The sequence below is a fragment of the Thermobia domestica genome, chromosome 5, assembly GCF_964235325.1.
Source record: "Thermobia domestica chromosome 5, izTheDome1.hap1.1, whole genome shotgun sequence".
Classification (NCBI taxonomy): Eukaryota; Metazoa; Arthropoda; class Insecta; order Zygentoma; family Lepismatidae; genus Thermobia; species Thermobia domestica.
Window position 1 is genome coordinate 32,364,229 of NC_137458.1, and position 144,179 is coordinate 32,508,407.

A 144,179-nucleotide genomic window follows, 5' to 3' on the forward strand; every position below is an offset into this window, starting at 1 on the left:
TTACCGTAGTTCATTTGGCATTCTTGCGCATGGAGATGTTATCATATAAGGAAGGTAGCGTTGGCGCTAATTCATATTTCAGATACTAACGAAGATTTTCACTTCGCTTAATTACAGCTGCGATTCTTCCGAAGAGCTGCGACGGATTTATAACAATCGTCTCTTCTTTGAGTTTTACAGTACTGTAGGTGGCCGAGATAGGGATGACTAATTTTTTCTCTCAAGCTTTACAGATCCGTAGAATCCTCCAATCATTCTCTGAATTAATGTTTTCCCAACACTACTCTATTCATCGCAATTTGTTTTCTTGTCTGCAACTAGGCCTGTAGTAATTCCTTTTGAATTGAATTTTCTAAAGGGTCGTGAACAGACAACCATTCTGAGAATTTCAAGTCTTTATCATCACGAGATGAACGGGAGGGCCTTAGCTCAACGTGCTGATCAGATGACAAGAACAGTTTCCCATAAAAGTCCTCTAGAACTTCTGTTACGATAAGAGTACTTGAGAATGGTAGGATCTATCTTGCTAATATAGAGTATGTTTTCTTCCCTATCTTGAGTTAATCCCCAAGAAATTTTCATGGTCTTCATTAATGATTGCTTCGTTATCATATCAGTTGGAACTTCGCTCCAGAAGGTCACTTTTCTGCGAAATGTGAAATATCCTTGGGTTGTTGATTTATTGTAATCCTCTGGTTCCATACTTACCTCCAAGGCTTCCATCTGCTGAATATAATGATGGGCACATTTTACATAGACATGATGAACAGTTGCGTGAAAATACGGAAGCATTAATTTAATTGCATGCGAGTGAAGTATCCAGTTACCTGTTCGATCTGCATGGATGAATGGCAGTACAATTCTGACCTGCTCTATGTGCTGCAGCCAAAGTATACCAGTTCGGGAAAAGTCGCCATTATACTTTGGGATTTCCACAATATCGTTTTCAAGGTGTCGAATAGGTTCATTTTCTTGCAAATCTTGGATATTGGCTTCTCCACCCAGATATTGTTGAATAAGTAGATCGCTGATCTCAGATCGTGTCACCTCCTCAGTGGGTTGTAAATGTCTTTCTAACTGCATGTACAGCCATAGTCAAGAAATGAGCTCTCAATGATCTTGAGTAGGCATTGCCGTTCAGCGTTTTCACTACTGTTTTCTTGGCGTATAGGATACCCCAAAGTTCTTCTATACCACTTTCTGACAATGTATCCAACCATGCCTAGAAATGACATAAGTAAGTGGAAACCTCCTAATCGCACTACAAAGTTGGACAATTCAGAAATGTCTTCAGCTGCAGATACGATTTCAACAGCTTTCCAGTATAATGGCTGGTGGAATATCACAACGCATGTGCTTTGTCCAATTTTCTTGCACTCTTTTACTGTATACAGAAGAGTAGAGTGGATAGTATTGATATCTGATGCTAAATTATTGAACAAAAACAAAGACACTACACTACTTATTGTAAATGGCGTGCATGGCACCATTTCACAATGGTTGTGGCGTAGCTTTCACAAGATGCATGACTATCCAAAGGTTGTTTGTAAATTCTGTCAATTTGATTCGAGGAATTAGTCTCCTATCTGGAGGAGAGAGAGACTTGATTACGATTCTCGCCAAGCCGATGTTTGTTTTCTCTTTGTAAGGAACAATTTTTGTTTGGCGAAAGAGGACACAATTTCTGCTGATGGAGTTTGCAGACGAGGGACTAGAAGACCGATAACTGATTCTTCAGGAGGCGTATTTATTCGTATACCGCCCATACTGTGGAAAGTTCCATGGCCATCAAGAGTTCTTGTGTTGAAATCAGCGCTTTCTAAAACAAATTTCGTGAAATGACAAGTGGATTGAGGAGCAAAATACAAATTCGAAAATTCATATGTACGAACTTCAGTGTAGTTGACACATATACCAAGACTGTGAAGAATATCTACTAATTTGCGGGAACTGAAATGTCGTAAACAGTAGACTCCTACAGCTAGATGAATAGGAGACATAAATGTTCTGAGGCGACACATTGAAATAATATTGGTCAAAATATTTGAATCATATTTCTTGCTTGCAGTTACAGAGTCCGTGGGATATATTGATCCTTGTAAACAAACATGCGATCTGGCTGAGGATAAGACGATGAGGATCTCCTTAATGTTTCAAAAAGGATAAATATATATAAAATTTGTTGCAGAGACATCTATCGACCATTTGAAAAACTTTCATTACATTCCTTAAATCGGAAACTGCTTCGAAATTACATATCTCAGTTAATTTCTATCTGATTTCAACGAGCTTTCTTTTATATTGTAGGTAGTAAATAGCTCATTAAAATAACTGAAACATATAACGTCTATTTTCAATTTAAAAGTAATAATAAGAAGAATTCTCCTCTCTCTCTCTCTCTCTCTCTCTCTCTCTCACACACACACACACACACACATACGTTTATAAGATATACACAATATATATGTATGGCATATGGAACCTGTATGTTCAATGGCGAATTCACAAAAGCTCTCCATTGACTTCTGTCAGCCAACTGGGTCCAGTTTCTACTTTGTATTCCTATTTCTGCGAGATCCGTCTTAATATTATCCTCCCATCTACGACTAGGTCTTGTTAATAGTCGTTTCCGGATTAAAACTTTGAAAGTGTTTCTACTGTCTTGCATTCTGGCTACATGACTTGCCCACCAGAGCGTCCTAGACTTCATGACCCTAACAATGTTTAGTAAACGGTATAAATTATGCTGTAGAGAAGACTAGCGAGGTACGAAACAAGGAAGGAGTGATACATTAGCTCTTATTCAGTTATGATTCCAACACTGACAGTTTTCTTAAGCTGATTAAGAAAGGATTTCATGACTCATTTCTTGAGTTGTGTTGATTGAGTGAGGACCACATTATCTCCGAAGAAAACAGAAGAAACATTTGAAGGTATATGTTTGCTTTTTGTTTTTCTTTTCTATGTAGCAAATAAAAAGCTTTCGTCATGTAACGTATTAGAATTTATTTTGTTTTTATGCATGACCGTTAATGTTTCATGGTTTATTGGTAGATATGAAGCCGTTTTGCTATTGAGAGTGTATTTGTATATAAAGGTTTGTAATAAATGAAGTAGGAGAACTTTGAGACGTCTCATTTCTCCCGGTTCAGTGTCCTAGGGTTCCCCAAAATACATTTGAAGGTAGATGACAAAAATCTAGCTTATTTTCCAATTTCTGTTTGAGAAGCATCATTTGCAGATTTTTTTAGCTTCTCAGTGTTGCCAAATTACATTGAGCTGGCTTCACCTGTGGCCAGAGCTTGTCCCAGATTAATATAATTTAATAAGATATAGAATAATCATATATAATTTATATAGTAAGCCGAATTTTTTCTTCATACGAAAGCTCTCGTGTAATAATGGGTATACATTAATGCCTTCATATTTACTTCTTAATTAAAGCATTTAAGTTCAGATTGTTTCCTGGTCATGGGTAATCAAATTTGTACTCATAGATTTGATTAATCTGATGCCTTATTTATGGATGACTGTGATTTACTTAGGGATTTAAGCATCCATGCTCAGAGTAGAACAGAAGAAACTGGGATAGGAATCAGCAGGGTCTACTCTAAATGTACAATCTCGGCATTCAGCTCATGAGATTGAGGAACACCGTTGAGAACCCTGTCATTGTGGCTAGGCTTGTGGGTCGAACCCTGACCACTCAATTGATTAGCCAGTGATAAGCCAACTAAACTACGGCCATCCGATGTATTTACACAATTAACTCAAAATTCTTGAGCTGAGAGCTACAGTCACCCATAAATAACTTCTTTAGCATGTTAAACAAAACTACATAGACTGTAATGTATTTTGTATTTCATATTGTTTAAATAAGATGAAGAGTATACTCTACGATTTCTTTGTAACTCTTACACTGTTTTCTCCCTCAGTAAACACAATTTATCTTCCGCGACTGCATTATATAGGCCTACTCTTAAATGTAGAAATATGTTGGAAATCAATAGTTTCTAAATATTTTACTAGGAACTAAAATACTACATATCGTATCTTTTTCTACACAGGTGCTTTGAGTTTGAGACAATCAATTCTTTCTTAACTTTTCACTAGGACATAAAATACCACTGTATTGTTTTTACATGTGATCTGTTTTGTAACATTCGTTAGGTTAAAATGCCTTTACACAGGAAGAAGAAAACTGATCGCATACAAGTTAATGAAACTATTATGGAAATGACTGTACGCGAAGATATTTCTGGAGAAGGTTTGAAACTGAACGAAAGTATTCATTAACAAACATAGTCTATATCGTTAGGTGAGGAAAATGAAGACAAGTGCTCCTGATGAAAGTGTTTCGTTTGGTCCTAATGAAAAAGTTTCACAGATTTTTTTTTTTTCTGATCGGGGAGAGGAACTTCTGAAAGATTATTAAATAACAGCATCTAAGGCAAATTATGGCCTCTCAGTCTCAGCAGCACGCCAACTGGCCTATGAATACGCAAAAGTTAACAAGAAAACTATCCCTCATCAGTGGGATCAAAGGAAAATAGCAGAATATGATAGCTATCAGGGATTCATGCCCAGACATCCGAATCTTTCTTTAAGAACAACGACAGGAACAAGTGTTGCACGTTTCTCTACTTTTAATAAAGAAAGGGTGGAAACTTTTTATGAAAATCTAGAAAAGAAGTTGTGGAGGAAGAAAAGCTTAACCCATATCAAATTTGGAACGCAGATGGAACAGAAATAACAACTTGTCACAAGCCTGTAAAAGTGATTGCTAAATGAGGAGGTAAATAAGTAGGAAAAGCCACCAGCGCTGAAAAAAGCACTTTGGTTACTTTGAGTTGTGCAGTAAATGTAGAGCGACCATACGTCCCTTTTTGACTGGGACAATCCCGTTTCAGATGCGTGTCCCGGTTTTCTCGTCAGTAGATAGGAAAAATTAGTATTTATCCCGTTTTATTCAAGTGAAAGAAGTAAATAAAAAACAGAACCTGTATTCCCTGTAAAGGTATTAATAATTAATAATAACAAACAGACAAGAGCTGAAATGAAATTCCATACATTAAACATGGAAATGTCATGATGCCTACCTGGTACATACACTCCTGTCTAGCGTGTTTTTTCAATCATGAATAACATATGGACTAGTGAAAAATCTTTCTTACGTGTTGCAGCAATGAAATCTATATTACTGATACGGGCGAACTTCGCAGAGAACAGCAATGCATTTTATGAAAGACTAGTGAAGAAAAAAGCTATTCTCAGGAAGATTGGTTCTTCTGATAAATACTTTTGGCATTCTTCAGTTTAAGAGTCAACTTCTTAACCAAGGTAATATCAAGGATTTGAACTAGGGCATGGAACAAATACACGCAGCATCATATCCTACTCTATTGTAAGTAAAATGCTGTTTATATTCTAAAGCTTATATATATTATGCTATATTACAATATAAATGTATTAAGTATTGCTAAGGTAAGCAGGAACTAATTTGCGCACTGACCTGTCTCTCATTTCTTATGATTTTTTAGAAGCCAGAATCTTTTCTCATTTCAACTGAAAATTTTATGGTCACCCTAAGTAAATGTGACTGGAAAGAGTATGCCTTTTTTCTTTATTTTTCTGCGAGTGCATTTCAAGAAGCATATGCTCTTGGGGTTTCCACCTGATAGTATGGGAGTAGGTCACACATCTGGTTGGAGGACAGCAGATATATTTCCGCTTTTTAAAGAACATTTTATCAAATATTCAGAATGCTCCAAAGAGAACAAAGTCTTACTCCTGGTTGACAACCATGGGAGTCATATTTTTATCGCTTCAATTCAAAAGGCAAAAGATGATGGAGTCCTTTTATTAACCTTTCCACCTCATACTGGTCACAAACTCCAGCCATTGGACATTTCTGTATATTCTTCTTTTAAGTGTTTCTACAATAAGAGAGGAGGCCATCCATGGAAGATAATTACTATTTATGAAATGGCTCAATTAGTGGGTGAAGCTTTTCCTCTTAGTTTTACACCTAACAATATTACAAACGGGCGTGAATATTTCCTTTTAACTCTGACATATTTGGTGAATCTCAGTTTTTGCCTCCGTCTGTAACTGAGGACAGAATACTTGCGTCTAACACTACACCTATACCTGACAGGGAATTTAAGAGAAATGACTCCTGTGATACGTTAGATTGACAACGTACGAGTGATATTTCTTTTTCGAAAGGTAAATCATCCTCTGTCAACATTAAGATAATTCACGACTCTAGAACACATTCTAATGCAGATAACTTCAGTAGCAATAACTTGGGTTAGGATCATCCTTCATACAGCTGCAAAGTTCAAGACTAAGTGCGAGTTTCTCCTTCCGAAGTTTGCCCTCTTCCGAAAAAGTCACCTTGGGAAAATATTTCGGGGTCGCGGTGGCTCAGTGGTAGAGCGTTCATATCTGGTGTATGGGGTCCCTGGTTCGATCCCAGCTCGCGACAATTGAACTTTGTGGTGGACAAACCGTGTGCGTGGGTTTCCTTGGAGTTCTTCCGTTTCCTCCCACATTCTTCATTCCATCATTTCATTCATTTCTCATCATCACCGTCTCCTTTAACGTAGAGGCATATGCTTGGGACGTAAAACTTAAAGATTTCATTTCATTGCATTTCCAGAAATATTTCCCAGAGAAAAAGAAGTAAATCTATGATTTTGATGAATTCACCAGTAAAGAAGCAAATAGAAGACGCTAGCAATGCTCGGAACATCAAGAAAAAATAACCTACAAAGACAAACATCTTCGTCAAGGAGAGAAAAGTGAAACTTGCTAACAAGTCTCAAATTTCGTCTTCAAGCAGTGATTACAGTCTTGCAAGCCTTATAAGCGATGAGCTAAATTTAGAGAGTGATAATGATAATTTCGTGGTGGATGTTCAAAGTGTTAACGATCTTATGATTGGTGATTTTCTTTTGGTGAAATTCTCTTCAAAGAGTTCTTTGGTGAGTTACATTGGATGTGTCACTCAAATTTTATCTGAAAATGTTTCTCGTACGGTGAAAAACTGGATATAGGTTTTGTTATCCTGATGTTTCTGACATTGCAGCAGTTCCTTTTCATGATATTACACCCAAATTGCCACATCCTCTGAGTTCAGAAGGAACTAAACGGTTTGAAAAAATCTACAAATTTGGTGTAGCTCTTGATTATGACTTAAGGTTATCTATACTTCATTCATTTTTCTACTTTTATTATTAGGCTATATATTATTGGAAGCATTGTTTTAATTTTTTTTCATTCTAATGATGTTACGTGTTGTGTTTAATTTACATACAGGGTCCATCCTTAAAGTAGTAGGACTGAGTCAATTAAAAATAAGATATTGACAGAAATAACACTTACGGTTAATATTCTTCGAAATATGATCCTCCTACATCCACACACCGCTGCCAGCGGGATTTCCAGTTTTCATACGCTTCCTGGAAGGCGGAAACTGGAATGCTGTTCAGCTGCCTCGTCACGGCCTGTTGTAATGCTTCCACCGAGCCGTGATGATGCCCTTTCAGGGTGGTTTTGAGACGGGAGAAGAGGAAAAATTCTGGTGGGGCAAGGTCGGGACTGTAGGGTGGCTGAGGCAAGGTTGCAATGTTATGTTGGGCCAGATACGCCACCACTCGGAAGTCCTTTTGCGAACGTCATTTTGCTCGCCTGTCAGCACTCGCGGCACCAACTTTGCACAAATTTTCCTCATTTGCAATTGTTCGTGCACAATTTCTTGAACTGGGGTTTTAGCAATGCCAAGTTCATCGGCAATCATGCAAACAGTTAATCTTCGGTCACTGTCCAGCAAATTCTTCACTTTTGCAACATTTTCTTCCGTTTTGGAGCTCGAAGGTCGTCCTGGCGTGCAGCGTCTTCAACTTCTTCTCTCCCCTCCCTAAACAGCTTGTGCCACTCAAACACACTCGATCTTCCGATGGCGTTATCACCGTACGCCGTCTTGATCATTTCATGAGTCTCTTTCCCAGTTTTACCGAGCTTCACGCAAAATTTGATGGCGTAACGCTGTTCCAAAAGATTGGCCATGACGCAGCGTGACGAGGGTCACTCGCGGAGGTTACGATAACGAGCGATCTTTACCCTGCTATGGCTGGCAGCCGACTGACACTTCTTCCTGTCTTTTCTTAGACCCACCTCAATCAACAACAGGTGGAGTAACTGTCGTTAGTCTGTAAAATGAAAAGAAAAAAAACAGCCCTACTACTTTAAGGATGGACCTTGTATATGCAGATGAGACATTAGGCTAAGTTTCATCATACAATGAAGGTATAAATTGATTTCAGTTAGGTTTTATCTTACTATTTTTTTTAAATAAATTAAAATATCATATTTCGGTTTTGTTTCTCGATTTATTCTTTGACGACATTTCGGTAGATGTATTATACAACTTGAATAAATTCCAAATTTATGTTGATATTGTAAAATAGTGTTTTCATAAGGAACAATATACTATGTCTCACACCTCTCTAGTATTTGTCTCAGTTCTTTCTTACGTAGGGAGGAGTGATACACTTTCTACTCCCGATATAATTGCAAATAACATCTTTGTTTATATCGAGCTGTACCAGGTAAAAAAATATACATAGAACTGCAACATATGATACAATCGTCACACTCCTTTTCAAACGAATACGTTTATTTGTTTGAAAGTAAATTGTTAAGTAAATTTTGTCCCATACATCCCGAGTCTCCTATATCTCATTTTGAAGTTTCTATCATTCCCGACTCCCGTTCCACTTGAGTCCGAATATTCGTTTCAGGATTTTATTCTCAAATACTTTCAGTCTGCGTTCTTCTCTCAGAGTACGTGACCATATTTCGCATCCATATAGTAAACAGCATGATTATCGTTTTATATATTTTAAACTTCAAATTTGTCGATAGTATTTGCAATGGAAAAAGATTTTGATCTGAATTATAACATGAATTCCGTGCTTTTAGTCAACATTTTATTTCTCCGTGGTTATGATTTTGGTCTGTTAATATTGATTCTAGATAAATGAAAGTATTGAAAGGATAAATTACAAAGTTAATTATTATGTCGCGATAGCTTTATAAGAAAATATAAAACAGTTTTGATTAGTATTAATAATAGTTTGTAGCGTACAACTCATGTGCGTGGGTTCTATCTGTGTTCTTCTGTTTTCTCCAACCGCATTCCTTCCACCCTTTCATTCATTCTTGTCATCATCGTCTCGTGTAGTCTCGGATCATAGTTGTGGATGCTAAAATAAGAATAATAAGTTTTCAAGCCATACACACTGCTCTTGTGGCTAAGTGTGTGCCATTTGCTGCGTGGGATTTAAAGTTCAATTGAAAGTAGGAAGCTTTAAGATTTTAACGTATTACCGACATTCAGATTCCACAAACTGTGTGTCGACATTTCGTATAGTCTTGGCGCTGTAGAGGTAGATTAAACATTAACCAATCAACTAAAGTGTAAGAAGTCAAATACGTACCTCGGGTCACAGCATTTGGCAGTCGCACATATTTCAATAATGTATTACAAATTATGTCCATTATTCTATGTAACCAAATTCACATTCTTCGAGATTTAGACAAACTTCGATATGATATACATTATTGAAAGAAACACGAAATATTTTTGTTGTTGTTGTTGAATATAAAACATTAATTCGTACTTTTATGTATTGTTCAAGATATAGAAAGCCAAAACAATACTAAAAAGCTTATGGCACTAGTTAAAAAATTACCGGACAAATAAATTTATATGCTATATTTTTTTTTTAGAACTTAGCGTCTCGTATCAGAGCTTAATGAGACGTGGACCTATAGTTTACCATGAAATCTAAAGTACTGTCGACCAAAGGCCACTAGACTAGTAAAGAACACCTAGGCTACATAATATTCAAACATCACAACTAATAAAAATAAAAATAAACTTTTAAAGCAATATTATGTTGCTGTAGTTACAATTACATACAATAACTTAAAACGAGGGCGATGCATATCATAAGCTGAATTCTTTCAGTTTAACGTCCCACGATTTGTCCTTTAGTCTAAAGGAGGTGAATGACTTAGACAAGTGAATGATGATCGAAGAATTGGTGGAATGAGAATGTGTAAGAAAACGCAAATTTCCTGAGAAAACCCACGGACGTAATGATGTGCACCATACTCCTCCGGGGATCGAACCAGGAAGCCCATGCACTAGAAGTAAATGTTCTACCACTCATCCATAATGGCCACTTCATAAATATCATGTTCTATCGAAACGGATAATTTGAGACATTAATATTTAACAGTTTCGATCAACGTAGAGGATACATGAGTGCACTGGTGATTACACAAGTTGTCATTTTAGGATTCACTCAGTTTATGTGCTATTACAAATGTTGACACCAGAAACACAAATTAACCCTACAAATAATAACTGTTCTATCTTATGGTACTGTAGTCCGAGTCACGAAGAGGTTTTCCTTTCTAAAAATTATTATACCCAGCGCATCTCAAAAAGAATGTTCTACAGTCACAGATAAAGAATAAATAACTAACATATTTTAACTACTTTTCTCTTTAATCTCATAATCACAGAATACACATATTTTATTTTTAAGAAAATAGGATCAGACTCGTAATTTGCATTATAATCCATAAATTTCCTCTTTAATCTCCCATAATCACAGAATACACATATAATTTTTTTAAGAAAATAGGATCAGACTCGTAATTTGAATTACAATCCATAAACTTTTCTCTTTATTCTTCCATAGTCATATAATACACATATAATTTTTTTAAGAAAATAGGATCAGACGCGTAATTTGCATTACAATCCATAAACGTTTCTCTTTAATCTTCCATAATCATAAAATTCACATATATATATATATTTTTTTTAAGAAAATAGCATCAGACGCGTAATTTGCGTTATAATAAATAAACTTGGATGAAGAATGACAGAGTTGGCATATGATTTCGATATTACATTTGTACATGGCTCTCCACAAATACAGTCACTTTGTATGTTTAAATGCCACTCTTTTAGCAATTCCAGGTGCTGCTTGCAGTTGTAGTATCCTTCCATGTAGTTAAAAAATAAGTCTACGGTCCTAAGAAAGTGTCTGAAAAATAGTAGGGAAATAAAACGTTTTAATTTTTGCTTTTAATGGCTTTCCAAATTAAGGTAAGGCTAATGATTAGGCTTCCAGATATTATTATTATTATAACTAGGGGAGAAGAGTATGGTGCAGGGTTGGTATCTCGTGTTGGCAGCTTGTAACACTTGTAAACTCTCACACTGACTTGCCAGAGCGAGTAGGACGCAGATTTGTAAAACGTCGTGTTCCTCAGAAGAGCAAGTTTTGTACTATCAAGCAATTTTTTAAAGTAAGAATTGTACATAGGGTGTCCGGAATGGGACTGACGCTTTAAAACGTTTATAGTTTTAATATGGTCAGAGACACAGAAGAAAAAAACATGAATTTTAAAGGAGAACTCTAAAAGTTTATTTATTCTTACTTACAAGTCATTCTAACTCAGTGTAACTCTACGTGAGCTCCATTTGTAACTCTTACAATATCTAGCCAGAACTCAATCTCCCTCCACGTATACTGCAACATCTGAGGTGGTACTGAAGCAATCGCATTCCTAATACGGTTCTTCAGTTCATCGAGGTTACGCACCTTTTCACTAGAATACACAAGGTTTTTCACATACCTCCACAGGAGGAAGTCCAGTGGGTAACATCAGGAGAGCGTAGAGGCCACCTAATTGGCCCATCACGGCTTATCCAATGGCCAGGAAATTCAGGATCAAGGCACTCCTTCACTTGTAGGCTCCTGTGTGGCCGGGCACCATCCAATTGAAATATCACTTGAAGTTGAAAATGTTGTAACTGGGGAACAGTAAAATATTGAAGCATGTCTAAGATCACATGTCCTGTTATGGTTTGCTCTATGAAAAAATGGGGCATATAACTGCATTATGTGTTAAAGCATACCAAACATTCAATTTGGGACTGTCTCTTGAATGTTTTATGTACGCAAGCGGATTCTCAGATCCCCATATCCTAACATTGTGCCTGTTAACACAGGCAGACAAGTAAAAAGTTGCATCATCAGAGAAAACAACGTTGAATAGGAAATTATGGTTATAATCAATCCTGTACAGAATTTCAGTAGCAATTGCTGCTCTCTGTGGCTTATCGTTGGGCTTAATTTCTTGCAACAATTGCACCTTATACGCGCGCAAACGTAATCGTTTGTGTACCACATAGTGCACTGTTGACCTTAAAATTGCCAATTGCCTGCTCGCTGACTTCCTCGGGATACGTGAGAAACACTCTCTCATTACTTCCACATTTTCTTCTGACACACACGATTTACCACCGCTCTGTTGTTTCACTACACTCCCCGTTTATAAAAATTCATCCCTCCACGCCTGGATACTGTTGCGTGATGGAGGATCCTTGTGGTAAACACGACGAAAGTTTCCTTGTACTTGAACAACAATCTTTGACTCTGCAAACCACCACACGCATTGCACCTTTTCGACTGCCTACGCCATTTATGTTTATCCTCGATACTAGCGCCGTCACCGGTAGTTGTTCAAGTATGAACATTTGCTGAACGAAACTTTTTGAGTTTTCCTTCAATATGAATGTTATTTTTTTCTTTTGTATCTCTGACCATATTAAAACTATACACTTTAGAAACCGTCAGTCCCATTCCGGACACCCTGTATGTTTTTCATATGCTTGTATTTTTATAGACTTCCAACAAATGCTATGCATTAGGGTGGTCCAAAGAACAAAACTAACAATGGTTGGGCGTCAACAAGGTTATTTTATCCCTTTTGATGTATACAAATAACTAACGAAATTTCACTACAATTAAGTCTTATTTACAGGTCGCTCCATTTAGTTGTTAAAACTTGAAACAAATGTCATTATTTGTATTCTCAGTTTACTAAAACGCTTTCTTCATTTGATCGGGAAAGCTTTTTCGACGGTTTTCAACCAATCGATGATTAAACTGCTTCGGTTCCTCGTCTTTTGTCAAGGCTTTATTATACTTTTAGATGAGACTTAATTCTCTTTCTAGAGCATTTGAGTAGAAATTCGGTACACTTAATACTCAGAACGTCACTGTTGGCCAGCATCCGTACCTGGCGATTACGCAACCACACAGAACGGGCATGAAAATGTTCGCCATTTTGTATTTGTTCCAGATATCGATTTAATACAAACGAATTATTGTTACCTGGTAGAAACCCTATCAATTCATATCCATTTAGAATAATTTTCATTTGGCAGATTATCCGGGACTCACTACGTTCCTTTGGTGAATCCCTTGCTCGTGCATGTAGGATTGTGAAACATGTAAAATTCAATATAGCAGGTATGACTTCTTCAGTAAATTTTTTACCCGCTCTCTTTACGTTGGATAGTTTCCGAACTATTGGCGTTCGAAAGTCATTTTCCCACGCTTTCGGCACCTTGTAGATCCGAAACTATGTCCGATAGCCGAAAGTTCAACATAACTTTTTTTCTTGTCTCAATGGCAGAAGTCACCTCCCAAGAGTTTTAACACTTATTTTGCAACACCCGATTGTATATATCGGGTGATTCCGTTAGTCCGTACCTGGCCTTTAAATCGAAAACGGTCCGAGATATGTACAAACTGAAAAACACGTATCCCATTAGTTGCAAAGGACAACAGAGCGAAGTAAAATGTTTCGTCCCAGGGTCCTGCGCAGGCTCCCAGACGGGGTCCAACTCAAAATTTTCAAATGGAAAGAGGGGTCAAGTGGTATATCGCTTGAAAGCTATTGTAAAAAGAAAGAAGCTACAACAAGTCCCGATTCTCTACGATCACCGTATGCAACATGGCGGCGGATCAAAATGTCATCAAAAGTTGCATTGAAAACAATATGGCCACCCCTATAAATCTGAAGCAGGGAGCCAAACGAAAAACTGGAAAACAATTGTTTCATTATTTCAAAAACATATCACGGTAACCAGTTCTAGATATCCAGGCAGGGTCCACCTCCAAATTAGCAGTTGTTTGATTGGGCTGGAGGGAAGATCCTGAACATTTTGAACAGCTATATTTCCTTGCTAACATACGTTTTCCGGGTGCAATACTGCAGAGACTGTTCTTTCCTATTTCGTGACACTACTGAAAAGTGTTGTCTTGTCTCGTCTCGTAGTCAACACTGGTAACATACACAGTATGAAAATGGAAGCGTTCTGGTGGACAGGTAAGCATACAGTATTATATTGAAACGTCTAACGTTGTTCTAAGAATTAATTTACCATCGCATAACGTACAAAGGATATATCATATTGGAGACGGCTGCTGTCCGTTATGTAACAGATGTGCACTTCACACAGCACGTTTTACATCACGTTTTACCGAAATTGTCGTCCATGTACAGCAAGACAACGGTCCAGACGGCGATAATAATTATAGCCCACAGCTTCAAGCTCTGCCTCTCTTATGCTTCGAAATGCGGTCATTATACGTTGCCTCATATCTTCTGGTGTAGTTGGTCTATTCGTGTAAACAAGCTCCTTGAGTCGACCCCAGAAATAATAGTCCATGCACGTAAGGTCTGAAGAGCGTGGAGGGAAAGGAGTATTGGACCCTCTTCCTAACCAACGGTGCGGAAAAAAAGTATTTAATGCATCTCTGCATATACGAGCAGGATGTGCTGGACAACCATCCAATTGCATCCACATATTACGCCGCACATGAAGTGGGATGTTTTCCATCAGTTGCGGTAGATGTACTGCCAAGAATTGATGGAACTGAGCCGATGTTAAATTTCCATCAACAAACCAGGACCCAATTACATGTGTTCCAATGATACCACCCCACACATTGATGCTCCAACGTCTTTGTCGGTCGATCTGTAGTGTGCATTGCGGATTCTCCGCAGCCCAATAATGCGCATTGTCTAGGTTGACATGACCATCACTTGTAAATATTGCTTCGTCTGTTCACAGAACGTACATACTGAAAAACGTTGGGTTTGTCCTCAATTTCTGACGGGCCCAATTACAAAACTGGAGGCGCTTATTGCGGTCGGCATCTGTTAGCACCTGACACAAGGAGATATGATACGGGTGGCGTTTATGCTTCCACAGTATACGCAGTACACTTGTTTGACTAATTCCGCGATCCCGGGCAATTTCTCTTGAGGATGCATTAGGACGTACTTCGACAGCAGCCAAAACATCAATAAAGACATCATTGACATCCACAATTGGAGCATGTTTGTGACCCCCATATTGGGGAAATATGCACTCTGTTTGTTTCAGACGATTTGCTAACCGTCGAAGTACATTATCGGAAATTGATTGTCGCTGTGGGAACCTTGCGCTATAAATTCGGGCTGCAGCACTATAGTTTTGTCTACATTCCCCTAACACCATTAGCATGCCAAATGCCTCCCCGTTCGTATATGGCATTGTTCCAATACAATGCTATCTTTAGCCGACACTGCACTAACACACGATATTAGGGTAGTACGTGCCACCTTCTACAATGAAATGGAAGCCTTCTGACACACACACACACAGACAGACAACTCAATTCGTAGCGTGTATTACTTTTGCACAAGTACTTCACTACAATTCGTACTAACTACCCTTGAGCAAAGCCTGCTCAACTTACTGTGGAACAAACTGTGTTCCAGCGTACCTCACGTTCGTGCCTTTCAATTCAAGGTTGTCTGCGACTGATTCTCTAGAAAGGTGTATGTTTTGTACAACAAATATAAACCAGCAAACAGCACAATCCAGATATCAAAGATGTGTATGTTGATTCATTTCGGTATTTCATTTGAAGTTATACATTTCACGACATTCGCGTCTCATGAATTTCACTTTTACACGACGCATAGGGAAGAAAAGGGCAGGTAAGGACAGGGCTGGAACCTTGCGTCAATCCCATTATTCGAATGTTGTTACTGAGGAACACTGAGCTTAAGATACAGACGAACTAGGCTGTGACATCATTCAAACCTAGGTCGGGAATTAGGGGAAAATGCATTCTCGAACGGAAATAACACAATAACGCGGAGAGGGTCGCAATGTGACACTCGGGGATTGGCAAAATTTATACGTCATTGGATAGCACACGGCAAGTCCAGAATACAGATCTATATATACCGTCGTTTTGGGTTCTGGGCTGAATGCGAGCAAATGGTGCAAAACAACATGTCCCAGGGGAATGTTCCGTATAATTGCTGTACCCTGAGAGTTATGGTGTGCATCATGGAAACAAATCATCCCATAGTGCACACAGCCAAAATATTTCGTCCGTTGCACTAGCCAGTCGGGAGGATACAGTGTTCAATTTCCTTGATCCCATAGTGTCGGAGGTCTGGGAGGGGAGAGGCCACCCAAAGAAGCAACAATTCAACTACCGACAAAGGGCTTTCAAACACACATCCTGTGAGGACACCAAGGTCAAGATCTGGGAAGAGCCCCAGACCTCTTACAGAACAGATGCAGGAAACATTGGTAGAGCATGCTTCCCTCGTTCCACATCTCGAGGAATTCTGTGCAAACAAAGTGAAAACAGCTGTTTACTCCCTACCGACTAGTGTCATTGACTCAATATTTCGGCTGTGTGCACCCCTCGCTGATGTGCTTTTATGATGAACACCACAACTCTCCAGGGCTACCGGGAACTGTCCAGCAATTTTACCGCCAATTCCACAGGAATATGTGTTTTTACACATTCATTTCAATGCAACTTTGATGACATTTTGACGTGTTGCATAGGGTGATCGTAGCGAATCGGGACTTGTTGTAGGTTCTTTCTTTTCACAAGAGCTTTCAAGCGATATACCACTTGACCCCTCTTTCCATTTGACAATTTTGAGTTGGACCCCGTCTGGACCCTGCGGGAACCCTGGGGCAAAACTTTTTACTTCGTTCTGTTGTCCTTTGAACCTCATGTGACACTTGTTTTTCAGTTTTTCCGTCTGGCTGCCCGTTTCAGATTTATAGGGATGGCCATATTGTTTCAATGCAAATTTTGATGACATTTTGACCCGCCGATCGGGACTTGTTGTAGCTTCTTTCTTTTTACAAGAGCTTTCATGCGATATACCACTTGACCCCTCTTTCCATTTGACAATTTTGAGTTGGACCTCGTCTGGGGCCTTGCGGGGGACCCTGGGACGAAACATTTTACTTCGCTCTGTTGTCCTTTGCAACTAATGGGATACGTGTTTTTCAGTTTGTACATATCTCGGACTTTTTTCGATTTAAAGGCCTGGTACGGACTAACGAAATCACCCGATATATATATATATATATATATATATATATATATAGGGCGTCTATAAAGTTTGACCTCAGATCATCTGTTCGGAAACGGTTTGCTAGATGGAAAAACAGTGAAACGTATCCCATTATTTTTAGGGGTACACAATTTGAGTGAAAAAGTGTTGCCCCAGGGTCCCCTGGGGGGTCCCAAAAAGGGTCCAACTCAAAATTTTCAAACTGCAAGGGGAGCATAGCAGTATATCGTTGGAAAAGTATTGTTCAAGGAAAGAAAATTGTATCAGTCCCGAGTTCCTACATGGACCCTGTGCAAAATGGCAGTCGGTCAAGTATACATACATACATACATGTACACACACACACACACACACACACACACACACACATATATATATATATATATATATATATATATATATATATATATACTTCTGTATAATATTGGATAGATTGTATATCTGTATTAGGAACGAAACACGCAAAGCTATTTCTTACGATTATGCAGCTTTAAGTAGAAAATATAGATCCCTTTGTATTGGGAAATAAAAGAGCTTTCGTATGAATAGATTCTAAAGTCTCTTTCATCACAGAGACTAGTGGGGCAACTTTCATACCCAGTGGAAATAGTCTATATTTTAATTCGACAACATTCGGAATGTCTTGATGAGTCATTTTTACTGTGAAAGGAAATGTGCCATTTATAAGTCTTGACCCTGGTAATTATATACGTAAAAGTTCCAGTAGTTAATATAGAGCAAATGACAGCTTTTCAATGTTCACTTTTCTCCCTACCTTTCAAATAAATCTCTGTCTCTCGGCTGCTGATAACCTTATTATGCGTTTGCTTCATTGACGGTCACCACCAGATTAAAATAAACTTATAATAAATAATAAACTTGTAGGTTATGCATATATTTGCTTGCACAATTATCTGCTATGCAAGAAAAAGTGGAAGGTTGTGTTGGAAATTAGAAAAATCACAATGAGAGGTTGGAAGATACTGGTCATTGGCACATATTTACCTAGTAAATGATTTTTCCTTATGAATAACATTTATCGATATTTTGAAATAGCTGTCTCTAATCTCTACCATCATAGCAATTTGGTAATACTAATAAAAATGACATTCAGTGACAGAAACAGAAATAAATCATAATTATTGTATTTTTAAGAATAAAACGGGATATAAGATTGAGATGGATGCCACGTACACGTCATTAATAGGAAACCCTAGTTTTTTTTTTTTTAATTAAGTGCCTCGTGTGTGCTCCGTGCTAACGGAGCCAGAGACCATGATGATAAACAAAACGTGGAGTGAAGAAAATGGTAAAATGCTTAGGAACCTCGAGAAAGCATATGAACACGATGTTTCTTCACTAAAAAGCCTACTTGATCTAGATATGATCGAATCAAGGACCCCACGCACCTGAAGTGAACCCTATATCACGATGACTCCGCGTCCCCTCAAATACGTAACACCCAGTTGGCTTCACCTTCAGTCGAAAATATTAATTACACCCTGATTAATGAGGTGCTACTATTTCAAGGCCACTTCTGTTGATGTGGGTTTATTCTGATGCAATTAGTAGTTAACAGATAAAAGAATAACTTATCTTAATACTGATTAATACTCAATATCAAGAAAGCTGGCTAGTTCTTACTGATTCCTAAATTTTTGCTCTTCTTCGAAAAAAAATCAACATTATTCGCGAGTCCGTCAAACGGAGGATAAATATAAGATTGCAGAGAAACTAACGACTTTTACAAGTGCTTTGTCGTGCCAAGGTTTGGAACTTTATTGCGACAAAAACCAGTCGACATGTTGATTGCAAATATAATGTCAATTAGTGAGGCAGTTATTCTAAAGTCTGTGTTATCCGATGTAATGTGAATCGTAAAAAGGAGAAATATTTGACGAAATGGAGATAAAGTTAGCTTTGGCTTAATATATAGGATTCTTATAATTTATTGATTTCTTTATATACTCAAAAACATATCCATTCACACTTATTACTAGGGATGAATTAGTAAACGTATATTGTTCATAATTATCTAAAAACACAATAATGCAATTCCTCTTTCTTGTAATCCGTGACAAGTCTAGGTGATTTCAATTCGGTCTTTATCTTCCTCAAAACAATTTGAACTAAATTGAGTTGTAGATTTATTAAAGAACTCATATTGTCAGTGTTGTATCAGTATAGAACGTGACATCTGATATAGTAGGTATTGTATCAGTATAAAACGTGACATCGTACGTGTGTTACAGCGAGCTACGAAGGTAAGGAGCAGATAAAGGATAGATTGTGCCAGAAACGGACGAATGTTTCTATTTAAAATCAAAATTCTACATTACAATATAAGCAAGGTTTATACTTCATTGGATTTGTAATGAAACATACTTTACAATGATGTATACACCATGTCCGTCATTTTTATAAGAGAGAAATTCTAGAGGGACTTTTCGGGAAATTCCCTAAAAAAGTAGATATTTTTGTCTCATGTCACTGTTCATATAGTGATACAGAAACGGGAATTGCGCCAGATTAATCCTATTGAAAAAGTGATCTTTAACTCCAAAAGTATACAACAAAATTCTTAGTTTCCACGTCTTTTAAACGTTATTCAAGATAGTAAACAAAAAATTAATATTGACCTACAAAAACAAATATCAATAACTCACAATGGATCAAATGCACAACTGCTTTACAAAGTATGAAAATAAAACATTTGTACTTACAATTAATTCTTCCTTTTGTAGTGCCAGTCACTTTCTCTAACTAAAAACCAGCAGTAGTCGCCCATCATATGAGGATCCCATTTAGCTTGATAAAGTTGCTCCATTTTTTGAATGTCCTGATGGAATCGTTTCCCTTGTTCGTCACTTACAGCTCCTAAATTCTCGGGGAAAAATTCCAAGTGGGAAAGAAGAAAGTGAATTTTCAGGGACATTCTACATCCTAACCTTTGATAGCTATCCAAAAGCTCTTGAACCAATTGACGGTAATTTTCTGCCTTATGATTTCCCAAAAATCCATACACTACTTTACTGAAAGCTCACCAGGCGGATAGTTCTTCATTATTTAACTTTGTCTCAAAGATGTTGTCCTTTAATAGTTTCTGAATTTGGGGCCCGACGAATATCCCCTCTTTTACTTTCGCGTCACTAAGTTTTGGAAACTGACTTCTAAGGTACGCAAATCCTTCTCCATTCTTGTCCATGGCCTTACCAAAGTTTTTCATTAAGCCTAATTTTATATGTAAAGGCGGCAGCAGAATTTTTTCTGAATTAACTAAGGGAGAATACTTAACATTGTGTTTCCCTGGCATATATGTTTCTCTTGGGGACCATTCGTTTTGAATGTAGTGTGATTCAGTTACCCTACTGTCCCATAAGCAAAGAAAACAACAGTATTTTGTAAATCCTCCCTGAAGCCCCAGTAATATAGCAATGACCTTTAAATCACCACAAATTTGCCAACAGTACTTGTTATAATGTATCAGAGCTAACAACACAGACAAACTTTCATAAGTTTCCTTCATCTCTACGGAATATGCCATTGGATTTGATGGTTTAGTGTTCCCATTATGTAGCAAAACAGCCTTAAGGCTTGTTTTAGAGGAGTCGATAAACAACCTCCATTCTTCAGGGATGTGTTGGAAACCTATTGTATCCATTAAACCATCTATATTTGTACATGCACAGAGGGAATTTTGCATTATATAGTAACCCGAAAATTGTTCATGTCGGTTTCTGAAAATTGAAATTCTGGTGGTAGGAGCCAGTAAATTCCAGTCTTGAAGTCTCGATCCGAGCAACTCAGGTTGTTGCTTACTCCGATTTAGATCCCTCACTAAGTCATTCAGTCTGGACTGGTTAACAAGAAGAGGTGTGTTTTTGGTTGGGCTATAGTTTGGATCAAAGGAAGTTGATGGTTCGGGCAACTCATCTACTTGCTCTTCTGCTGGAGAAGATTCTTTTGATTGTGCGTATGGATCAGGGATTGGGAGTGCAGGTCCATGTGGTATGGGTTTTAGAGCTGATGGAACATTTGGGTACTCAATATTAGGTTTTCCTCGTTTAGAATGACCCCAAATTTTTGTTAGACAGATATAACAGTCTTCAGCATGACTGGTTGGTTCTCGCCAGACCATTGGCACCGCAAAAAGGCATAGCTCGAGTTTATCGCCACTTTTTCACTTAATAAGAGTAGAATAGCATGTTACACAGCACACATGGGGAGCCCACACTTTGTCTTGATCACCCACATGACACCTAAAATAGCTATAATAAGCTTGTTTTAACGTTTCTGTTAATGCACGGCGCTGACGTTTCACAGTATATTTTCCACACACGTAACACAAAGTGTTCGGTGAGTTTATACACGCACGCCGCGATCCCTTCATAGCGGAGAAAGAAAACAAAACACGCACACGCACTTACGACCACTTGTCACAGGTATATCCAAATTAAAACTAAACCTACAATATGCATGAACTTATACAACACTTCCTTATCTATTTGCCATGGACCTGAAAATTTATCAGTAGAGTCCGATTTTGCGCAGTTTATTGCATCAGCTAAACACGTGTTGTTGTACAGCTGTATCAAGGTGCATTTCGCCAGCCCCCCCACCTTGGAATTTCAAAACGAAACCTATGCCAATCGTTTGTGCTACGTTTGTGCCGGAATGTACCGCAAAAAGTTTCGTTTGTACCACTTCCGGTACGAAGTTATAAGGGTTTTAAAGTGGGGGGGGGGCTGGAGAAACGGAAGCCTCCAACCTTGAAATTTCGAAACAAAAACTATGCCAATCGTTTGTGCTACGTTTGTGCCGGAATGTAGCGGAAAAATTTTCATTTGTACTACTTCCGGTACGAAGTTATAAGGGTTTAAAAGTGGGGAGCTGGGGAAACGGATGCCCGCCACCTAGGAATTTCAAAACTACACACATGACAATCGTTTGTGCTACGTTTGTGCTGGAATGTACCGCAAAAATATTCGTCTGTACCACTTCCGGTACGAAGTTATAAGGGTTTTAAAATGAGGGGCTGCGGAAACGGAAGCCCCCCACCTAGGAATTTCAAAACAAAACCTATGCCAATCGTTTGTGTTACGTTTGTGCCGGAATGTACCGTCAAAATTTTCGTTTGTACCACTTCCGGTACTAAGTTATAAGGGTTTTAAAGTGGGAGGGCTGGAGAAACGGTAGCCTCCAAACTTGAAATTTCGAAACAAAACCTATGGCAATCGTTTGTGCTATGTTTGTGCCGGAATGTACCGCAAAAATTTTCGTTTGTACCACTTCCGGTACGAAGTTATAAGGGTTTTAAAGTGGGGGGGCTGGAGAAACGGTAGCCTACAAACTTGAAATTTCGAAACAAAGCCTATGGCAATCGTTTGTGCTACGTTTGTGCCGGAATGTACCGGAAAATTTTCGTTTGTACCACTTCCGGTACGAAGTTATAAGGGTTTTAAAATGGGAGGGCTGGAGAAACGGTAGCCTCCAAACTTGAAATTTCGAAACAAAACCTATGGCAGTCGTTTGTGCTACGTTTGTGCCGGAATGTACCGCAAAAATTTTCGTTTGTACCACTTCCGGTACGAAGTTATAAGGGTTTTAAAGTGGGGGGGGCTGGAGAAACGGTAGCCTACAAACTTGAAATTTCGAAACAAAGCCTATGGCAATCGTTTGTGCTAAGTTTGTGCCGGAATGTACCGCAAAAATATTCGTCTGTACCACTTCCGGTACGAAGTTATAAGGGTTTTAAAATGAGGGGCTGCGGAAACGGAAGCCCCCCACCTAGGAATTTCCAAACAAAACCTATGCCAATCGTTTGTGTTACGTTTGTGCCGGAATGTACCGCAAATATTTTCGTTTGTACCACTTCCGGTACGAAGTTATAAGGGTTTTAAAGTGGGAGGGCTGGAGAAACGGTAGCCTCCAAACTTGAAATTTCGAAACAAAACCTATGGCAATCGTTTGTGCTACGTTTGCGCCGGAATGTACCGCAAAAATTTTCGTTTGTACCACTTCCGGTACGAAGTTATAAGGGTTTTAATGTGGTGGGGCTGGAGAAACGGCAGCGTCCAAATTTGGAATTTCAAAACAATGCCTATGGCAATCGTTTGTGCTACGTTTATGCCGGAATGTACCGGAAAATTTTTCGTTTGTACCACTTCCGGTACGAAGTTATAAGGGTTTTAAAGTGAGGGGGAGCTGCAGAAACGGCAGCCTCAAAACTTGGAATTTCGAAACAAAACCTATGGCAATCATTCGTGCTACGCTTGTGCCGGAATGTACCGCAAAAATTTTCGTTTGTACCATCTGCGGTACCAAGTTATAAGGGTTTTAATGTGGTGGGGCTGGAGAAACGGAAGCCTGCAACCTTGGAATTTCGAAAAAAAACTATGCCAATCGTTTGTGCTACGTTTGTGCCGAAATGTACAGCAAAAATTTTTGTTTGTACTACTTCCGGTACAAAGTTATAAGGGTTTTGAAGTGGGGAGGTGGGGAAACGGAAGCCTGCCACCTAGGAATTTCAAAACTAAACCTATGCCAATCGTTTGTGCTACGTTTGTGCCGGAATGTTCCGCAAAAATTTTCGTTTGTACCATATCCGGTACGAAGTTATGAGTTTTGAAGTGGGGGGCTGGGAAACTGCAGCCCCCACCTAAAAATTTCAAAACAAAACCTAAGCCAATCGTTTGTGCTACGTTTGTGCCGGAATGTACCGCAAAAATGTTTGTTTGTACCACTTCCGGTACGAAGATATAAGGGTTTTAAAGTGGGAGGCTGGGAAAACGGCAGCCCCCCACCTAGGAATTTCAAACAAAACCTATGGCAATCGTTTGTGCTACGTTTGTGCCGGAATGTACCGCAAAAATTTTCGTTTGTACCACTTCCGGTACGAAGTTATAAGGGTTTTAATGTGGGAGGGCTTGAGAAACGGTAGCCTCCAAACTTGGAATTTCGAAACATAACCTACGGCAATCGTTTGTGCTACGTTTGTGCCGGAATGTAAGGCAAAAAGTTTCGTTTGTACCACTTCCGGTACGAAGTTATAAGGGTTTTAAAGTGGGGGGACTGGAGAAACGGTAGCCTCCAAACTTGGAATTTCGAAACAAAACCTATGCCAATCGTTTGTGCTACGTTTGTGCCGGAATGTACCGCAAAAATTTTCGTTTGTACCACTTCCGGAACGAAGTTATAAGGGTTTTAAATAGGGGGGGGCTGCAGAAACGGCAGCCTCAAAACTTGGAAATTCGAAACAAAACCTATGGCAATCGTTCGTGCTACGTTTGTGCCGGAATGTACCGCAAAAATTTTCGTTTGTACCACTTGCGGTACGAAGTTATAATTGTTTTAATGTGGGGGGGCTGGAGAAACGGCAGCCTCCAAACTTGGAATTTCGAAACAAAACCTATGCCAATCGTTTGTGCTACGTTTGTGCCGGAATGTACCGCAAAATTTTTTGTTTGTACCACTTCCGATACGAAGTAGTAAGGGTTTTAAAGTGGGAGGCTGGGGAAACGGCAGCCCCCACCTAGGAATTTCAAACAAAACCTATGCCAATCGTTTGTGCTATGTTTGTGCCGGAATGTACCGCAAAAATTTTCGTTTGTACCACTTCCGGTACGAAGTTATAAGGGTTTTAAAGTGGGAGGCTGTGGAAACGGCAGACCCCCACCTAGGAATTTCAAACAAAACCTATGGCAATCGTTTGTGCTACGTTTGTGCCGGAATGTACCGCAAAAAGTTTCGTTTGTACCTCTTCCGGTACGAAGTTATAAGGGTTTTAAAGTGGGGTGGCTGTAGTAACGGGAGCCTCCAAACTTGGAATTTCGAAACAAAACCTATGGCAATCGTTTGTGCTAGGTTTGTGCCGGAATGTACCGCAAAAATTTTCGTTTGTACCACTTCCGGTACGAAGTTATAAGGGTTTTAAAGTGGGGGGCTGGAGAAACGGAAGCCTCCAAACTTGGAATTTCGAAACAAAACCTATGGCAATCGTTTGTGCTAGATTTTTGCCGGAATGTACCGCAAAAATTTTCGTTTGTACCACTTCCGGTACGAAGTTATAAGGGTTTTAAAGTGGGGGGGCTGGAGAAATGGAAGCCTCCAACCTTAGAATTTCGAAACAAAAACTATGCCAATCGTTTGTGCTACGTTTGTGCCGGAATGTACCGAAAAAATTTTCGTTTGTACTACTTGCGGTACGAAGTTATAAGGGTTTTAAAGTGAGGAGGTGGGGAAACGGCAGCCCGCCACCTAGGAATTTCAAAACAAAACCTATTGCAAACGTTTGTGCTACGTTTGTGTCGGAATGTATCTCAAAGATTTTTGTTTGTATCACTTCCAGTACAAAAGTATGACAGTTTTAACTAAGGGGCTGCCGTTTCGAGACCCCCCTCTTGTAATTTCGAGCTAAGACTATGTCAATCGTTTGTGGTACGTTTTTACTGGAATGTACCGCAAAAAAATTTACGTGCCTGAAGTTGGCCCCCCACCTCTCCCAAATTACACCAAACGTTGCACATCGTTAATGTATCGTTAGTGCACGTTAGTGCATTTAGAACTAACGTTAGCACTATCAGCGTTTACGAGATATTGAAAATTTTGGTGGGGGACCAAATTCATATGAAGTTAGTCCCCCACCCATCTTTATGCATACAGATTTTCACTAAACTTAGCGCATCGTTAGTGCATTCATTAGTGCACTTAAACACACTAAGCACTACCATAAGTGCTACCATATTTTGGGATTATTCAAGATTTTCTGTGGGTAGGGGGCAACTTCAGAAATATCAAATTCTATACAAATAGAAGTAGAAACATGGGGTTGACGGTAATCGTTAGTGCATCGTTAGTGCACTTAAACACACTAAGCACTACCGTAATTTTTACCATATTTTGGGGTTATTAAAGATTTTCGGTGGGTGGGGGGCAACTTCAGAAATATCAAATTCTATACAAATAGAAGTAGAAACATGGGGTTGACGGTAATCGTTAGTGCATCGTTAGTGCACTTAAACACACTAAGCACTACCGTAATTTTTACCATATTTTGGGGTTATTAAAGATTTTCGGTGGGGGGGAAAACTTCAGAAATATCAAATTCTATACAAATAGAGGTAGAAATATGGGGTTGACGGTAATCGTTAGTGCATCGTCAGGGCACTTAAAAGCACTAAGCACTAACGTTAGTGTTACCACATTTTGAGATTTATTCAAAATTTTTGGTGGGGGCCAACTTCAGAAATATCAAATTCCATACAAAGTGTCAGTATTTTCAGGAATCAGTAACGAATGCACTAATTACTTTGTTAGTGCTTGAAGAGGGCGCAAATTCACGCTGACCACCAAAGATATTTTACTTGTAGCACCTACACTAATTAAGCACTAACGTTAGGGGTTGGTGCACGAAGAAGCACTAACGATGCACTAAGGATTGTACTGGAAATGATCATTAGTGCTTTTTAATTTGGCAGAAATTGGACACAGTGAAAAACTCCCCTTAAATTTCTTATGTGAGTTTCCTGAGATGTAACTGGCCATAACTACACTAATAGTGAAGCACTAACGAAAAGCTCTAATTTTTTCGTTATTGGTTGAAGTGGGGCGCCAAGTTCATGAAAGCTTCCAAAGGTTTTTTTACTTGTAGGACCTACATTAATGAAGAACTAATGTTAGGTTTTAATGCACTAAGAAGCACTAACGATTTCAGTAGAAGAGGTCATTAGTGCTTTGATTTTGGCGGAAATTTGATTCAATGAAAAATTCCACATAAATCTCTTATGGGATTTTTGTGGCATATAATTGGCCATATCTACATCAATAGTTAAGCATTAACGGAACTATGAGTGTTTTGCAGAAGCGCTAACGATACATTAACGAATGGACTTATTTTTCGTTACTGTTTGAAGTGGGAACCAAGTTCACGCTGGCCCGCAAAGGTTTCTTACTTGTAGCACCTACACTAATGAAGCACGAAACTTAGCCCCCACTACAAGTACTAACGAAAATATTAGTTTTATACGTTAGTGCATTGTTAGTACTTCTAGAAGATACAAGAAGTTTCGTTAGTGTTTCACCATTAGTGTAGAAATGGCCAATTATAAGTCTCAAAACTCCCATAAGAAACACATGGGGAATTATTCATTGTATCAAATTCCCATCGCATTCAAAAGCACTAATTACCTCTGTTAGTGCAATTGTTAGTGCATCGTAATTGCTTCTTAGAGCACAAACACCTAACGTTAGTGCTTCATTAGTGTAGGTGTTACAAGTAAAAAAAACTATGGGGAAGTCAGCGTGAATTTCGCACCGACACTTTAAGCACTAACGAAAAAAAGTCCAATTCGTTAGTGCTTCTATAAAGCACTAACAATTACGTTAGTGCTTCACTATTAGTGTAGTTATGGCCAATTACATATCACGAGACTCACAAGAAATTTAGGCAAATTTTTCATTGAATCAAATTTCCGCCAAATTCAAAATCACTAATGATCTCTTTTAGAGCGATCGTTAGTACATTGTTAGTGCTTCTTAGCGCATCTACACCTAAGGTTAGTGCTTCATTAGTAAATGTGCTACAATTAAAATACCTTTTGAGGCCAGAGTGAACCTAGCGCCCCCACTTCAAGCACTAACTAAAAACTTAGTGCCATTCGTTAGTGCATTGGTAGTGCTTCTGGAAAACACTAACAATTTAGTTAGAACTTCTATATTAGTTTAGTTATGGCCAATTACATGTAACGAAACACATAATAAATTTATGGGAAATTTTTCATTGCATCAAATTTCCGTCAAATTCAAGAGTACTAATGATCTATTCTAGTGCAATCGTTAGTGCATCGTTAGTGCTTCTAGAAAACACTAACAGTTTCGTTCGTCCTTCAATATTAGTGTAGTTATGGACAATATTAGTGTACGTGCTACAGGTACAATATCTTTGGAGGACATGGTGAACTTGCGTCAACTTCAAGCACTATCAAAAAATTAATGCCATTCATTAGTGTATAGTTAGTGCTTCTAGAAAGCACTAAATGTTTGTATGGAATTTGATATTTCTGAAGTTCGCCCCACCAATAATCTTGAATAAATCCCAAAATATGGTAATGCTAACCTTAATGCTTAGTGCATTTAAGTGCACTAACGATGCAATAACGATTGTCTTTAACTGCATGTTTGTACCTCTATTTGTATAGAATTTGATATTTCTGAAGTTGGCCCCCATCTAAAATCTTGAATAAATCCCAAAATATGATAGCACTAACGTTAGTGCTTAGTGGTTTTAAGTGCACTAACGATTGCCATTAACTCAATGTTTCCATCTCTATTTGTATAGAATTTGATGTTTCTGAAGTTTGCCCCCCACTTTAAAACCCTTATAACTTCGTACCGGATGTGGCACAAACGAAAACTTTTCCGGTACATTCCGGCACAAACATAGCACAAACGATTGGCATAGGTTTCGTTTCGAAATTCCTAGGAGGGGGCTGCCGTTTCCGTAGCCCCCACTTTAAAACTGTTATAACTTCGTACCGGAAGTGGTACAAACGAAAATTTTTGCGGTACATTCAGGCACAAACCTAGCACAAACGATTGACATAAGTTTTGTTTTAAAATTCCTAGGTGAGAGGCTGCTGTGTCCCGGCCTCCCACTTCAAAAGTCTTATAATTTCGTACCGGATGTGGTACAAACGAAAATTTTTGCGGAACATTCCGGCACAAACGTAGCACAAACGATTGGCATAGGTTTAGTATTGAAATTCCTAGGTGGCGGACTGCCCCCAATTTAAAACCCTTATAACTTCGTACTGGAAGTAGTACAAACGAAAATTTTGCTGGTACATTCCGGCACAAACGTAGCACAAACGATTGCTATAGATTTTGTTTCGAAATTCCAAGTTTGGAGGCTGCCGTTTCTCCAGCCCCCCCACTTTAAAACCCTTATAACTTCGTACCGGAAGTGGTACAAACGAAAATGTTTCCGGTACATTCCGGCACAAACGTAGCAGAAACGATTGCCATAGGTTTTGTTTCGAAATTCCAAGTTTGGACGCTGCCGTTTCTCCAGCCTCCCACTTTAAAACCCTTATAACTTCGTACCGGAAGTGGTACAAACGAAAATTTTTGCGGTACATTCCGGCACAAACGTAGCACAAACGATTGGTAAAGGTTTTGTTTCGATATTCCTAGGTGGGGGGGCTGCCGTTTATCCAACCCCCACTTTAAAACCCTCATAACTTCGTACCGGAAGTGGTACAAACGAAAATTTTTGCGGTACATTCCGGCACAAACGTAGCACAAACGATTGGCATAGGTTTCGTTTCGAAATTCCAAGGTGGGGGGCTGCCGTTTCCCCAGCCCCCACTTTAAAACTATTAACACTTCGTACCGGAAGTGGTACAAACGAAAATTTTTGCGGTACGTTCCGGCACAAACGTAGCACAAACGATTGGCATAGTTTTTTTTTTCGAAACTCCAAGGTGGGGGGGCTGGCGAAATGCACCTGCTGTATCAATGCAATCACATGTCAGGTGGTAGAAAACCACAGACCTCTTACTCCATGTCGTATACTCTTATTTTTCGTATTTGTGCCTGTATGGGTAAATGAAATTGTGTTTCTTTCTTTCTTTGCAAAGAACGCAACATCACGTCTTAAAATAAGTAGTACAAACAACATACTCGTACATGCAGCTAATTTATTTCTCTAGAAATAATAACGCAATTGTTCTGAAACTTGCGAGGTTTCTTAAGTATAAATCAAAGTTTTATATGGTTTCATTTTTGTATTTATATTTCAAGGGCCAGTGGCACGAAACTTTTGAGAAATGGTATATTTTGAGGGAATTTCTCAGCCCCCTCCCCTTGTCTCGCAAAAAAACTGCGGGTGATGGAGAAAATCGTATTGCACTTTCGAATTCAGCGACCAAAGATCCTTTAGGATCAGATGTTTTCTTTCATGTGGCAAAAACCCTTGTTTACTAGTGAGATATTGATTTATTGAATTGATATAAATCTATATTCTGGCGCAATTCCCGCTTTTGTATCGCTACATGAACAGTGACATGAGACAAAAAATCTACTTTTTTAGGGAATTTCCCGAAAAATCCCTCTAGAATTTCCCTTCTATAAAAATGGCAGACATGGTGTATACATCATTGTAAAGTATGTTTCATTACAAATCCAATGAAGTATAAACCTTGCTTATATTGTAAATAACGTGGAAGTTACATGTGATTTTTTTGCACCTATTGTATATGGTAAAATGGACAGTACACATAGCATATATTTATAGAAATATATTTATTCCTCAATGAAGAATGATGTGACTCAGATGAAACTTACAGAGTTTACTAAGTATAAATCAAGGTAACCTAGAATATAATTTGTATGTTTATATGCCTAAGGGTACCCGAGCAAAAATGAAGAAAAGGGGAAATTTTGGGGGAAATTTCCCGAAAATCCCTCTGTCACGGGAAAACTGTGCGTGATAGAGAGAAACGGATTGCAGATTCGAATTCAGCGGCCAAAGTTCCTTTAAGATCAGGTGTTTTCTCTCATATGGCAGAAAAAAAGTTAAAATTTGTTGACTAGTGTTATTAAAAGAGAATGTCCTCTGATAAACTGATTGTGAACGTGGGAAGACAACTCTGCAGTAAATTGAATTTAACACAATATGAATCATAAAATAATTATATGCATTAAAACTGATTCTTCCGCTCCTAAGAACCAAAATCGTTTCGAAATTTTCTGTGAATAACTCAGTATCAAAAACAGCATGATTGCTTTCTAAAATAGGCAATTGGATCCTAACAACATATTGTTTTAAAAATCTTTGGTATACAGTATGACGAGAATTTACTCTCTGACCATAATGACCTCATTAAACGCAAATTGGAAAGGTTACACTTGATAGTGAAATCGGCACTTTATAAAAATTGGGTTGCTATTGACCCAAAAGGTTACACTTGACCTAAAAATACCTTCGAAAAGAATTTGACCCCCTACCGCCTCCACTTACCGAATTATCGTATCATATGTGATCAAAATTGAATGTTTTTTTTTATTTTTGCTAGGGGTGGTCGAAAAAGTTTGAAAGTTCCAGAGATTGTAGATACTATCTGAATGTAAATGTGCAATTTTTTTCAAAACCATTGTATTTTCTTTATTTTTTGCTTGTTGAAACTTTCAGAAAAGACGCGCTAACCACTAGACGGCAGGCCTACAGTTAGACTAATCACGGAAAAGGGAGTGTCACTCTGAGGGGATATTATATAGACTATCAAATTGGTTACTTCGTTCAAATCAATGGAATAATGGACAAAAATGTGCACTACAACATTCAAGTGACCCATGTAATCCTATTCGATTGACGGACTTTGGAGCTTAACTTTGCACTATAACAGCATACTATATAAGGGCCACTTCATAAAACTGGAATAGCCGCTACAGTCTCGAGATTTATCACTCCTCGCGCAATTGTAGGAAGAACTTCACTTAGCCTACGTGCATACCTGAAAAGAGCAGAGAAGATCTCTGGAAGACTAAAGTTGTTGGAATCGCATGCCTAAGCAAAATTTAGTTAAATTGATCAATCAAGACTTTGTAGTTCGTAAAGATCTGTTCAAAGCTAAGAATCGTCTCTTTGATAAACGCAAACTTCCTTAATACGTATGTCTTACTGGAAAAAGGTCAGGTGTATTTTTTATTCTTTAGGTAAATAACAATGTTTATTTTGAAAACAAGTCCAAAAAAACATATGTTTGTGTGGATACAGTATATTTTGCTGAGAAATATTAAAAAAAAATAATAGTGTTCTCAGACTTTTGATAATCATAATGATACTATGTGAGTATATATATATTACTAAATAAAAAATGATATCAAACCTGCATTCATTTTCTCTACTATGATGGGGTTCCATGTTTCCGGTTGCGTGATAAAGAGCTGTCATTCCGAAATTTGATACACAAGCTATAGCGGCTGAAAACTCTGAAAGAAAAAAATTCTTTACAGTATATTATCATATACACTTTGTGACAAAGGGAAACGAATAAGCCCTAAATATACCAAAAACTCATACAGGCCGCGGTGACTCAGTGGCAGAGTATTCACGTCTGGTACGGTACGTGCGGCCTTTGGTTCGACCCCAGTTCGCGTCAACTGAACTTTGTGGTGAGAAAACCGTGTGCATGGGTTTTCTCGGCTTTATCCCGTTTCCACCCACTTTCTTCATGCAAAAATTTTATTCATTTCTCACTATCACTATCTCTCTTAGCCTAGCCGGCAAGAACGTGGCACGTAAAAATCAAAGATTTCATTTCATTTTTTTTTTTACAAAAACTCAAAAGTTAATATATATCTTGAAAAAAATCCGAAGCTTAGCAATCTAATGATATATGTGTTTCAATAATCCATCTACATTGTCCACTTTATACTTGGTAAAATGGCATTCTAGTTTACTTAATTGTATTAAGTTTGTCCTAGAGATGTTATCCCAAATTAAAATTATTTCGTTAATATTCCCTTCTTACAGCAGGATAGTTGCTCCACATGTGCTGCCATCTATGTAAATATATAGTATTCTATCAGGCCTTGTCTCAATTTTTATAATAAACAATAACCTACTGAGCAAGGCTATGTGATAATATGTAAAAAGAAAAAACTATCACGTAACAGTTTCAACACAATAACTGTGTCTTCATCACACTTCCACTCCTTCTGGCTGTTGGGAGTTGGTCATCACTTATATATACTGTCCGGAGATCAACTTTTAATTAGGCCACGCCCCTTCATTAAAAATTAACACTTGTGTGGCTTTCACTTTCACCTTTTAGCTGAATACGTGCGCAATTAAAAGTTAACTTTTTTTGCTGGATGCATTCTGTCCTCTAATTATCATGATTTTCCTTGTTAATTTTTCCTCTTTCTTTCTTCCTTTTCATTTCTTCTTCTTTAAGCAGAATCATCTCCCACTCCTTATTTATCGAGAATCCTGCATTCCAGTTCATCACCTTGTCTCCTGTCTTCATAATCTCCCCGGCTTCCTTCCATTTTCTCACCAGAGTTCTGTTCTCTACTTCTATGAATTCTCTGCTTCTTCACTTGGGGCCGTAGTGGCTCAGTGGTTAAGCGTTCATCACTAGTGGTTGGGGTCCCGGGTTCGATCCCAGCCCCCGCCAAGTGAACTTTGTGGTGGAAAAAACACCCTGTGCGTGTTTTTTCTCGGGGTTCTCCCGTTTCCTCCCACTTTCTTCATTTCACTCATTACTCATCATCACCGTCTCCTTTAGCCTCATCAGCATAAGCGTGGGACGTAAAACTCAAAAATTTCATTTTCTGCTCCTTCCCACCCTATCCTGTGGTTTGTCTCTTTCTGATGCTTGTATATCGCACTGTTGTCCCTTTTCAATCGTGCATCATTCTGGTGGTGTTTAATCCTTTCTTGCATTTTCTTTTTTGTTTCTCCTATGTAAATTTTGTTACACTCCGCGCATCCTACTCTATATGTTACTCCCCTTTGATCTTTGTCTTCTATTGCTTTTCTCTTGGTTCTTCTGACTAGTTCGATTATTCTGCTTCCTTCTTTTCTGTACGTCCTGATTCCTGCTTTCCGAAGCATTCTCTTTATCTTCTCTGTTTCTTTGCCTAGGCTTTCTATTCCAAGCCGTTTTTTGTTCTTGTCTTCTTCCTCTTTCTTTCTCTCTCTTGCTATGTCTCTTGTGACCCTATCCTCTTCATCGTATCCATTTCTCCTTAGTTGTGTCCAGAACGTCTTTAAATCTGTTTTCCTCTGTTCTGCGTTTGTGTTTAGGTCTCCTATTCTTTCTTCCAGGCTGAGCATTTTTAGAAGAGAATTTACAATAAAGGAAACGAAAGTGTGGAAGGAAAAGTTTTGCAGAAAAGAGAAGAGAGATTAAGAGAGAAAGGTAAAAGAATAGGCTGGAAACAAGAAGAGACAATAGATGAGAAAAGAGTGGTAAATATAGAAGATATTGAGATTACTGAGGAAGAGAAGCAGTTTTTAAGTCTATGATATAAATTCAGAGTAGCAAAAGAGGAGGTAGATAAGGAAGAAGCGGTTTATGGAATAGAGGAAGCACTTCAGGAAATAAAAGACGAAGAAGATAGGAACCGAATTCGGAGGAAACTAGTAAATATAGTAAATAACACATCAAGAAGACAAAGAGGCAATCTCACTGACAAAGAGAACATGGGAACGAGAAGGATAAGAACGAGAAAGGACATAGTAGTGGAACAGGCAAACAAAGGGGGAGCTACAGTTGTGAAGGATAAAGTATGGTATGAAGTAAAACTTGGAGATCTGAAAGACGAGACATATGAAGATGTGGCGGAAAAAGGACAAGAAGAAGAGATAAAGAGAAAGATTATAGAGGACTGCAACAAGAAAGGGTTCGAGAGGTTGGTGAGAGAAGAAGGAAAGCTACCTAGAATGAAAGGATTTCCAAAAATCCACAAGGAAGTAGTGAAGCTGAGGCCGGTGCTTAACTGCAGGAATAATATGTTAGAACTGTTGGAGAAAAAGATTAAGAGGATAGCCGAGGCAGTGAGAGAAGGACAAGAAAGTAGGAGAGTAGAGAATACGCAAGAAGTTAAGAGGATAATAGATAGATTACAAATGAGAGCACAATGCTATTTAGCCTGGATGTTAAGAGAATGTTCCCCAGCCTTAAGAGAGAAGAAATATTGAGAATAATATAAGGGGAAATAGGTGAAAAGAGAATAGAAAATTGTGACAGTAAGAAAGAAAGAAGTGGATTAGAGGCATTGTAGGAGAATGGATACTGCATAATCAGACACAGGATTGTTACAATGAAAGAAGGACTTAATGTAGGATCTTGCTTGAGTCCAGTACTATCAGATATAACAATGAATCGATGGGAGAAGGAGACGATAGAAAGAGGAGGAGAAAGACTTCTTCTTTTTTGCCGTTATGTGGATAACTGTTTAGGAATATGGAAGGGAACGAAAAGGCAGCTGGAGAAATTCATAAGGAACGTGGAAGATGAAAAGAAAAGAATTTGATTCGAAAATAAAATAGAAGTAGACAAGGAGATAAAATATTTAGATATGAAAATAAAGAAGTCGGAAGGAGGAGAGTTTATTACATCCTGGTACCAAAAAGAGTGTGCAGCGGGAGCGTATTGCCAAAAACGAAGTGATGTGGATGAGGGTACAAAGAAGAATTTCATAAAAAGCATGGAAGAAAGAATAGGAAACCTAAACACAAATGAAGAACAGAGGAAAACAGATTTAAAGACGTTCTGGACTCAACTAAGGAGAAATAGATACAACGAAAGGATAGAGTCACAAGAGACATAGCAAGAGAGAGAAAGAAAGAGGAAGAAGACAAGAACAAAAAATGGTTTGGAATAGAAAGCCTAGGCAAAGAAACAGGGTAGATGAAGAGAATGTTTCAGAAAGCAGGAATCAGGACGTACAGAAAAGGAGGAAGCAGAATAATTGAACTAGTCATAAGAACCAAGAGAAAAGCAATAGCGGACAAAGATCAAAGGGGAGTAATATATGGAGTAGGATGCGCGGAGTGTAACAAAATTTACATAGGAGAAACAAAAAAGAAATTGCAAGAAAGGATCAAACAGCACCAGGATGATGCACGATTGAAAAGGGACAACAATGCGATATACAAGCATCAGAAAGAGACAAACCACAGGATAGGATGGTAAGGAGCATAGGTCATAGAAGTAGAGAACAGAACTCTGGTGAGAAAATGGAAGGAAGCCAGGGAGATTATAAAGGCAGGAGACAATGTGATGAACTGGAATGCAGGATTCTCGATAAATAAGGAGTGGGAGAAGATTCTGCTTAAAGAAGAAGAAATGAAAAGGAAGAAGAAAGAAAGAGGAAAAAATTAACAAGGAAAATAACGATAATTAGAGGACAGAATGCATCCAGCGAAAAAAAATAAACTTTTAATTGGACACGTGTGCAGCTAAAAAGTGAAAGTGAAAGCCACACAAGTGTTACTTTTTAATGAAGGGGCGGAGCCTAATTAAAAGTTGATCTCCGGACAGTATATATAAGTGATGATCAACTCCCAGCAGCCAGAAGGAGGGGAAGTCTGATGAAGACACAGTTATTGTGTTGAAACTGTTAAGTGATACTGTTTTTCTACATATTATCACATAGCCTTGGTCAGTGTGTTATTGTGTATTATAAGGGAAGTAATGGAAATCGCTGAATAGGATAAACAGACACTGTAAGGATTACCATTGACTCCGCTATTTGAATTGACTCTTGGATCCTGTTCCATTCACTGAAAGAAAGAAGATGCAATTGCTTGTTTTCGTTGGTTAAGTTTGTGGTACTGTTACGTTCCCAAATCATCTCCAAGCGCATAATAATAAAGCCGTAAATCTGATTTGATTTTCAGAATTGTTGAGAGTCAATAATATTCCTAAATTATCGTTTTGAAGAGTTGCAATAGCAAGTTATCATTAGTGATATGAGAAGTAAATTAATTGAATAAAAGAGTGCGCAGTAATCTGACAATATTCGGAGGCCTAAATATATTAATCTGCTAGATAGAAGAAGTTTAGAACAGAAAAAAGCATACATTTTCTACTTGGTGATGATGCAGGCTGCTTAACGCCCTTCTCACGTGAGTTGTCGTAGCTATAATACGTATGTCGATAAAATAAAAGTTGAAATAATTTTAGAAAAGGTCAATACTGAAACAGTAAAACTTGTTAAATATTATCTTCGTAGAGACTAAAGTTCATTTGTATAAAAGGAGGAAGGAGAAGTTTATTTTCCGAAGTTTATAGTTAAAGTATCATAATAATTGATGTAACATTTTACGTTTACGATTTCTGTGCATGGTAGTTAACTTACAATTTTATTTACTTGGAAACTAACTTATACAAAAATTAAGACCACTACTTTATTAAGTCTCGAAGATTTATCGACAAAGGAATACAAATTTACTATTGCATCATATCCTTTCCCTAACCAATTAAGCCATGTTTTTTTGTTACCCCTCATCCAATCATTAGTAAGAATTCTTAAAACTAGTTGTAATAATTCGTTTTATACTTGACAATCTATTATCCGTACATGACGTTGTAATTCAGTTTCCTTGAAATAATCAACGAAAGATACAGGATGTTAATGTACTATACCGACAAACTTTAAGAGGTTATTCCATTCATCAAAATAAGAGAAAAAGTCCATATGAACCTGTGGGGAAAAGTGCATAGTTCCAGAGGAGAAATAGGGCTTTGAAAAATCGCAAAAAATACAAAGAGGGCGTATGTCGAATTAGAGAAACTATAGATGGTGGTCATTATGAGCGTAAAGGAAGTCATGCATACGCAATCCAAAATGCATATTTCATTAATGTTCAATGGGTGTACAGAGTATTCCATGCGGGGTGTAATTTCCAGACATGCCATCAACCAAATTTTGAGATGAGGTCTGACTTTATGATTCGTCCAAAGTAGACAAACGATAATCCTTGATAACACTGAACATGGAATCTTTTGGCGCGATGTCAGAAGTGTTAAGGATCGTCAGAAGCACGGTCTCTCGTACTGGGGAAAACGCATGCTGCAATATTTTCTTTCACGCTTATAAGTGAAGAAAACGTGTAATATACCGTGACGAAATACATTGCATCACACGTTATTCCGAACACAAAAATAATGGAGCTGCCTGCTCCTAACACTTCCGACTTCTCTACAAAGCATTGTATATCCATTGTTGTCAAGGCTTACTTCCTGCCTATTTTCAACCCTCCTTCAAATCAGGGTGTATCTGAAAATTCTATTAAGGGCATATCTGAAAATTTCACTCCCTAGGAAATGCCCTGTTCACCTATTGAAAATTGACGAAATATACACTTTTTGATTGTGTACTTGTGGCTTCCTTTACAATGACCATCATCCATACTTTCTGTAATTCGAAATAGGGCCTCTTGAAATTTTTTCTTTTCGCGATTTTGGACAACCCTAACTCTGAAACTACGCAATTTTTCGCCATAGGTCCATATGAACTTTTTTTCCTTATTTTGATGTGAGGAATTAGCTCTTACAGTTTGTCGGTATAGTTCATTAACACCCTGTATATTTACTGGGAAAAGTAAGATATTTTCCTGGACGATGTTCCTCCAGAAGACCTACAACAATTTTTATGTCCCATAATGAAGTATGTTCCAAAAATCTTATTTATCGTATAAATTTCTCGTAAGGAAACCTCACAAAGCGCTGCTATCTGTGATTGTTTTACACGCATTCTGAAAATTATTTTCAACAATTTGTTTAACTTCCATTAATATACAATTAAGAATCCTGCACTCTGACATTATCAATCTTTCTGTTTTCGGAGAAGGAATGTATTATGTGTTCCTTAGAATCTTAATGAATTTTAATCTTAATCTGTAATTTTTCACACATTTTCTCCTCAAAACAAAACACTACCTGCTTTTGAATTTAATTATTCTCACCACCAATACCAATTTTAGGGCAGCCCTGATAAAAGTTTCTAATTAATACCTGAAATGAAATTCGTTCCAATCACTTTCCTCAACAAGGGATCTATTGATTTTGCTCACTTCATATAAAAATATTTTACCACCTTAATGATATTCCATAAAGTCTCCTTTGATCAAAAACGAAACGAACAAACAAATGTGTTATAGCTGATCGGTGTATTCTGATATGGTTCCTCGAGAATGCAAATATTAAAAAGAGAAAGAATGTTGATTACAAAATTGTAAATAATTTTAAAACATACACATCGTCATATTCAAACGAAGGATGATTGTCACCGCATGTTCGTAGTAACCGTTGAGCGTAGTCAGCCTTAGTTTAAAGATCGTCGGACAAGACTAGGTATATAGCACCGCAACGTAGGTGTCTTCGAGCGTAGACATCAAGTGGGTATATTACCGTGACTTGTCGTATAATTGAAGAAAAGATTACTTGTATTATTAAGTAAGTTAGAAGGAAGAAGACAACAAGAGGAGTTATATCCTATATAAATATATAGAGATGATCACAAACATAAGCCTGAAGAGATGCATAAAATCTCGTACATTCATAAAATAAAAGTTCATGTTAGTGCGATGGACTATAATAGATGAAATACAGTACTATTTCCTCCACAGTGATTTACAATCAATTAAAGTCGTCGTAGAATTATGAAATTGACACCATACACGAGAAACTGTTCTGCTAAACGATTCACCCTCAGAAAATATCTGTTGATGTTTCTTTCATTTCAGACTCAAGGATTAATTATGTAAAGAAATCTTAATTTTCAATGCTTCCAAAAGCCGTGATAACTACTTCGAATAAATAGTGTGTGACATGATATTTTCATGTTACTCCTCTAGACACGACATTTTCCGTTACACAAAACCAATATTCCTGAAGTGAAATAATATCAGTTGATTTTCCCTGAAAGAGGGCAAAGTTATCCTTCGAAATTGGTTTTTGAAATGTTCACTCTTATTTTGTCCAGTGTCTGCACGTTATTTATATTGTAGACAGTTTTTTTATGCATAACTCTTCGGCAAAAAATGTGAATATTCTTTCATATGGTGTTTAGAACTTCTACAGTATCACTTATCTTTAACTGTTTAATGGCCAAGCATTGATTGCATTACCATTAAAATATTTAGTTTGCTTTTATGGTTGAACCATGACTTCCTGATCATAATTTCGTAATTTTTAAATTATTTTTGTATTTTGGTTACAAACTACAAGGCGTTTATTTCAAAGCAACATTGCCATAAAATAGGTCTTATGTGTAGCTACTGAGCAGCATTGCCCTATTATATTAAAATATCATAAAAATACTCTCAGTAATTACCAACGGTTTCGTTGAAATATTTTCCTACACAGCAAGAAGCCACAAATAATAAATAAAAAACTTTCGCGGAACGTAGAAGATAAAGCTACTAAATTACTAAGTTTACCTGTCCTCTATTGACGAAGATTTGGAGTATCTAAAGAATTAACCCACAAATCATGTATATGGATATTGTAAGAAAGCAATAATGTCAATTAAATGATCACTGAAGTTATAATACGTGTGAATAACACAATAGGATGGGATGTTGCTTGAGAGCAACACTACCTCCTAAAGAGTTAATCAGTGATGTTTGGGTGACATAACATATTTTGGTCGTCTACTTTGTCTCGTTCCAATTTTTTACAATCGCGTTTAAGCTCCGATGCCCTTTTATCTCATCTGAGAGAGTCAAAACTGATACAGGAGAACGTTTCTTTATCATCATATATTCATGTTGCTTTTACACCCTACTTCATCAAATATTTAATGATCACTTAGTGCTGAACATTTCAACTTCATTAACAATCAAGAAACCGGGCGTACACTTCAATTGTACAGCAAAACTTATCTAAAATTTCAGCTGTTGTTTACTAATCAAAAAATATAATACAAAGTTTTAACAACAGAAAGTTGCCCATGATGGAGTAATTGGTTTGAAACTAATGCCCCACCTCTAGATCTCCACAAAAATGTTTAAAATTGATTTACGGAGAATACTTATTATTTTTGAACTGTAATATTCTTCTATTTAATGTCCATAAACGTAATTCTTAGAAAATAAAATTCTCTTAGTTCAATGATCAACCGCTATCACCGGTGCACAATTAGGGCTTCTAGAGCACAAGGAAATCAAGTTCAGCTACCAAAAATGAGAAATAAACAAATATAGAACTTGTTCTGTACTCTTAAGCACATAAGAATGATAGGATTGTTTTTCTTTAATTATTAGAATTATTTACAATATCAGGACATGAATCTCAAGCTCTGAAAGTAGTTTTAGATAGAGGTCAAAAATGTGAAATATGTCCAAAAATGACGAAAAATGTACTTCATATCCTTGAACATAAATAAACCAATTATGTTGGTTTTTCTTTTCTGATGAATCGGGAAATATTCTATGTTTACTATATTATACCTACTCTGAGCACACATTGTCTGACTTATCATTGGTCTTGATGAGTATTAGAATCAAACGGCTTAACATTCCTTAATGAAAACATTACATTAGCTAGCATCTTCTATTGTATTACAGTAACGCTAATACATATTTCGTGATAAATTAAAAGTTATGATAATTACTTTTTTGATTATCGCATATATACTTAGTTGTTACTTTCAGAACCTTTTCTTGTGTTGATTTATCGTGATGTCCTGGATGCTGACATAACATAATTCCAATAACCAAGTGATTTATGCATTTCGCAAACTCATCTTTTTCCCTATAACACAAACAAAGAACAATTATTACTCAAGTGTTGCAAAAACTGCTTTATTCTTAACAGTTCTCGTAGCATGAGGTTCAACTCTGCTAAATGATACGGAAACTAGATATTTTCATTGCTTGATTTCATAAATTGGAAAGAAGGAAAACAAAGACTTAAAATGAAAGATGAAGAGAAGACATGTGATTCATGCAAATGAATAATAGTTATTCAACTACTTAAATATTTAAACGTGTCAACATTTTTATTTCTCTTAATAAACTAAGCTTTTGATACCTGTTTTAAAGTGATAAAATAAAAAAAATCAAACTGATTCTGTAAATAAGTTACTAACAACAGATTTGCTGGATAGTTATAGAACCATTTAGTGGTTTACATATAAATATTATTCTAGAGAAGGATTACGTTTTCTTATTTAATGTTCCTTAATACTGAATACGTCCAGAATTTTCGTGTAGATTACGATGTTATTGGAAGGGAAATAGCAAAAAGCTCAAGAGGTCTGAAACAATTACTTTTGCTGTGAAATTTAATATAGTCACACAATTGTACTTAATGATATTTTTTCCTTCTGTTTGTATTAGAATAGGTAGACTATTGCTAATTATCTATCCTACGTTCATTTTTGTTAACTGTAATTATAATATTCTTCTGTGCTATGCAACATTTACGGAGCTTCGTCCTAGCAGTTTTGTGTGTAACTGTGTATGTTTAATACTGTGAGCAAATTAAAAAGTTATTTCAAAATCCAAAATGCTTACATAAATTTGTCCATGAGGGGCCCCTCTAAGTTTCCATCTCCGTCTAGCTCTGACAGCTCCAGTCCGACACTGTAAACTTGTATCTTCAGGTTAGACTACCACACTCGCGTTTTGGAATGTTACACCAACAAAGATTCAGAAGATACGCAAAATAGATATTGTGTACTATTGCTGGATAATAATGTAAATATCTTTTCTAAATGTTCGTTTTATTTTCAACCCTAAATAGATTTCAGAAAATGCCGTAAAGGGAGAGGACATACCGGACATTTGACCAGTTGCTTGAAAAGACAGTACATTCGTTGTTGGACAAAAAACATCATTACTCTTTCTACGTGTATGTCCGTCGAGATATATTATTACTAATTTCCTGTCATATATTTCAGACCAATCGAAATGAGATTTCAAGAAATTCTTTTCCTCAGCATTTTTCCTCGAAGATAGCACAAAGAAATGTGTACATAGCTGTGAAGTCAGTAGCTTTCAGCTGCATACGGCATATTTCTGTACGATACAGTCAATTTGTGCTCAAAGTTGTGGGGTAGTTTTAATTTTTTCATTCTATATGTTTTTTGGGGTACTGAATCCGAATCTGCGGTTTGCTAACAAAAGTTCCTGACGCAACATCGAAAACATGCACACACAAGTAAAAAAAAAATCTCACTTTTTGGCGGTTTTTTGCTTATTACTCGGAAACTATCAACTTTTTATAAATAAGCTCTCTATTCAAAATGAAAGTACATAAAATTTCCTATAAATTGTACTATTTAGTATTTTTTTTCGACGAACCGTTCGAGCTCAAGCGCTAACTAAACTGTTATGCAATCTCCAGTAGTAAAAAAATCAAAATCACATTATACTTAAATTCTGTGCAAATATAATTTTGTACGCTTTCATTTTATTTATTATATCGTCTATGCCTCTCCATCCATCTGATTCCCCTGATCTCATCTGTGCCTGATCTTCTGTGGTTCTATGAGAGAAGCCGAGACATTCCTGGTCTCTTCGGATGGAATGGATTTATGGAAGGTGTAACAAGAGACATCCCATATGAACTAACATTTGTTGCTTGCCAGTCATTTATCAATGCTCCTCCCAGTGATTATGATGCAGTATTCGCAGTATTGTTGACCGGAGTAGAGAAGACCAAATTCTTATACCAAGTTACCTATGTGGTGACATTTGACCAACCCCTATACCTCAAGGCATGATTCATTCTTGCTAGCCGTACCGTTGATCCTGCTCTGTCAAATATTGTTATAAGGCTCGTTGGATTTCATTCAATGATGTCCTTCATGGGGGCGATTGGTTACATTATGCGAGGTAGTGCATTGATTGAACTTTTGAATATCATATATGCGTCGAACTCAACTGACAAAATCATGTCTGCCCAAGCCTGTGCAAGAGCAGTACGAGCTCATATGTTGGTTCACAGAATTAAATTCTAAAATTGTGATTCAATCAATAACCCTCTCATCAACAATGGTGGATCAATTGGAGGAGATCTTGTTCAACATGGACAGAACAGTGATTCTTTCTAATGATGTGAAGGTGATTAAGAAAAATGTGCAAAAAGAAGTCAAAGCACAGCTTAAACTTTTGGCACAACGTTGCCCCAATGCCAATCTCTGGGTTGTATATTTTGAAATGGTGACTTTGATTAAGCATTTCATTGAAGCAGAAAGCAGCAACTGGGATCTACACCTCCGAATCATATATGAAATGCTTCCTTTAATTCACTCCAGTGGCCATAATCTGTATGCCAAATGCAGCCATCTTTACCCCCAGGACATACAGTGAGCAAAATAAGTATTCGTCCGGCCAGAACTGAAATGTTTGTACGCATATAATTTGCTTTCAACTCAATATTAAAAGGAAGAACGAAACACAGATATTTCATTACACTACATTTATATATACCAAACATAGAAATGAAGTTATTTCATATTCAAAGCATAAGAAAAAGTACAAATAAAATGAACTAAACTTATTTCACGCCAAAAAAGTATTCGTCTACTAAGAAATACTATTCATCTGCAATAGCTTGGGTTGTTGTTCCCCAACTTTTAATACTTTGTGGGATCTCCTTTTCGCCGCATGACCTTCTGCAACCTCCTTGGCATTGACCTAACTAGATTTTCTGTTGTTACGCTGGTAATTTTCCTACATTTTGTCAACAGTGCGTTTTAAAGATCAGTCTTATTTGAAATATTGTGTTTTCGTATGTTTGTTTCCAAGGAGTGCCATAGATGCTCAATTAGATTTATGTCCGATGATCTTGGAAGGGTTTCCATCCACTTCGAGGTATTGTATAAGAGCCACAGCTTCGTATTCAGCGCAGTGTGTTTCGGGTAGTTATCTTGGATGAATATGTAATCACCTGCTAGGCCCATTTGCTCAACGCTCGTGAGAAGATGTGTCTTGAGGATGTTGATGTATGCTGTGTGATCCATTATTCTTACAATGAAACAATTATCCAACCCCGTACGCACTCATACACCCCACACAAGTATTGAGCCGCCCCTATACTTCACTGTAGCTGTAAAATTTTTTTCCTCAAGTTCGCATTCTTCTTCCTTTATACCAGAACTCGTCCATCTGATTGAAACAAATGAAATGTACCTTCATCAGTGAAAAAAAAAATCTAGAAGTCGAATATCTCGTTCCTGTGTGACATTGTATATTCCTGACCCTTCTTTGTGTTGGTTTTTCTGATATATGGATTTCTGTGGCCTGTTTGGGCTCCATATCCAGCTTCATGGAGGACGTTTCTCACGGTTTGGACTGACAGTTTCTTTGGAGACTCTTGTTCGAACTCCGCAGCTATGAGTGGTGCACTCACTTCGAATTATCCTTAACTTTACGTGGGATGAGACGTCTATCTTGCTGCGTTAGTTGTGATGGACGCCCAGATCTCGACAGATTCTTGTATGTTTTTGTCTTTTTAAACTTATATATGAGGCCTTCAATGCTGGTAATAGGCCGACCAATCATAGGGGTCTAACACTGGTCTCACTAAATGATTTACTCTTACCAAACAATCGTATCATCATTCGTCTTTCCTCTTCACTTGTTTCTTTTGATTTCCGGCCCATTTCGTCTTCACCTGGTTGCTTTCTGTTTGTTGTTGACTCTAATAGCAGCACACATACACTCTTTGACTATAGTGCACCAATTGACACAAGCGTTTGCAGCTATAATACCCAAAGACACGCGTTACGAAGAGTATGTTGCTTCTGGCATAGATACAAGACGAATACTTTTTTGGCAATAAATGTGACGTCTCTCTTCTTTATTGTAACCTGTAGGAAACGAAAGACAAAGTTTCACTTGTTTCTTCCTTTATTTTATGCTGGGAAATATAGACAAACCTATGAGGATATTATTGTGCGTTAGAGTTTTCTTTTCTTTAATATATGAGACGATTTATATTGTGTGCGCTTTGAGACGATTACTTTTTTTGCTCACTGTACGTAACTTGAAATCTACAATGCCATCTGCAGAATACGAGCGTTTCACTACCCAAGGACGTTTCACCATTCGTAGGAGTGAGAAATTGTGGTGTGACACCTGGACTAATATGGCGATTGGAAAAACTCTAATGAAGTCAATGAAGACAAGTGATTGTCTCACTCATGGTCGTGGAATAACTGCAGGAGTTGTGGCAAGATGGACACAAGGGATGACAGCACTACATAATGTATGCCAAGAGATTGAGCACTTTGCGGGAGTGGAACTCGCAACATCAGAACAACACATAGACAGCAGAGATACTATGCAAAAGAGACAACACTGACACACATAAGTTGCTGAATTGGTTCCACGAGCATCCTCCTTTCCCAGAGACCACTGACCTAATGTCACTAAGTGCAGGTGTTGTTGCAGATGAGAGTATCAATTGCCACTTGTCCAAGGAGATGGTCTTGAAAGGTATACAGCGCATTGTTGGTGGTGATTTTCAAACTATAAAATTCAAACGAAGCGAAAGAGTGCACCGCTCATGAACAGTTCTATTCAGATACAAGACAGAACTGTAGTCATCAATCCTACCACACTCCTCTAATGAATGACCATCGTGAAACATTAAGATGAAGAGCTGCTAGAATTTTTGCGTTACGAACTTAGCCCTTACTCGCTCTCTCTTTTCGATGAGTATGGTAAAAGGAAAGGAATAAAATCGGGGTTGTACAGGACTTCTGCACCGACTGAACAGGTGGATTTGAAGGGTATAAAATACGTCATCGACGGAGGGTTTTGTTACATCGGGTCAAGTGACACCACGGTCAGACATATGCTGAAATTTGCAGCAATTATGTATCATATGTCAGGTCAAACCACAAACCAAGTCAATGTCGTTGTCATTTCGATGGCTATCCTGACGAAGCTTGTGAAAGCACCAAGCGCACAGAACGATTGAGAAGAGCGCAAACAAAACAATCAGCAGCAATATTATTTATGGAATCGATGGATCCCACTGTCTCGCAGGAGAGTTTCCTTGCAAACTCCAAGAACAAGAACTGGTTGATATATATGCTAATTGAAAATTTTGATAGTGCAGAAATTGATTCACAGCACGTTATGGAGGACGCTGATACCCTAATTATCAGAACAGCTCCTATATTGGCCACGTCAAATGAATATGTGACAGTGGTGGGTAAATATATCGACCTTTTGATGATTTTGATTGGCCTGTGTACCCATGATGTAAAGAATGTTTTCTTTCGGAAACCACGAAAAGGAAAGGCGTCCGAAACTCTCCACAATCCTCATGTTGCCGCTGACAAAACCGTATCAGACCAAACATTGTTCCTGCACGCAATGAGTGGTTGTGACACCACTTCTGCTTTCCATACTCAGAGGAAACTGAAATTTCTCAGGTCTTGAAGAAGAAAAATAACCTGCAACCAGTCATTGATATTTTCAAAGACCCTCATGCACATCAAGACGAGATTGCCGAAGCGGGAAACGTGTTTCTCATGGCTCTGCATGGGAAAGGTCACGAGACTAGCCTGAACGATTTGAGATACAGGCAATACGTATCTTCATCGTACGAAAGTAAAGCCAACATTGCCTCACTACTTCCCACCGAAGCTGCTGCGCGACAACATTCATTCAGAGTATACTTTCAGGTGCAGCAGTGGTTTTCCGGTCAAACCACACTCGAGATCAACAAAGAGACCCGAGCGAGTGAGGATGAAACGAGACAAGGCGTGGTCTCGTGCCAGTGCTAACCACTTTGAACCCTGCACCGGATACTCCAGCGCATTTCTTGTAAACGTAAAAAAGGATGCCAACGCAATTGTACTTCCAGGAAATCAGGCCACCATTGCTCCCCAATCTGTAGATTAGCGAAGGGCTGTGTGAAAAGATCGAGCACCCAGAAGGCAGCATTGACATAGACGACGAAGAGATCGAAGAAGGAAATCGAGAACAGACTGAAGACCTCTTTCATTTTCCAGATGAAGAAGTCCAGACGCCGACGGCACAAAAACCCGAACCTGTGCCAGGACCAGCCATCTTTAAAGAATCTCAGTCAGGACCATCTAAACAACAACGGCTCATATAATTTTTGCTCATATAATAATGTAATGAATAATCGTATGTAAAATAACAGTGTGTAATAATTTTTCGTTGGAATTTTAACTTTTTTTCAACTGAATTTGTACAATTTCGGAATTCATTTAATAAGTTGAATAATATGTAACTGTATTTGCTACAATATGTAATAATAGTAATTTCTAATAAAATACTCTGTACCTTCACACATATACGATCTAAATTATGTCATCGGTAAATAAAAACAAAATAGTAAAATTTGTAGGAAATTTTATGTACTTTCAGTTTTAATAGTGAGGTAATTTATGGAAAGTTCATAGTTTTCGATTTATAAGCAAAAAAACCGCCAAAACTGAGATCTTTCACCTGTTTTTGCATTTTTTCGATATTGCGTCACGAAATTTTGTTAGCAAAATTCAGATTCGGATTCAGTACCTTTCCCCAAGAAACATATAGAATCAAAAAATCAAAACTACCTCACAACTTTCCTGATGGTTTCCGAGTTGTAAGCACAAAACCGCCAAAACTGATATTTTTCACTTGTTTTTACAGTTTTTTTCGATGTTGCGTCACGAACTTTTGTTAGCAAAATTCAGATTCGGATTCAGTACCTTTCCCCAAGAAACATATAGAATCAAAAAATCAAAACTACCTCACAAATTTCCTGATAGTTTCAGAGTTGTAAGCAAAAAACCGCCAAAACTGATATTTTTCACTTGTTTTTGCAGGTTTTTTCGATGTTGCGTCAAGAACTTTTGTTAGCAAACCTCAGATTCGGATTCAGCAGCCCAAAAAAGATATAGAATGAAAAAATCAAAACTGCCTCACAAAATTCCTGATAGTTTCAGAGTTGTAAAGAAACAACCACCAAAACTGATATTTTTCACTTGTTTTTGCAGGTTTTTTCGATGTTGCGTCACGAAAGTTTGTTAGCAAACCTCAGAATCGGATTCAGCACCCCAAAAAACATAGAATGAAAAAAAATCAAAACTAGCCCACAACTTTAATGGTAAAAACACAGTTTGACTGAATTAGTATTAATAAATTGAATTTTACAAGTGATGGTAAGATACTATTCTTGTTTTGGCCTACTGTGATATTATTCCTTCATATACAATTACTATATTAAATGAGTACAATACTCGCATTATTTTCTTCTCGTTCTTACCTAATACTTTGAAGTTTCTTTCTTAAATAACTCATTTGTACGCACTTTAGTTACTATATACACTGATTTTCTAACCAATATAAAATATTTCATCTGTAATGGTAAGCGAGTAAAGCAGAAAAGGTTAGAATTCACATTTATCGTACAACCTCTCATCAATAGGACCCAAAAATTTCAGCGAGTCAGACATAGTATGGGCCTGACTAGCAACTTACCCACACATTTTACCAAGAGATTTTTCCATTGTTGACGCTTCATGCGCAGGAATTGTTCCATTACGTCTCTGATAATTTCGAATTCGTGAACAAGTCAGAAATTTACCCACTTGTACCTGTTAAAAGGGATGGAAATAAATTAGTCTAAAACAAGTTGCTTATATTAAATTACAAATCATATAATATTAACATAGAACTTCATTGTTGTGTTGGGCGATAATGAGCAGTACGACAGGATTCACATCCAGCCCCGCAGGCAGCCGTATAAGTTTAGGAGATCAGCCACAAATATGTTAAGGGAGCACATGTCGATAAAATTTTAAGCAGTTAATCTTCAATAATTACAAACATCTCACATGCGTAGTGATAATAATTCTCAATATAATCTCCATCTTAATTCTCTCTAATAATATTAATAATAGAAATCAAAAATTACTAACCCATTAGTGATATGAAAGGTATACGATTACGCTGCATGGGATGCAGGCCCGTAGCCAGCCCAAAAATTTAGGGGGGCCCGATCCAATCATATTACATTTCATCACCACATTATAGTTCATTTGCAAGCCTACCGTGAAATTTTATGGGAGTCAGCTAAAGTTTATGGGGCCGGCCCCCGTTTGCCCCCCGTGAATACGGGCCTGATGAGATGCTAGATTGGCTTCCTGTAATGAAATTCTTTTTATTGAGTATATTACAAAGAAGTTTAGCTTTAAACAGCGTAATTGGACTATTTCCCTTATCAACTTTTTTTTTTTTTTTTTTGCCACCATCTATTTTTCATCAAACATTATTATAATATTTACTTTCTTTAAACTATACAAGATAATTCTGGGGTCCAATACTCTACGGTACTATTCGTATTAATTTAGCAATTGTGAAATGAAAAACGATTATTAAACTAAGATCCGGGAAATCTTTCAAAATGCATTTCTAGAAAGAAATAAGATTTAAAAATTACGGCCACCTCATTAAACTTTCTCCCTCTTCTTAGCGCTCAAGACGATGAAAACTTGTAGTACTCGTTACAAGATATCATGAAAGAAGAAGAATGGAAGGAAACCAAGCCTAGTTAGAGGGGAAATCTAACACTGAAAATGACTCTCAAAGAAATGTATGTATAGGTAGCACAACTGATTGTGGTACTCAATGAACATCTGTAAGACCTGTTTATATAAACACATTCATACAAGAAATGCAATTATCTAAGCCAGCGTTTCCCAACCTTTTTCAACTTGCGGCACACTACGGGTGTAACTTGAATTCTCGCGGCACACTCATAGATATTATTATTATTATTATTATTATTATTATTATTATTATTATTATTATTATTATTATTATTATTATTATTATTTGTAAACATAAAATGCCCTAGTATTTTTTCTCTGTGATTACTGATTTCACAGGGAAGAAAGCTCGTTCACTGGTTTTCGTCTCAGTGGCAAATCATTATGGTTATTTTTCATTCTAATTTAAAAATAGAAAACAATTCCAATGAAATATAGGACTCAAGTTTTAAAAAAAACACTTTCTTTTTCGAAAATTGTACCCTATCTTACACCAACAAGGAAGATCATTAAATAACGAACGAACAAACAAATCTCTTGTAGTTTTAAAACACAAATGTACGTAATTTGTAAAAATGTTTGCTTTACCGACAGGAATACTTTAACATTTCGAGCAGGGGCGTAAATAAGAGCCCCGCAGACCCCGCATTGCGGGGGGAAGCAAAGCCATCAGGGGGCCCCAACTCGTGAAGTGGTACGTAGAGAAGGGGCCCTACTGCACGTTGTTTGCGGGGTGGCCCCCAAGCCTTTAGTTACGCTACTGATTTCAAGTTATGAAATATTCTGCAACAATAAAGAAATACCTTTTTCAAATGTATTAACATGGTTAATATACGTTACAATTTTTAAATATTATATGAATGTTAGAATTGTTCAATAATATTAGTAATGTAAAATTTTTGAACGCTATCTATTGAAGGTTGCAATTGTTTAATGATAATATATAAAGATTACAGTTTTTCAAAAATAAGTAAAACACGTTGGTTCACGAAGCAAAATTAATGTTTAACTTGAGCTTGATGTTCTTTCATACTCTTCTTCAATTGTGAACGGATAGTTGTTAAACATACCCTCATGTTGTGTTTCGGAGTTAAGAGTTGTGACCCGTTCTTACACTTGATTTTATTCATTGCAGAAAATCCTGCTTCACTTAAGTAGGATGTAGAGAAGGAAATAAGAACTTTGTAGAAATAGCTTGATATTCTCTCCGAAGAGAAATCTGAAATGATGCCATCTCTTGTTGCGAGTGCTGAAGTTTCAAACCTCGGTCATTCCTCAAATCGACCAATTAACTTTTTATCCTGTACATCTAATTCTGCTGACTGTACGAGAGAAGGCTCAAAGAGGTCCCTCACCCAGTCAAATGAACTGAACTGAAGCGTAGGAAAATACTTCTCAACATTGGTACACAACAAAGACAATGTGTCTGAAATAAGTGTTGAGAGGTTTGTGTCAATTTTACAGCACTTTGTAATCTCAATGTCACATTAGTTTGTTTTCTAATTCTGTCTTCCCAAAGTGAGAGTTTCTCCCTAAATGAGCAAATTTTGTCACTTAAGGTTAGGATATTATCGTTTTTCTTTTTTCGTACATGCTTTTGTTCAGCGCATTCAATGTTTGGAATATGTCAGTAAGAAAAGTAACTTTATTGCACCAAGAATCATCACTAAGGAAATCGGCATATTCACTTTCTTCTGACAGAAATAGAAGAAGTTGTTCTTTAAGTGCATAACATTTTGACAATACACGACTACGTGACTACCACCTCGATTTTCTCGCGGCACACCAGCGGCCCATTCGCGGCACACCAGTGAGCCGCGGCACACCGGTTGGGAAACGCTGATCTAAGCATTCACAATGAGACGTCATGAAAGAAGATGCTGAGATCATAAAGCAGCAACCACTAATGATTAGAGGAGATTAATATGCTCCGCTGAATCATCTTTCTCAATGTGTGAAGTTTTGTGTATGGCGGACATGAAAAGATACAGATGGTGATAAGAAAAATGGAAACACCTGTAGTTGGCAACACATCAGTTGTATGGGTTGGCAGTGGTGTCGTGGCGCCCGCAGCGCCAGACTGCTGGTGGTGGTGTGTTAGGTCGGTCTCCATACTACGTCAGGCGCAGTGGAACAGCAGTGTCCAGTGGCTGCAGCAGACGGAGGTAGTGTAAAATGGGAGACCTCTCAGATTTTCAAAGAGGGCAAATTGTTGGTGCGTGGTTATGTGGAGTGAGTGTGACGGCAGTGGCTACTGTGTTAGGTGTGTCGCGTGGGACAGTGTCGAAGGTGATGACGGCCTACACAACACACGGGAAAACCACATCGGGGAAGCGGAACAGTGGGCGGAAGAAAATCATGAGTGACAGGTCACACCGGGTATTAAAGCGCATTGTCACGCAGAACCGTCGTGCCACTGCGGAGCAAGTGACGGAGGAACTCAATCAGCACCTCCCCCACCCTGTTTCGACAATCACAGTCCGCCGCGAATTACATGACATGAACTTACGGGGTCGTGTTGCACGGGCCAAACCGCTCATCAGGACCATAACGGTTTCGCACGCCGCAAATGGTGCCGCGGACATGCAACTTGGACCGTTGAGGACTGGAAACGTGTGATATGGTCGGATGAGTCATCCTTCACCCTATTCCCAACCACGGGCCGTGTTATGTGTGAAGAACGCCCAAAGAAGCTTATGATCTGCAGTGTCTCCGCCCAACTGTGAAACACGGCGGCTCGGTGATGCTGTGGGCCACCATATCATGGTTTTCATTGGGTCCTGTGGTCACACTTAGCGGACGAATCACTGCCAACGATTATGTCGCAATTTTAGGAGACCACTTGCATCCTATGGTCCGGATGTTGTTCCCCGACAACGATGCCATCTTTCAGGATGATAATGCACCCATTCACACAGCTGGCGTTGTTGCAGCGTGGTTTGAGGAACATCGGGATGAAGTTCAACACCTTCTCTGGCCCGCACAATCCCCAGATCTCAACATAATTGAACATCTGTGGTCCGTCTTGGAAACACGACTCCGGCGACGATTTCCACCACCACCCTCTCTCACAGAACTGGCCGATGCCCTGCACGAGGAATGGTGTAAAATTCCACTTGCTACCATTCACGACCTCTATGCCTCCATCCCACGTCGCACCAAGGCTGTTCTGAAGGCGAAAGGTGGCCCGACACCATATTAATCTGGTAAGTTGCAATTCCGTTCAAGTGTTTCCATTTTTCTGATCACCATCTGTATATACGTCCCGGACTACCTGCTTTCAATATGTAAGCATTATGGCAGTCGTGTACTCAAGTGGGCAGCCATTTCCAATATTTCCTTAGTATTGTGATTAATGATTATGTAAAATTTTAAATAATTAGCTCCATTGCGTGACACATATATTGTTCTCTCTAGCAACGATATAATTGATAGTTGCACTACAAGAACAACGGTCTCGTATTGCAATGGAAACAGTTTGTTACGTGTCGTAACTTTATGTTATAAATATGATTATTCTTTTGTCAATAGCTAATAAGTTGGTTGACGAAATAAACCAACAGGTATGTGGAATACGTAAGACACCGCTTTATACTGAAATTGCTGATAACAAGGGTACAACATGATATCAAGTGTAGAATGGATGCTAACAGTAAAATCAAACGAATTTGTTATAAGTTAAACAGTTTTTTGGTAAATAAAGTTATGTTGTTTCACTCCACATGTTTAATATGAATTGGATAACTAAATATATATATGGTTGATCTACAAATTATTAAACGCTGAATAGGAGGACTATTGTGAAGGTTAATAGCTATTCCGTGATTATTTGGATGGTTAAGTGGAAGACGGTAAGTCGCATTTGATGTATAAGTTTGTGGTGGATAAAAACTCAGTTGCTCCAGTTTTGTCAAGAAATTGTACATTCGTTTCTTTGAATAGTTCATTTAAAGAAATATTTATTCACAAAAGCTTATCATTTACCCTGAATTTAGAACTTACTGAAATATTCGATTTATTACAATTTGATATTTTTGTGGCAAGTAATTAGTTTTTCTGGTGAAAGAAAGTTTTATGTTGTATGGTCTCTGGAATATTCCGATGGATTTAGTGAACACTTATCTGTTTCTCTCTGCTTCACTTACAAAATTTAATAAAACAGAACGTTGTGTGATTTTCCGACTGGGATCACCTTATCCTATGCGACTGTCCATGCTTACTTCGGTAAGGTCACATAAGCAAAGCGTAACACAAAATCACTAACTTCAATATGCAATTGAAGTTGAGTAGAGAGTTATTCCTATTTCTCTTCGATGTGGAGTGAGCATTTTAGTGCCAATGGAGTAATGAAACTTAAACTTCTGTCTCTCAAAAACTGTTCAAATGAAAGACGTAATCTAATAAAATGTAAATCAAAGGACTTTTATTATGAGAGTTATCATATGTAATACAAGCGATAAACGTTATTTGTCTTTTTGTATTTACATAGCAGTAGCAAGTCCGTTTTTCGCTATGGATAGGGCGCGTGGTTCGAACTGGGGTGATATGAATCCAAGATAGATCCCTGTACCAGTTCAATTGTGTTTAAACCATTTGGAAAATGGAAACCATAGTCGATTTAGTGACAAAAGTCCATTTCTGGAGAAATGGATAGATGAGAAAACTTCCTCTTTTTCTGAACATTCCTCAGAGTTATATACATTTTCGTTTTTAAATGAAAGCGATAGTAATTTGGAGTCATTATCTAATGATTGTGTTCAAACTGAAACGAAGAACAGGTGTGTTACGTCATTATCTAGAGCCGACTAGAAGGAGTTAATGGAATTCTGATAATATTCTAGAACAAAAAATAATTCAGAAAAGTCAAAGTCAGTAGGGTTTTTCATGTTTTCTGGTAGGTAATAATACATGGGATGGGAGACTAGTAATTAATTATCAAGAACTGAATAAGGAACTCTGTATCTATGCGCAGTGTACTCCAATGATAAAAGATGTGTTAGCAAGTTTATCTAAGGGTAATACGTATTTACAGCTATTTTGATGTACAAAAAGCATACAGGCATTTGAAGTACACACCTGAATCTACTCAGCATACCGCATTTTTTAACCCATAGACGTTTATTTGAATTTATATTTTTCTTTTGGGTTAACTACCGGATCCTATAGACTCTTGACTGAACTGTTATATCGATTAAGGAAAGAAGGTGTCGATTGGTTCTTCGATGAAGTCTGTTGCGTTTCCAGAGACATTGAATCGCATATCCATATCTAGAGAAGTGCTGGAGAAATTTGACGAAGAGGGGATACTCTTATCAGTTAGGAAGACCAACTTGTTTCGGATTTCTTATTTGGGGTATGAAATACAAGAAAGCAATATGTATCTGGATCCTTCTCGTCTAGAAGCGACAAGAAAATTACCAGCCCCGAAAATAGAAGAGGTTAATATCATTGGTCAGTTTTCTCCAATATTATAGCAAGTTCATCCCTCAGAGTTATGAAGTCATAGTGCCTATGACTCGCTTTCGTTTACTACAGCAGTAGTACCATTGGGGTGTCGAACAGAAAAAAGCTTTGGAAGATATCAAAGAACTTTCTGAGAGTCACGTGATCTTAAAATTTCCAGATTTGGATATGAAGTTTATAATCAGTGATGATGGCAGCTTAAAATTCTTAGGTGGCTTTCTTGAGAAGGAGGATGACCCTAGTCGGAGGCGTCCAATTGCGTTCTGTTCTAGCAAGCTGAAGCCTTATGATAGAAATAAGCCTATATTTGTTTTGGAGCTATTAGCGGCTATGGAAACGATGGAACGGTTTAAAACGTACCTGCATTCTAAATTTGAATTGCTAGTGGATCACATGGGACTGGTGTATGCGATGCGTAGCCTGCGAAGAGTAAAAAAGTACGGTAGCTTGTTGTACCGCTTATTTGTCTCCGATTTTAAAGTTCAGTCAGTTTCGACGAAAATGAATATATCGGCGAATTTCCTCTCCAGATTGTATGGTAATGTAATTTTGAGTCGTTGCACTTAGAACCAACATATGAAGAGGAAATGACAAACATGCGTATGGTGAATATGTGGTCCATGCTGTTTGCTAGTCAATCCGTGGAAGTTCTTCAGGTGATGGACCCATTATTAAGTCCAATCATCAATAGAATAAAGCAGAAGGAAACGGTTGATGGCTATAAAATGGTGAAAGGAATTTTGTACAAGAAGACCAAGGCCCAAAGTAATCAGTACAAGATATGCTTACCAAAGAACTTAGCTCCGAACATAGTACAGTTCAATTAGGTTTGAACCCGGACATTCAAAAGAAAAACCCGAAACTTTCTAAAAAAATGATCATGATATTTCATTCGATAACTCAAAGAAAGTCCCAAAAAATACCGCGTCGGGTTTGGTCACTATGGCCGCCATGTTGAATAGCCTATTTCAAACGACAAAAGTTTTCATGGCAAATATAGCAATCACTTTAACTGACTATAATACAAGTTTTAAACACAGCACAAATGCAAACCATATCTCATTGAAAAGATACTTAATTAGTTGTTCTTATTGTGTAAAAATTGAGGAAATTTACATTTTCCCGAAAGAGAAATGATACAAAATTTCTAAGAACAGATGTGAAAAATTGAGTTTTGTGATTTGTATTACAATATTGTATGGAGAAGAAACAAAAACAAGTCAACACCTTTTCGAAAATGATCACGATACACTATTGAGTAACTCAGAGAAAGTCCCAAAAAATCCCGCGTTAGTTTCGGTCCCTATGTCCGCCATATTGGGAAGCCTACTTCCAACGCAAAAGTTTTTGTGGAAACCATAGCATTTATTTTAACTGACTATAAGACAAGTTGTAAACCCAGCAGAAATATAAACTATACCTCATTGAAAATATATTTAATTTGTTGTTCTTATTGTATGGAAATTGAGGAAAATTTCACTCCCCACCCCAAAAAAAAAGAAGTGGGACATCCAACAAACGTTATCAGAACAGAAGTGAAACAATTTGTTTTTTGATCGTTATTACAATATTGTAGGGTGAAGAAACATAAAACATGTGCAAATTGTTGGCTAAACCTTTCTCAGTAAAACGTTAATAATATACAATATTAACACCTTCTAAAGCTAGAACTTTGAACTTTGATTCACGTAATGTCCAAATATTGTAAAACTTTCACCTGTGCATCCACCAGTTTTGAGATACCAATGGATAATCGTTTGAAAAGGCTTCAATATCTCCTACAAACCCCGATGTTGACTGTTTCTTGGAAGGGAAAAATGGAAAAATCCCAAAATTTGAGGGATTTTCTGAAAATTCTATTCTTAGCAAAACAAATTAGTCGGAGGAATTTGACATGTATACAACATTTTGAAAAAATCAGTTTTGTAACGTATAAAAATTCGTAATATTCGAGCTAGGAAAAGGCCTAGAAAGTAATTCTTTATTATGTAATGGTTTCAAACTTAGATAATTTTAATTTGAAAATAACTTACGTTTTATTGAGTCTATTCCAGACGAGGATGTTTGGCATCTTAGAATGGCTTTTTTTTATATTCTTTTCGGGAACTAGCAAATCTCCATCTATTTCTACTTTATCTTGCATGTTCCTGTTAGTACATCCATGTCATACGCAGTACATACAAATGATTGACCATTTTAACATACCTCTCCGCCACTCAGAACTTCCTTCACAGTAGTTGGTGCAGGAACAAGAGATAAGATGTAGAAAGCCTTCAGGAGCAGCGGACTTCGAAGATGGTATGAGACGAAGATGATTATTGACTATCTTGAAAGTGAAGCGTAAAGTGACCATTTTAACACCACGTCATTGCTGTACTTGTTGAAAGACTCGGAGTGAATGCTCACTAGCGGCTATGTTGTAGAAGGAGGTACAGGTAAGATAAACTGCAAATGTATAGGCTGTTTGGCAATTGTCTTCTCATATAGTTACTGACTTAAAATGTCCAAGTTTCCGATATCTTTTGACCCATACAGTGACAGAAAGGAATATCCACCAGCTTAAGCCACAGCTTCAGCTGACACTGGAGAATTATTGAAAATACTTAGTTTCTATACTTTTTGTAAGCTGATATTTTTGTCTTTTCGATAAATTGACGAAACAGAATCCCCTCCTGTGAAGCCGTGTACAAATGTAAGAAAGTCCTTCATATCACCTATATCATCTTGAATAGTTCCAATATGGTGAATCTTGTCTGGGCAGGTCTTCGTTCCTAGCATCATTTCCAAAGATGTGTCTGGTGGAGCAAGGGCAACTAAAAGAGCTAATAAATCTTTGACTTCACCACTCAAAATAACTGTAAGGCCTTTCTTGGCCTCTCAATAGCCGTGGTTGCAATCAGCATATCAACATCGGCCTTGGCCTGGAGTACCCTGCATTCTGATTTCTGGATATGCTTACTCCAAAGATGGCTGAATCTCATATTGTTGCTGTGATTTAAGAGAAATTCAGTCTGTCTTACAGTAACAGTAATATTATCTTTTATGTCTATGTTCTATGTGGCAAGTCTTTCCTGCACGTCGCAGATGCTCGTTATCTTTTGTACTTATACCTTCGTTATTTCCATCAAAAACTATGAGATTTCCCGTAATGTGTAACAACGCATGCAGTATTTTGTTGACATATTTCTTTGAACGTGGCTGGACACAGCCATACTACACCTGTGCAAGAGATATCCACCATGAACTAGATAGGATACACCCTGTTTTGCGGCACTGCATGTTGTTTCCTGGGTCGAAGTTCAGGACAAAAGAGATATTGTCGATGATTTTGTAGCTTTCCTCATTAGACCTCCTGCATCAAATAAGGAGGGAGTATACGCAAATAGTCCATATTTGAAGATCTCAGACAACTGTTCTTCAGAGCTAACTGTGTATACCATGCAGCGCAGAAGATACTTTGGATTTACACAGATTGCTTCATTACGCATAGTTACTGATCTTGTTAAGCTGCCCACAGACTTGACACTTGATTTGCGTTTCAGATTAATTTCACTGAATTGCTTTACCTAAATCTTCTTCATCACAGCAAGTCCAACTTCTAATGATTTATCACAATTTACATTTTCTTCATCTAGCAAATCAGTAGATATTATATAAGGTGGGATGATCTCTCGAATGGTTCATGTTCTCGGATCATGAAACAGACACCTTCGGCGTCACGAGTTTGACGAGACTCTCGCAAGTCAACATTATGTTCGGAGGAGGCGGAGACAACATCAGTGGATTTCTCCACAGTTCCCACTATTCTTGAATATGCAGGCACGGAATGAACCCATGTAGCAATGGTTGAAGGAAAATTCCTCGTCCCCAGGTGAGGCCACCACTACTTTTCAGAGCTCTCATCAAAGCCTGTTCAATTGCCAGATCACTCCAAATTCCGCACCAATACTTCTCACTTTTTATAGCTACTATGAAGTAGCTTTGTTTTACAAACTTCTGGAATTCTTGTTTTAGAAAAATAGACTCTAGTTTGCAGGTTCATTAGCTGAATTCATGATGATAATGATGTAGTGTTCTGCTTGAATGCAGGTCTTTGACCCGAAGGTCCTAGGGCAAAGTAAACCCATGGTGGTTTGCCATTGCCTCCCATAGGATGATGGTGACTAAGTAGATGAATAAGTATGCGCTATTTAAAAATTTAATCAATATTACAACCAATCGAAAAAGTCTTAACCTGGGAAATTGGATCGACTTTCTGACTAAAGAATTAACTAATGCTTACGAATACATGCTAATTTCTTCCGAGCTCTACTAACCGCTGGTGTTCGTCCCACTTTTGTGGCACAATTACTGTAAAATTGTGTAAAAGTTGAAAAATCTAATTTTAGTCCTGCCCGAGTTATTCATTAATAACTTCTGAAGTATCATGGTACTAAGGTTAGTGTTTAGGACACTAATGTACACTAAAGAAGCACTAAACATGTGAAAGGTTTTAGTAGCATTTGAGAACAGTGCGGGGCTAACTTTAGAGATGTGTTATTTTTCAATTTGTAAAATTAAGGCCAAATTTAAAAGCACTAACGACCACGAGTAGTGTAATGGTTACTACTTCGTTAGTGGGACTTATTGCAGAAGTCCCGACTTTGGTACTTCAATAAAATGGACGCTATAAAATAAAACTTAGGGGATGCTAACTACACGCTAGCTCTTCCCTACAAAAACATTCACGATGAGAAACTGTAATGTTTGGGATTCGTGCACTAGCAAGCACTAACGAAGCACTAACGATTGCACTTGAAGAGATCATTACTGCTTTCGAAATTGGCGAGAATTTGACCCATAGAAAAATTAATGTTTTCTTTTGGGATTTTCGTGACATATAATTGGCTATATCTACAACAATAATGAAGCACTAACGAAACTATTAACGTTTCTAGAAGCACTAATGTTGCACTAAGGAATGGCACTAATTTTAGTGCTTAAAGGGAGGCTCATAGTGTAATTACTCTCATTGTTTTGGCTCTAGAGAATATACTAATGAAGCACTAACGTTATTGGTTGGCGCAGTAAGAAGCACTAACGATGTATTAAAAAGCACAGATTTTTCGTTTCTGCCTGACGTGAAGTGGAGGCAGCGTGAACTTGGCTTCGAACAAGTTTTCTACTAGTATCATCTACACCAAAAAGCACTAACGTTATTGGTTGTTTCACTAAGAAGCACTAACGATTGCAGTAGAGCAAGTCATCAGTGCTTTTGAATTCGCCGTGAATTTGAAGCAATGAAAAATTCCTCAATAATTTCTTTCGGAAGTTCCATGACATATAATTGGCTATATCTACACTAATAGTAGAGTATTAACGAAATTATTAGTAACTTCTAGAAGCACTAAAGATGCACTAACGAATTGCACGAATTTTTGAATTAGTGCATAGTATGGGAGACCAGCGTGTACCATTGCTTTGGCTCTAGAGCCTACACTAATGAAACACTAACGTTAACGGTTGGTACACTAAGAAGCACTAACGAATGGCACTAATTATTTCGTTAGTTCTTAGAGTGGGGGCCAGCGTTAATTTGCCCACCGAAACGTCTTTTACTTGTATACACTAATGAAACATTAGCGCTCCCTCGTGGCTAAGCGGTTAGCGTACACTCCTTTGGCGTGGGAAATCCGGGTTCGATTCCAGGCGGGATCACCTGTGATTCAGATTTCACGTTAATCAGTAGGTCCACGTCTCATATAGCCTCGCTGCGGAAAGGGACGCTAAAACTAAAATCAACTCAACTCAACTAATGAGGCATTAACCTTAGGGGTTGCTGCACTAAAAATAGCAAACGATGTAGCAACGATTGACAATAATTTTATCGTTAATGCGTTAAGTGGAGGTGCTAAGTTCACGGACGTGTAATTTCAACACAACTAACGCTCAAGTTTGGGCACTAACCAGCATTAACGTAGCACAAACGTTTGGAATTACAAAATCAATTCTATCTCAGTTAGGGAAAAAAGCGGGAGCACTTGACGGAAATTAATGCCGTTGTAACGTCGTTATTTGAACAGCAATAACGCTCAAATTTGGGCACTAACCAGCACTAACATAGCACAAACTTTCGGCATTACAATATCAATTCTCTGTCAATTAGGGAAAAAAGAGGGGGCCAACTTGACGCTGATTAAATTAGTTATACCGGCGTTATTCGAACAGCACTAACGCTGAAATTTGGTCACTAACCAGCACTAAAGTAGCACAAACATCTAGCACTACAAAATCTATGTCAATTAGGGAAAAATCGGGCCACACTTGACGCTGATTAAATTAGTTATACCAACCTTATTTGAACAACACTAACGCTCAAATGTGGGCATTAACTAGCACTAACGTAGGACAAAAGTTTGGCATTAAAAAATCAATTCTATCTCAATTAGGGAAAAGAGTGGAACCAACTTGAAGTCAAGTTGGAACAGAAATTTAAATTGTTCAAAACTGTGTTATTTTGATAGAACAAACGCTGAAATTCAGGCACTAACCAGCACTAACCTGGCACAAACGAATGGCGTTACTTATTTGTCTCCGTCCAAAAGTGGTGGGACCAATTCGATGCTAATCTAATCAAGAACCTCTTGTTTTGAGAAAGGGATAAATTCCTAAACAAATGCATGATTTACCAATACAATACAGTATGTAGTTTGCTCTTGTGAGCATACTGTCACTATTTGAAATGCGTACATCACTGTTACAAGAGAAACAGCTTACATAAAATCTGTAATTTAACAGTGTATTTTTACATACAGTTTATAAGTAAACCAATAAATTATCCGTTCCGTGACAATAAAAAGATGTTGTTTATTATTACCAACAAATCACATACTCCTTATTGCCATAGAACTTCCTTGAATTTCTCGGAAAGGACGAGCAATGATGTAGTTGCCACAGAAGTCCTTATTCAAGCCATATTTTAAGTTTCATGCCACGTAACGATTCACATAGAGTATGCCTGTTCTTTGCATAATATTATGGTTTAATAAAGACCAAGATTTTTGAGTTAATCATGATTTTGGGCTATATTTGGACACATTTCGGGCATATTCATTTTAAACAGCAAAAACCTTATCTTGGAAGTGTTATAAGCTGTTTCGGCCACATCTTTTATTTCTTAATGCAATATTTTGTTTGTAGATCTTTCCAATTTTACTTTAGTACTGTTTAGTGCAGAGTTGCGTTAAAAGCTATTTCACCATTATAGTAAATTAAACATTTGCAACATTTAATTTTACAAATCATCTTGTATGTTACGATTTGTTACTCTTAGTTTAAAATTTTAGTTTTACACTTTTCGTTCCCTACACTGGTTTAGCTATTTTTTCTGGGAAAGAATCTGATAAGTGTTTTAGTTGATATGAGTCATCAATTTCCAAACGGCATCTTGTCCACCAAATACAGTTTTCCAGAAGTCGAGAGAAACGTTCTGGAGCTTCAAATTATTAGTAATATGTGCTTTTTTTTCGCAGACTTATTGATCCGGGGCAAATAAATGTTTGCTAAAAATTTAAACAGAAACCATGTAATAGTTTGAATTAAATATTAAAAAGTAATTTAGACAAGAGCCGTTTTCGAACTGTTTGTAGGACAAAATGCCTCTTGGAACTGTAGGAAGCCAATTTGTTATGGAGATAAGGCGTTTAAGAGATAAAGGTGATATAGTGTAATTATTTGCTTATTATAATGGAAACTGGATAAAAGTGATAGCTATAAAAGAAATTTTTGTTGTAATGTCCGAAATAGAACGACTTATGAATAAATAATGACTGGTTTGAAACACTTCACAGCAGAAGATAATATTAAAAGCAAACAACTCTTAAAACTTCACGAAACTAAACTAAACAAAATAATCGCGTGATCAAAGCATGTTTGCATGGTAAACAACAGTTTCTAAAGATGATTATGTGTGTGAGCCATCATCTCGTTGTACTTATGGTGTATATCCAAAATCCTCTATTCTTCGTCCGACATCATCATTTTCTGTTTCTACTTACTCTCTAAGAGTACCATCACATTTGATATTCATGTAGTATTTCAAAGAAATGTCCTTCCAGTCCGTTCTAAAATATAGTTGAAGCAATCGTCCGATATCGCCTGATCTTACCAGGATCTGCTCCTACAACAGACGCCTTACTCATTAACGATTATTCAGTGGAATATTTTACGTGCGAAGTCTGTGGTTCTTCATCTATCACATAATTAGATCATACATACATCAAACGTTATGTACTTTCAATTTCAGCAACCACGTTAAAAGAACAAAAACGTTAGAAAGCATAGCACAAAATATGACCCACCGTACTATTTGGGTGGATGTGACAATAAAATTGATCGTTAAAAATATGTTTCCTTTTAGACAGTAACAACAATAGAAGGGTTGCCAACCATTCGGAATAAACATACTGCCCTTAAAACCTACTGTGTTATAAGAAAAAAAGTAAATTTTTAACTTACCTGAATGTACCTGTGATTTTTGAACCAGAGTCGCTTTGAAATTGTTTTTATTTACACACTACAAATGTCTAAAGGACAAGAAGCCGTTTGTTTCTGCAAATTTAAAGATTTTTCCTTCGTCATTTTGTTTTGTGGGATGTGGGCAATGAAAACATTTCCAACATTTGAACGTAATTTACACTGCTTATCGTATGTTTGGAACAATAAACCACATATCATATAAAAGCTATGAATATCATTCATCCAATGATGCCCATATCTTAAAATCGAATTTTCTTGGACGAGATGTCATTTTGAAATGGAAGAGTCATGTAGGCTATTTTGAAATCGTAAAAGAAAGCTGCGAGTATAGACTATCTCCCAAATCGATTTCTGGCAACGTTACTCAAACGTCATTACAACAGAAATAGCGAGATATGTCAGAGGTACCATTCGAAATGGGAAGATGATTACTCGATGGCTCTTCTCGTGCAGAAGTAGAAATATAACAACAGAGTAGTATTAAAAGCGGCTTTATCCTGAGATGTGGAAGATGCGACAAAAATTAATATTGTAAGCGACATTTTGTTGCATCCACTAATATGTGACATATAAGGAAATGCCAGGATTTTATTTTTACATTTTTAAAACTTGAACATTTAGTAACGTGTCTAGTAATAGTAATTACTTTCCAGCATTTTTATGATCACAAAAGCTACATGATGTATCATTTTTGAAAAGAAATTTTCTTGATTCACTTACCCCATTGGCAATTACTATATTTGAAATGAGAAGTGTTAAAGAATGAGTTTTGTAATGAATGGTTCTAATTTTTTGATTTCGTCACACCAATTGCTTTATTTTCTCGTATAGTTGGGTAGAAATAAAATTGTGAATCGCAAACAAATTGCAACAGAAAGTTTAACAATTGTTTCTTAATGAAAGAAATGTGATAAAACGGAGAAATAAAGTTTACCAACGCCACTGTTGTCATAAGGCCACCATATTGGAAAATGGTCACCATAATGGAACTTACCGGTTTTCATAAAATATATGCATTCTCTGACCATCACATGTGATTCAAATGAGAACTTTTACCTTATAATGATTGTAAAGATAATAAATGATTCTAAAGATGGACTAAAGGCTCTGCAGCCCGGACGACTGCCCAGGGCGACGCCATACTGGAAGATGCAAAAATGTCACTTAGTTTAGGTGAACATTTTGCCTTGGTCTGCTCTTGATATCATGTATTACTACTTGCAGCCAACGATAAGTTCACAAAGAGCAAAACTACGTTTACCAAATATACTACTTGGTTTTGAACAAGTTTTACAAGTCAGCACATCTGATCTGACAATAGACGGAAAAGAATGTAAAATAGTGTTATATGTTTGAGGTGTCAACTGTACTGTTCAGTCACAAAACATTGTCAAAAACAAGAACATGGTTCAATTGCATTTCATCTTCTAAAAACTTGTATCTTTAGTTCTAAAGTGGTTTTACAAATCACGTACAATGTCATCTGTATGTTCTTGAGCAGATAATTTGCTGTAATGAAATAATAATTGAATGTGAAGAGAAATGCTTTCTTTGTAATGAATTCTTTCAGGAAAGCCATGAAATTTCAAATTTGACGGAAAAGGGAATTCAAGGAATACACCGAGCTTGTAGAGTGAATAATTAATGAGTTCCGCCTTAAAGTTGAGCAAAAGGTGCACAGAAAGTGTAGATCGCGGATAACTAATCTAAAGTCTTCTTTAAATGTAAAACAACCAAGCAATACACCATCCACGTCACTTGGTCTACGATCACACAATGGATCTTTAGACTTTAGGAGAAACAGCAAACTAAATATGAAAAAAATTGTGTCTTGGAGACTTTGGAAATGAAGTAACTATTTCAACAGTTGCTGGGGTCCCAGACATTATGGCCTTTACAAAACCAGCTCAAGTTATTTTGCATGACTACCATCGACAGAAGTCACCCGGATCAGAGGAAAAGAAAAGGCTACTAATAGCAGCAACTGCGGAAATTCTTAGAAGTGAAATCAAATAGTTTACTGTGATAACTCATGAGTATGCTAGTCCTGAAGGTATTCATGATGCTGCAAAAAATTTTGGAATTCTTACCTCAAAGTGTAAAATGGTTTTTAAGTGCTCTTTCGACTGGGAAAAAGAAAGATACAAATATTGCAGCAGTTTGACAATTTTTGATGCAAGTCGTTAGATTACGTGTATTGGTTGTTAAGCTGTTAATAAGACCCATATTCTACTTCTATTAGTCACTTTTAAAGTTGGAACAAATAAGGAAAACTCATTGCATGGTGTTCTCACACAATGGTATACTTCCTCCTGTTAAATCAGTGATACAGCATTCGTATACAGCAATTATAATTTTTCAATAATAAATAAATAAGTACTTTGTATTTTTAAAATTTCTTCTTCTTCTCCTTTTATTCGGTTGGTCAAATAGAGATCAATGCTATATAGTTGAAATCTTCATTCTATAAGCTTTACAATGATGTATACATCATGAGACTGTGGTGATTAGGATGGTCGCACGGTGTTCTCATATAATGGTCTACCGGTATTTCCTCCATTGAAATCAGTGGTACAGCCCATGAACGGTATCCCATATTAGGACACCTTTCTGGGCCTCATCGGCCTAGTGACTGTTGTACAGCTTAGACAAATATGTGTAAAGTATGTAATAACGAATATTTGTTACGCTGCTGTACACACAGTGTTGCCAGAGATGAAATATTTTCGAAAACATCAAGTCTTTTGTGATTTTAAAAATTTCTTATTCTTCTAGTCAGTGGGAAAAATGGGAAACAATATTACATCGTTGAAATCTGCTTTCCATAAGCTTTATAAAGATGTATTACTCATTGCTTTATGTTAATTATGAGGAGCACAGGAGTGAGACTTTGCGAATAGTAATAACGCATGGTGGCCATGTTGGAAAATTTTCCATAGCGGCCTTACCCCACCTCGGAGAGTGGTAGATTGTTCACCATCGCTTTCCTAAGGTATTTTTCCATAAGAACCCGTTAACAGAAATTCTATGCAATTTGTTCCCGGTTCAGCCGATTTCTGGCCTAACTTTCCTAGTCTAGGTCATCTCTAACTTTCCTTCCTATGATAGACTTGGAGCCATCAAATGAGTGTTGCATATACACTACCTTAATGTTCGTGTATGATCACACTCTGAGGAATAATACCATTCGACCAGACCCTCTTTCATAAAGCACTTGGAATTAAAGCAAATAAAGGAAAGACTGTCGATTGAAGGAAAAGGTTATACGTCTGGGTGAACTTCATCTGTTGATTAGCTTTCTGGGATCCATTGGACACATTATGGCAGGGTCTGGCCTCGAAGAGATTTAGGAATTTATAACAGTAGTGTTGTGAAATATCCTTTCTGGAAAAGCAGTTGCAAGGGCGATACGTGGACATCTTATAATATTCCAATCTCTGTTCACAATAATTTGCAGAGAAACTATATACTGTAAAAATGATTCCGCTGTCTCTGTTGCAAAATCGGCACTTTCAGATATGTTTGAATTAAAGGAGTTTTTAGATGCAACAAAAACAGTGGAAAACTTAAAACAGAAATTTTCGTTTTTTGCATCAATTTAAAAGAATACAGGACAGCCTAATTATGGACTCAGTATATGAAAATGGTAGGTCATGTCCAAAAATTCATAAAGGCTGAACGTACTGGAAACTGGTTGATGCATTTATCAGTTGTGAAGGACATGCTTACATTCTTTGCACCAAGTGGACATTGGACCGTACACTACAAATTGTAGATTGTATCTACAGAATATGTTGGAGTTAGAACATTCTTCTCCTGATCTGTACGGGAAGTTCTGTGAAGGGTATCATGTTGTTCGAAGAAGTGATCGTTTCTGGAGACTATTAAAATATTTTTGAATATTATATTTAAAAATAGTATGTTTTTAATTTTAATTACAAAATTCATTTCAGCAACCTTAGCTCATAAGGTGCATGTAAAAATGGTGTGCTTCGGCCTGTGATTACTCTAGATAGTTCTCAGTTACCTTATAATTGACTGCAATTTGTATAAATTATATATATTGCATACAATTTGATTCCGTTAAGAACAGCTATGAAGAGAGAAACGTTCACAGGTGGTCAGAAAATACACAAACTTTCAGAAAACTGCTAAATCCCAAAAGGGCGTCCTTATTACAAGAGTGGGGTTGGTAAACTTTATTCCATCGTTTTTACCTCAACTTTTTTCAATAAGAAACAACTGTCAGCATTTTCGTTGCAATTTGTTTGCGGTTCGTTCAAAATTTGACATTTTTACCCGACTAGTATGCTAAAAGCGACAAAAGAAATCCGTTTGTCTAAACGTTTTAAACGTTGCAACTAAGCAATTCTTGAGAGAATGCGTACAACTAGTACAAGAGGAGACTAATAAGAAAGGATACTTCAAAATCAAAAATAACTGAAAGAAACTTTATATAGATGTAATTTTTGATATTTTCTCTTTTTCCTTACATGTTAAATTCCTAATAAAAGCTTTATACGAGAGTCATGCCAACTATTGTAAAAATGAGGAACAAAACAAGAAATTTTCTAATATACAAATTTAAGATAAAAAAATTTAAAATATACAATATGGAAACGTTACGCGAGGGAGTTGAATGAATCTTTATATCAATGTCCGAAAGTATCTCTTAAAAAACGAGTACAACAAATTAGGACATTAAAATACATTACCTCGAATTACGAAATTACAAAACATTAGAAATACAAATATAATCGTGCGGAAAACCCAGAAACATACAGATGGTGATCGGAAAAATGGAAACACCTGTAGTTAGCAACACGTCAGATGTATGGGTTGGCACTGGTGTCGTGGCGTACGGCAGCGCCGGACCGATGGTGGTGGTGTGTTAGGTCAGTCTCCATACTACGTCAGGCGCAGTGGAACAGCAGTGTCCAGTGGCTGCAGCAGACGGAGGTAGTGTAAAATGGGAGACACCTAAGAGTTTCAAAGAGGGCAAATTGTTGGTGCGCGGTTATTTAGAGTGAGTGTGACGGCAGTGGCTACTATGTTAGGTGTGTCGCGTGGGACAGTGTCGAAGGTGATGACGGCCTACACAACACACGGGAAAACCACATCGGGGAAGCAGAATAGTGGGAGGAAGAAAATCATGAGTGACAGGTCACGCCGGGTATTAAAGCGCATTGTCACGCAGAACCGTCGTGCCACTGCGGAGCAAGTGACAGAGGAACTCAATCAGCACCTCCCCCACCCTGTTTCGACAATCAGAGTCCGCTGCGAATTACATGACATGAACTTATGGGGTCGTGTTGCACGGGCCAAACTGCTCATCAGGGACCATAATGCTTTCGCACACCGCAAATGGTGCCGCAACCATGCAACTTGGACCGTTGAGGACTGGAAACGTGTGATATGGTCGGATGAATCATCCTTCACCCTATTTCCAACCACGGGCCGTGTTTATGTGTGGAGAACGCCCAAAGAAGCTTATGATCTGCAGTGTCTCCGCCCAACTGTGAAACATGGCGGCGGTTTGGTGATGCTGTGGGCCGCCATAGCATGGTTTTAATTGGGTCCTGTGGTCACACTTAGCGGACGAATCACTGCCAACGATTATGTCGCAATTTTAGGAGACCACTTGCATCCTATGGTCCGGATGTTGTTCCCGGACAATGACGCCATCTTCCAAGATGATAATGCACCCATTTGCACAGCTGGCGTTGTTACAGCGTGGTTTGAGGAACATCGGGATGAAGTTCAGCACCTCCCCTGGGCCGCCCAATTCCCAGATCTTAACATAATTAAACATCTGTGGTCCGTCTTGGAAACACGACTCCGGCGACGATTTCCACCTCCATCCTCTCTCACAGAAATGGTGTAGAATTCCACTTGCTACCATTCACGACCTCTATGCCTCCATCCCACGTCGCATCAAGGCTGTTCTGAAGGCGAAAGGTGGCCCGACACCATATTAATCTGCTAAGTTGCAATTCCGTTCAGGTGTTTCCATTTTTCTGATCACCATCTGTATATCAGTGGCACCTAGAGACTTTCAGAGTAGTATTCTAAAGAATTCACTAAATGACAGAACCATGATGCCTCAGCCAAATGGTAGAACTACGAACTCTTCGTACTACTCCCACAATTTTCTGCCGCAACACCTACATCGGGCTATTCAAAGTGTCCTGTACGCCTACACGATGCACTGATCCTTCATTACAACATGATAGTTGAAACGTCATAGTTTTACGTTACTTTAGAATTCTGGCTGGTATCGCCAGCTTGAGATGAAACATCCTAGGCTACGGGGAGCAAGCTTGAAAAAAAAACTATTTATCTTAAGATGTATCCGTAGCCGACGTTAAGGGAAAGGGAAAGGAAAGAAAAAAATTGGGTCGCCGATATTATTCCTTTCTTACGCTGTAATTATAGACCAGTAAGCACAACGCTATTTAACTCCAGACTCTTGCACACTAATGGCATCGTCGATAATGAGGAAGAAGAGGAAAGAAAAAAATCATTCAGGACAACACCACATATCTTGCAACTCTGTTTATTTAACTCTCCTGTAATAACGTATAATATTGAAACTCTCATTAGCATCAATGAACATGGACAGCTAGACTCAGTTGGAGGAAGAAAAAGAAAAAAATCGTATGTATTCAGTCTCAAAAGATTCCAAAACTTCTAGCGCCAACACAACTTAAAATATGAGTAACAACAATATTTGAACAGTATCCTTAATAACAATACAAGAGTTGTTTACATTTTCAGCTAAATATTAGAACATAATACTCAGTAGGTTACTTCACAGAGAGGAATTACCAATTTCATTACTGTTTACAAACATCTCACAGCAGAGGAAGTAAGCGTGTGGCTGCGTCGACTAACCTTCCTCTCTAAACGCATAACGTTTCCACTACTTCTACAACCAGCCGGTAAGAGGGCATTCCCTCGACATAACTTGTCATTAACAGCGGCGATAATAATAACATATTGCAGAAACATTATAGGAAGTACAAGACCAACCAATAATTAGACTCTACCCCTGACATTGTCACATCCAATGTGAGTGTTATTGTATGCCCACCATCTTCGACGTGCCTTACTAAACTAGTAAGCAACATTATAGCTGAAATATTGCATGACATAGAGACAACTCGGAGATTTCATAAAGTTTGTTGTGTGGCGACTTAATACTCATATTGTAAGATATATGTATATATTAGACAATACGGAATGCCCGCTACTGGACAGACATGAGCTAGCCATCGCTAATCAATCTTTACTTTATCAAACAGACACTCGAGGAAAACAGACAATACGGAGCGCCCGCTACTGGACGAACATGAGTTAGATGGTGACGAGCGATACGTTATACATTTACACAACTAGAAAAAAATGATTTCGCTCAAAACAAGAGAGAAATGGTGTTGATATCAGACTACCCCGCCGGCGTATGATTCGACTTACTGGATAGAGACTCACTTTCGTTTAGTCGGATATGTTACTGAAAAGACTCACTTTGGACAATATTATAGACATTGTAAAATTGACGCAGATAATATGTAAATAACTGAAGAACCAAGAATTAATAAATGTATGTTATTGTTTGCTTATAAACGATCTGTAACAATAGAATGAACACACGAAGGTAATAATATGACGTTTAAATGTTGTGACCAGAAGCGACTTGGACGAATTTATAAACGTGGATAAATTTCTTTCACAACTTCCAGGACGACATCACTTTCTTCACAGGACGGAATAAAGAATAGTAAACATAGTTAATTGGAAACAGTGACCAAAGCTCACCCAACCTTATTCCCACTCCACGAGTAGGAACACTGCAGAAACATTGTGGGACAATGTCCTAGGGTGGCGACCAGTCCCAATGACTTCTCCAACATCTCACCATATAGCAGTCATGACCATAACTTCGGCATAGGTTGACCGAGAGGTGACATCTCCTTAGTTAATGCCAAGTAAGCACATTTCACCACTACTTTCACCAGGTAGACAGAAGTTCGCTGCAAAGCTGCTGCAACACTTGTGTTCGTAACAGCGACCGCAGTCCAGGAACGTTTAAATCCCACAGAAGCAGGCGTGGCCAATAACAAATAACATAGGACGGAGTCCCTTATTAAGGAATCTGATGACACAGAATCACTACGTCAAAGGACGAGGCTATACACGATTGAATGTGGTCCTAGAGACAAAGCTTGAAAAGACTACTAAACTTCAACTCTCATCACAGCAGTGATTAACGAGTGTTACACCAATCCCAGTAATATGTCAGACACACACACGCTGAGCGGGTTTAGATGAATTCCTTATGATTCACTACATGTTCACTCCTCCAGCATACTGTTCGACTACAGCAATGCTTGAAAAGGGCGTTGATAATAAAAAGGACGATCGCTTACTGCACAATTCGCAGTAAATTTATGTCCAAAGACATAAACAAATTATGCCTCCCTCTAAATTTCCACCATGTTTTGTTACAAGAAGCTAAGATAAAAGGGGGGCACGCTTCGCAGCCCGCTCGCTCCTGATTGGTCGCTCCATACTGCGCATCAGAGCGTAGTATTGAAACGACAACTTTAATAATAAAATATATATGACTAGGTGGAAATAAAATTTATATAAATAAACGTTTATATACTTACGTTTATAATTAATCTCTCTGTTTAAACGAAACGCGAAATTTCAAATTATTTCAAACAGTCAGAGCTATCCTCAAAAGCCGCTCAACGCAAACCATAGACATACAAAGGAAAGTAGCATACTGCGGCTACACACACTAATCCAATTGTCGACCATCTTGAATCCTTCATGAGAGTCGAGAATTGAGAAAATATAGAAGGAAATAACATTAACTAAGAGCTGATTAAACATTTCCACAAATAATCTCTTTGAGAAAAATGTAACGCTCAAAGAGGAACGTTACATCCACCCAGAGGACAGGAGAAAAAATATCTTTTTTAAATACCAAATATATATTATTTAAAATAAAAGTTATTTATATGGATAATTCCGAAGCAGTTCATCCCTCGGTTTTTTGGAGCAGTTGAATTTCTTCAGGTTGTGAAAATTTTGCGTTCCCACACTTTCCCCAGTGAGGGTATGCAAATTTGCTGAGTTTTTCAGAACCTTTCTGGCTAAGAAAGGGCCCGAGAAACATTTCATATATTTAGCAAATTCTCCTTTAACTGAAGAGGAAAGATGGTGAAGTTTAACCATTACTAGGTCTCCTTCTTCTAACTTAACCTCCTTTCCTGTTTGTTTCAAAGATTTCTTAGTTTTATTAGTAACTTTAGGATACAATGTAATATGACGATCTTGGATAGGTGTCTTCTCTAGAACACCAGGCCAAGGAAAATTCTTTTTAAATGCTTCAATAGCAGAATAAGATAAAAACAGCTCTGCAGGCGTACAATCAATACTACTACATAATTAATAATTAAGAAGTTCCTGACATCGCTTCAGTACAGTACTCCACTTAGAATGATTACTATGACACTCCAAACGAATAATTCGGTTGAGTTCTTTATGGCTCCTCTCCGCCAAACCATTCGAAGAAGGGGAATAACTGGACGTTAATATTGATTTCATATTATGTTCCTTGCAATAGTCCTGCCAGGGGCGCGAGACAAACTGTGAACCTTTGTCTGAGACAATAGCATTAGGATAGGAAAACAAATAAAAATAATTATTTTCCAACACTGAAATTATACCTTTAACAGGAGCAGTCTTCAAAGGAAAGAAACAAACAAACCTAGAATAAATATCGATAATAGATAAAATATAATAATAACCATTACTAACTGGGAGCTTCCGAACGAGGTCCACCGCTAGACGGTCGTGAGGTTGACTAGCTTCTACATGAACTTCCTCTTTAAGGATTACCTGATTGGCGAACTTTGTCTCAGCACAATCAAGGCAATCTCTAATATACTGTCGAATTGACAGCCTTTGTTTCTTCCAGTAAAATAAAGAACAACATAAAGACATACATTTCCTAGCCCCAAAATGACCACGTGAATGGACTATTCCAATTATTTCCTTTACTAACTCTTGAGGAATAACCAAAAGCCAGTGATTCGAATTCCTATGCTTAAAATATAACAAACCTTGATAACAAGTGACATGTTCGGGAGAACTATCCAATAAAGACCTTAACTTAATACAAAAGTCATCGTACTTCTGCCTTTCCCTGACTTTCTCCAGGTTGAAAAGAGACGAATCTTGAACAGACAAGAAATTGACATGATACTCTTCTAACTTGGAAGGCACTTACGGTGGATTCCTACTCAATGTATTCGCTACAAAATTTAGACTCCCAGGATAATGCTCGAAGACAAGATCAAACCTTTGTAATTTAAGAAGCATACGAATCGTCCTAGTATATAAGTTCTTCATAGAAAAAGAATGAGTGACGGCAGCATTATCCGTATGGATATACGTGGTTCTTCCAAGAATATATTGTGAAAAACGTTCACACAGAAACAAAACAGAGAGCAACTCCAACTGAAAAGAAGACAATGAAAGTTCGTGAGGTTTAACTCTACGACTAGCGTAGGGAATGACATTTGGATGATCGGACCCATCAGGGTACTGTGCTAGAAACCAAGCCAAATTCTCTGAACAAGCATCCGAATGGATGTGGAACGGCAAATTGAAATCCGGTTGTCCCAACGCAGGTGGATTACTGACGATTTCCCGCAATTTATAAAAGAGATCCAAAACTTCAAGAGTGAGTTTGTACTTAACATCCTTCTTAATGAGATCGTACAACGGGGAAGTAAGAGTCGAACAATTGGGAATAAACCGCTGTCGCCATCCCAATAATCCTAGAAATTGGCGTATCCTTTTCTTGGTTTTTGGGACGGGATAGTAACGGATTGGCTCATTATGACGTGGGTCAACTTTAACAGTCTGACCACTAATGACATGTCCCAGGAAGTTCACTTCCGTCAGAAGAAAACGACACTTCCGGAAATTTAGGGAAAAATTTCCACGCTCAAATATTTCGAACACACGCTCCAAATGGGCGAAATGTCCGTCTAGAGAAGTACTAGATATTAAAATATCATCCAGAAACAAAGTGACAAAATCTTTAGTACTTTGATCGAAGTAACTATGCATTACTCTCTGAAAAATGGCGGGCGCACTCTTGATTCCTTGAGGCAAGACCAACATCACGTACTGGCGTCCTTTATAAACAAAACTCGTACAGGGGTATGACGAAGGATGGAGACCTACGCCATAGTATCCTGACGAACAGTCAAACTTTGAAAAATATTGCGCTTTCGCTACACGGTTCAATATATCACCAATTGGTTCCACTTGAGCCTTAGGAGCCCGGACACGGTGGTTCAGTGGGCGAAAATCGATTACAGGCCTAACAGCACCAGACGCCTTGCGAACACAATGCATGGGGTTCCGGTACGGTGAGGTCTGTTCAAGGGCTATGCCTAATTCAATCCATTTCTGTAATTCTGCCTCAAATTCCATTTCCATGGATTTTGGCACAGAATAATACGGTCCTACGACAGGTTCTTCGTCAGTTAATTCTATCTTGTACAAAGGCGTTCGTATCCTACGAGGATACTCGCAGAAAATATTACGATATCGGAGTAACAAATTATATAAACGTTGCTTAACGTTGGTATATAAATCTTCTCGAGATGAGATGTAGTCCTGAATTTCAGTTTCCGAAAGGTTAGATTCAGGAACTATATGCACATCTGACACCAAGGACAGCTGAGTTTTCTACTGGAGGAGAAACCTCTAGAATATTAACATAAGAACACGAAAGTTCGGAAGGAAGTAATTCCTGCTTATCGAATGGCCATTCAGTCCTCCCGATCTCAACCCTGTTTGAAGTCAAGGCTACCATAAGAATACTAGGCTGATTAGTCGGAATCACGACATGACTACCAGCATTATCACGCAATCTGATTTCCTTTCTCTCCCTGTCAATAACAGCTTTAAATTTGTCTAAAAATGGACAACCCAAGATAAGATCAGTTCGAAGATACTTTATAACAAACAACGGAATATCAAACATATGACCCTGAATATTTAAACTAAATATCTGGACACCTTGAACTGAGAAATTTTCTGTACCAGCAAAGGCACCCAATGACAAACCAGTATATGGTCGCAATTTAGCAGTTGAGAATTTTAATTTTAACTGTTTCCAAATATTCCAGTCCAAAAGGCATAAATCTGACCCACAGTCAATAGTACAGGTTAATTGGACTCCTCCAATGTTCCCTTTGACAACAGGGGAAGAAGAAAAATAATAGTCGGGCTTTTCTTTTTCTTCATCCTCCTCGACTACAAAGTTTACGTTAAATGACATAACATTATTGCTCTCATTATTGTTTACATCTCCAGATAATGACTCGACCAAGACATCATAAGTTTTGACGTTAGTTTCTGAATCATTATCTACGGGGACTGGAGAAATACAGCAGTCGTTTCCCCCCGTGGTCGGAAAAGACTGCAACCTTAGTTTTCCGAAGTAGATGAAGGTTGATCTTCCCTTGGATTGGAAGATGCTTCATCTCGTCTCCTATCATTATTTTGATATCTCCCGTTACGTCCTCGATTTCTTCCACGATAACGGTTTCTACCATTTCCTCGATATCGATTATTATACTGATAATTATTACTATTGTTATTGTTGTTATTATTTCTACTTTCAGTCTGAGCATAGCTTAAAAATTCAGTTTGACAGCTACTGTCAACATGTTCTGAATTACGATTGATAATTTTAGCTTGCTTAGCGAATACTTTCTTTGTCGGAGGAATAACTTTGTGCATAGAAGTATCCTCAATCCCAGATAATAACGCTACTTTACTCATTAATTCATCAACACTATTATATTGCTGAACGGACAGCAAACACATATCCCTAGGCGGTAAAAATCCAAAATGAATTCCACAAGTTCCGAAGTACTCGGGGTTTCACATATATTGTAGTAACTTTCAACTACAAACCAAACGTAGTCTAACAATGAAGCAAACTTTGTCTTATCATAGCGCAAAGATTGCAAAGACTTCTTCTGTGCACGCTCTATCTGAGGCGAACAATACTGATTCTTAAAAAGACGCACAAAGTCTTGATAAGTTTTGATTTCAGGAGCTACTGAGCTATACCAAGCAAACGCGGCTCGCACCATACAATGTTCTACGACCCGTAGTTTGTCTCCATCAGTAAGTGAATACATACTTAAACATTTCTCAAGATCCCTCAAAAACTTCCTTGGGGCTCCAGGTTTGATATCCCCAGAATACGAAGGAAAAGATTGTAAATCTTTCTGCTTAATCGCAAAAGGCAATGAACTTGGTGTTATACCACTGAAGGTGGCAACACTGTTTCGCGGTACTTGACTATTCGGTACAATAGTAGTGCGAAAAACACTAGGATCATAACTAGGCTTTAAATAGCTAGTATTAAACACCGGTGGGCTATTCCCAACATGAGAAGTGATCCCTCTCGACATTGACCATGTGACAGTGTCAGTAGTACGAGTACTATTGCTTACATTACTGCAATAAACAGAAGAATTAACATTTGGAAAAATATTTAAAGCACTGGCAACCACTTTAGTATCAATAGGACTAGCTGGAATCTCATATCTAATATCAGGTTCTGATTGCACAAACACACGTTTACTTAAATGACTAGTAACAAACACATTGCGTTCAGCAGACGAACTAACAATAGTATTAACAGGCAAATTATCCCTTAACTCAGAAAACGACACAGGAGGGTCAGCACTAATACAAGGACGTTTACAAGGAACACCTTCCTTACTCAGGCTCCCACACTCAACTGACGTAAATTTCGGTTTCTGCAATTTATCTACTTTGTTAGTTAGGGTTAACACTTCAGCAAAAAGTTTAGATTGACTAGTATTACACCCCTCTAATTCAATTTTTACTTCATCATTTTCATTTTCAAGTTTTTTTATTCTATCAAAAACAACCTTTAATGCTTTATGATGAGATTCAGCCTCATTTTCTATAGAATCAACACGAGATTCCACAGACTCAATCTGTGACTTATTACTATCAACTTCTACTTTAATATTGTCTAACTGCACTTGCAAATCCCTTTGATTGACAGTTAGAGAACTGCAAAGATTTTCTACACTACCTATTCTTTAATCAATCTTTTGCATAGTAGTGGAAAGGCTATGTACATTTTCAACAATGCATTCCTGAATTCTAGCATTGTTAGCTTCGTTACTCTCTTTAACTTTCTGCTCAACGCTTTCTATTTTCCTATTAAAATTAGCATTACTTTCCTCTATTTTACTGTTACTTTCTTCTATCTTGCTCAATACAAGAGCGAACATTTCAGCAAGTTCACTCACGTGCTCTGTCCCTTTTTCGCTTCCTTGCGGGGACTTAGGCGAAGAAAAATGTTTGGGAGGTGATTCATTCTCACGCTCCGACACTTCAGGAGAAGTATGTGTGTCACATTTAGGACAAACCCAAACAAAAGAATCTGAGCTAAAAGCTTCGAAAACACTAGAAGTATCTTTTAACTTAACACAAACAAAATGTGACCATTTGTGACACCTGTCACAAGATATAGCACGTTTCTTATCAGAATAAATTTGTTCCACGGCAGCAAGAGGCTCGCTACAACAAACGCAAATAATATCATCTCCATTAGGAGGAAGATTCCTCGACTCAGCCGACATCCTACTCACTTACTTGTAACTCTAATAAACATAAACATATGTGAGCTCCATCCAGTATATCTCATCAACACCAACGCGACAGTCCGTATCACTCATTTCTTCCCGCATAACACGACAACAACCAAATAGTGTAACATTTTGATAATAAAATAATCCTGGCTGGGTCGCCAACTTGAAACGTCATAGTTTTACGTTACTTTAGAATTCTGGCTGGTATCGCCAGCTTGAGATGAAACATCCTAGGCTACGGGGAGCCAGCTTGAAAAAAAACTATTTATCTTAAGATGTATCCGTAGCCGACGTTAAGGGAAAGGGAAAGGAAAGAAAAAAATTGGGTCGCCGATATTATTCCTTTCTTACGCTGTAATTATAGACCAGTAAGCACAACGCTATTTAACGCCAGACTCTTGCACACTAATGGCATCGTCGATAATGAGGAAGAAGAGGAAAGAAAAAAAATCATTCAGGACAACACCACATATCTTGCAACTCTGTTTATTTAACTCTCCTGTAATAACGTATAATATTGAAACTCTCATTAGCATCAATGAACATGGACAGCTAGACTCAGTTGGAGGAAGAAAAAGAAAAAAATCGTATGTATTCAGTCTCAAAAGATTCCAAAACTTCTAGCGCCAACACAACTTAAAATATGAGTAACAACAATATTTGAACAGTATCCTTAATAACAATAGAAGAGTTGTTTACATTTTCAGCTAAATATTAGAACATAATACTCAGTAGGTTACTTCACAGAGAGGAATTACCAATTTCATTACTGTTTACAAACATCTCACAGCAGAGGGAGTAAGCGTGTGGCTGCGTCGACTAACCTTCCTCTCTAAACGCATAACGTTTCCACTACTTCTACAACCAGCCGGTAAGAGGGCATTCCCTCGACATAACTTGTCATTAACAGCGGCGATAATAATAACATATTGCAGAAACATTATAGGAAGTACAAGACCAACCAATAATTAGACTCTACCCCTGACATTGTCACATCCAATGTGAGTGTTATTGTATGCCCACCATCTTCGACGTGCCTTACTAAACTAGTAAGCAACATTATAGCTGAAATATTGCATGACATGGAGACAACTCGGAGATTTCATAAAGTTTGTTGTGTGGCGACTTAATACTCATATTGTAAGATATATGTATATATTAGACAATACGGAATGCCCGCTACTGGACAGACATGAGCTAGCCATTGCTAATCAATCTTTACTTTATCAAACAGATACTCGAGGAAAACAGACAATACGGAGCGCCCGCTACTGGACGAACATGAGTTAGATGGTGACGAGCGATACGTTATACATTTACACAACTAGAAAAAAATGATTTCGTTCAAAGCAAGAGAGAAATGGTGTTGATATCAGACTACCCCGCCGGCGTATGATTCGACTTACTGGATAGAGACTCACTTTCGTTTACTCGGACATGTTACTGACAAGACTCACTTTGGACAATATTATAGACATTGTAAAATTGACGCAGATAATATGTAAATACACTGAAGAACCAAGAATTAATAAATGTATGTTATTGTTTGCTTATAAACGATCTGTAACAATAGAATGAACACACGAAGGTAATAATATGACGTTTAAATGTTGTGATCAGAAGCGACTTGGACGAATTTATAAACGGTGGACAAATTTCTTTCACAACTTCCAGGACGACATCACTTTCTTCACAGGACGGAATAAAGAATAGTAAACATAGTTAATTGGAAACAGTGACCAAAACTCACCCAACCTTATTCCCACTCCACGAGTAGGAACACTGCAGAAACATTGTGGGACAATGTCCTAGGGTGGCGACCAGTCCCGATGACTTCTCCAACATCTCACCATATAGCAGTCATGACCATAACTTCGGCACAGGTTGACCAAGAGGTGACATCTCCTTACTTAATGCCAAGTTAGCACATTTCACCACTACTTTCACCAGGTAGACAGAAGTTCGCTGCAAAGCTGCTGCAACACTTGTGTTCGTAACAGCGACCGCAGTCCAGGAACGTTTAAATCCCACAGAAGCAGGCGTGGCCAATAACAAATAACATAGGACGGAGTCCCTTATTAAGGAATCTGATGACACAGAATCACTACGTCAAAGGACGAGGCTATACACGATTGAATGTGGTCCTAGAGACAAAGCTTGAAAAGACTACTAAACTTCAACTCTCATCACAGCAGTGATTAACGAGTGTTACACCAATCCCAGTAATATGTCAGACACACACACGCTGAGCGGGTTTAGATGAATTCCTTATGATTCACTACATGTTCACTCCTCCAGCATACTGTTCGACTACAGCAATGCTTGAAAAGGGCGTTGATAATAAAAAGGACGATCGCTTACTGCACAATTCGCAGTAAATTTATGTCCAAAGACATAAACAAATTATGCCTCCCTCTAAATTTCCACCATGTTTTGTTACAAGAAGCTAAGATAAAAGGGGGGCACGCTTCGCAGCCCGCTCGCTCCTGATTGGTCGCTCCATACTGCGCATCAGAGCGTAGTATTGAAACGACAACTTTAATAATAAAATATATATGACTAGGTGGAAATAAAATTTATATAAATAAACGTTTATATACTTACGTTTATAATTAATCTCTCTGTTTAAACGAAACGCGAAATTTCAAATTATTTCAAACAGTCAGAGCTATCCTCAAAAGCCGCTCAACGCAAACCATAGACATACAAAGGAAAGTAGCATACTGCGGCTACACACACTAATCCAATTGTCGACCATCTTGAATCCTTCATGAGAGTCGAGAATTGAGAAAATATAGAAGGAAATAACATTAACTAAGAGCTGAATAAACATTTCCACAAATAATCTCTTTGAGAAAAATGTAACGCTCAAAGAGGAACGTTACATAGTCCATACGGCGGAGTAAACGGAGAATCTTCTCCCGCGATTGGAATATTCGATCATCCATCATATTCGAACTATTTACCACCTTGCGATTTCGACCTCATATCAAAACTGAATGAACTAGTGTGTTCTACAAGTGCAACACACTTTAGGCAGTGAACACATTGCCACAGCAGTGATCCGTGAAATGAGGAGATACACTCAAAGTGAGGCTACAGGTATTTGGCGCCTTTTACATTATTGGCAGTGTATGGTGGATTCTTTCGCAGACTACTTGGTAAATATCACCAATATGTGATTCTTGCTTTTATGCGTAATTATAATTGTACTTGCGTTGGTGTGCAATGGTGTACTCGTAAGTAAAATACCTATCAAAGGAACCATTTGTTGCACTTACTTTCTCTCGTGTAATATCCTAGTAGGGGTTATGTATGTTCATTCAACTCCGTGCATGTAACCTTTACACGTGTACTAACTTTCCATCTGCATATTTTAATATTTCTACCTTTGTTTCCATTCTCGTACAAAAACGAAAAGAAAAAAAATTCTCACCTATGTATTTCGTAGTAATTTGCAATAAAAAATAGAGTACTTACTGCTGCATGGGCGGTATTCAAAGGATTTGCATTGCATTTCTTTATAAGATGCATTATTTCCAAATCGATTTCTGTCTGTTTACCTCTGGTTGTTGTATAGCAATTTTCTCCACATGTCGTTTTGGTATTTCCTGGTTTTGGTGTTGGCGTTCCTGGTTTTGGTGTTGGCGTTGGTGATTGTTCTGTTTCTGGTGATTGTCCTGAAGCATAGAAATAACAACTAAGCACAGCATTACGATAATAATAATAATAATAATTAAGGGCCCGATTTGTATGTGAGAACAGCCCAAAACATGGTTTATTATTTCAATTAAAAGCCTGAAGTGTAAATTACAAAATTTATTTTACATACAAATTTATTTATTTATTTATTTATGAGAAAATTATGTAAATAAATTGTTTGGACATTTTTGTAATAAATACATATTTTTAACAATTTTCCGTTATTTTATTCTAAATTTCACAAGGATTTTTTCTTTCTCTCGAAAGAAATTAACATCAAGAAAAGAATAGGCTGCATAAATGTGTCATCGTATTTACAACCACCTCCCATCTGCAAAAACAGCGTCGTTGTAAACTCTACACAGTCGATGCTTCATCCATTGAAATTGTTCAAAATGGTAAGTTGAGTTGATTTTGAGTTTAACGTCCCTTGCACTAGAGAGGCTGCATGAGATGGGACCTACTGATTAACGTGGAATCGAACCATGGCTAGAAATATGACTTGGCTTTCATATCTGGCAATTTCGATTTTTTGACTCACATTATAAAGAAACCAGAAATTATGGGATATTTATTGAGTACTTCGATTAAAGAAACCCAGTGCGATCAAAGAATGCTGAATGTTCTTTCTGCATCGAAAGCTGAAGTGGTAAGCAAAAATGTTAAGGATTTGTTTGAGAGTAACTTTGGCTATAAAACCCTATGTAAAATAGATATCTGAAGTATTGGAAGGCCAAAACACAAGTGAAGTTGATGCTGTGAATATTCGTGACATGCTCCTGTGACGTAAAATGTCTTATTTCTCAATATAAGGCATTATTCCATGAAAATAGGCATAGCTTTACGATGGACAATTTGGAAAAGACATTAGTTATTCATTGCAAGCTCTTGGAATTTCGACATTTGATGAATAGGAGCTATAGGTGAGTACCAGTATTTATTTCTCTTCTTATATTTTCACACACTTTTCCTTATTATTTTTTGTTAAATACAAGGGGCATATTGAAAGTCGTGATCAACATTTTTTTCACAATCGTAATATTTATTTGTAAGTGAAACCAAATATATCATGTCAATCTACATACCTTTCATTCACTTTTCCACAAGTCTTCGTTTTCTGCACACAGTTTTCCAATCGTTCTGCAAGTTTGAAAATATCATTGCGATAGAATTCCGTTCCAGCTGCCCATAGACACTGGCGCATTGTTTGCCGAATATTCTGAGCGATAGCCTCCCATCTGTTCCTTCACAAAACCGGAAAGATGATAGTCGGAGGGTGCCATGTCGGGGCTGCAAGGAAAATGTGGAAGTGTTTTCCACCGAAATCTCCTATTCTGCTCCATAGTGGCACGTCTAGTATGCGAACGCGCCTTATCCTGTTGAAGGATTATCTACTTACCAGAACGTTTATTACGCAAGGCACGATGGAGCTTCAGAACTGCCTGGATGTAGCGGCAGAATTTATGGTTTCTCCAGGCTCAAGAAAGTCAGCCAGAATGCAGCCCTATGCATCCCAGAAGACGCTCCCCATAGCTTTCTCTAACGATTGCACTGTCTTCGCTTTCTTCTTGGGTCGCAAATTCAAGTGGTGTCATTCCATACTCTGTCATTTTATTTCAGGTTCATAATGATGGAACCAGCTTTCATCTCCAGTCACAATACTCGTCAAAAAGTCATCATTTTCGTGTCAAAATCTCTGAAGAAGGGTTTGGGTAATGGTTAGTCTCCGACGTTTGTGGTCCTCGCTTAATCAACTTGGGACCCAACAGGGACAAACCTTCCGATAACCTAAGCTGTGAATCATTTCTTGCATCAGACTATGTCCAACACCAAGTTTTGCAGCGATTTTATTCACAGTGATACGTCTATCTCCCCTAATCAGCTCATTAACCTTACCTTGTTGCTTTCCTTGGAGACAGTTCGATGGCGCTTGCTGTGAGGCTAATCTTCGATACTCGTGTTTCGATCCTTAAAATGATTCACCCACCTGCTAATACTGCTGTCACCCATGCACACATTTCCATAGGTATGCTGCAGTTTGCGGTGAATTTCAGAAGCAGATTTAACAAGGAATTCAATCATACCACGCTGTCGAAACGAAAAATTGCTGCCTTCCATTTTGGAAATCCTGCCTATGATCATGTGCTACACTGAGAAGAATCCGTTCTCCCTACAGCGGCATATTGTAAAAATATACGGAATCCTCTTACTTACTACAGAAATCAGTACGGATCATAGGTTATCGGTATGTTACATAAGCACTGCTCTTAAATCTTATATCACGCCGTTGCAGGATGTCTGATATCTAACAATGTTCCTTACATTACATACATCAGGGCGCATCCCCAGGTCGCCATTGGCGACTAGAAATTTAGAGCTGGGGATCTGTGTTCAGTAGAAATGGTTTCTGTCTAACAACACAGGGCTGTGCAATATCTATTTCACACGAAAATAATTGTCTCTAACTGAGATACAATATGGAATGGACATGGAAAGTGAAATCTTCACGATGTTGTAATTCACCTCTCCTTAGTGGATGATTTGCTGACAATTTCCATCAATGGCCCTTCACTTAAGGACTTTGATCCGAAAACTGCAGTCTACAACTGATACTTGGATGCAAAGAGAGCATTACACAAACGTGAAGTCTTAAAGTAAGATATTTTTAACATGTAAAGAATTGTCCAATTCAAAATTGACTATTCTGAATCTACTTGTCTGATTTTAAAATGTTATTCCCTGATGTAATCTCTTCCTTCGTCAAACCCAAAGCCGGGGAGGGGGACAAACCCTCATAAGTTGCACGTGAGAGACACTGGCGACCATCTTTTTTTTTGATCGGCGAGTGCGTCTGACTTTGAAATTTTGCGCCCTGACATAAATATATGTATGCTACCTTCGTCAGCTATAGTTATGTACGTTCATTGTGAGCGTGTAGCCCCCCTCACTCCCATTCCATTTTAATTTTTCCAGTTCTTCTTGGCTGAATTGGAATAAGGCTTCATGTACTGTACGTCGACGCAAACTGTGTTTTAGTTTTATCTTTTTCTATGAGTTGGCAGTCCTGTGAGTGGTGACTTGTGCTTCATGTTCACCGAACAAAAGGGATGTGATGTGGTCGTGACTTTCTAAAGAAATAGTACGATTGAATCTAAAGCAATCGAAGAACATTTTTACTATTTTCAATATTTTAATCATCTTATTATAATAGAAAATACGTCTAAAGCCGTTCAATGTATATATTCCTTGTAAAGAATGCTTCTTATGTAGATTTTACTTACTGACGCTTAGTCTGAAAAGGCGCGAAGGTGTGCTTGGTGATGATGGCTGTATAAACTGTCCTGCATATGTGGCGTCCATCAAAAAATCCAAGATTTCCTTTACCATCGTTGAATATATTGTGAATTTAATCATGGGAAGACCAAGTAAAACCTACATAAGTGTTTAAACGTAAAAGTTTCACAAAATCTGTGTGTGTGTGTTAAAACAGCGCCTAATATGCAATACAATGAAAATCCACGATGTATAAGTAAGGAATCCATGCAGGTAAAAGGTTGATTATATTCACAGTCGAAAAGCAATAACTACAACGGAGCCTAAATCATGACCATTCGACGGACAACAAGAATCAATAAGAAATCTCATTGCTGAGAATAACTACATGATCCCCCCCCCCAAATCCATCAATTTACAGTGCAGTAAAGCGTGATGCGAATAAATAGCGTGTGTTGAATGTTAGTGCATCGTGTAATGTAAATTCTAGCCGGCATCTACAGTGCGTCATTTTCCTTAAAGAAAGAAAAAATCAATTATATGTAATTATTTCTTCATATAAATTCCAAATTAGTATAAATATGGGCTCACAGAGTGTTAGTACATGTTGAATAAATTTCTTAATAAAATGTTGTAATGTTGTACACGTAAGTACTATACATAACCTGTGTTAATTGAATAAAAGTTACATATTATATATATTTTGTGTGCAGTTACCTTTACAGTATTTACTGCACAAATCACTACTGAAATGGTGGATATTATGTTTGACTATTTGTGTCTATTCTGTTGATGTCAGCAGGCGTGACGAGGACGGTGGGCACTCACAGTCGCAACCTCAATTGAAAGTTATATTGGTTCGAGATCCAACTTGGAGGTTTGCGCACTCTTCATTTTAGTATTGTCGGTTGTGCAGCGAATGTCCTTTTCCCACCAACTACTAGAATCCACCATAGGTAAGGTGTACCGAACAAGAGTTGTACCCAGTAGGGTTATAAGAATTACTTATCCCGAATGGGAACAGGTAAGGACCAAATGAAATTTGAACCATTTGTATTATAAAAATGTCTTCAAAATAAGGACAGTCAAGGATCGAACCCGTATACTGTCATAAAAACGACTTTACCGAACAGGAATACAAACCCTACCGGTCATATCATTTGTATGTGAGATCCTCAACGTCTTCGCCTATCATACGGAAAGTACGAACAGATGGAACACTTATACAGGAAATATTATAAAACACCGTTTTCAGTTATACGTTTGCGGTACATTAAGTTCAAAAACTACAGGATTTACAAATGTAACTTACGATTTCACGTAGACCACATGTAAATTTTATGTGAGTGTAGCAACAAACAGCATCAACGTTTGGAAAGAAGGAAAGAAAGGTCTTTAGATTCAGATGACATACTTGGTTTCACTTACAACTAAAGATTACTGTTGTGAAAACACGTTGCTCACGACTTTCAGTATGCCCCTCGTATTTTTTAAATTTTTAACACGTAGAAATTAGGGTCTTAATAATAATAATAATAATAATAATAATAATAATAATAATAATAATAATAATAATAATAATAATGTATATCCATTAAATGCCACCTATATCGTCACCAAATACAACTGAACTACTTTCATAATTTTCTTTTATAAAATACACACGTGAGTACTTCTTTGCAATCTACAGGGTTTTCATAAAGTCTGGACGGATTTAATTTGCTTATAATTTTCATAAAAATGCTCATAATGAAATCAAATAATGTGCAAACGGTAGCGGAAGGATTAAATTTTTAGTTGGCAACACTGTTAGATAAGCGGGAACTCTGAACACGTTGAGAGAGCGAGAGGGAGGGCAAGGGTCAGTTTCTTACCAAATTCCATCCATTGTTGTTTTCATTGTTGTTTCAATGTTGACTGTTAAAAGTAAGTTGTAAGCTGTATTGGTGTGTGTGTCTTTTAAAGAAATAAATAAATGAAAAACTCCTCTGAGAAGACTATTTTTTCTACCGTATCAAAGATGACGTCGGTGAAAGAGAAAGCGCAATGTGTTCTGTGATACTCAGTGCTAAAATCACCAATTCTGGTGTGTTGAAAGCTCACCAAAGAGTTCAAAAAGCCGGCACCGAATGAGAGTGCAACCCGAAAGTGGCATGCTAAGTTCTTGGAGACAGGAAGCGTCCTGGACCGTCCTCGAAGTGGGAGGCCGCCAACATCGCCTGCAACAGTGAGCAGGGTAAGGGAAAGCATCATCAACAGCCCACAGAAGTCGATTCCTAGACGGTCCATGGAACTCGGAATTCCACAGACAACCGTGTTTAAGATAGCCAAGAAGACGATCAAGGCCAAAGGTTACAAAATCAAGATAGTCCAGGATCTGCATCATGAAGATTTGGACATCCGGTTCAACTTCTGTGACGCCATGCTCAAGCAGTTGGAACATGGCGACGTTCTCCTTTCAGCCATCATGTTCTCAGATGAGGCAACCTTCCATGTCTTCGGGAAGGTTAACCGACATAACTGTCGCGTTTGGGGCACGGAAAATCCAAAGGAATTTTAGACACATGAGAGAGATAGCCCTAAAGTGAACGTTTGGTGCGCTGTGTCCTATGATCATCTGATTGGACCGTTCTTTTTTGAAGAGGAGACCGTGAATGGAGATTCATACCTGGATATGTTGCAGAAATACCTCATTCCGGAACTGGAGGCACGTGGAATCCAGAACGACATCGTGTTCCAACAGGACGGGGCACCCCCTCACTATGCAATCAAGGTGAGACAGTTCCTTGACGAGAAATTCCCTAACCGATGGATTGGCCGCGGTGGCCCGACCGCTTGGCCGCCAAGATCACCCGACCTTACCCCTGCGACTTCTGGCTTTGGGGTCATGTGAAAACGGAAGTTTATGCAAAGAAGTCAAGTGGTTTGGAGAACTTAAAGGACAAAATCAGGGCGTCTGTGGCTGGCATTTCGGATCAGACACGGCGGAACGCTGTGAGTGCATTCCAGCGCCGCCTACGCGAATGTGTGGACGTAAATGGCACCCAGTTGGAGGTGTGGCGGTGAATGAATTGAGCTGGTGCAGATTACAGGTAAAAATTTAATCCTTCCGCTACCGTTTGCACTTTATTTGAGTTCAATATGAGCATTTTTATGTACATTATAAGCAAATAAATCCGTCCATACTTTATGAAAACTGTTTCGCCACAACAACACTGTCGTAACTCAGAACAGGCTTTAAATTATTATCAATTTTTATTGTGAAATACGTTTTAGTAGCATATATTTAAACAAGTATTGTCATATAATGATATCAGGGGTATAGAAGCAAAACCTGCTAAATCCAATTTTCAATTTTGCCAGGAAACGAAGAAAAAATGACGCACACATGTTTCAGAATTGCTTAACTTTTTTGTGATAGATTTCACTCATCTGCATTAAGTAGTGACCACTAAACAGAAACTGTTCAACAATTCTGAAATATAAGGGAATCACTTTTTCTTTGTTTCCTAACCACGGCTCGCAAGATTTAAAAAATTCCTTCACTTTAGATTGAAAACATTATACTTGGAGAAGACGATCATCTCTTACAGTTTGTTGTAACTCTTACAATAACAGTTATACACTTGTCAGGAGACTTTTGAGACACCCTATATATATATATATATATATATATATATATATATATATATATATATATATATATATATATACAGGGTGGCCATTCTAACCAATCCACAGAAAGATCTGAAAAATTATAAAACATAGAAGAAATTTTTGAAGTACACGTTATATATTGCTAAGAGGGAAAACCAATTCCGCCAAAAGTATCTCACCCTAGCCCCCGTAATTGGGGGTAACGGGGGTAACTTTGAATGTCAAATGTTAACATGGGTCGAGTAATACCTCGTTTAAAAGGTCTTGGAAAACTAAGTAACGCTGTACCAAAAGATCTTTCATATGGAGCACCAGTTTCAAGATGGAAGCCATGATATGGTTCGGAAACTCCAGTACCCGTAGTATGAACACCATGGAATGTAAATAAATGTAACAAAATTGAAATACGTAAATATCATAGGACATATCGAATGATGTGATCCCTGTGATCCCAGTGGCCTCCCTGAAGGGATCTTGGGGGCTAATTTCAAAATTTCAAATAGTAACATGAGTCGAGTGGTACCTCGTTTGATAAATCTTGCAAAATCAAACATCTTGCAGGAGAAAACGATTGAGGTGAAATAGCAGTGTTCTCAAAAGGCCGCCGAAACATAGTATCCGTGTCAGAGAAAAGGTTTAGTACCCGTAGTATGAAAGCGATTGGAGATAAATCAACAGAAGAAAACCTGGAGTAGGTAACTGACGTAAGACACATCGAAAGATATTGTCGGGGTGACTCCAAGGGCCAACTGAAGAGTATCCGGGCCAACTTGAAAATTTCAAATAGCAACTTGAAGCGAGTAGCATCACGTTACATAGACAAATGAATATTAAATAGCTTCCGTAAGAACATTTTCGACATGAGACACCGTTTTCAAAATGATCGCCAAGACATGGTGACTGTGTCTAAGAAAACGTCTAGTGCCCATAGTATGAATACGGTTAGAGATAAATGAAAATAACGAAAATTAAATAGGAAAACCACGGAGGCGTTCCATGGCTCGAGAATGATACAACAGAGATAAAAATGTTAGAGTAAAATTGCCATAATGTATATAGAGAAATCCAATTCCTGCAAAATAATCTCTCGCTGAGCTTTATATGTGAGTGGGGTGGAAAGTAACTGTGAAAGTTCAAATGAGAACTCTACTTTAATTCGCAAATTAAGGCTATGCTACAAATAGGTATGATGTGGTTGAAACATTTGTTTGTGAGGATGACGCTGTAGTGACTAAAAAAGCTGAAATTTTATTTGAATGGTAACGCATATCTGTATGGCTGAGTATGATTTGATGCGAAAACAGAAGGAACGTTATACGAAAGAAGTTGTCGAATAATGCAGTTGCTGGAACTTATAAACGTGTGAGTTTGCTAATCTCTGTCGCCACAGAAACTTTTATGCAATGCGTGCTGGTTATTCGGAAAGCATTTCGGGGATAAACGTACATACCGTTTCGTCCCTCAAGCTCACAATATGACATGAGTGTTAATAGTTAATCAAAATGTAAATGTGGCCATCAGCATTAACTCAATGCACCAATTCTCTATCCATGAAGTCTACCTTCCAAACAGCATTGGGTAGGTCAAGCGTATGCCCGAACCAGGGTCCGATCGGACATTGAAATTTTGAAGTTAGCCCACAAGACCCCTTCAGGAAGGCCACTGGGATCACAGGGATCACATCATTCGATATGCCCGATGATATTTACGTATTTCAATTTTTTTCCATTTATTTACCTTCCATGGTTTTCATACTACAGGTACTGGGGTTTCCGAACCATATCATGGCGGCCATCTTGAAACTGGTGCTCCATATGAAAGATCTTTTGGTACAGCTTTACTTAGTTTTCCAAGACCTTTTGAACGAGATATTACTCGACCCATGTTCCCATTTGACATTTCAAAGTTACTCCGCGTTACCCCCATTTACGGGAGGCGAGGAGGGGTATTTTTGGCGGAATTGGTTTTCCCCTTTAGCAATATATAACGTATACTTCAAACATTTCTTCTATGTTTTATCATTTTTCAGATATTTCCGTGGATTGATTAAAATGGCCCACCCTATATATATATATATATATATATATATATTATGTGTGTGTGTGTGTGTTAAACTAAAGGTACAGTTGGTAGAACCTTGAAGGGGTAATTCATTTGGGTGAAATAAGAAATAGTTTTGCATTTGCCTTCTAAAATTGACGTTTTTGAGTTGCAACTATATGCGCATGCAATATAGTTCTTATTCCATAAAGCATCACAGAAACTTACAAAAGACAGTTACATGAAAAAGAAAAGAATCAAATAATAATTTTTTTTGACCACAAGGATAACAGCGTGCTATTGACCAAACTATAAATAAAATGTCAATGGTAAACTTCCAAACACGCTTTCCGCTACTACCAAAAGTTTACTTCTTTTTAGTTTCTTAACGGTTCCTTAAAATTCAACACTTACGAGGAAGGTCCATAAAGCATGAGAGTTGAATTTTGACGAAAATTAGTGACAAGATTCAGGTCGAGTTGCTAAGTAACGTAGGAATAGTCACTCGATGCGCAAACGCTTCGTTGAGTTGCTACACTGACGCCATCTTGAAATCCAATAGGCAATGTCCAAAAATACCCTTTTGGCACAAAAATGTAAAAGCTTTTGGTAGATCTGACTTCACTATGGTAAACCCAGATAGAGCATCTATATGTGGGAGTACTTCCGGTACATGATCGCCATCTTGAATCGCGGTCAAATATTGTAAAGTTATGTGTATTTGGACACATAATGAAGCATTTTATTTCGGACTTTGGGACATTTTATTTTAAAATTTAATGCAGTGAAAAGCATAATCGTTTATTTAATGTTGAATCACTCTTCGATTTTTTTCTAAGTTCATTTACTTTTCCTACGAGGTAGTTTTCTTAGTGTCTGTTAATTCCTTCAGCACATGTAATTTCTTAATCAATAAAAACGACAGATTGTTTCCCTGTCAGCACTCCTATCATCACCTCACCTTTGGTTAATCTATGGTACGCACTTTTCCACGTCACTGAAGAAACAATCAACGATCCAGGATATGAACCCGGAAGAGACATCGAACAAAATTATGGAGAGACCTTTGGAAGACGTAGTCCGTATTAGATTGGAGACGAGTCAACATGTCGGAACGCGAGCTATAATTCCGAGTTTACGAGAAGTTTACCTTGCTCTAGCCTAGAAAGCACTTTGTCTTAGCTAACGTCACAGCTGTCGACTACAATGGGTAGTTCGTTAAAGAGCAATTTCGATTTTGATTGAATTTACTATCTTCGCAACGCCCTGGTTTCGCTGACCCTTAATTCACGACTACTTAGACTCCCAGTAGACCAGAAAGAAACTGATGGACGGACATCAACCCATTGAAAGGATCGTCGAGGAGGAAACACCGAGATCTGCAAGTAAGTGCGAGTAGATTAACCAAATCTAAAAGTTATTCCCTTCTCACCCCCCTTCAACCCCTTTGACAACACAATCTGTTTCTTTTCTATATGCTCGATTTTAATTGTATGCAACCCATGTCAGATCCTGTACTTTTGCGCTATCAAATGCAATGTTTACACAATCCCGGGCACAAATTGTCAGTTCTGACATCCCCAATTACAGAATTAATTGGCACTTTATCTTGATTTCAGGCTGACAAGGGGCGACTGGACAATATGATAAATTGCAAGGGAGTCAGGTGGGGTATCAAATAGTACTGGAATTTACTACGGAATCCATTTCCGTAACCAAAGTTTAAATATCTGTTTTACTTCAGAGTTAAGAACACTTTCACTCACAGGAACATATAAGAACTGTGCGAGTTAGATTTGTATTATGAAACGCGGTCGTGCGAGCAGTTGCAGGGTTTTAACTAATGCGGTAGTAGTTACTTGATGTATAATAGCCACTATACCAATCAGGTCTTGAGCCTAGTGAGAGAAATCGTTAATGAAATTGAAATGCCTGTAGTGAAAAATGGAATAGCAGAATGCTACAAATTATGCCTATTTCGAATCGCGATGGAGTAGATTGATGGTCGATTAAACACACCTTTAATAGTACTGACGAGCAGAGAATACCTAAAGGATTTTTCGGATACGTATTAGAAAAATTATATAAACTGGTGGATATTAGTTGAGCGATCAAAGTGGTTCGAATTTCACTATAATCAGTAGGTGCACGTCTCCTATAGCGTAGCAGGCATAAGTCTGGGACATTAAAACAGAATGAAACCAAAAATCTATTTTAGGCAATTTTACATGGTCCATTATAGTGTTTTAAGTTTTATTCTCTAATCTTGAATCCTTACACAAAGACCGTCATTGTTGCAGAATATTGTGTTCTTTTCCAATACTCATATTTGAGAACGTATAATTTACCGTGCATATTACGAAGTTAAAATACTTTAATATATTTATTGTCAGTTTGTCTAAATAAAATCGATTTATCGCTGACGCATTGAACAATGAAGAGGATTTAAATTATCAGTTCGCAGCCTATTCTTAGAAGAAGATACATCTGGAAACTTAGAATTCACTTTTGTTGTGTTTGTTCTCAGCGGCGGACCTAGAAGGTAAAAACTGGGGGGCCAGCCAAATCCCAGACTATGAAGGTATATTATGAGTTTACCATAAGCCCTAAAAATATATATATAAATAATAGCTTAAATTTTTTTGTCACTCGAGAATTTTGGGGCCTAGGCCCCTCGTCCCTGGCTTAGATCCGCCACTGTCTGTTCTGCTATTAAAGTATTAGTGATAAAAGAATGCATATACACCTGCTAAGAATAGATGTCAATAAAGATTATTACAAGATTCAATACCAAGTTGCAATCGATAAAACAAGCCTCTTTTTTGCTTTTTCCTTCAATATTAAATAATTAAATACCCGCATCTTTTCACCTTTAACGATAAAAAGCTCACTTATAATAAGGGCAATATTAATTTTCATATCAAAACTGTGATAAATAACTAATAGTAGCAGGTGTTCATTGAAATCCGAGGATTTGTGTATTATTTTAAATCACGTACTTGATAACTTAAAAAATCCATTTTTGGACATGTTTATTCATTTGCTTTAACCCTCACGAAGATTGGTTAAAATGGAAATATTTATTCAGAATGCATTTTATCATATATTGTAATCGTGAATACTTTATCCCAATCTTTTGCAACCCGTCAAAATGCATGATTTGCACATACGACAGATGTCATCCTGTATTTGTAAATATTTTTGTAATACATCACTTTTGCATCTTGAATAGAAGTTAATGTATCACTTGTGCGCAAACTTGGTCAATACAATTTGTTTTGAACAAATCACTACATGTTGGTAAGTTATGAGCATTTAAAATGACATGTATGGCTCTTTTCTGTGTTTGAAATACTCTATGGGAATGTAGTGAATTTCCCCAATATTGCACTCCGTATTATTAAAAACTGACAGTAAACTTATTAGTTGTCTTGATTTTAGACTATTGTTTAAGTTTTAAGATATAGCATGCAGAATTTAGAGTGCTTTCCTACAGGCAATTGCAACATGGTTGTGCAGTGAGGTGTCTGTCTTAGAATGACAAACAGTGGTAGTTGAGCAATTTTGGTGCAGGCAGGCATGTGACGTTTCATACGAACGCATTTGTTGGACCAGTGAAACATTCGTTCCATGCATAATATTAGAACAATTAATCCGATAAACGTAGTCAACATTTTACATCAAGAAGTGGTGGAAAAATATAGTGTCGTGAGTGAGAATGGGGTAGAAGACAAGACATTTGCAGGTACATTGCTTGTAATGATAGCAAGCAAATATGATAGCGATTTTTCTCTAACAATTAGTGGAGCATTAGATGTAGACACTGACACAGAGAGTGAACATGAAGATTCGACAAACGAAATGTATTTGGAACCAGTAGCGTAGCGTGGTATTCCGAAATGGGGATGCCAAAGTTAGTCACTTGTGCGATACAATACTACCAAAATCAGCAATACATAGCTATACCGATGAGAAATATAGAGTTGTAAAAAATTTAGGGGGAGGACCCCTAATTGGTGGCCTAGTGGGGCATACAGAAGCAAATGCGTGGATTACGTCAGAAGCCAATAAGCAATTGTCTCAGCTTCTTCTTACCACTACCATGTGACAAGAAAACTCGGCCCCGCTGTTGTATGAACATTGTTTCCAGTATAGTTCCCTTTATTTATTTCTCGTGGGCAGCTTCTTTCTCCGCATACCATACTTCAATCTCGTTCTTCAAAAAGTCACCCCTAGAAATTTGTCATCTTGATTCCGAAATTCAGACGCCCATTCGTGAATATGGGCCTGAGTGTATACGTATATCATTTGAAGATGTAAATAGAAAACACTTAAACCAGCTCTGGGGGCCTGTTTCTGAGTATGTATTTCGTTGTCAGATATCCAGATACTGAAGGCAGGGGCGCAAATCTGTCTTCAACGTTCGGGGAACGGGTAAGACCGTTCCCATTTTTTAAAGGGATGTTCAAAATATTTATGAAGTTGAAAAACTATGCTGTGGAGGATCAGAGTTGTCTTCAACATTTGGAGGAGGGCAGATTTGAGGCTTACTCTGGGGGAAGGGGTAATGAAACTCATATTACGGTAGATGAATCTGATTTCTGAGGTGAAGCTGTTGTATATTATATACCAGGCGATGTAGATAAAATTGTGATACGTATCAAGTGTCGTGAACACATTCTGAAATCTGGATACATGCATATTTATAATGGATATATTTCTATTTACGCATCCACAATGATCCACATTAAAATTTTAGGACACTTGTTTTATAATAATATAAATAATGACTTCCCCAAAACTATGAAAGAATATCAACTATGTATGGCGCAACAATACTCTTATTTGAGCAAAATTATGATGATCACAATAGCATTATATGAATCGTTACAGGAATTAAACAAATAGTTGAAAATAGACTAACAATAATAAATGATAATGAAATATTAAAAAAACACGATTTTTTAAAAATGAAACAAGTCAAGGGAAACAATTTCATCCCACTTTCCTTTGTGGCATTCGGATACAAATCATCACAATTTCACATCGGGTGGAGGGGACATGTCCCTCTCATCTCCTCGGGATATGTGCCAATGACTGAAGGGTCCAAGCAATCTTTGCGAGGGGCGAGAATGCTCTCTTGGTCTACCAAGAGCTCTCTGGGGCTCTCTTGGTCTACCAGATCGGTAACCGTGATTCTACAGAATGCTTTATATTTATGCTTGTGTGTGTGAGCTCCCTCAAAAAATTATTGACCACGCCACTGAACATACTACCTTGTGTATTTATGATGAAGATTAATAGTTCTCCTTTAATTACGATTACAATTACGATGCATTTAATTACGATTAAAGTATAACTATTTTTATACTATTCTTTACATAACCGACATGCTTCAAAAAGGCATTGAACTAGCCATTTCTGTTTTATTGTCTTTTCTTGACGTTAGCGCTCGTACGTTCTGTACAGAAACTATAGCTTAGTTCAAAATAGAGTTGGAAATACTATAAGATATGTCAGCGTATATCTAAAGCAAAATGTAGAGCTGCAAGGGGTGAAGGGAGTTAAGAAAGCAAGTAGTTGCGCATGCGCACTCCACAGAAAGCAGACAAAAACCACGTTTCTTGCAGTAGGCCTGGATGCCCAAGGAACATAGCATACGCAAGAGGAAAGATAGAAAATGTGCATCTGAGTGACGCGCACGCGTAGGTTCCGCTTATCAAAGTAAGTCGAGAGAGCACATCCAGAAGATTGCAGTGGAAATAATTGTGATAATTACAAGCAAACAATTTATATACAATGAAATACGTATTTTTTCTTATTAATAGGGGATGCCGGGCATACCGGCGTTCCCTTACGCTACGCCGCTGTTGGAACAGATGAGCAGTGTATCAACTAGTGAAGTGAGCCTTCTACGAGCGAGAATGGGATGTCGTCTTCAAGCCGGACTAAATCTGTACGTGTAACAGAAGCTGCCGTCAACAAATACAAACAAATTCAGGAGGACGTTGCATTATTGAAAAGGAATGGGAAACGCAAGACTGTTCAGCTGCAGCAAAGAAACTCAAGTGCAACACGGGCATATATAAGGCTTTGTGTATAAGGCCTTATGGATTTATGGTCCATAATTATCATTTGAAAGTGTGGATGTTACTGACAACAAGGAAATTGAATTATTCATTGCAAGCTTCTCGTGGTTTCATTAACAAATTTAAAAAAGAGGACAGGATTCGTTCACGAAGGATTACTCAATTTGTAACGAAGAAAGATGTTGAAAACGACGGTGAAATACTTGATAATGATCAAAATTTTGTGATTAAAATTAATAAAATAATGCACGAGAAACCGTACAACAATGAATATATCTTTAATACTATCAGTCGAGGTTTGAGTACGAAATGACCTCTGGTAGAACTCTGTCAGAAATGTTTGAAACATACTACAGCAGTCGTTCTGTCTTTGGCATCGGTGTCCCATGCATACATTATCCAAAATCACCTTTCCCCACTACGGCTAGGCATGCATATATATATATATATATATATATATATATATATATATATATATATATATATATATATATATATATATATATATATATATATATATATATATATATATATATATATATGCAGGGTGTCCAATATACAATGCAACCAAAAAACAAGACACCAGCAACCAGCGTCCTAGAAACAAGCTGTGATATCATTAACTGGATAGTTCTAAAGTTACTTTTAATTTTTGAATTTTTAACATTGTCCTCAGTACACGAATTATCAGGAAGGATGAGGGGAAAATCCTTCTCAGTGGAACTAGATGTTTCCCATATTTTTTAAAATTCCCATGTTAAATTTTTTCGGATGTACATTTTATCTCCCTGTAAATAGTCTTTTGATTGGCACATTTATTGTCCTTTTGTCGGGTCTCTATTCCGACCATTTTTTTAATTAACAGAACAGTGTATTAAGTTTAATAAGTTAATTTCGATTTAATTTCTTTTAAACAGTTTCAGAAGGTACATAGTTGGATGGCGAACTGCCTAAGAGTACGCGAGGAAATAAAGGTTGAATAGCACTGCTAAGGTGATTGTCAAAGGAATAGAACAGGAAACAATCGGACAGTGCAATGTTTGGGTAGCATGGCGGATACAATAGTGTTTCCCATCCAAGACGTAGAATGGTGTCAAGGGTCATCCTAGCCACGTGGAGTTTAACGTTGTCCTGTAACAAGAGGACCCCTTTGCAATTCAGAAGTACTGGCTTCAGAGAACACGGCTCAATTGCTGACAGTTCACAGTTGCATTGATGCTCTGACCAGCTGGTAGCAGTTCCCGATACACGATGCCGCGAGCAGTCCACCGAAAACACAGAAGATAGGGGCGTAGCTACTATGGCGCGAAATCCCGCAATGCGTAAAGGGCCGACACTTCCAAGGGGCCCTTCTAGGGATAGGCACGAGCAAGTTCGAGCGAGTTTTCATTGAAACTCGACTCGACTCGAAACAGACATCTTTGAACTCGACTCGAAACTCAACTCCAATTTGACTCGAGTTTCGAGTCGAGTCGAGCCAAAACGAGCCAAATCGAGCCAAATGCTGTGAGTAGTTTCAAGTACTCTCTTTAAGTATCCTAATTATTAATAATACTACTACTACTCTACTACTACTACTACTTATTATTATTATTATTATTATTATTATTATTATTATTATTATTACTATTATTATTATTATTATTATTATTATTATTATTATTATTATTATTACTATTATTATTATAACAACACCAGCATGTATAAACATGAAAGATAGGTGGTTTGTATCTAAATACTAAAAACTAATTGACTGCTAACCTCGGTACTTGTGAAGTCTAAGAGGCAAGAACATATTTCACGAGGTCCTGGGTTTGAGTTCCGAAGGAGCAAGTTTCCGGGCTCGAACCAAAAGTTACAGGGCACCGGTCAAACATATTCGAAACTACTTTTCCCGGCTTTAGAGTTCTCAACGGCTCGAGCGGCTCGGCTCACACCCCATTTCCTATCGAGCCGAACCAACAGCTCTCCCACCCAAGTCGACTCGAGCCGAAACAAACCAAGCTGATGGCTCACCCAAACCGAACTGGCTCGAGCCGATGGCACACCTGAGCCGAGTCGGTGTCTCATCTCAACCGAGCTGGTTCGAGCTGTTTGCTCAGTTGAACCGAGCTGAGTCGGTTAACATCACTACCCGAGTTGGGCTTCTGATTTGGCTCAAAACATTGATCGTGGATGTCTCAGCCTTGGTGGTGAGAACTATGGTATATACTTATGTTAGTGCTCATGATATTTGAGGCTGTCTCGTTATAAAAATCCATTGTCGTCTTGTTAATCGAGATGAGACGAGATGCGAACAGTGTCCCACCTCGTGAGCAACACTAAAAATATTCCACATTACTGCTTACATTTCTCACAGCTTTCGCTTTCAAGTGTAATTAGGCCATAATTTCAAAACGAGTTAAAACGAGCTAAAGAAGCGAGCTATTTATCAAGCTCGACCTCAAAGCAGTGACTCGCGCTCGGAACTCGACTCAAGAAAATTACCTTTGACTCGACTCGAATTCGCATCGAGTCGAGTCGAGTTTTAGCTCGACTCGTGCCCATCACTAGGCCTTTCACCCTAATACTCTTTTCAACTTTGTATTAATCGCAAGTGTTCTTCCACCCTCCCCATCTTTCGGAGCCTTGACATGTAGGTCAAGCACACCGTGAACAAAAAGGAGAGAAAAGTGGTCCGGTCTGCTTTTATATGCTATATATTTTCGTAAATCTATCCGTAAAACTAACTTGAAAATAGCATTATTTCTGAATAAAAAGCAACCGATTAATACTTGTAATGCATAGAAGTTTCCTCCAGCTAGTTGAGTTGATTTTGAGTTTAACGTCCTTTTCAGCAGCAAGGTTATATGAGGCGTACACCTACTGATTAACATGGAAACCAAAACACGAGCTCCCACCGGGATTCGAACACAGGTCTCCTACGCCAAAGCAGCGTACGCTAACCGCTAAACGCTTCGGTTACTAGTGTAAATACCGAAAGCGGTGATAGTGTTGCAGAATCCACCGAGATATACTCATTACTTTCAAGTCCAAGTACTAGTTCAAGAGTGAAGTGACAAAAATAATAAAATCAAATAGTGAGTGAGTTAATGGTTGCATCATACGGAGGGAACTCCAGAATTCTCTCATGATGTCTTAAACCGACACAAACCTATTGATAAGGGTTACTTTCAGGGGTATTGATATCAGTGACAATTTCAAAAATCATAATTCCAAAAGGGCCGTGCCAACCTAGAGCCCCTTTTCTGAAAGATGCACCCAGCGGAAATTTTTAAATATATTATTCTACACTATTATTATTCAAAACACACTATGTTGTTAACCCTCGGATGCATGTCGCTTTTTTTCTACACTTTTACATATGTGGGGTCAATTTGACCCCACGCAATATTTGGTTGATAATAATATAACATAGTATGCATGTTAGGTTAATTAGATTACGTTAGGTTTGGTTAAGTTAGGTAATGCGGAGGTATGTTAAGTTTGTTTAGATTAGGTTACATTAGGCAAGGTATATAGTTCAGGTTATCGCGTTTTATTCATTAATATAAGGAATAAACCAATTACAAATATTGTTCAGATATTTTAACTGTTTTCCTCTTCCTCGCTTTCCGAATAGTTTAAAATAGTTCACTCTTCTTCATATTAATATGAGTAACAGTTCACTTACACTTATCCGAGCTGCAATTCAGCACCATAATCTTACTTGAAACAAAAGATTTCTTGAGCAAGGAAAACAACACTAAATATGAAGAAAGTACCCATGTTTTGGCTTTGTCACATCAATACACATCACTGACATTCAGAACACACTACTAACACACTACTGTGAAATTTGCACACATACTTCTCACATCTGCTGCAACGCTGTGATGTCTTCCTGTCCTCTTCCCTTGTACAGATCTGACATCTTACTCTCTTGTTCGAAGATGTAGGAGCCAATGCCTTTGTTTCCCTCTCTACACCGCAGAGTTTCATCGCATCAATCACTGGTTTCTTTAGGTTCAAACTGTGGCACCTCAGCCTGATGTGAGGAAGAATCAGTTCGTTCGCCAACTCAGTTAGAAAGACACGGCGCTTGTGACTGATCCCTGAATGATAATCCGGATGTTGTGATAAGTAGCATGTGTATGCATTGAGAGCGCCTACGTTGATTACATTATAAAAGAGGGCCATTGGCCAGCGACGCGTCTGTCTCCTACAGGTGTATGTTTGAACCAATTTGTCCATGGCGTCAACTCCACTCTTTGTTTGGTTGTAAAATTTTATGATTTCTGGCTTCTTCTTGGAATCTTCCTCATCCACGCCTGTGTCATGATGCATGGTGCTGAGTAGAATGACGTTCTTATTCTTTTTCGGTACGTAGCTTACTAGGGTAACATCTTTATTGAAGACGAATTGTGATGTGCTAGGCTGTCTTGACTTAACATTGACCAGCGCAGGTGGAATTTCACGTCTGTTTTTCTTTATTGTACCAACAATAGTTACATTTTGTACCAACAGTTCCTTAGCTAAATCATAACTTGTGAAAAACTGATCAGTTGTGATATTACTGCCGGAGTTCCGCAGCGTGTAGCACAATGTCTTCACGACGTTGCTGGCGAGGTTAGTTTGAACTGGTTCCCCTGGCTGTCGTCCCAAGTACACTAAACCGTCTTTTGCGTAAAAGTTCTCAGCATCACACAACCAGAAGATCTTAATGCCGTATTTACCTGGTTTACTTGGCATATACTGCACAAACTTGCATCTCCCACGGAAAGGCACTAACTGTTCATCAATCGTGAGGAAAACTCCGGGAACCATAACTTTTCGACAATTTTCTATGAAAAGTGTCCAGATATATCGAAATGCAGCCATGTGATCAGTTTCCAGACGCAAAGCGCGGGTTCGCTTGTCATCGAACCGGAGCAGTCTTCTGATATCTTCGAAACGATTCACGCCAAAAGTTGCTTTGTATTTCGGATTAGCGAATTTGTTGAGAAAAAGTTCGCGAATAGGAACATCCCAACTTCTCTCAGTACCTGCGATAAGAAGGATGCCAATAAAAGCCTGAAGCTCTTCTAATGTTAGGTCAGTCCACTTTTTCACTGATTTCACTGCCACTCTTCTTCCTTCTAAATTCGTGCACTGCACAATTTCCTCCAAAATGTTACGGGAAATGAACAAATCAAAGGCATCTTTGGGTGACGTCAAGACAAAGCCCCGCGGGAGACCTTGTACATTCCTTACGATGTTGTGCCTAGCAGTCTGGTGAACACCGGGTGGTTTGCTTTTCCACTCAATTCCATTCTTCGAAATCATACCGAAAGACGCTTGCTCATCCCTTGCATCTTCTTCTTCTTCATCATCATCATCACCACCATTATCCATTTCAAAATCACTGTCTTCCCTCGGAATGTTTTCCTCCTCTGAAACTCCATCATCTTCGTCAAAACTGTCCAAGTTGCTGGCAACACCATTATCATCCTCCTCCGTAAGCAGTTCGTTTATTTCATTTAGAGACAATCCTCTTTTTGTCATTACTGTCTATGGCACTTTCAGTCTAATAAACAGGATTTTATAAAATCACGTAAAAGCAATAAGCATGCACTTGTTCAAACCTAAAATGCGGCGTTCTTTCACACACGGTGTGCAATTGTTTCTGCAACACAAACAAACATGAGAGCGGAGCACTGTAGAAATGTCGTCCGACTATACACGCGGTCTGTCAACAACAACTGATTGCAGTGTTGTCAGGTTACAGTGGAAAAAAATATTTTCAAATAAGATAAAACAACCTTTTATTCGCGACAAATTTTTACTATACTTGCAGCAATATGCGAATTTATGGAAATTTTACAAGAGCATAAGTTTATTCCCAGAGAAAATAAGATCTCGAAATCAAAACTTATAAAAAATATCCAGTTTTACAAAAAGATTCATCATCATCCCTCGATAATTCGAATGATGATGATTGTTGTTCTGCCCTAAGGCAGGTCTTTGACCCGAAGGTCCCTGGGCAAGATGAGCCCATGGTGGTTTTTCATTGCCTTCCATGGGATGATGATGACGTCCTAAGGACGGGACCTACAGTTTAACGTGGGATCCGAATCACATGTGTCCCCACCGGGAATCGAACCCGGGACCCCTTGATTACAAGGCGGTGAGAGTAACCACTTATCCACCGGGGAATACTGATTTTAAAAGATTTTCTCTACTTTGGGTATAGCTGAACATTATATCCAGGCCAAACTTTTTATTTTGAACGTTTCTAAACTATTTTGAAACTGGGGTCAAATTGACCCCACATATGTAATAGATGGGTAATGATAAAAAATGGTAAAAAAAATAAATAATAATAACTTGCAAAACAAATGTGTTTACATTCTTTTGTAGTTGAAGCATCCTGCTTAGATGTCACAGAACATCAGGATTTTTCAGTGAGATTTCCTTGTAATACTAGGAATTAAAAGCATGTTGGGGTCAAAATGACCCCACACATGCATCCGAGGGTTAAGGCGGGTGCCCTGGGTTTCTCTTTCGGAGGGCCCGTAGAACGTGGTTACGCCACTGACAGGAGGACCTTTTCTAGCGTAGTGCTGGTTACGGCTGTTTTGGAACCAATGATTACTGCACCGTGAAATTTCGTACAGAACCCACTTCTCAAAACCCTGTCCAGAAATGGCTCCTTCCTCAGACAAGACAGCAAAGAAACACAGGTGTCTGCTTGCGTTGCTTTCTGGTCCGGAGTCAAATCATGTCGGACCCATCGACCCAACTTGTAGTTGTTCCCAAGTTGATGGAGGTACTGCCGAAAGGTTTCTCCACTTACACTGAATTGTAGTCTCAGTTCCTAACATGTCTGGCCACGGTTCGCCTCAATTGCTGCCTGAAGATCATCATTTTGTATATGTGTTGGTCTTCCGGCACATGGTGCGTCTTCGAGTGTTTCGTCACCGACCTTACACTTTTTAAACCACCGCTGTATTGTCCGCGTATTTACGACACCCCTACCAAAAGCCTTGCATATCTTCCGCCTCACTGTAGCGCATTTGACTCCTGTTTGAACTTGTAGAGCATACATGAAGTTATGACGCTCTGTGGAGGTCTCATGTTCACTCTGCACTTAATGCAAGTTCACGGTATAACTGAACTGCCACAACCAGGCAGTACGTTGAATATACCCACACCAAGTACTGACCTACGCCTTATCTCCATTTGCATTTAACTCACGGTGTGAGGGCTAATTGAACACAGCAGACCTCCAAAAAAAGCGACATAACTTTCTTGGTCACCTTTATATATACAGGGGATTAACAAAAAATCTAAAAACACTTCATACAGGACACGTAAGTTTGGCCCTCCACTGTACAAAACTTGTTGCGGTTGCGGATCGTTTTTTGTTTTCAATGTGTCATGTGGACTTTCCTCTTCCGTCAGCAGTAACCAGTTCACCTGTGAGTGTCGTGGTGTGAAAGTGGTGAGGTAAAATGGGTGACCTGACAGACTTCCAAAGAGGCATGATCGTTGGTGCCAGTCTGGTTGAAGCTTCAGTGGCGAACATTGTGGGGGTATCGAAAGGCATTGTGTCCAATGTCACGAGGGCATACACAATTCTTGGGCAAACGACGTCTGCAAAGCACAACAGTGGTCAAAAAACAATCATGTCAGATAGGAACCGAAGGGCATTAAAACGGTCTCATTACCCTCCACCAGCATCCCTTAAGGAACTGGAGCATGTTTTCGAGGAACAATGGTACAAAATTCCACACGCCGCGATTCAGGAGCTGTATACATCCATTCCACGTCGGATCCAAGCTGTTTTGGACGCAAAAGGAGGCCCCACACCATACTAGATATGATTTTCACAATTTTGCAAACCTTTTGGATGTTTTTGTCCGACCCCTGTATATATCCTCGGCCAGGCGGCACTTAGCCGATAATGGCCTCTTCGAGTGAAGATGAATCGTATTTGTCGCGATGGAGTTGCGGGGCATTGTGCTGCCCGTGTGTGATCGCGCAGTCTGCTGTACTGTCTGATGGTGATTAAGTTTGCTATTATAAAATTTCAATGGATATTTGGTTATTATTATTGTTGTTATTATTATTATTCCTAATATCTTTAATAGACAATAGTCATATGATACTAATTTTATTTTATCATCTTGTGTCTCCAAGAGAAAGGTTAAAAAAAGGTGTATACAAAAGGAATGCAATCAGCAATTTTCAGTTTCTTATATATATATATATATATATATATATATATATATATATATATATATATATATATATATATTATTTCCAAATATATTATCAAATACAGTATCGAAAAAAATATATACAAATAAAGAGTCGTTTACGAAAAAATTGGAACAAAATACGAATATAATTAGTCAGAAGTTGCATATTCAATAACAAGTAATAATCAAAGAACTAATTACATATCAAAAAGTACATAGAGGGCACTCTGGCAAGAGGATGTGGTAAGAGGGTTTGATGTGAAATAAATTGAGAAGTTTTCATATAAAATATTCAAACCATACATCCAAACTATTTTTAAATCTATTTATCACTGTATAATTACTCAAACTGTGTATGGCGGTAACATACGCAGAATTTCTTTAAGGATTGGGTTTTTCAAGCACTCAAGTTCATTAAATTACAGGTGTTTGCATATATATCTTACGAGGAAACCTATCTAAGTGTAACTCTGACTTCGAGTCGAGGCTATGGCCGTTGGATACATTGTCCCAAAAGAACATAACATGAAAAGGGATACATCCTCGATCGCAACCGTTGCGGATATATAAGCGTGAAAAGTTAGAAATTGAGCTCCATACTATACATTACAAAGTCAGATTCCGGGTCAGATTTTTCGGAAACGGTTGAGTAAGGAAACTCAGCGAATACATATCAAATTAGTGTTGGGAGCACAGCATCTTTTGAATGAAACATTTGTGTCCCCTGGGCATAGGCGCCTAACACATGTAAATAGTGGGGGGCAAAATTGGCCAATAAAAATTAAGTGAATTTTATAATAATAATAATAATAATAATAATAATAATAATAATAATAATAATTATTATTATTATTATTATTATTATTATTATTATTATTATTATTATTATTATTATTATTATTATTATTATTATTATTATTATTATTATTATTATTAAAATAATCATTCTTTCTGTCATTGGCTTTGAGGATAAGCATAACTTCAATTTTTATTTGTGGTGTACAGCAATCATGGTTGCTGTTCGTACGAGAAGACGATCGCTGTTGAGCATCCTATTGGGAAGGGAGACTACAAATTGCGCTACGTAAGACCCCAACGAAGAGAACACACTATTGTAAATGAATGTTCTGATAACAATGACATTAAATTGTGCAATCAGCAAATTAATTGCGCTAACCTCAGTGACTAGTGGTTTTCGGTTGATTAAAATTTTCGACACCTTAATGGGAACATTATCCGAAAACATTGGGAGATGTCACCGAAAAAAAAAAAAAAAACACTCCTCACGGAACTCTCTTACTACACAAGGCATCGATAATTCGATGAATTTCACAACAAAAATTACTCACCCAGAAGTCAAAACAATTTTTCACTATGAACAGCAATATGAACAACCATTGCTAATCAAATTAGAAATGAATTTGACCTTTTGAAAGCATTATACAAGAACGAACTAATTATATACGGTACTAAATTACTGCATAGCTCTACCATGGTAAAAAAAAAAAAAAAGTAATATGCTTATTACTTACGTAAATTTAAGGTTTCTTTCTTAAAAATGATCATTTCCTGGTCTTGTAAAAATATATATAAACACCAAATATTCGAAATGTTTAAGATACAGTAGAAGCTGTTTATACAATAACAAAAGTCACAAACTATATCACTATCACTCGCAGTTCCCAACACACCACATATACACAATAGTTTTGGCTTCAGAAACAACCAAATGTTTTTCTGTGGATTTCTGTCTTTAATACGAATTCATTTGCTATATCACGCACATTTAATTTGTCAAGTCTTTCCTGGTGAATTTGAAGAACAGCAACATGATTAAGTCTACTCTGAGTCATAGTGCTTCTAAGATAGGTCTTTAATCGACGCAGAGCTGAAAACATTCTTTCAGCAGTAGCCGTTGTGGCGGGTAAAAGTAAATGTAGTTCCAGCAAAGTTTTAATTTCCGAGAAGAGGTATGACATATTCCCCATGCTACTTAAAATATCAACAACGTCTTGCACTGAAACATCTCTGGCATCGTTTATAGCGACATCACGGAACATTCTTAGCTGAACTCGAAGTCTACTTTCGTTCAAATCATCGTTATATGTATCAAGTACATATCTCCGTTCTCCTTCATATTGTATATCCCATGCTGCTTTCACAATAAGTTTCTCTGTGTGTAACGCTGTATTCACGTCCTGTAGGTCAAACCGTCTTTCGATCTCACCACAAACTATATCCAATAGTCTATACCAGATTTCTACTTTATATAAGTGTTTCACATCATTAAAAGTGTGGTTTGGGTAGCCATCGACCAGTCGTCTAGGAATTTTTCGCTGACGCGGCAGAATTGGTTCTTCCACGCCTAACAACTCTCTTTTTGTCGTTGCATTAGTCCAAACCCTGTCAAAATGTTCATCTGTTCGAAGATTGGTGAGAGTCTCTCTTGTACCGTAAACTGACCTAGCATTAAAAGAATGCTTTGTTCGGAAGTTAAAAGATCAACAGATCAACATGGACTGTCACTTGATAGCAGAAGTGCCCACCCTCCTCCTATACTTTTCTTTGGCTTCACAGATACCGGCAGAAGTTGACCTTACCTCGCTTTTCTACCATGTTCTTTCTTCTAATGCGACACGGGACACCCTGAGGATGTGATTGACAGGTTACTGTACCCACTTTTTCATCTGCAGTTGTTTTAATCCTCCACATTGTTTTGGACATGCGCATTTTAAAAGTGACCTAGCATTAAAAGAATGCTGGAATCTAGCTCTTTGTATCGATGGTTTACCAAAATCTGAGAAACTTGAATTTTTCTTTTCCAGCTGTTGCCTATGTATGGTTCACTAATTTTGACCCAAGCATATGCATCTTGAACATTATAGATGAAAACCTGACACCATTGAAACACACACACATTTATATATATATATATATATATATATATATATATATATATATATATATATATATATATATATACAGAGAGAGAGAGAGAGAGAGAGAGAGAGAGAGAATTAAAAATGATAAACACTTAGCAATTTATTTCAGTGCTTTGTATTTGAGAGGTAGTTTTTCCTGAAAGACAAGACTTTTTGGATATTGTTTGGTGCCCTGAAAGTGGGGGGGCAAAATGCTATGTTTGCCCCCCCAGTCTGGGAAGTGGGGGAGCAAATGACCCCTTTTGCCCCATGGCTCAGGTGCCTATGCCCCTGGGCACTCGCAGGGTCCCAGGCGGGGTCCAACTCAAAATTTGCAAATGGAACCGGGGGTCAAGTAGCATATTGTATGAAAGCTATTGTTAAGTAAAAGAAGATAGAACAAATCTTAACTCTCTACGATAACCCTGTGCAACCGGGCAACTGGTCAAAATGCCAATACAACCTACATCAAAAAATCTATGGCCCGCTTCTAAATCCGTTAAGTTGCGACAATAATAAAACAGAAAAACACGTTTGTAAGTGCAAGGTATTGAAGTAAAGCAAATTGCTGCAGAGTCTCTCGCAGAGTCGCACAATGGACCTTATCCAAGTGTAAGTGTGACTTCGAATGACCAATGGACCTTAGAATAACCATGACCATTGGATTTCGTGTCCTAGAAGAGAAAGCATACATTGTCGCAATCGTCGTGGAGGGTGACAAGGTCAAATGGCGACGGTATATACTTCGCGCATCGAGATCTCAAATTCACAGATTGCACTGTGAAATTTCTATCTAGGGATTTGCTGAACAAGAAACATGATGGTAAAGACGAAAAGGAGTAACCTTGAAACTGTGAGGCAACTTGGAGAGGAGTGGGGTTGGAGAAAACTGGAATAATGGTGCAGAAATAAAATATATCGGAGGGTGCTTTTGAGAGAGAGACTCTGCAGCAATTTGTTTTACTTCAATACCTTGCACTTTTAAACGTGTTTTTCTGTTTTGTTATTGTCGCAACTTAACGGATTTAGAAGCGTGGCCATAGATTTTCTGATGTAGGTTGTATTGACATTTTGACCAGTTGCCCGGTTGCACAGGGTTATCGTAGAGAGTTAAGATTTGTTCTATCCTCTTTTATTTAACAATAGCTTTCATACAATATGCTACTTGATCCCCGGTTCCATTTGCAAATTTTGAGTTGGACCCCGCCTGGGACCCTGCGAGTGCCCCGGGGACACAAAAGTTTCATTGAAAAGGTGCTGTGCTTCCCACACTAACTTGATATGTATTCGCTGAGTTTCCTTACTTAACCGTTTCCGAAAAACTTGACCCTGAATTTGACTTTGTAATGTATAGTATGGAGCTCAATTTCAAACTTTTCACGCTTATATCTCCGCAACGGTTGCGATCGAGGATGTATCCCTTTTGGTGTTTTGTTCTTTTGGGACAAGGTATCCAAGAGCCGTAGTCTCGACTCGAACTCTGAGTTACACTTGGATAGGTTCCCTCGTTAGTATGATAACTGTCTATTTTTGCAGGGGCCACGGCGACTCAGTGGTAGAGCGTTCACGTCTGGTAAATGAGGTACTGCTTCGATCCCAGCTCGCGCCAAGTAAATTTTGTGGTGGACAAACATGTGTTCGTGGGATTTCTCGAGGTTCATCCGTCTCCTCCCACATTCTTCATTCCACCTTTTCATTCTTTTCTCATTATCACCGTCTGCTTTAGCCTAGCTTGCATAATCGTGGGACGTAAGACTTAAAGATTTCATATTTGTGTATTTTTTCATGATATCTGCTGTTCAAAAGAGTCTGAAACGCCGAAAACTTCCTTGTGCGCAGTTGAAGAATAGCATTCTGTGATTAAAGAAATAAAACAGAAGCGTCGACAGGCCCGTAGCCAGCCCAAAAATTTAGGGGGGCCCGGTAGAAGTTAGGGGGGCCCGACCCAATCATATTATACTTCATCACCATATTATAGTTCATTTGCAAGCCTACCGTGAAACTTTAAGGGGGCCAGCCAAAGTTTAGGAGGGCCCGCCCCCTAGCCCTCCCGTGGATACGGGCCTGAGCATCGATATTTCGCACTAATAGAGGATATACTCCTAAATAGAAACATGGAATGTAGACACTCGAACTCGTATAAACATTACGTAGGTGTACGGAAGCCAAGTAGTACCAGAAAAGAATAAATAGTTGAAGAAAAGGCTGCATGTTTGTAAAGTATATCTAAACTCAGGCCGTGTCCAAAAGATACAAGTGTGCATTCGAAGTACGCTTATTTCCGGAACTGACGTCACCTAGTGTGCGTCAAAAGGTCCAAGTTCACAAGTCTGCGAGTGCATAGTGCGTAGTGTGCGAGGATGTAGGCCTACACTACGTTAGCACACTTGCGTACTTAAGATGGCAGTTCTTCGTAGTAGGAACAACAATAATGTCAAAGTGACTTAATAAAATTTTAAAAGACATATTTTTAATACTTTTGTTGAGGTGAATATACTTGTGGGCTGATCTAATAATAATTTACTTGATAAATATACAAATTAGTGATTTTACAAGTGGAATATAAAAATGTTACACAAATAACAAACGTATTACGCTGTGTTCTTTGAGTATGCAATGCAATATAGGAAAAGCAACCAAATGTTTCTTTAATGATGCTATAAAGGCATTTGTCTTTAAATATTACATGGTTTATGTAGCTTATTTGAAATAATTACAATATGAGTAATGGAGCTATTTGCTCGTAAATGACAAATTTTAATGGCGTATGAATTAAAATGTTAAGCTCTAGCATATAATAATGAATACCTCGATTATTCATTTCTCTATAGCTACAGCTACAGTTGCAGATGCAAATGTTAATTCGTAGGTAGATAGGCCTAATTTTCTAGTTTTGATTCTAAACAAATTCCTTTCAAATCGCATATTTCCTTGCGCTTGAGAGACTGTAATATACCAATTACCATACATTTTGCATTTTTGACAGCTGCCCAAAAGTGAAATACAAATCAAAAATTTATTTCTCCACATTTATCAAAGATTTCATAAATTCCTCTTGGTAAGTATTTACTTTGGCCACTTCATTTATTATTATTATTATTATTATTATTATTATTATTATTATTATTATTATTCAGCGATTTGATCTTTCGGTTTCGGTTTTGAGAACACGAACCAACCTAGTAACTAACTTATAAGTTAGTTACTGGGTTGGTTTCTTTCTGTACCAAAGTTTAATATTTAATTCACATAGTATTGCCGAGCGAGCGTCAGCGAGTGAAGGCGGGTTAGAGGCTCACAGAGTACATCTTTTCAGTCTTGGTTACGGTTCATTGAATGAAATGGCCAAAGTAAAGACCTGCCTTCCTTTTAATTGATATAATCCCATTACGGTAGCCATTATGAATTGATTATGAACAAGTAATTCCTTCCGTATAGTTGAACAATGAGTGCCACTACATTGCATAGTGTATTTTTTTTTCATAAAAACTTGTCTTAATTTTCATAAAATTCTTATTAGGTTAATAGTACCTTTTTATGGTTATATTTGGACGAGGGGATTTGTTTCGTTACTGAGGAAGCATTTTCGTAGTGGGAAGCATGTAGAAGAGACAGTGGATATACGAGTATTTCAAGAAATATGTAGGGCACCGAAAGCATACTGAAGTGCACGCAAATGTTGAAGTATATACAATCTACAGAACTCAATTTAAGCGGGCTTATAATATAGTCATCTTATCTTTTTTGCTTTTATTAACATATTACTTTAATTAGGGTTATCCATATTGAGTACACGTGATCCTTATAAATTGGTATTTCATAGTGACATAATAGCTTTTTCCTGTAAATTTTGGTCCTGATGTTGTTCAACTCCACCACTTCTTTCCTTGTCATCCTTGTAAGTGTTAATTTTGGTGTACATTAACAATATGGAGGCACTATTTTTAAGATTTACGGGTAAAATCTATAGATTCACAAAGAAAGAGTAACATGAAATGAAATGAAATCTTTGACTTTTACGTCCCACGGTTATGCCGGTTAGGCTAAAGGAGACGGTGATGATGAGTAATGAATGAAATGGTGGAATGAAGAAAGGGGGAGGAAACGGGAGAACCCCGAGAAAACCCACGCACACGGTGTTTGTCCACCACAAAGATCACTTGGCGGGGGCTGGAATCGAACCTGGGACCCCAAGCACCAGAGGTGAACGCTCTACCACTGAGCCACCGCGAAAGAGTAACATATAAAGAACTTCAACATCAGCATAATATGGTAGAAATAGTCTAATCAGTATGCCTGTAACTGAAGCAATACAGTAGAACGACGACAATTATAGTGTCGTTGTAGTGTATCTACTGTACATAATGGAATTGTACTTAATATGAACTCTCTCCCATTATTGTAAATATTATTGTAAATATTGTAAACATTATTGTAAATAGCGATCTCCCCTCGGTGTCCTAACGCTTTTGCAAATTGCCTACTTTTACCTGAAATAAAATTCTTAATCTATTTCGCAACAGTCATCAGCGTCCTAACCACCAGTGCTGCTTTTCTTCCGGGAGATTAATAAATATTAGGAAGCATGCCTAATAAAATAGAACCGCCAATAGTTTAGTGGTTTTTATGCTGATAAATATTTGCAGATACTGCAAAGCTGAAGCTGTTGGCATATATGAAAGAAACTCTTAAGTCATTTTATGGTTATCCCATATTATCAATCTGTACGTTATATTTATCTTTAATATAACTGGAAAGTCATTAATCTAAAAAAAAAAAAAAAAAAAAAAAGCGTGTTAATTTTTCTAGTACGCGAAATTCTCCCTTCTTTTGTTATCAATGTTCCATATTCCGCCACGATGAGGCGCTGTAAACAAGTGTGGATCAAAAGCTAATTTGACGAAGTGTACACTATTTAGTGTGCACTCCATTTGTAGACTTTGAGTGTGCATCCTCGAAGTGTGCACTATGCACTTTTGGACACGGCCTCAGAAACATCCGCAGTGGGTGGGTACTTACTCTCTGTCCCGAAATACAGGCTTTATTTTATGTTTAGTCTACTTTTAGGAGTAACTTAACTAATTTTAATAAAATTTATCCTCATATTGAATTTGACACCTTTGCGAAATATATTCCTGCGTACGTTCTTGTCAAGGTAAATTACTGTTCCATTTCTGAACTCCAATTGTCATTTCAATCAATCAAGAGTTACACTTTACGTTATTTGGATATGAAACAAATTTTAAAAGAACTGCTTTTAACTCCAAAGTAATTTACAGTATTTCATTTTAACAAACAATTCAGATTAAAATTTATATTCAGATAGACTCACGGTTATAGGCTATACCTTATGACTTGAAAACTTCTATTCTGTTTATGACTTGCGCTCTTTATTATGTAAACCAACATTCGCACAAGGAAATCCGTTTCATAACCCACTAACGTGTTCGAGCATGTTGTAGTGATAGTAAACAGAGGCAGCAAAGAAACAAATAAGGTTAATGCTTCCAAGGAGCTTGGGGACTATTTACAATACTTGAAAACAATAAAACCAATATATTGTTCCCACAGACATGTCTTTCAAAAGGGATAAAGGAAACTTATAACTTGGTGGAATGACCATATAGACACGTTTTTTTTTTTTTTTTTGTTTTTTCTTGAATTTTCCTATTTTCTCAGATTTTCATAATTCCATTATTATCATTCAAATCATCGCGTTTCCCTAAGATCGGTGTGTAAACGTGGGACATTAAATAATGACCATGTTAACCCATTTGTGCTCGGTGGTGCGTTTTTGCACCACTTCCTATTGTTCATATCTTTTGGTAATAATTTCTCTTCTGTTTATGGAAATGCATATATTGTGTACTTTGATGTTTGAAGACAAACCAAAAAGTAATTTATTTATGTTTGTTCTGGTACCATTGACTCTTTGGGGTTGTGAGAGCCATCTGAATGTAGGTTTTGGAACAACAAAAGGAAATTGGCAAAAATGGCAACAGATTTGTCGAGTAAAAGGTTAGTATAATTAATATATTTTGCAATGTTATGTTAAATTTCCTGATAATAGAAATAAAAATGTTCATATTAGCTTCACAAAAAATATATTGCCTATTGAGAAATATTTGCTTGGTCTTTTCGCTCCGTAATTATGGGTGTTGCGTTTACGCACCACCGGGCACGTACGAAGTCAAATTTGTAGAATGAAAGTTATTTTCCTTCTTGAAGTTTGTAGTTCGAGTTCTATTTAATTGAATTTTTACTGAAACATATTGTGGTTTAAGAAAAAACATATCGTAGTGTGGGAGTCAAGGTATCCGGTGTCCCATATACCAGCAGTACCGGTACCATTCAAGACCAAGTAATACAAAGCTAAACGATACAACAGTATAGATGTTAGATTCAAGATGTAAACAGCTTTCGTGATGCACTATTGTTTCAGTCATCACATTTTATTCTTCTTATATGGTTTTACAGCCTGCAAAATTAGCACAGCTAAGGTTAGGTTAGGATGCTAGAACCTAACATAACCTTAATGGACCGGGTATTCCGATTGTTACTTTTGATACGATCTTCTAAGATATAGTTATGATAGGCATGATGTGTAACAGAAAATCTTGTTTTGAAGAAGCAACAGTTTTAGCTTGTGTCACTGTACATTGATAAATGAAATGTACTTTATCGAATTTGTTACTAAGGAAGTTCATTATGCTTATTTTCAGGGAACTTACCGTCAACGAGAGTTTGACTATATTGGAATAGAGCAATGAATTTGATATCAATGATGCCAGTAGAATGGATGTGTTTATCACTCCGCCTAATGTTCGTGAGGACACAGACAGGACAGTGGAGATGATGATGTTGAAAATGATGTATGCCATCTAACTGGTAGGCAACTTATAGCTGAAGCGGAACTCGTTTTGACATGTGGTTTGGAAGTCAAGGTAATAGGAAATGGTGACAGTGTTTGTGATGGAAGAGAAAGTGTTACAGAAGATGTTTCTAATACTGGAAACACAAATAATTCTAAGAAACAAAGTCATAACACCAAGATGAAGAAAACTTGTAGAAAATGGTTGCAGAAGGATTTGCCGCAGCGAACGGAATTACGTCAAAAAATTGAGAATGTGGAACCTATCTGCCTTGCACCTACTCACGTGGACAGACCTAGGGATCCAACAGATTTGTTTGAGTTGCTTTTTACAGACGAATTGTGCACTCACATAGTCCAGCAAAGTGTTTTATACGCTGTACAAAAAATAAAAATAACTTTTATCTTTCTGTGGAAGATCTGAAAGTAATGATAGGTGTATTTTTGCTAAGTGGTTACGTGCCACTTCCCAGGAAACGCATGTTTTGGGAAGAAAGTCCAGACACGCGAAACGAGGCAGTTTGAAGTGCAATTCGCAGAAATAGATTTGAGGATATAATGAGGTACCTACACATGAATGATAACACAAATTTAGACGAAAACAATAAATTATCCAAGCTAAGACCGTATTTAGATATGCTTCGCGACAATTGTATCGAAAATGCTATTTGGGAAACAATGACATCAGTGGACGAAGCTATGATCCCTTATTTTGGAAGGCATAATTTGAAGCAATTTATTCGAGGTAAACCTATTCGATTCGGTTATAAGGTTTGGTGCTTAAATTTTGCATTGGGCTATTTAGTCGATTTTCAAGTATACCAAGGGACTAAAGGACGCACAAACAGACATAAAGAACAGTTTGGGCTTGGTGGCGGAGTACTCATGAAATTTTCAGAAACTTTGCCAAGCGTTGAAAATAAAATTCTTCCTCATCAGATTTTTGCTGACAACTATTTCATCTCCTTGAAGATCATGGACAAATTTACTGAGATGTGAGTAGGTTTACCTGGTACCATCAACCAAAACCGACTTGAGAACTGCCCAGTAAAACATGCTGCGTCTATACAAAAGGAGAAAAGGGGTAGTTACGATATGTGGTGTTCAAACAATTCAATAGTTGTGTGCCGATGGAACGATAATGCGGTTGTTACATTAGCCTCAAACTGTGACGGTGTTGAACCATTAGCAAATGCTTCTAGGTATTCAGCTTTTGAGGAAAAGAAAATTTCCATTAAGCACAATACCTGGTTGAAAAGTACAGCAAGTACATGGGAGGCACGGATCGAATGGACCAAAACGTGAGTGAATACAGGTGTAAAATTCGTTCTAAAAAGTGGTGGTGGCCATTATTTATCTGGGGTATTGATATGACCGTGCAGAATGCATGTCACTTGCATAGGCGTTCAGTTTCAGTAACACAGGACACTGAACTTGATCTTCCTGGGTTCCGAAGAGCAATCAGCTTGAATTACCTTCAGAAATATGGCCAAGGAAGAGCAAACCCAGGTCCAACAGTGACTCCTGTCCAAAAACGGATATCAGAGACTATACGTTTCGACAACACAGGACACCTAATTGTACTCCAGGAAAAGAGAAGACGCTGTGCAGAGTGTCATTCTTATACAACAAGAAAGTGTTCTAAGTGCAATGTGTCCTTACATGACAAGTGCTTTGAAAAGTTTCATGTCGGTAAATGGCAAAGTATCAAATGGCACTTCGAAACACCATTAAAATTATCCACTTGATTATTGTAAGAACTCTCAAATATTGTGCTTGATTTTTTCTCAGTAAGTATTACCTATATTACTAAACTACTTTTGTATTGTATTGCTTCTCTAATGTAAATTTTGTATGATGTATGTGCTCGGTGGTGCGTTTTCGCACCAGGTGCTTTTCTACGAAATGTAACCTTAAGTGCCTGGTGGTGCGTTTTCGCACCAGCACAATTCTGTAAAACTAATGTAGTATTATATTAAAAAACAATAAAAATGGGTTTAATGAGTTCCATTTACATAATTGATACACAAAAAATACAACTTTCCGAAAAAAAATGTTCTGAGCACGAATGGGTTAAAGGAAATGGTTAAACCTGAGAAAACCTACGGAAAGGTGTTATCCACCGGAAACTCGTATGACGTGAGACCAAACAGAGGACCCCTTCAAATACTTGAGAACTGGAAATATACTGTTAGTGAGTTTGTATTTAATATAATTTAGTTCCTTACTAAGTTTTATTATGTTAAGTTTAGCGTCCCCTTGAGTACTGAGGCAGTATGAGACGTTGGATTCAATGTTCTACTGGAAATCGAACCCAGGTCCATATGTACCTAAAACATGCAGTCTAGCCCGCAGACCAGCAAGTTGGACTTCTGTTACCAAGGACTACATAATAATAAAGTGAAAGTTAATAATTATTTCTACCGTATTAAGTTAGTAAGGATTATGGCATCTATACTAATTTTTAGGTATATATGTATACCTAAATACATATATGTAGAAGTGAAATGAAAAGTCACAAATTTCATTTCATTTCTATTTATTGGCTCCAAGGTTCGTAAGCTGTACTGGAAATTTAAACAGTCAACTGACTGTATTTATCTACCTTTCATTTCTGATATTATAATTTGTTTCTTGTGCTGACGGAATTTATTTATGTAGTCAACTTCTCGAATGTAAAACAAACATTATTGATAGTTGATGTAGGCCTAAATACTAACGTCGAGAAATACGGCATACAACAATGTGAATTTCGAAACATCGAGTGTCCAGTAATAATAAGTTCAATCGTAAATTACAGACGCAAAGTTTCTACATACAATCAAGCACTAAATATTTTTGTTTACAGAATGCACTCACCTAAAGCTCCTACTAGCCATATAAATAGAAGTATTTTAATTTCTACAATCATATTTGCTTTTTGACTTTTACTTTTATAACATATCTGATACGTTGGAATAAAACAACTGCGAATAGCTAAAGTTGTTATTTATCAAAGATTATTAGCTATAGAAGCAGTGTTGCCAGATCAATCAGTTGGAAAAGCAGGAGATTTGAAGATAGAAAACAGGAGAAAGCAGTAGACACATACTGTGGTGGCATTTGAATGTAAATCCGGGGGGGCAATAAAATTGCCATTATTAAGGGAGCAGTAGTCAAAACAAGCAGTCCAGAATTCATTTCCGATGAACTACGTTGAGCAAATAAAAGGGAAAGTCCCGATTTATAATAATATTATTTGATACACACGTGTGTGAAGTACAACGTAGTGAAAGAACAAAGTAGAGTGGGATAAATAGAGTGGGAACAAAGTAGAGTGGGAAAATGTCTTTTCATGCATAACGCAGCTATATGGTAGTCACACGTGATCGTGGCGTAAGACGATTTCTTGCTGGCGATCGTGGAGAAATGATCTAATCCACTTTTCCAACCCAAGTCCCAATCTAAACAACACTTACTTGTAAATCTTAACAGAAAGTCAGAATACATACGAATCTTATAGAAGATGACGTAGAGTTGTATTCTTTGGATTCATATTATATACAGTAAAGCTCTATAACTATATGCTCTACAGAGCTTTGTGTATTATAACAGAGAAATTTCATCTTTTTATGTGAGGAAACATTGAAAATTCAACATTAATAATAATATATTTCTTCAGCTTCTCAAAGTAAGGAAAAAGCAGGAGATTGTTCACTTTTCATTTTCTTTTGCAGTAGATCAGTAGAACGTAGAAAAAGCAGGAGATCTCCTGCAAAATCAGTAGATCTGGCAACACTGTATAGAAGTGTTTATATTTCTAACATAGACATACTATTCATTCATAAATATCAAAACTTCCCTATGTAACCAATAAGATTAGATGCTAACAAGTTGATATTGGTAATATAAATTCCCGAGCTATCTAAGTTAACTGAAACGTACATGAATACAGGTAATATAAACTTCTTTCACTGAAAATTTACTCCTAGTATCTCATGATTTTTTCTTGTGGGATGAATTGCTTGCTTGGTGCAGATTACTTCTAGTAGGGCTTGACCTTATTGGTGCAAATGCAGCATTCTGACACATGGTACTCAAACTACAATGCAAAAATCAAACCAGCTGTCCTCTCTCCCTACTTAACCCTTTATTTGGCACTGTTGCTCTCAAACAACATCGTATTCTATTGCGTTATCCGCACGAATTATAACTTAGTGGTCATTTAATTGGCATTATTGCTTTCATACAATATTCATATGCCTAATTTGCGAGTCGTTTGTTTAGATATTTCTAATCTTCGTCAACAGGACTTCGTCAAATTTAGTATTGTAGGAGTTTTATCTCCTATGTCCCGTGTCAGTTTTCTTTATTGTTTTTATTTGCGGTGTCTTGCTCTCTAGGAAAATATTTCAACGAAACTGCTGCTAATTACTGAAAATATTCTTATGATATTTGATCATAAAAGGGCAATGCTGCTCTGTAGCAACACATAAGACCTACACTATGTGATCAAAAGTATCCGTCACCCTCAAAACCCACGTTTTTCATATTACGTACATTGTGCTGCCACCTACTGCGAGGTACTCAATATCAGCGACTTCAGTAGTCATTAGACATCGTGAGAAAGCAGAATGGGACACTCCGCGGAACCCACGGACTTCGAACGTGGTCAGGTGATTGAGTGTCACTTGTGTCAGAAGTCTGTACGCGAGATTTCCACACTCCTAAACATCCCTAGGTCCACTGTGTCTGATGTGATAGGGAAGTAGAAACGTGAAGGGACACGTACAGCACAAAAGTGTACAGGCCGACCTTGTCTGTTGACTGACAGAGTCCGCCGACAGTTGAAGAGGGTCGAAAAGTGAAATAAGCAGACATCTATCCAGACCATCACACAGGAATTCCAAACTGCATCAGGATCCACTCCAAGTACTATGACAGTTAGGCATGAGGTGAGAAAACTTGGATTTCATGGTCGAGCGGCTGCTCATAAGTCACACATCACGCAGGTAAATGCCAAACGACGCTCGCTTATGTAAGGAGCGTAAACATTGGACGATTGAACAGTGGAAAAACGTTTTGTGGAGTGACGAATCACGGTACACAATGTGGCGATCCGATGGTAGGGTGTGGGTATGGCGAATGCTCGGTGAACGTCATCTGTCAGCGTGTGTAGTATCAACAGTAAAATTCGGAGGTGGTGGTGTTATGGTGAGGTCGTGTTTTTCTTGGAGGGAGCTTTCACGCCTTGTTGCTTTGCGTAGCACTCTCACCACGCGGGCCTACATTGGCGTTTTAAGCACCTTGCTTCCCATTGATGAAGAGCAATTCGGGGATGGCGATTGCATCTTTCAACACAATCGAGCACCTGTTCATACTGTACGGGCTGTGGCGGAGTGATTACACGACGATAACATCCCTGTAATGGACTGGCCTTCACGGAGCCCTCACCTGAATTCTATAGAACACCTTTGGGGTGTTTTGGAACGCCGACTTCGTGCGAGGCCTCACCGACCTACATCGATATCTCTCTTCAGTTCAGAACTCCGTGAAGAATGGGCTGTCATTCCCCAAGAAACCTTCCAGCACCTGACTGAAAGTATGCCTGCGAGAGTGGAAGCTGTCACCATGGCTAAAGATGGGCCAACACCATATTGAATTCCAGCAGTACCGACGGAGGGCGCCATGAACTTGTAAGTCATTTTCAGCCAGGTATCCGGATACTATTGATCACATAGTGAATTTTATGCAATGTTCCTTTGAAATTAAAAATTACGAAATTATTATCAGGAAAACATGGTTCAACCATAAAAACAAACTAAATTAGTTTTAATGGTAATACTATCAGTGCTTGCCAATTAAACTTTCATCAAATGTGGGCATGGCGAAGCAAGTGGGCTCGCGCTGTAGCATAAGTGAATATAGATTAAACACGAGGTTTTCCCCATACTACTAGATGCCCGCGTAACAGAGAACTTTTTCTTAGGGATCATAATTGCATTCAAATAATAATTCGGTCTTTTACGACTTCATTAGACTATTTTGTACTTGCAGACGTGTCCATTGGATTATATTTCTTAATATTGTTAGAGATATCAGAATTAAAGACTCACACGTATATTCTGATTTCTTGCATATTCCTCTTTTGAAATAACATTACATATTTCTTCTGTAAATGTTACAAATCTGTTTCCGAAAATTGCGGTATGTTGAAAATTTACCACTGTTCGTTCGCAACAGACAGGGCCCTAACAGGGTTTTACGCAGATGGGACAATTGGCGGACGGCTCGATACAAACGACCTCATGGCCCACCAAATCAAGGTGTTCGAAGCAAACGACAAATGCTTATATCCTAATAGAACGAATCGTCATTTCTTCACATGAGAAGAAAATAACGTTTAATGATTATCGGCAATTTTAATACAGAAAAATTTTCCCTCTTTATTCTTTAAGAAGCGATATTATCGTAAACGCTCTCACATTTATATTTATTCATCCGTGAACCATGTATTATGCGTTGTTTATTATTGTTTAAGATATTTAATAATATTTAGAGTATTATATTAACGTGTCGTTTCTTTCTTTTGTGTGTGTGTGTGTTTTTTTTCTTTTTTTGGTAACATTATGGTCACTACAAGTTTTCTCACAAAATAAATTTCAAAAGCAAAACTAAAACTTTTTCTAAATGAAAGATATAAATTGATTTCAAGAAAAACACAAGTCAAAAAATAATGAAAACATTAAGACTTAGAAATAATCATAATAAAATATTTAAAAGTGCTTATTTATTACTTTTAGCTATAGCTTTTAGTATATATATACAGTGGCCTATTTAGGAGGGTCAAAACTTTTTTTCTGCTTTTAATGTGACTACTAGCACACACACGTTTTACACTCAGTTAGCTACTCTGATTTCAGTCAAGGTAAATGCACAGTTATGCACCTCGCTGCCCACTAGCTCCGAAGAGTGTAAAAATGTCTCACCCAGTTGACGATCTCTGGTCTAGGGATTAGAGCGTTGGACTTATGTGTGTATGGTCCAGGGTTCAATCCCCTGGTGGAGTACCCCAAATTTTCGCAGTCTACAAAGCGCAGTGATGTACACTGGGGTGATTTAAATAAAAGATGTATCGGTCTAGAATTGGTCTAGAATTCCCCCGGCACACCTTTTGGAGGCAGGTGACACAATGGGTTGACTACATATTCGTCACTCAGGTAGACGTAGTTCCTGCAACCTCTAACATATAGCGTTGAAGCCAGTTTAGGGCCACAAGGTCTATTACACTGTGTAGTTTGGTTTGGTTTTGGTGTGATGAAGTATATATTCGATTGTAATAAATATACGTAATGAGGCACCGCCGTACACATTGAAGAGTATATTTTACAAACCATTATATTTGTTCTATTTTAGATACTTCATTTATTTCTGGAAGCAAGTTTCGAGGGGAAAATGTTGCTCAAGAAAGATAGAAGTGTTGCAATGGAAGAAGACCCACGGAGAGCAGTAGCCCACCAGGATGTGTTTGGTGGGGGCAAGTGCTGTTATAAGTCCATTTTCCTTTTAGTACAGTCGAACCCGTCACTCAATGTTCGCTGCAGTAGCCCGCAAAGTATCCTACAAGAGTTTGCAATTTCTCTTGTAGTGTTAACTCGCATATGTTCAAGTGCTCGTCAGTTATTATGGTACACAAAACCTTTTTGTTAACTGCATAGCAAGTAATCTGAGGACATAAAATCAGGAGACTTCGGGGAACAAGTTCGTAGAAATGATTCGATCACCTGATCAGAGCCATGTGGCATCTGGCCCATCGTGCTGACTGCTGATAGGCCAGTGAATATGGTGTAACCTTCTCTTCAGTGTCGTCCAGTCGGTTTGAACAAATTCATTTAAAATGTCCATATAACATGCCGTATTCAGTATCCCCTTAAAAAACGTGTCCAGTGACGTGATGCGTTGCACACTCTACCACAACGAATGGTGCATAAAATTTTCATCTCTTCTGCGTCATTTGCAACAAACCACATTAAAATTGAACATGCTTTACATATGTTATGATCGAATGAAATCCACAAATTCAAAACAAAATCATATGAGGGACATGTTTATGTTCTCAAAGCCTATTCCTGTTCACATTATCAATGGCTTTCTGAAAGTAGAAATGGACTGGATTCCTTAATGTTTATGTTGCTAACTTTTTACCTAGGATGCATTTCTACTAGAATATATAAGAATAAAATATATTTTCTCTAAATCTCTAAACTTTGTGTTGATTTTGGTATTGAATTCAATATTTAAGTTTGTCCTGATGAGGTTAATCAGGTAAAATAAAAAGAGAGCATTTCAGTATCTAAGTTATTTTATATAACTGAGTAAGTCCATTCGAAGGTAATAAGGATTCTTTTCAATTTGTTATTCTCATTTTAGTTAGATAAAGTACTTTTGTTTAATAATAACAACATTATCGTGCTCCACTCCATGTAATCTTATTGTCAGCTAGAGTTGTCTGATTCTATAATTCTGGGGGATGGGATTTTCGGCTTTGGAATTGATTTTTGTTTTGCCAATACGAAGGTCACTACGAAAGTTTTGAGATACGCATTGTTGTGGCACAGTATTTGAATTCCAACAATTGCGTTCGGTAGTGATATCCAGAGCGAAGAAGAGAAGCAAGTTTCAACTCGCCTCGCTTATCGGCGTGGCCGTATCGCCTTCATTTGTTTGTTGTTGTGAGCAGTATTCGGCTGTCTAGAATGGAGCTCGAAAGGGAAAATTTTCGGGCAATGATCCTTTACGATTTCAAAAGTGCTTTGAATGAGACACAAAGCCTTGACCGTGTGCAGGGGACATTTGGGGACCTTGCTCCTTCCCGTGCTACACTTTTTCGGTGGTTTGGTGAATTCAGAAGAGGCCGGACATCGCTTAAAGATGAAGAGAGAGCTGGACGTCCGGCAACAGCTGTGTCAGATGAAAACATTGCCGCTGTGGAACAAATGGTTCGAGAAAATCCTCGAACAACTTTCAGGAACATTGAATCTACAGTGAACATTGGATCGCTAGCAGTAACAAAAATTCTTCATGATCATCTTCGGCTCAGGAAGGTTTCATCTCGTTGGGTACCTCACACTTTGACTGAACAGCAGAAGCGCATGCGTGTGGAATGGTATGAAGAAATGCTTGCAAGATTTGATGGAGGCAATTCTCGACGCGTCTCTGACATTGTTACTGGTGATGAGACTTGGATCTATCAATTTGACCCTGAAAATAAACGCCAGTCTACAGTTGGATCTTTCCAGACGAAAATCCACCCACGAAAGTGAAGCGACCGCGAAGTGTGGGGAAGAAGATGGTCGCAACTTTCTTCTCCAAATCTGGCCATGTTTCAACTGTTTCACTTGAAGAACAAAGGACTGTTACTGCTCAGTGGTACACCACTGTTTGCATAACAAAAATGATCCAGAAGCTTCGGGAAGGGCGTCCAAGAACTGGATTGCGTAGGATCCTGCTTCATCATGACAACGCGTCCGCACACACGGCCAACATCACAATTCAGTTTTTAGAATCTACGAAGGTCAAACTTATGACTCATCCGCCGTACAGCCCTAACCTGGCCCCGCGTGATTTTTTTATGTTCCCCAGGATGAAAGATCGCTTGCGTGGGAAGAGATGTTGCAGCCCTAAAGAAGCTGTAGTGGCTTACGAGAACGAATTTTCAACACTTGAAGAAAAAGACTGGCAATACTGCTTCCAAAAGTGGTTTTCGAGGATGCAAAAGTGTGTACAGTGTAATGGTGAATACTTTGAGAAAATGTAAGTGTTAAATTGATTTTAAGTATGTAAGTTATTTCACATCTCAAAACTTTCGTAGTAATCCTCGTATTACCTTAGTCTCCCTATCCCAGTTTTCGCCGTTGAATTCTTTTTTATTATTACTTCATCTTTTCTATGCAGTGTTGTAAAATTTTCTGTACCTCTCTATATTCTCGCAATCCTGATTCTGAGCTATTTAAATTCTACATTACTATTTCATAGGTTTGAAGTTTTCGTCAATTATAAAGACAACTGTTGTTTGACATTGTTCTTAACTTTTTTCGCGTAGAATCAGCTAAGAGAAAAAGTACAATTATATTTATCAGAGTACAAGCTTTTGTATCCCATTGATTTGTACGGGAAATATTCTTCCTTTCCTTTGAAATGAATAAAATTTTTGATGTTTTGATTTTATTGATTTCTTCTGAATATCTATTCAAATGTCCCTTGCCTTTTCAAAATGATCTTTTAGTATATATAAATATATTATTATTTAAATTAGATGTCATTTATGAATATTACAAATATAAAACACAGAATTTAATTTCCACTAAGTAAGAGACATTTAAATAGAGCTGAAGAAAAATAGTAAAAAGTAAAACTCTCAAAATCTCAAAGAAACACAGGAAGATTTCCTCGTATATATCAATGGGCTGGAAAAGACCTGCTCCCGCCAAGTGAACTTTGTCGTGCACAAACACCGTGTGCGTGGGTTTTCTCGGGGTTCTCCCGTTTCCTCCCACTTTCTTCATTCCACCATTTCATTCATATCTCATCATCCCGTCTCCTTTAGCCTAACCGGCATAAACGTGGGACGTAAAACTCAAAAATTTCATTTCATTTCATTTTTTCAATTTTATGAAATGCTACAAATTTTTCTTAAAAAAAAAATTAGTAGTACATCCGAAGGTATATTACATATAACTTCTATTGAATGATAAGGTTCATTACCTAGGCTAATGTATATAAGTTAATACGATGTGCATTGTATTGTGTTAATACAATTTGGTGTGTTTTTAGTGCTAATATAGACCAGAAAAAATGGAGATGATCTCTTCATTTATTCTCTTAAAGAATTCCTTTAAAACAAAGGATCTTTGCAAAGTATTATGTTAAAACATTTCATTTTTGATGTAAATGACTTCATTAGCCTTTTTTCTCTATATAATGGGTATGCACTATGAGTATACTGTACATGTGGCTGTTTCACTTACGATATAAATTATTTTCTCAAATTTTTCTGTTTCGTTGTATACAATTAATGTATAAATCATATAGAAACGTATTAAATCAACAATTACACTGTTTAACAACGAAAATGTAAATTGAACTAAATCAGCTAATTCTTATTGATTTTGTGGTGCTGATCACGAATTTGAAAGTTATTTTCGAATATTAGCTGTACTTTTCGTTTTACAGGCATGTCTAATAATAACGCTTTAAAAATAAATATATTCGCTTCGTTTCTGGTAAAATGTTACACTGATCCGGCAACACTGGAGAAACTATATGAACGCTTGATTTCATTGTGTTCCTTATCTCAGTAGTGTTCTGCTATTGTTAGAAAAGACACGTTTAGTGCAGTTATCAGCGTTTTGGATGTGACGTTTGTGTAGTGCAGGACATAAAAAAACAACTACAAGTACGCAAAAATACTGGTATTTCGAATGTATATTTTTAAATAGTTGTCGGAGCTATTTCAAGTGACATTTTGAGGATTTCAATAAACAAAAATGCCGCGAAATTGTGTAAACAGTGCGGATAGCTTCTGCTACGTGTGTGGGGAAGTGACATTTTCCTCACAAAAGCAGACTATAACACCACTAATAAGAAAAGCCTATCAATATTACTTTGGTTGTAAAATTGGAGACCCAGTAAAATTGGTTGTAAAATTGGAAACCCAGATAAATCTTGGGCACCCCACATTGTGTGTAACACTTGTGCCAGCAATCTAAGAAATTGGATTAGTGGGAAGGGGTGCTCAATGCCTTTTGCAGTGCCCATGATTTGGAGGGAGCCAAGCGACCACATCAGAGACTGTTATATTTGTATGGTTCCTTCCGTCAAGAAGGGAATTTCCACGAAGAAGAAGCGGGCCTTGATCTATCCTAACATTCCTTCTAAAATGAGCCCTGTTCCACATGGAGAAGGACTACCTGTTCCTGACCCACCTAATGAATACGATCTTTTTTCTGATGATGATTAAGAAGTTGAAGCTCCTGAATCAAGTACTTCGAAGGACCCTACGTTTGTTGTAGAAGAACCTCCATGTGCACCACATAGACTTACTCAAGAGGAACTAAGTGATCTAATTAGAGACTTGGGCCTCTCGAAAAGCAAAACCGAAATTTTAGCGTCACGCTTAAAGCAATGGAATTTATTGCAGGAAAAAGTATATATTTCAGTGTATCGGAATAGGGAGAAGATGTTCACTTCATTTTTTACTATGGAAGACACACCTGTGGCATGTACAGATGTAAATGGTCTCATGAGGGCACTTAAAATTAATTACGAACCTACGGAGTGGAGGCTCTTTATAGATTCGTCCAAGGTGAGTTTAAAGGCAGTGCTTTTACCTATTGGAAATGAACTTCCTTCAATTCCTGTAGGTTACGCAGTTCATATGAAGGAATCTTATGAAAACTTGAAACGTTTACTTCAAGCCATTAAAAATTGCGATTTTCAGTGGCTCATTTGTGGTGAACTTAAAGTAATAGCACTGTTGCTAGGTATGCAGTTAGGGTATACAAAATATTGTTGCTTTATATGTGAATGGGATAGTAGAGATCGTGGATCTCATTACCGCAAAAGTGATTGGAGTGCCAGAGAAACTCTTCAGCCGGGAGTGAAAAATGTGCAACATGAACCACTGGTAGATCGTAACCAAATTTGGCTTCCCCCTCTACATATTAAATTAGGTCTTATGAAAAGTTTTGTTAAGAGCATGAACCAAGAGGATGAGGCCTATAACTACCTAAGAGGACAATTCCCTCGATTAAGTGATGCCAAAGTTAAAGAGGGTGTTTTCATAGGGCCACAGATTAAGCAACTATTCAAAGATCGAAGGTTCGACGAAATTCTCCAAGGTGAGGAGAAAGTTGCGTGGGAAAGCTTGAAGAGTGTTTGTTCACAGATCTTGGGAAGACACCGAGCAACAAATTACAAAGTTGTTATTGTGCTACGAAAATTTTGGTTGCAATATGTCTCTGAAACTCCACTTTCTTCATTCACATCTAGACTTCTTTCCCGAAGATTGTGGGGTAGTAAGTGACGAACATGGTGAGCGTTTCCATCAAGATATTGCAGCCATGGAGAAGAGATATGAGGGAAAGTGGAGTTCTAACATATTGGCCGACTACTGTTGGACTATTGCAAGGGATACTCCAGATGTAACCTACAAAAGACAAGCCAAACGAAGACGCTGAAAATAAAATAAACATAATCCTGTACAAGGGATCACTTGAAACTTTTGTCTACGTTGCAGTGTAGTTGTTGCACAAAAAGGTATTTGTACATATTTTTCATGTTTTGATGTTAATACTGATTTTTATTACGGAATTGTTGTTTAACTTGACCACGGTTACTTTATTTTCTATATCGCTGTGAAACTGGTATTTGCGCAATTTTGAAAAAGGAAGTACAAGGGTATAGCAGTAGTGCCCACCCCCCCCCCTCATGTCCATGACGCACCCCCCCTCAATTGCCTATCCGTAGGTGTTCTTCCATGAAAAAAATCTTTTCGATTAATTTTTACACCCTCTCAAACATATTTATATAGATTTTTAACCCCCCCCCAAATATTTCAATGACGCAGTTTGCGTCATAGCCCCCCTTGTGGGCACCCCTGGGTATATAAAGCTATAGGTTAGGGTACTTCTTAACTCCCCAGCTTGTCACATCACAGTGAAATAGTAAAAAGAAAAGTGAAATGTAGGTTTTTACAAGGATTTTGCTTAAATGTTCTATAAATATTAATACATTTGTATATATACCCTCTACTGTATTTTTAGAAATCTGTTATGCTGCAGCCGAAATAATTTTTCAAATTTCAATTAGCAAATTACTATAGGAGATTCAGGAATTACCATTTCGCATTGCACTGATAATCCTTTTCTATACTATTATTAATTAATATTTCCAATTATTTATTCTGAATCATTCTAAACAATGCTTTTATCTTTCTGTATAAGACACCGTCCTCGGATTCACATTGCAAATAAGTACGTCACTATGTGGTTTTATAAACTAGAGAAAATTTAGTTATGTACATAAACATTTTTTTCACATCGCTACGTTAAGTGGTTCAAAAATTATAATTAGAAAACTTTGTCAATATATGGACAACAAAGCAAAAGAGGTTATAACAATTTGAGTCATGGTTATTTCAACTAATAAAACAGGTTATATTAGACGAGATACTCGGTTACTAGAATTAACTTACCCTATTACATTAACCGAGTAAACGGTTATTTCAATTAACTGAACAGGTTAAATTAACCGATCTACTCGGTTAAACATTTGCCCTACCTTATTACATTAATCGAGTAAATAGGTTATCTTAACTAACTTAATTTGTTATATTAACCGATTTACTTGGTTATACATTTGTCCTACCGTACTACTTTAACTCAGTAAATGGGTTACTTTAACTAATTGAATATGTTATATTAACCAAAATACTCGGTTACTGCAGTTGATGCACCATGTTTCATTAACCGAGCAGTGGGTTATTTCAACATACTAACTAGGTTACCGGTTACAGGCTATGATTGATAGTGGTAACTACGTGATCGGTTAGCGTACCCCTGTGAGTTATTACACTGTAACGTAGCAATATTAACCTGTAACGCAAGGTTGCTGTCACCTTCCCTCGTTAACCTTGTTGGCTTGGCTGCTTGGACACACGTCTTTGTGGCCCATATATTGACAAACTAACTTGGTTACTGTTCATCTTTTTCTTGTTTATAGTAACCTTTTTTTGCGTGTAGGCCCGGTTTGAATCCCTCCGCCACCACATACCTTTTATTACAGTATTTTTATTTATAATTTTAACTTCATTAATTTTTATTTAAATCCCATTTTCCATTGGGAGTGTGACCCCTGTACTTTCAAAAATTTAGAAAATCATTGATGTTTAAAATCCTTTTTCAAATAGTTGGTGGGAAAACGACAAGCTGAAAACGTATTCTAACGGATTGCTGCGGCTTTTTTCTTTGAAGAAAGCGTTTGCAACTAGCAAATTTTGAATGCATAGAACAGTGTTGTTCCTAGTGGTCGAAATAGTGAAAAATATGCTTTAAGGGGAGAAATGTACTGACTGTTATATGTTTTTCACATTTGGCCGACAGACGTGTTAATTGAATTATTCTTAACGGGCATTATTAGCTGATCAGTTGTTATTTTTAGGTCGCTTTCAAGCATTTGTGAGTCATTCCCAGATACTTTCCTTCTATATGGCACTTAAATCGTACTGAGAATTATAGAAATGTACTGCGTATGTACCGAGTGCAACATTACTGGTGGGAATCCGCCATGATTTTCATTGCAGTGCTACGCATCTTTTCTGCTGTCTGTCGACTGGTCGGTAAGGCAACTTTCCACCGGCGGCGCCGGCGCATCTTATGCGCCTTTCCGGTTGTTTACCGACTACTCGAAAGGACCTCTTTTCGATGTCAGCTTCTCAATTCTCCCACAGGCGGCATCCGACCGTGGGAGGAAGACTTAGGCAAGACTAATGTAAAACATGATGAAAATTTTGCCTTCCCGAAGCGTTGATTTTCAGTCGGCAAAGGACCACTTTTCGACGGCGGCAAGAGGTTGGATGCCGCCTGTGGGAGAATCGGGAAGCCGACGTCGAAAAGAGGTCCGTCCTGTCCAGCAGTTGGCAAACAGCCGGAAAGGTGCATAAAATGCGCCGGCGCCGCCGCCGAATAGTTGCCTTGCCGAGCAGTCGGCAAACAGCCGGAAATGAGCATTCAATGTGCTGGCGCCGCCGTCGGAAAGTTGCCTTGCCGGGAAGTCGGCAAACAGCCGTAAAGGCGCAGTAAATGCGCCGGCGCCGGCGTCGAAAAGAGGCCGGCATAAGGAGTCGGCAGATGGTCGGAAGGAGGCCTTTCCGACTGTTTTGGCGACTCCGACGATCGGCAACAGTCGGCAAAGGGCATTTTTTAAAACTATTTTCGACCGCTTGCCGCCTCGGCAAAAGGTCGGCAATTTTGAACAAGTAGATCGTCGTGCCGCCGCGATGGGTGCCGGCTACCTAGCGGCGGCCTGCCACCGTCGACGGCGGCAATCCCTCTTGCCGACCGCGGCATCCTGATGGGGTATGCAGTTCAAATTTGGAGACAAAACTCCTATAGACCAACCTGGGTGCACAAATTCTTCCTTTCGGAGTTATAGGCTGCCGAAAACATGAAAAACAATAGGACACGTTTCAGACATTATTTCGGGGGTGTCACGAGAAAACCAACAAGCACGATGTCCATCTCAAGTTTACTTGTCTTGGAAACGAACCAGGAACCAAACACATCAGATAGTTCAGTGGGCGGGGTCTCCGTTTTGATTGACGGTGGAAGAACTTTTGTTATATTAAATGTCCTCGATGTATCTGTGTTCGTGTCCCTATCGTTCAAGGTTACTGAAAATAAATATAAAACGAGAATAACCGATTATAAGAGAGACAAGTTACGGAGTTACTTTCGGTGAATCAGAAAAAAGTGAACTGAGGCAGAAGGTTCGAGTTAAGAATTCGAATTACTCTTAAGCCACTTCCTCCTTCATGTTTTTGCGTGTTTTTTTGTCCTTTTCTAAAATTTTAGTTTGAATTCTCTGGATTACATTATTTTATCATGACCGAAATCAGTGTATCATCGTTAATAAAAAATTAGAATCGTAAAATTGTGCAAAATGCTACATACATGAGTGTTTTTTAACGCTTACTTAACAAAACAGACTTAGGATAGTGGCTTGAGCATTCGTCTCGTAATTTAGAGGACAACAGTTGGATTCCCTCTGAGAATAATAAGAATTTTTTTTATCATTTACAATGTTGATAATTCTGATGTATAATAACATGAAAAATAGTCAATTTCTCTCGTTCTTACAAGTTAGAGTTGACACGACTTTTTTCACAGGGAAAATACTAACATCACGTGATAGTGTACAATTCCGATTCGTGCTGTTTGAGAACATAGTGTGTTTAGCAAATAATTCATGAATACAAAATGGTTATTCTTAGAGCCTATTATGAGTGATAAATGTATTAGAAACATTATTATTTCATTGTGGAATTGTTTCTAAGTTCTTCCGCTCTTACTAGAAATAACAATAATATTATCGTTCTCCATTTCCAACACGTTCCATATATCCGTTCAACCAAAATTTGTAAATATGAACTATTCCTTTTTTACTTAAATGTATATTTTATTAAATTATCAATATAACGCATATATTATCCAAAGCCTTTTACCCGAAGAAAGGGCGTTACTCTGTATCCTGATGAAGACAAATCCTACTTAGTTTTTGTTAAATCATCAATTTGCATATTTTCCAGGAGCTGACACCTTCTTCTACCTCCTCTTTTTCTTCCAAACTATGTTCTACAAGGCAATTCACCCTTATAGAGGATCGAAAAAATTTCTTTTCATTTTTCTTAACTTCAGTATGTTCATTTACATTGCAATAGGACGTAATATTGAGATCCCAAATATTCGTAATAATAATAATAATAATAATAATAATAATAATAATAATAATAATAATAATAATAATAATAATAATAATAATAATAATAATAATAAAATAGAAGACAAATTCTGTATGAGGACAGATTGTTTTACAATCTGTAGAATCACCTCTAGCGTTAGGCAAAAGTTACCGGGATTTGAGAGAAGTGTCAGGACCATCAGGACATGCTCTCTGCATATGTCCCTACAACTAGCTAAATATTAAACGAAAAGTTTCCAGGGAAATTTCATGTAGAAAATGGAGCTACTAAACTCACAAGATCCCTAAGAAAATTAGTTTTTAAGTAATGGTTATGCAGGCGAAGCGAAACAAGACGTCGAAGATGAGAATGAAAAAATTATTGGTATAAAGAATGTGGGAGGAAGCGGAACCAGGGGCGTCATTTCAGACTTCACTTGAGAGGGGCAAGAGCGCCACCGAAACCAGATTTTCACGTTTTGTAATAGTATATTAGTAGACAATCGATTTAAGTGTATGTATTACTCAAACTCTTGGGGTGGCAATTGCAACCTCCTGCCCCCTAAATTACGGCCCTGAGCGGAATCCGAAGAAAACCTACAGACACGCCGTTTGTCCAGCGCCATGCCCACTGGGCGGGAGCTGAGTGGAACAAGGTGAACCATTAAATTCACAACACATCGGGAATAATAATAATAATAATAATAATAATAATAATAATAATAATAATAATAATAATAATAATAATGGTATTAAAATTTTAAAGTTGCCCTAAAATTTGGCAAAACTTACTTAGAAGTAAGAATTTCGAGGAGGGGGTTCCGTACCTTCAAGACACACATCTTCAACTACCCAAGTCTGAAACGAATGCGTTCCACTAAAGTTTCATATAGAAAGTATTTTACAGTACATTTTATGGAAAATAACTGAATATCATTGAACAGTAAGGCGTATAATAAACTAACTTGTCAGATATGCAGATGTAATTATGAAAGCTTTGCTACAAAAATACCTACACAGACCGTAAATCAACGAGCTCCAAAATACAAACTAACAAAATATCGTATAAGATTCAGTCTGCAGAGCAATTTTTGCTTAAAGAATGGACATACACTATTTCGGGAATCGAGACAAGACGGGAGATGTTTACGATACTTTTCGTTTCGTCTCGATTCTCATCTCCAAAGCGAGACGAATATTTTGAGTTAGTCTTGTCCCGTCTCGAATATAAAATGTTAATTCTCATCTCGATTTTGTTTGTTTTGATTTAGAAACGAGATGAAAAATTCCTCTTCTCGTGGGCAACATTAAACAAAACCAAAATATCTTTTGCCAAATGTCATGTTTCTGTTTGTAATGATATGACGTGAGTGATAATAAGTTTTTAATTTTTAATCTTCTACGAGATAATTATGATTATTATTATTATTTTATTATTATTAATATTATTATTTCTGAAGATTTGATAGTTCAACTACTGAAACATATGAGTGTTGAAATATCTGAATATAATAAATCGTATATCATCGCCCATTAATCGCCATCAAAAATCCTAATGTAAATACAAAAAATACCTGACGTGGATTCGATCCAAGAATCTTTAGATTACTGATCGAGCACCTTGACCACTTTTTTTTTTTAAAAAAAAAAGAACTTTATTGCCATTGAAATACAGAGAAATTTACAAGTATATTTACTATTCACAGCCTCACTGAAAGTGTAAAACAGTATTCAAGAAAAACTCACTGGTTTAGTTCATTTTTGTTTTTTGGTTACGTCATGAGAAAGTGTGGGGGCTACTGTAGATAAGTAGTTGGCAAAATACTTTCGTTTACATACAGGAGAGAGCTTCATAGCCTGGTGTGTTAAATACATTTCATACATTTCAAGACAAAATTGTCGTGCTGTTACAAGAATAAACATGATAGTTTGTACAGTAAACCAGATCACAGCATTATGTTTAGAGCTAGGAAAGTAATGAAAATCTGGAAATAATATTACATTATGTACGCTAAAATCAGTTTGTGAGGTAGACATATTCTATTAAGTATAGTGCTAAAACCCTGCCGAATGGATGGTATGTCAAAACAGTTATGGAATCGATGTTCAAGAGTGTCTATCTGATTATAATAATAGCATACATTTGTAGAGGTGATTCCTAGATTAAAGAGCCTAGCAGATGTTTCATATACATTATTAACAATAAAATACCATATTTCTTTCTGTTTGTGAGTTAAAAACTTGGCAGTTATGTTTTTCCAAATGTTACTCCAGTTTTTGCATGACGTATGGCGTAACAGGTACGCACGTGCTCTGATAGTGCCAGTATATTTCTTTGACTGACCTAATTTCGATCTGCTGTCCAGCGACTATTGCATACAGCATATCAAGTACTACATCGCGAAGGTGAGGGAATTTAATCGCCCATGGAAAGATAGGAATCGGAAGCACAAGGTCAATACATCGAAAACAGACATTGAAAACCGTAGCAGTAATCGAATCGGGGTAGGAACAGACCATACAACTTCTATACACGAGCAGAGCACGTGACTGAATTCCAATATCCATAAACTCTATTCCTCCTTTTGCTGCAGTCAAAAGTAGTTGTGTTTGAGCTACTATTAAAGCTTGATTATACCAAAGAAAAAACAACGCCTGACTGTTGAAAGACTTATAGATAGGTTTTGGTAACGGGAAAATCTGTGCATAATGCCATAGTGAGCTAAACACAGTAGTTTTAAGAAACAAATTTCTACTGAAAAAACTAAGATTACGTGATTTATGCGTTATTAAAAGACTTCGGATCTTAGAGGCTATGACTTCATATGTTTTCGTGATAGTCTGTTGTAAAGTAGGATACCATACAATACCAAGTATTTTGATTGATGGAACAGTTTCAAACGTACGTTCTAATATACAGAGACTGATATTGTTCATGTAAACACAATATTTTTGTTTTTGCTTTATTAAGTTGCGCGCCTGAGGCGTGTTGATGATTGCACCGCTAGACTGTTGTTATACACAGGAACACCAGGGAGTAGGCGGTGTGCCGCATATACAAGAGGCGCTAAAGATAAACTAAATAAAATACTAGACATTGTGTCCCCTTGTAGAATACCATTACAAACAGAGATGGTAGCACTTAAACCTCTATTTAGCTTTAACCTGGTAATTCGCTTCGTATATATTCCTTTGATAAAAGAAATGAAAAGGTCACCAAATCCATATTTAGCTAAAACTTGGAAGAGATAATTGTGATTAATTCTGTCAAAGGCCTTGGAATAATTAGTGGATAAAATTGCTACCGAAGAAGGATCGGCAAACTCATAAAAGGAAATAAAATCTCTGAGATTTGATAAGGCCTTATAAATAGGGTTATTGGGCCAAGACCGTATTGGCAAGGACTTAACAGCTTCTCAAGGTATATTTTCATTCTGATCGTCAGAAAACGAGTTAATAGTTTTAAGTCCGTGCACAAGAGACTTAGTGGCCTGAAATTAGTAACACTAGATGCTGATGAATGTTTGGGGACCAAAACAGTAATGCCCGTTCTGAGAGACTGGTCTAAAACAAAATGTGTGCGGTATTCATTAAAGAGGTCGGTGAGAAAGAGAGCTAAAATATCTATAAATGTAACATAGAATTCTAGTGGTAGAGAATCAATACCTGTGAACTTTCCTAGTTTGCCTAATCGGATGGACTGTTTGACCTCGTCTATTGTGAACGGACCCGATAGACACTCTGATCATCATCCGTTAAAATAGAGGGAATATACTCTAGTATAGAAGAATCAGTACAAAAAGTAGGAGGTTGAGCATATAATTGTTTATAATAATCAATAAAGCAAGTCATGACGTTTACGCCCTCATACACACGGCCATCGTCACCCTTAATTTTAGAAATCAATTTTTGTCTGCTCCGTGTGCGCTCCTTGCGTATTTGGAGGATGCTTGCCTGTTCAGTGTCATCATATTGACGTGTTTTGCTACGACCTCAAATTCAGCAGATCAAAGCTCGTTTATTAACGCTGCATAAAACCTTGCATACGTCGTTTATGCAGCGTTAATAAATGAGCTTTGATCTGCTTAATTTGAGGTCGTACTTGACCCCCGCGTTGTTGATCTATCGTGTAATCCCTCAATAGACCAGTATAGTAGTGATATTGCTCATAATGATCGGCGTTTCGAGTTCGACAATATTGTTTGGTCACTGAGCAAAAAGTTCGTTTAACACGGTTTTCCCAAAATTGCATGAGAGAACCTTTGTAGCGTTGTTTCATATGAAGAACGCCTTTCCATTCAGCATGTATCAGAGCTTTATATTCGGGCTCACGTAAAATTGACGTATTAAAGTACCACAATGAGTAGAATCTGACGAACTTCTACACCCGAAAGCTGGAATGTTAGCGGTACTTTACGTAATAATGATGTTCTAACATGGTTCTTTAATGGATGTTGTCAGAGGGTGTCGTGTATGTCATTAGGGGTTGATGACATGGATTTGGAAAGTTGTTATATTTCTGTTTTTAGTTGTGCTGACATGGAAAGGTCATGTACTCTTTTTCGAGTGTGTATACGTGTCTGTAGAGACTTTATACTGGGTATTTTTAAAAATAATAATAATGGAAATTTGAATTAAATCTGGTGATACGTCATTCTGTATCACGTACTTTTGTAGTAGTGATTAAATTAATATTTGAGTCCCACCTGTTAGGCTAAAGGAGATGGTGATTATTTTATTTGTTAAAAATAAGAAGCTCAGAACACTTATAATGTGTGATACGCACTGGGATCGAACCCGGGACCCTTAACACTATTGGTGAACAATGTATTGTACTGAAAATGAGCCTGGTACCCTTAGCACAAGAGATGAATGCTGTATTGTACGGAGATTGAACATGGGACCTTTAGCAACAGAGGTGAACGTTGTATTGTACGGGGATTGAACATGGGACCTTTAGCAACAGAGGTGAACGTTGTATTGTACGGGGATTGAACATGGGACCTTTAGCAACAGAGGTGAACGTTGCATTGCACGGGGATTGAATATGGGACTTTTAGCAACAGAGGTGAACGTTGCATTGTACGGGGATCGAACCCGGGACCCTTAGTAACAGTGGTGAATGCTGTATTGTACGGGGACTGAACCCGGGACTCCCCCAAACACCAATGGTGAACGATGTATTGTACTGAGAATTATTGCAATTCTCACATGTAAATTGGCGAGAAAAAAAACATATGGGAAATACGAAATGTGTGTATGATTGAATGCTTTATTTATTTTGTTAATATTCATTATTTTTATTCCTTATAGTTAACTTCGTGTTTACAGCCAAGTTTGAAATACGGAGCGAGTGAATTGTTCTTCCGTCTCTGAGAGAAGGCTGTCTTAGAATGAATAGTTTTATTTTTGTAAAATGCCATTATTTCCGGGTCGTTGCCTTACACGATTTCTCCAGGCATCCGTTAGAACTATGACTTGTGACACGCATGTATAGAGTGTCAATGCACTTTCTAATTTTATTTCCGCTTGTACTGGAATAACCTTAGACACTTTCTCCCTTGTTTGTTGGAACTTTGACTGATGACATACTGAAATATTTTTCCATTAACGATGTTTGTCACTGCGATACTTATCTGCAGTGATGAAGAAGACAGATAGAAATTTTATGTTTCTTCCTCTTTAGAAGATGTATTTTTGTGGCAATATCTGATTTTGGCAGAATATCTAATATCTGATGAACATGTAAGCATTTTCCTTAATTAGATGAAAACCGTACATAGCCTGTCCTGAATGTTGATCGATCGATACCCTGTCTGAATGAGATTTCTCCAGCGGTTGACGAACTTGAAAATAAGAAATTTTAGATGTCTTACCGTAACACTGAATAAACGATGTTAGCGGATATGATGAACTTATTTATTTATTTATAATTAATGAAATCGGGTTGAAAACCCGGTGAAAACATGATGCTTGGGGGAGGGACATAATGAAATCCTTATATATATATATATAGTATTGAAATAAAGTTTGTTATTATTGTTTTTACACCGTTTCATAGTGTGTGTGTGCTGATCTTTTGTGTGTTGAACTTTTTTTTGTGACTGATTTAACAGAACGAACTCTGATTTTTTAAGATGAGAACTTTTTAATACCATGTATTATTCACTTGATTATAATAATGAGTTTTTGAATAATTATTGAAAAACTACACGATTTGCTTCTGAGAAACATTATCCGGGAAATAAACCTACGACCATTTTTGTAATCATGCAAAAGGATAAGCTTTGTGATATACTGAAAACGCTTGAAATGTAATTGCGATTTTCGATTACTAAAGTTATTATTATTATTATTATTATTATTATTATTATTATTATTATTATTATTATTATTATTATTATTATTATTATTATTATTATTTACGGATCGTATGTTATACGCTGAACAAATTTATTTGTGAACGTTTTAAAATCGGTGTTATTTTATTTCATTCATTCTTTCGCGTAGCAAATTCAACTTATTTATTGGATTGTATGCGAAGCAAGCTCAGAACACTTGTAGTGCGATTATTTTATTCGTTCGTGTTATTTTATTTTATTGGTTCATTTGCATAGCAAATTCAACTTATTTATTGGATTGTATGCTAAGCAAGCTCAGAACATATTAAAAATGTGAACCTACAAATAAAAGACGGACCATTTACTTGTAGAGTTTTATTTGCTTAATTATAGGATGCTTAATTATAATATGTTTGATTCATTTGTTACGATTTTTTTTAACTGTTATACCGAGCACTTTAAATCAGTTATACCTAATATATATATATATATATGCACGTTGTACAGATGGGACTTGAACTGTTTAAGTAAGCTCATTTGCCAATAGATGGCATACTACTACGCTTTGGTAACACAACTGATAATCTTTTTAGGAACGCAAATGTTTGAACTAAGACTAGTATGTGCAGAAAGAAATGTTTTAGTCTTGGGGGGGGGAGCGCTTTTCCCCAACATTATCGTGTTTTAATAGTAAATATTACTGAATGTTAGTTATTTTGCGTGGGTGGTACCCACATAGCGCAAACAATAGCTTTAATGTCAAGAAAGAAAATTTACGGAAACCCCTAAATACATTGGTTATTGAACACTGTCTTTTGACTTGAAAACCTGTTGTATATCCGCAAAGCAAAAGGAAAATTACGTAGCTATAACTGACGGGGCCCATTAGTTATAGGCGATCCTAGATTTTAGCAGTATTATCTTATAGCAAAAAGAGAATTATGTACGACTATTTGTAGTATATTTTTACAAGTAACGGGGGCCCTTCCCTTCTTAGTTATGGGTTCCTCTAGATTTAAACAGTATTGTATTACAAGGAAATTATGTAGTCCTATTTGCAGTATAACTGGCGGGTCCCAGTCATAGGATTACTTAGAAATTTTTGAGTCCCACGGTTATGCTGGTTAGGCTAAAGGAGACGGTGATTATTTTATTTGTCGAACAATACGTGAGAGAATAAAAGATATTCTCCTAATAAATTAGTCGGAGCAACTTATTTTACGGATCGATTTCTATTAATTTAACCTCTCGTAATGAATTACTCGAACACTTATAGTGTGAACCTACAAATAATTTCGAAAATATTTTAAAAATTGCGAACTTGCAAAATAAATCGTTTGCTGTGCAAACTCGTTGTTAAAAATAAGGTGTTTGAACTAAATATGGGAGCTAAAATAAGCTTTTAAAAGTATATAGGAAGTGGGAGGAAACGGGAAAACTACCGAGAAATTTTCATATGTACGATATTTGTCCACCACAATTTATAAAAAAAAATAAATCCAAACAATGTTTGTCATGAAAATGTTGAAATATTTGGTATTGAACCCGGGACCCCCAAACACCAAAGGTGAACGCTTTACCACCGAGCCACCACGGCCCCCAGGCTTACTTAGATTTTAACAGTATATTACATTATAGCAAAAGGAAAATTACGTAGCTATAACTGGCGGGGCCCATTAGTTATAGGTGATCCTAGATTTTAGCAGTATTATATTATAGCAAAAAGAGAATTATGTGGAGCTGTTTTTACCGGTTCCCCATTAGTTAGTTCTTACAATTGTGGGTTTTTCTGAATAGGTAATAACATAATGATGATGATAATTATGTTCAACTGAAGGGTCATATGTGTTGGTGGGCCCCCCTTAGGGATTTGTAATATAATGAACGTTTGGTGGTTTACTGATAGAAGAAGAATTAGCTATGCCCTCACAAATTATGTTTTATTAACAGAACACAACTGCGAGAAGGGTACTTATTTAATGCTATCAGTAGTATTTAATGGCTAAAAAGAAATATATATCATACTGTACCTTTAAAATATAAATATATATTCAGGACTAATAATAAATACGTCAACACGGCACACGGCTTATACTAAACTAAAGTTAATATAAAATTTCTCCGACAGATGGCATAGAACCACAATTTTCTATTATAGTTGATTTTGTATTAAAGTAATGAAAACAAATGATTGAAGAGAATTATATAATAATAATTAGTACGGGATTATTCGATGAAAGAAAGAAAAAAAAAGTATAGAAGAAAAAGAAATGTAATTTTACTGTTTTAATATGGTTATTGAAAACACATACACAATCTTATTTTTGTTTCTTGTTGAAAGAATATTTATAAGTTTAAAATCGATATAGAGATGCATAAGAAAACTGATATACATTTCGTTTGTTTATTTATGACCGATTCAAGGTTTGAACTAGAGACAATGCTTATATGAAGCGAACGTATTTTATTTTTAATAATCACTTTGTTTGAGTTTGTCTGGGTGGAAATGTGATTTATATACAGTGAAAAAAAAATAACTTAATTTGTTTAGTCCGTCAGATTTTGAGGGAAAATGGCGTGAAAGATATATTTAAATATCGCAGAATACATTTGAATGTGGGAGAATATTTTATAGCTAACTGGATTGGAGTAACATTGAATAAAACCCGAGATTAAATATAATATTTATTATTGAAAATTAATTTCCAAACCTTTATAGCGTTGTTGCTGTAGGGCATTTAAGAGTGGTTTGTTTATACGCGTAAGCGCACCTGGGATTTGAACCCGAACGCCGCTGTTAAGGTGACTTTGCTTATATGCGTAGGCTTGCCCAGGATTTGAACTCGTACGTCAGTGGCAGGTTTACGCGGGAATTAAATCCGCATTTTAATGTTAAGGTGACTTTGTTTATGCGGGTAGACTTGCCCGGAAATTAAAATTGTACGTCTTAGCACGAAAGGCAATAACATTAAAAAATTATGACATGTGAAATTTGTACTTGAGAACGGAAATATGTTTGCAGTAAAGATGATGATAACTTTAGTGAATACGGTACCATGGTTTTGTTTGCACCAAAGGCAAAAGCATTAAGGGTTAGAACATGTCGAGCCATTACAAATTAAATTGTGATTCATTTTAACAAAATGCACCATCCTTAACGTGAAACTTTTAGGATACAACCGGAAATTGAATTCGTGTTTGTTAGCAGCGTTTATTAAAATATAAGAACATACTGTAAGATTTAATAATAGTAGCTTAATTTCAGTTAATCAAGGCGTTCAGCAGCATTGACATATGAAACATGAACCTATTAACTAACTAATAATTATTGGAAAATAAACTTGAAAACTTCGAGACTTATGCTATTGCCTAAGTTAAATTGATTTTGAGTTTGTTGTTGTTTCGTTCAGTAACATGGGTTTATGAGACGTATACCTACATAAAGTGAATTGATTTTAAGTTGCTATCCCGTTTAGTAGTATTGGGTATATGAGACATGTACCTACATAAAGTGAATTGATTTTAAGTTTACTGTTTTGTTCAGTACCATGGCTATATGAAACTAGTATTTTACCACCACCGGAAATTAAATTCGGGACAGTTTGTACCAATAGCGTGATTATTAGCGTTAATCACTATGTTAGGCTACACAGGAACACTAGACTTGATTTAAGATTGATATTTTTCTTATAGGTTTTTTCAGAACAAAAAAACTGAAAATTAAATATATATCTCACACAGATTTAAAATTTTGACCCAAAAAATCACATCGAAAACCAAACAACTTCTTACATGTCGGTCAAATCTTTGTGAAGTTAACCCCTTTAAAATTATATATATAAGTTGTCCAAGTTAAACAATGTAATTGAGTTTGTGATTAGAATAATAGAATTTTATTAGTGTTGATTATAAGTGATTTCATTTTGGTGAAAATAAGTTGTACTAATAATACTTTTCTTTATTTTATTTTAGAAAGATGGAACCGCAGCCAAGCACCTCCGCCGCTGAGTCCTCCTCCTTTTCCCTCCTCCTCCTCCTCCGCCGCCTCTTCGTACCGCCACATCCAGTGTTTAATAAGATGGAGGAATTCTTGGATGTGGCCGAAGGTAGAAAAAGAAGAAGAAGAGAGGGGGAGAATAAGTTAAGTAAAAACAAGCAAAAAAGATATTTACCAGTGGTGGATGAACTACCAAAAGAAGTAATTTTGGTGGAAGATGAGATAATACCAGTGGTAGAAGAAGTGATACCAATGGTGGAGAAAGAAGAAGAAGCAGTGATACCATTGAGACCAATAGCGGCACCAGTGGGGGAGGGGGGAAATGATGATTTATTGATATTAGAAGATGGGGAAGACGCTGTATTTATAGCAGCGTATAATAAATGGGAACGACTTCAAAAAATAAAAAAACTAAAAGAAAAATTTTTGTAAATAATTGTAAATATAATGTAAATAAATCATGTTTTTGGGTGAATGGG

General features: G+C 37.5%; 1 protein-coding gene across 1 annotated transcript; it reads right to left on the reverse strand.

Moving 5' to 3' along the window:
• Positions 1–10,566: 10,566 nt before the first annotated feature.
• Positions 10,567–118,862, reverse strand: LOC145684623 (uncharacterized). The gene is made up of 6 exons (XM_081757014.1): positions 118,726–118,862; positions 82,572–82,771; positions 49,304–49,419; positions 41,461–41,600; positions 32,214–32,316; positions 10,567–11,132 (listed from the first exon to the last, which is right to left on the reverse strand). Exons 1-6 carry the CDS (start codon positions 118,775–118,777, stop codon positions 10,907–10,909), a joined length of 837 nt encoding a protein of 278 aa, XP_081613140.1. The 5' UTR covers positions 118,778–118,862; the 3' UTR covers positions 10,567–10,906.
• Between the last annotated feature and the right edge of the window lie 25,317 nt (positions 118,863–144,179).

Bases quoted from the DNA above. Each gene is read 5' to 3' on its own strand.
- LOC145684623 (XM_081757014.1), bottom strand. From the start codon at position 118,777: ATGATTGTAGAAATTAAAATACTTCTATTTATATGGCTAGTAGGAGCT. The intron at 49,420-82,571 runs GTAAGTACTCTA...CCCTTTTAACAG, and splicing joins TGAATACCGCCCATGCAGCA to GTACAAGTGGGTAAATTTCT. The intron at 32,317-41,460 runs GTAATTATCATA...TTTTTCTTTCAG, and splicing joins TATATGCGATAATCAAAAAA to AGTTTTCAGCCGCTATAGCT.